The sequence below is a fragment of the Thalassophryne amazonica genome, chromosome 6 (genome assembly GCF_902500255.1).
Source record: "Thalassophryne amazonica chromosome 6, fThaAma1.1, whole genome shotgun sequence".
NCBI lineage: Eukaryota > Metazoa > Chordata > Actinopteri > Batrachoidiformes > Batrachoididae > Thalassophryne > Thalassophryne amazonica.
This window is the reverse complement of record NC_047108.1, coordinates 48,445,031-48,589,209: the sequence shown is the minus strand read 5'-3', so window position 1 is coordinate 48,589,209 and position 144,179 is coordinate 48,445,031. Positions and strand designations below refer to the sequence as shown.

At 40.7% G+C, this 144,179-nt stretch overlaps 3 protein-coding genes and 1 long non-coding RNA gene across 5 annotated transcripts; 3 read left to right on the top strand and 1 right to left on the bottom strand.

Moving 5' to 3' along the window:
• The first annotated feature begins 2,777 nt into the window (after positions 1-2,777).
• Positions 2,778-39,873, top strand: dpm1 (dolichyl-phosphate mannosyltransferase subunit 1, catalytic). Of its 2 annotated transcripts, XR_004561227.1 has the most exons (10): positions 2,778-2,944; positions 15,499-15,598; positions 23,613-23,646; positions 28,702-28,778; positions 34,847-34,872; positions 35,046-35,141; positions 35,251-35,319; positions 35,404-35,518; positions 37,983-38,747; positions 39,709-39,867. XR_004561227.1 is itself a non-coding variant. In XM_034172137.1 (9 exons), exons 1-9 carry the CDS (start codon positions 2,814-2,816, stop codon positions 38,085-38,087), a joined length of 753 nt encoding a protein of 250 aa, XP_034028028.1. In that variant the 5' UTR covers positions 2,778-2,813; the 3' UTR covers positions 38,088-39,873. The 2 variants fall into 2 exon arrangements, 1 of the variants encoding a protein (XP_034028028.1); XM_034172137.1 differs by having other exon boundaries at positions 37,983-39,873.
• LOC117512160 lies at positions 4,055-4,775 on the top strand. The gene is made up of 2 exons (XR_004561228.1): positions 4,055-4,103; positions 4,474-4,775. It is a non-coding gene; the product is annotated as an uncharacterized LOC117512160 (long non-coding RNA).
• Positions 39,874-61,366: 21,493 nt separating the features above from the next.
• smim1 (small integral membrane protein 1) lies at positions 61,367-65,035 on the bottom strand. Its single transcript, XM_034171579.1, has 3 exons — positions 64,966-65,035; positions 64,619-64,766; positions 61,367-61,532 (listed from the first exon to the last, which is right to left on the bottom strand). The coding sequence occupies exons 2-3, from the start codon at positions 64,711-64,713 to the stop codon at positions 61,409-61,411; spliced, it is 219 nt and encodes a 72-aa protein (XP_034027470.1). The 5' UTR covers positions 64,714-64,766; positions 64,966-65,035; the 3' UTR covers positions 61,367-61,408.
• A 9,089-nt stretch (positions 65,036-74,124) lies between these two features.
• adnpb (activity-dependent neuroprotector homeobox b) lies at positions 74,125-130,739 on the top strand. Its single transcript, XM_034172136.1, has 4 exons — positions 74,125-74,474; positions 110,480-110,596; positions 124,327-124,419; positions 126,235-130,739. The coding sequence occupies exons 2-4, from the start codon at positions 110,489-110,491 to the stop codon at positions 129,214-129,216; spliced, it is 3,183 nt and encodes a 1,060-aa protein (XP_034028027.1). The 5' UTR covers positions 74,125-74,474; positions 110,480-110,488; the 3' UTR covers positions 129,217-130,739.
• The last annotated feature ends 13,440 nt before the right edge of the window (positions 130,740-144,179 follow it).

Here is a 144,179-nt window from a genome sequence, read left to right as displayed (position 1 = left end):
TCATTATAATGTCATTATTTGAAGGTGCAAATTTAAAAAAATCCCCAGTCTTGTCGAACAATTTTAATCACTAACGACAAGTATTTTAACTAGACATTGCTCTAGCAGTGGAAAATATCAACTAGACATAAGTGAAGAGTTAATGGTCCGTGTCATCGGGTGACACAGGTACGGCAGGAGACATACAGCTGTCTATCATCCAAATATCACGGACAAAGTGACAAGAAGAACCAAAACCACTTACTTATGGAAAGAAATATTGTCTCCCTTGTTCCTCCATTTGTGGCTTTGCCAACATGCGCAGTTTCCGGCATATTCCACCTGTATCTTGAACTTCTATGTTCGCAAATCACTAACTTGCCCGGAATTAAAATGGCGACCACGCCTCCTTACTGACACTATTTACGTAATGGTTTTCATTATGCTTTTGTTCTTATTTTGAAAGTTCAGTAAGTGGACTGATATGTTAAACATGGTGCGAATGCCATGTGAAAGACTAAAATAAGATAATTTTATGTTTACTGAACAAGAAGTAGACTTTTTTTTTGTTTTGTATATTGTTCTGCAAGCCACCTTTAATTAGAAATTCATCCGCACACGCCTGAGTTTTCATTATTCTTCATTTGTTTGGCATTTTTTTGTTGAAAATTTAGCAGGTGAACACTGGGTGTGTTTAAAACAATATTGTGGCGCTCTTAATTCATAATGTGAAGTAAAACAGAGCATGCCATGTAAAAGAAACAGTTTTATTTTTGCTTAATAAACTGTACTATGTGGTCAAGACTATTTTTATGTATTTAGTTTATTTTGTCTGTATTAGCACATTTGATATTGGAGTAATCCAGAAGTAATTGAAAGTAATCAAATTACATTACTTTAATATTATGGTACTTGGATTACGTTACTGACTACATTTTTCAACAGATAACTAGTAACTGTATCTGAATACATTTTTAAAGTAACCCTCCCAACCCTGCCCATACCATCACAGATGTTGGCTTTTGAACTTTGCGCTGGTAACAATCTGGATGGTCTTTTTTCCTCTTTTGTCTGGAGGACATGACGTCTATGATTTCCAAAAACAATTTTAAATGTAGACTCATCAGACCACAGCACACTTTTCCACTTTGCGTCTGTCCATTTCTAATGAGCTCAGGCCCAGAGAAGGCGGCGGCGTTTCTGGATGTTGTTGATGTATGGCTTTCGCTTTGCATGGCAAAGTTTTAACTTGCACTTGTAGATGTAGCGACAAACTATGTTACATGACAATGGTTTTCTGAAGTGTTCCTGAGCCCATGCGGTAAGATCCTTTACACAATGATGTTGGTTTTTAATGCAGTGCTGCCTGGCCTGAGGGATCGAAGGTCACAGGCATTTAATGTTGGTTTTCAGCCTTACCACTTACGTGAAGAAAGTTCTCCAGATTTTCTGAATCTTATGATTATATTATAGACTGTAGATGATGGAATCCCTAAATTCCTTGCAATTGAACATTGAGAAACATTGGTCTTAAACAGTTGGACTATTTTTTCACGCAGTTCACAAAGTGATCCTTGCCCCATCTTTGCTTGTGAATGGCTGAGCCTTTTGGGGATGCTCCTTTTACACCAAATTATGACACTCACAATTCGTGTCCTCAGTTTCCAAATGCTTATTGAGTGTTGTTAGAAGGAAAGGTGATGTAACACAGTGGTAAACATACCACTGTCCCAGGTTTTTTGAAATGTGTTGCAGGCATCCATTTCAAAATGAGCAAGTATTTGCACAAAAACAATAAAGTTTATCAGTTTGAACATTAAATATCCTGTCTTTGTGGTGTATTCAATTGAATATAGGTTGAAGAGGATTTGCAAATCATTGTATTGTGTTTTTAGTTACATTTCACACAATGTCCCAACTTCATTAGAATTGGGGTTGTACAACAGAAGCATCTGTCAGGACTGAGTCATCACCCACCATATCTGCATCAGGATGAGGTGTGGTTTTGGTTCTTCCGTAAGACCATTCAGGTTGAGCCACCTATTCACAGATTCCTCAAGCAAGCACCTTGTCTACTTTCAGGGCAACCACACTTTGTCATCTCCCTATCCAGTCTGTACTTTCCATCACATCATGCACTACAACTCATTCAGATGATATTCAGAATGCCCTCAGGTATGAAACACCTCCTATAGACATTGGTGACTCCAGTACAATTCCCAGTAATTTTCGGGATCTGGTCACGGAAGAACGCCTACATTCCAGTCCAATGGCCAGTTGTGTTCATGTCTGTAACTCAGATTGTGTGCGAGCAGATGAGAAACTATTGTTGAAGTCTGGCCAGATTTGGGTGCAATAAGTTTGTGTATATGTGTGTGTGTCTGCATGCTCCCAGATTTGGGACCAGAAGATCCTTGTTTCAAGTCCCTGTCAGACCAAAATAAATTGGTAAGAGTGCTTCAGCAAGGTCTTTAATCTCTGAGTTGTTCCTGGTTTGCAGTTGGGACAACATGCATAATGACACACTCACAGTTGGAATGTGTACATGAATGTTAGACATCACTGCAAAGCAGTTTGTCTACTTCAAAGGGAAATGCGGTCCATTTAAATCCAGAAGAATAGATTAAAATTAAAACAAGTGCAAATATTCCATACAAATTAGCAGATATAGAAAAAAATAGACAATAAGATCACTGAGGAAAATTTTGCATCTGTATTGTGATGGTTAAAAATATATATATCAATCGCCATTCCATTTTATTGTGAAATTGCCAACCGGATGTTGTTTGGCACTTATTTTAAAGATTACGCAGTCTTGGTCGCTCCATGTAGTCATGTCGAGCCGAAAAAAGTTGAACCAAGAAAGCGACGAAAAGGATAAATATACCGTGTTATTGCCGACTTATAACGAGAGAGAAAATCTGCCTTTAATCATCTGGCTGTTGGTGAAATACTTTAACGACAGGTAAGGGGTGAAGTTGTTGCTGCTAGCGTTAGCTAAGCTAATGGAGTTGCTGTGATGAGTTGTCATTAAAGGCGCGGCGACAGTTTATCCGAAGATTTTCCTTCAGCAGATATAAGTGCGAACAGGCCGCAGAGGAATAACGCTTTTTGTATGGAGAACTTAAAAAACAGAAGACAAGAAAAATATATGAATTAAGACAAATAAATGAATGCAAGAAATGCACATGACAATTAAGGCGCTTTTCCACTTCAGTACCTGCTCGGGAGCGGTTCCAAGCGAGCCGAGCCGATACTGAAATGTGACGTCAACAGGCTGCCGGTCACTGGATGAGCCATAAGTGCGCCGTCCGAGAGGAAAATCAAAACCCGCCATTTTAAAACAGTCACAGCGGCGTTACAGCGACCGTCGTTTTCTTTCGTTTCACGGCGAGTTATTTTTTTTTACTCGCACAAAACCACACCGTGGTCTGTGGATGAGCTGCGGACGTTTGTTTGGTGGCGGAGGAGAAAATACAGAGTGGATGAAGCGATCTGAATTGAGGCCGCACTCGGCTCACCGGACATTACAGCAACTCAGAGAACAGCTGAAAAAGCTTAAAAGTGATTAAAGGACCACAATGACCGGAGTATGTCGGACCGTAAAAGGGCTGGAAACGGTACGACCGCAGGAACGCTGTTTACGGACAACACCGGCGAGCAACGGGAGGCAGGATGACCGCGACTCGGCTTGGAAGCGACGGATGGTAAGTGTTTTTGTGACTGTAGTCTGCTTGAAAGCACCGTTTAACGTTCCTTTTCCCATTGGTGGGAAGCACACTTTAACAACCGAAGATTGTGAGTCTAAACTTGTGTTAAAGTAACATAGTTGTTTCATGTACGCGGACACAGTGAGCTAGCTGACTGCTAACTAGCGAGCTAGCTAACTCCGTGCTCCGCTTTAAAGTATTAACTTCTGACAGAAAAACACCTCAAGTCAGCAAGACAACAAACGTGTACATTTGACTCATTTAGTGCCATTACTGTGATGTTTTTTTTTTTTTGACATGTCGCCATTTTGTGTTTTTTGTTGAAGAATCCAGTTCCATAAGCGAGAAGGGTTCGAACACCAGCTTCAACATCTGTATCAACGTCCAGCACCACACAGCAACGTGTCATCACAGGTAATAACGTGTCTCACATCACCTTAACTTTCCCAAATATGATATATATATATACAGGGTGACCCCCCCCCCCCCTCACCAAAAAAAAAAAAACAATCAAATCCAGAACCCATAAATATTGTCATAAATCCCACAAATTTGCTGGACCTTCCCAAAGTTTCTTGATCGCTTTGCATAAAAGTCATCTTCTTTCAAAATGATGCTCCAAATGATCTGATTTGTTGGAGGATAAGTTTGAAAGAACATATTTTTTATGCAAAGTGACCAAGATAACTGCAACTCTGGGGAATGATCATACAGAGATTGAAGGTTTTTGTTTTTTGTTTTTTTTTAAACTTCCTTTCCCATTTCTACCTTCATTATTGTCCAGGAAAGAGATAAAGGAAGCCTGTTCCAGCAGGAGAATCTGACCATCTTGAGTGACGTTGAGGCTGAAGCTGAACTGGTTTCAGTGTGATGGACACATCCAACTGATCCTTGAGGAAGCAACGGTGGTGGAAGCTGCATTTAATCAGGCATATCTTGGCATGCTGGGTGACCTTGGGCATGCGATGCATGACCGCATGTGACCTGCGCCCCCAACCCAGACTACAGACACATGAAACTTTTGTATAGTTTGTGTTGCTTTTTTTGTATTTGCTCTTTTTGTTGCAGTAAACAATTTGACTCATGTGACTGTATCATAATTTGTCATTTCATTCTGAGTCAACAGTAAAAAAACATTTTGGTTCATTTCTAAGAATTTTTAATTTGGGTTTTAGCCTCTCCAGAAGACACCGCACACTACACCTGGCTGAATCTTTACACAGATGCTGGAATAATCATGTCTAAATTGGGTTTTTTGCCAAATGGTATTTAACATAAACAAAAAGGTTTACTCACTTCAGTGAAGGCACCATTACATCAAGGAATTTTGAACAACCAGTTTTACTGTCTGTTACATTTACATTTATGACCCCATTAAATGTAAAACTTATTTTACTACTGGATTATGCTTAAACAGCTTCTCAAACTGTTAACCTTTAAATCAGTAAACCTTGGTAACTTTTACAAATCAAACTGATGTTACACAAAAGTGGAGACATTTTAGCAAAAATACAATAATTTATTCAAACTTCACAGTGAAACATAACTGGTGTATAACATGATGACAAAGGTGTCCCATTCTGTGGCATGAACCTCTGCAGCGGTGACTGAGAAAGCTATCTGAAACACACACATACAGCATACATATTTTAATTAGTGCTGTCAGGTTATTAAAAAATGTGATTACAAGGTTTGTGATTAGTTAATCTAAATGAATCATTTAATTGCAGGTATATTAAAAACTCAGATCTCTGTGTGTGGGGGGGGCATTTAATAATCAGGTAAATGATCAGGGTTATTGTTACATATCAAGGAGGTATTAAACAAGCTGTAAATTGGTCTTAAATTGGGAGAACTAAGAGTAATTTGGATGGGTTAAATGCAGACAAATTTCATTATTTGTGTACAATGACAAAAGGATATAAAGAATGTCTATAAAAACAATTGGAGTTTGGAGGCTGATTCTTTGCACAATATGACTCCTTTAATAATTATCTTATTAGATTTCATATTTTAAATTTGTCCATTGAACATTAAAATCTGGATGAAAAACGAGCGTTTTTAATGTTTTAAGCCTGTTCGAGTTCAGTGACGACGTTAATTAACGGTCATTAAAACCGTATCAACATTTTGTGCGTGAACGTCAGTAAATGCACAAACTCCCACATTTGAGATTTAACAATGTTATCAAAGCAAGTTAGTTTGGTAAAAAAAAGTATTGACATTAACACATTTATTGCTCAGAAACGCGTCTATTTAAAATGCTAAAATGAGTAAAACATTAATTGTTCGATTTTTGTGTGAGGTTTTCCACGTGTCACCAGTTTAAATACAGGACAGATGCCCATTGAATGATTAATTGCCATTATTCAGGCTTAATTAGAGAATCTTTGGCTGTACCTGTAGAACCAGTGTCATGCATTTAAGAGCTGGTGGAAAAAAAAAATTAAGCCATGGCTGCTATAGCACAATTTTTTGATTTGATCATTTGGTCGTCCTCCTGAATGCAAATTTTGAGAAGAGCAGGATCTGCCAATAAGTCTGTGAGTTTGTCAGAACTGGCACATGGCAGAATAGCAGCTCAGTCATTACAATTCTGTGGACTCACTCAGGATGTCAGATCTGTGTGTGGCATAACTGCTTAAAGGGAAACTGACATTTTTTAACTTCAGCTCTGTATTTAAATGTTTTGCCATCTCTTCAGTCAGAGCAAATGCAAATGTAACCAATGCAACATTGATTTGGAACACAAACAGTGTCATTGTGCGGGGCAACTAAAACTGCTTCTTATTGCTGTTGAACAGGTTAAAAATGTCCTTTGATTTGTCTGGTAGCATGGAGAGGATCTGTACAGAGGTAAATGTGCATGTTGACCTCACTAAAAGTAAAGAAACTATTTTAAGTTGACCAGTTATACAGTTAGTCACTTACCTTAGCCTCCAGTCTGTTCCGTGGCGCTTACAGAATCAGATATCAGAATCAGACAAATCTTTATTGTCACTGCACATATGCAATGAAATTTAAAAGCAACTCCACGTTGGCAGAACTAACACTCATTTAAGAGGAACAAATTAAGACTTTAAAATATTGCACACACATAATACAACCCCTGGCAATAATTATTGAATCACCGGCCTCGGAGGATGTTCATTTAGTTTAATTTTGTAGAAAAAAAGCAGATCACAGACATGACACAAAACTAAAGTCATTTCAAATGGCAACTTTCTGGCTTTAAGTAACACTATAAGAAATCAGGAAAAAAAAAAATTGTGGCAGTCAGTAACGGTTACTTTTTTAGACCAAGCAGAGGGAAAAAAATATGGACTCACTCAATTCTGAGGAATAAATTATGGAATCACCCTGTAAATTTTCATCCCCAAAACTAACACCTGCATCAAATCAGATCTGCTCATTAGTCTGCATCTAAAAAGGAGTGATCACACCTTGGAGAGCTGTTGCACCAAGTGGACTGACATGAATCACGGCTCCAACACGAGAGATGTCAATTGAAACAAAGGAGAGGATTATCAAACTCTTAAAAGAGGGTAAATCATCACGCAATGTTGCAAAAGATGTTGGTTGTTCACAGTCAGCTGTGTCTAAACTCTGGACCAAATACAAACAACATGGGAAGGTTGTTAAAGGCAAACATACTGGTAGACCAAAGAAGACATCAAAGCGTCAAGACAGAAAACTTAAAGCAATATGTCTCAAAAATCGAAAATGCACAACAAAACAAATGAGGAACGAATGGGAGGAAACTGGAGGCAACGTCTGTGACCGAACTGTAAGAAACCGCCTAAAGGAAATGGAATTTACATACAGAAAAGCTAAACGAAAGCCATCATTAACACCTAAACAGAAAAAAACAAGGTTACAATGGGCTAAGGAAAAACAGTCGTGGACTGTGGATGACTGGATGAAAGTCATATTCAGTGATGAATCTCGAATCTGCATTGGGAGAGGTGATGATGCTGGAACTTTTGTTTGGTGCCGTTCCAATGAGATTTATAAAGATGACTGCCTGAAGAGAACATGTAAATTTCCACAGTCATTGATGATATGGGGCTGCATGTCAGGTAAAGGCACTGGGGAGATGGCTGTCATTACATCATCAATAAATGCACAAGTTTACGTTGATATTTTGGACACTTTTCTTATCACAGACTGCAAGCTGTTATAAAAGCCAGAGGTGGTGCAACAAAATACTAGTGATGTGTTGGAGCGTTCTTTTGTTTTTCATGATTCCATAATTTTTTCCTCAGAATTGAGTGATTCTGCTTTTTTTCTACAAGATTAAACAACTGAATGAACATCCTCCGAGGCCGGTGATTCCATAATTTTTGCCAGGGGTTGTAGACATGGACGACAATGAATTCAGGGCTCTTGTTGCCCAATGGAAAAAAGTGTTCATCAATCTGGTTGTGTGCCCCTTTAAAGGCATTTAGCGCCTCCCAGAGGGCATAAGGGTAAACAATGAATGAGCCGGATGAAATGGATCCTGTATTATCCCAAGGATCTTGTGTAAATATCTATGAGAGGCGGGAGATCACACTTAAAGGAGACCTGCATTGGAAAAAAATGCAGTCAGATTTTTTGAACAAAAAATTACTTACATTTACACATAAGATCCTTCTGAATGTAGTAAAGTAAATCTGCAAGCCCAGATCTGTCATTCAACGGAGAAATCTTCATTTGAAAATGACAAATTTACAGCTAACATTTAGCCCTCCGCAAATTGTCCCTCTCATCATGGACGCTACCAAGACGTCATGGACAAGACCCTCTCCCAGCATGCATTGCGCCAATTGTAATTTGTGGATTTACGTCAGTTTGCATCTGCATCTTTTTCTTGTCTTATACGGAAGGATCTACTTTTTTTAAAACTTCATATTGTCTTGCGGCACGTTTGGTGAGTACACATTTCTTTTATTTGTGCTTGAAAATTATTTTGGGGGACTTTTTCATACGCCCGCAGACTTAATAAGCGCAGCGGAGGCAGAGAGCGGGAGAGGAAGAATGGCGCCCGCTGTCGATGTCGTTGCTGATCTGAGCACACAGATCTGTATCTCACATTCATTGCAGCTTACTTTTGGATGTTGAAACCAGGATGTGTATAAGTAACATTACTAACAGATAAAATCAATTTCAATGCGGGATCGGACTGAAGGCGGGAGCGCGTCGTCTTGTCCCTGACGTCATGGAAATGATACGGCTGTACAAACTGTTTTCACAGAGGGCTAAATTTTAGCTGCGAATTTGTCATTTTTAAATGAAGATTTCTCTGCTGAATTACAAATTTGGGCTTACAGATTTACTTTACTGCATTCACAAGGGTCTTATAAATACATATCAGCTATTTCTTTCTGAAATCTGACCACATTTATTTCAGTGCAGGTCTACTTTAATGTTTTGCGCAGACTTAACTACTCTGTCCAGCGCCTTCTTGTCTGACACAGTGCAGCTGCTAAACCACACCAGCATGTCATGAGTCAAAATGCTCTCAATGGAGCATTTGTAAAAGGACAGAAGCAATGTTTGAGGCAGATTGGATCTCCTCGGGGTCCTTAAAAAGTACAGTCGCTGCTGTGTGTTTTATGACTAGGGACGTGATGTTCAATGTCCATGTCAGGTCCTGTGAAATTAAAGTGTCCAAGAATTTAAAGTGACTCACTCTCTCCACCATATCCCCCACTATGTATTTTTTTATAATGCAGATTTTAGATTGAACAGTTGCTTGCAGTACCAACAATTAGTGATGGCAATTTCGAAGCCTCATGAACCAATGAGCCACTGCAACACAACTGGCTGAAAATCGACACACTGCTTCGACGCTTTTGATACAGTTTGAAGAGTGACATCTGCTGGATTGCTTTGAGAATTACCTTGAGCGAGTGCCCTGACAAATGTTTGCATTAATTCATGACTGATGTGGTTTGTTCTTGAAAAAAAAAAAAAAAATAATAATAATAAAAATGCCAAATGTATTATTGTGTCTTTTTAATGTAATAAATAGTCCATACAGATGCACACATAATGGTTATGACAGCCTTTATTGTAGACTATATGTAGATTTGTGTTATCATTCCTCAAACTATATTTGGATAAAATGTGACGGGAAAAGTGAGAAAGGCATGTGCTTCTGCAACTGGTGCTTATGTTGCTGTAATTTGTAAATTAGAATAGAGGGGATAGGAGACGGTGATTGTGCAACTTTCAACAATTTTTATTCAAAAAAAAGAATAATGTCAACGGTGCTGGGCTTTAATCGGCTCCTCTTCTGCCTCACCACCTCTCCAGCTTTGGAGAAGACCCGCTCGCAGGGCACTGATGTTGCCGACATCGACAAATATTTTTTTGCCATTCTCTGTAAATTGGGATAGACTGCGACTCGTGTCGCCCAGTATTTGAGCCAGTCTTCTCCTCTGGAGGTAGGGATATGTTGGGTCAAACCTTTGTAGTAAAGCCCTGAAGGCTTTGCTCTCCACTATTTTGAACGGTTGTGCATCTTCCACAACATACTCCACCAGTGCCTCATCCAAATCAGCTTGTCTGCCTTTAATGGAAACACAGTATGACATGCTTAGCTATTTTTGTTTGAGTATGTTTTAATCTTAGATAAAGGATAAAATACAGGTTACATGGCCTGATTCCTGCTCCAGGAGCAGCAGGAGCAGCAACAGAAGCAGCAGCCATTGATGTCTCGGGATGTTTGGACCTCAGGTGTCACAGCATTGAAGGCGTATTGTTACTGTACCTCAACTCTTGAGCATAAATCAAGCACTTGTCCTTTATGGGGCTTATTAGATCAAAGTGCTCCCAAGCAATTGATCGTGCTCTTTTTGGAAGTGGCTCCTCCATGTCCCTTCCTCACCACTACTCACTCACTCTCTCTCTCTCTCTCTCTCACACACACACACACTCACCTTTCTCACACCTTTCACTTCAACAATATCACAGCTCTTCAGTCACTCAGCTCAGTCTCTGATCTACCTATAATATATAGTCTAACCTATAACCTGTGTTGATGTACTGTGTGAATAAATGTTGTATATGAATGGATGCCTGTTGTGTATGGTGTGTGTCTGTCTATGTTAGATCCTGTGTGTATGTAGCTAACTATACTAAATGAACTCTAAACTAGACCTAAATATAAACTAATGCTTTCCTTGGCTCCGATTCACGCAGTAATTGGCAATAACAGTGTCGCTAGCAATCTCCTCTCAAAAACCCACGGTTTGAGCTGCGATTCAGATCTCATTTAAATACTTGGCAGGTCGTATTGAAAGGCCCAGATTATTCGAATTTTCTGCGAAGCTCGACACGTGGTGTGACGTAACGAGGCCTCGCTCGCAGTGGTTACGTGATGGGGACGTGCTCGAAACGCTGCTCACTGACACTTCCGGTTCAAAAAGCTCGATGCTGTGTTGAGCAGACTGACTCGAGCTTAACTTCACTACCAACAATCCTCCTACAGAAGATATATGTCAGAAGAAGCGTTTGCTTAATTCTTAAGATGTTTTTTTTCCCCCTGCTCTTAAATACAAGAAGGCACTCGTGCTACAGGTAGGCTCTTAAATACAAAGGTTCCCCAATTAAATAATTATGACAATTAATCATGCACACACACATAAACACACTCATCTTCAACTGCTTAGTCCATTCAAGGGTCAATCAATCAATCAATCAACTTTTTTCTTATATAGCGCCAAATCACAACAAACAGTTGCCCCAAGGCGCTCCACATTGTAAGGCAAGGCCATACAACAACCATGAAAAACCCCAACGGTCAAAACGACCCCCTATGAGCAAGCACTTGGCCACAGTGGAAAGGAAAAACTCCCTTTTAACAGGAAGAAACCTCCAGCAGAACCAGGCTCAGGGAGGGGCAGTCTTCTGCTGAGACTGGTTGGGGCTGAGGGAAAAAACCAGGAAAAAGACATGCCGTGAAGGGGGGCAGAGATCGATCACTAATGATTAAATGCAGAGTGATGCATACGGAGCAAAAAGAGAAAGAAACAGTGCATCATGGGAACCCCCCCACAATCTACGTCTAAAGCAGCATAACCAAGGGATGGTCCAGGGTCACCCGATCCAGCCCTAACTATAAGCCTTAGCGAAAAGGAAAGTTTTAAGCCTAATCTTAAAAGTAGAGAGGGTATCTGTCTCCCTGATCTGAATTGGGAGCTGGTTCCACAGGAGAGGAGCCTGAAAGCTGAAGGCTCTGCCTCCCATTCTACTCCTACAAACCCTAGGAACCACAAGTAAGCCCGCAGTCTGAGAGCGAAGCGCTCTAATGGGGTAACATGGCACCACGAGGTCCCCAAGATAAGATGGGACCTGATTATTCAAAACCTTATAAGTAAGAAGAAGAATTTTAAATTCTATTCTAGAATTAACAGGAAGCCAATGAAGAGAGGCCAACACGGGTGAGATATGCTCTCTCCTGCTAGTCCCCGTCAGTACTCTAGCTGCAGCATTCTGAACCAACTGAAGGCTTTTTAGGGAACTTTTAGGACAACCTGATAATAATGAATTACAATAGTCCAGCCTAGAGGAAATAAATGCATGAATTAGTTTTTCAGCATCACTCTGAGACAAGACCTTTCTGATTTTAGAGATATTGCGTAAATGCAAAAAGGCAGTCCTACATATTTGTTTAATATGCGCTTTGAATGACATATCCTGATCAAAAATGACTCCAAGATTTCTCACAGTATTACTAGAGATCAGGGAAATGCCATCCAGAGTAACGATCTGGTTAGACACCATGCTTCTAAGATTTGTGGGGCCAAGTACAATAACTTCAGTTTTATCTGAGTTTAAAAGCAGGAAATTAGAGGTCATCCATGTCTTTATGTCTGTAAGACAATCCTGCAGTTTAGCTAATTGGTGTGTATCCTCTGGCTTCATGGATAGATAAAGCTGGGTATCATCTGCGTAACAATGAAAATTTAAGCAATACCGTCTAATAATACTGCCTAAGGGAAGCATGTATAAAGTGAATAAAATTGGTCCGAGCACAGAACCTTGTGGAACTCCATAATTAACTTTAGTCTGTGAAGAAGATTCCCCATTTACATGAACAAACTCATCTATTAGACAAATATGATTCAAACCACCGCAGCGCAGTGCCTTTAATACCTATGACATGCTCTAATCTCTGTAATAAAATTTTATGGTCAACAGTATCAAAAGCAGCACTGAGGTCCAACAGAACAAGCACAGAGATAAGTCCACTGTCCAAAGCCATAAGAAGATCATTTGTAACCTTCACTAATGCTGTTTCTGCACTATGATGAATTCTAAAACCTGACTGAAACTCTTCAAATAGACCATTCCTCTGCAGGTGATCAGTTAGCTGTTTTACAACTACCCTCTCAAGAATCTTTGAGAGAAAAGGAAGGTTGGAGATTGGCCTATAATTAGCTAAGATAGCTGGGTCAAGTGATGGCTTTTTAAGTAATGGTTTAATTACTGCCACCTTAAAGGCCTGTGGTACATAACCAACTAACAAAGATAGATTGATCATATTTAAGATTGAAGCATTAAATAATGGTAGGACTTCCTTGAGCAGCCTGGCAGGAATGGGGTCTAATAAACATGTTGATGGTTTGGATGAAGTAACTAATGAAAATAACTCAGACAGAACAATCGGAGAGAAAGAGTCTAACCAAATACCGGCATCACTGAAAGCAGCCAAAGATAACGATACATCTTTGGGATGGTTATGAGTAATTTTTTCTCTAATAGTCAAAATTTTGTTAGCAAAGAAAGTCATGAAGTCATTACTAGTTAAAGTTAATGGAATACTCAGCTCAATAGAGCTCTGACTCTTTGTCAGCCTGGCTACAGTGCTGAAAAGAAACCTGGGGTTATTCTTATTTTCTTCAATTAGTGATGAGTAGAAAGATGTCCTAGCTTTACGGAGGGCTTTTTTATAGAGCAACAAACTCTTTTTCCAGGCTAAGTGAAGATCTTCTAAATTAGTGAGACGCCATTTCCTCTCCAACTTACGGGTTATCTGCTTTAAGCTACGAGTTTGTGAGTTATACCACGGAGTCAGACACTTCTGATTTAAAGCTCTCTTTTTCAGAGGAGCTACAGCATCCAAAGTTGTCTTCAAAGAGGATGTAAAACTATTGACGAGATACTCTAACTCCCTTACAGAGTTTAGGTAGCTACTCTGCTCTGTGTTGGTATATGACATTAGAGAACATAAAGAAGGAATCATATCCTTAAACCTAGTTACAGCGCTTTCTGACAGACTTCTAGTGTAATGAAACTTATTCCCCACTGCAGGGTAGTCCATCAGGGTAAATGTAAATGTTATTAAAATGTTGTCGTGGGCAATTAATCATGCAGAAGCTTTTAAATCTATTAGAATGTTTTATGCTGTTAAAGATGTATTCATCTCAGTGTATGTAAACTGCTGACCCACTGAAAATCTGACAGATAGTCCATGAGCCAGTCATCAATTTTGACCTAATCGGTACCACTGAAGGTGACTAAACAACACTTAGAATTCAGCCTCAGTGTACGATGGCCTACACAAAAATGTATGATAGCCATCCCTGGGTGGTAGCTGTAGCCAGGTTGGGGTCAATGAAGAATTACATAGAGGTCAAAATTTTAAATTTCTCCAATCACATTGAAAACTACACTCAACAAAAATATAAATATAATAAATATAATTATATTAATAATTAATAAATAAAATATAAACACAACACTTTTATTGTGGGCAGTCTAAGGCACACCTGTGCACTAATCATGGTGTCTAATCAGCATCTTGATATGGCACACCTGTGAGGTGGGATGGGTTATCTCAGCAAACGAGAAGTGCTCACTATCACAGATTTAGACTGGTTTGTGAAAAATATTTGAGGGAAATGGTGATATTGTGTATGTGGAAAAAGTTTTAGATCTTTGAGTTCATCTCATACAAATGGGAGCAAAACCAAAAGTGTTGCGTTTATATTTTGTTGAGTGTATATCATATTATTTGTTTGATCATAACAATTCCAAAAAAGTATAATTTGTACTATCTATGATGGAATGTTCTGGGGTTATGGGGAAAAACAGCAAAAATGGTGACAAAGGTCTATTTCAGTTTGTACAGGGGTCAAAAGTTAAAGTTGCTAAAATTCAGTAAAAAAATGATGCAACTTATTGTTTGGGTTAATAGGGTTCTAATAAGGAATAGTTTGCACCATCTATGCTTAGTTATCATGTTACAGGGTAACATATGTTACATGTCATAGAATCCAATAGATGTTGAACTTGTTTGACCTTTACCTTGGAGACCAAACATTCAACACAGTCAAAACTATTCCATTTATTAATCCTTTTATTTCAACAAATAATTTGCATCATTTTGTACTGAAATTGGAGCAACTTTAACTTTTGACCCCTTTACAAACTGAAACTGACCTTTGCCACAATTTTTGCTGTTTTTACCCCATAACTCCAAAACATTCCATCACAGATAGTCCAAACTATACCTTTTTCGAATCATTATGACCAGACAATTAATGTGATATAGTTTAGTACAACTGTATTTATATCTGTTATTATAAAATTTTGCCATTAACACAATCAGATTTGTAAGGTAATTATGTTTCTTTGTTTTAAGATCCCAAACAACACATTTTCATTTATCTGAAATGTCATTCCAGAGTTTAGAAACAGCGATCATAAATTTTTTGGGTTGTTAACTAGGAAGCTAAATGCTCATATGCAGCAGTGATAGAAGCATGGAAAAAAGAAAAGTTCTGTTTAACCTGTGTTTTCTTTGTTGTTAATACAGTGGCTATGACTATGAGATAATTGTCATTGATGACGGAAGCCCAGATGGGACACAGGAGGTGGCAGAACAGCTGCAGAAAATATATGGAGAAGATGTAATAGTAAGTCCATGTGTAAATTACATATCAACATGTCTCTTCCCACAGGGGGAATAATTTAATAAAAAGTGCTTTGAGTAATCTCAAAGCTTGTTATCTTTCAGCTGCTCCCGTTATGGGTCACTGCTACATATCATTTGTTTCCTGTCTCACCCTGGCCTCTGTATCTTCCTCTTTCACACCAACCACCTGTATATCCTCCCTCACCACATCCATAAACCTCTTCTTTGGCCTTCCTCACTAATTACCTCCGCCAAGGAGGTTATGTTTTCGGTCGCATTTGTTTGTTTGTCTGTTTCTCAGCGGGATAACTTGATGAAATTTTGTGGAGTGGTTGGAAATGACAAGAGGAACAAGTGATTAAATTTTAGTGGTGATGCGTATCACGATCCGGATCCCGATGCTAACGCGTTAGCATGTCTATGGCATTTTCAATGTTAAAAGTTAGCATTAAGCAGTTGCAGCTGTCATCACGTTCGGGTGCATTTGTTTTCAAATTGTAATATTTCTTAAATTTATTTTTGTTTATATATTAATAATCTAATGATTATTATATACAATTTTAGAGAAAGAGACAAAAAGAAATAGGTCACTCTGCCAAGGAGGGAATCTCTTTAGGGTCAGTGACCCTGTGGCCTTGTTTAGAGAAGTGTTTCATAAATGTTAAAAAATTCATATATTTGCAGTTTAGTTGAATAATAAATTGAATTTTGTCTCATTTATTTTTGTCTATAAGCACATGCAATATCAATATCAGTGCTGAGATGACAGTAGCTTCTGGGAAAGGTGCAAGTTGCAATAAACTGTGATGCCAAGCGCTAAGGATACATGCTATCCAGTCACAGCAGATGAAACTTTTTTACTACTGAGCAAACATCATTGTTAGACTTTTTTAGGTTCAATGATTCCACGGCGTGTAGATGTTATGACGTCAGTGACCCCATGGCCTTGGCGGAGGTTTGCACTCTCTGAGTGCTTCTAGTTCTAAATTTTATCACCTGTTGTTAAAACCACCTGTGTAAGTGTGGCTTCAGACTGACTCCATGTTTGGAATATTACTTTAGCAAAAACAAAAGGTTGTACATTATATCTGTAGCTTCTTTCTGTCTTTATGTTCACCTCATCGTGATGTGTGCGCAGTAGCTTTTTGTATTTGTGTCACAATAATTAAGCAGGAACATGTGGTGTGTTCATAGTGAAACTTTGTGCCACTGCTGATTTGCTGACACTCTAAACTGCAGAAAGCATGGCACACGTCTGTTCTCTTCTGTACGAATATTTTCCTTTGTATTACACTTTAGCTTCAGCAGGACAAACTGCGCACACGTGTGCTCCAACACAATGGGCTGTCCAGCGCCCATTAAAATGAAAATAGTGAAGATGATTTTAAGTTATCAGCCATGATACTCTACAAATAATCCACTTGGATTCTTTCTTAGCTGTTTTTGCACCATCAGAATGAGTCTGCTGTCAGCAGACCCTTACACATGATGGAGGGTGAAAATAAAAGCAGAATTTTCTTTTGCACTCTGTCATGTCATTGCCCGGTCACACGGCATATGACGATTCCTGAACGAAGGAAAAAAGTAAAGTCACAAATTGTCGAGAAAAGGTGGACGAATGAACTTTCTACTTTTCCCATCACCAAAAAGCGCAAAAGGAATGAAAGAGGAACAAAACGAAACTGAAGCCAGTGTTAATCTTGACGCTTTAAACGAAACGTGCCTGGAGCCACTGCTGGAGCACTGTGTGTCTGCGTTAGGGCTGCAGCTATCACGTATTGTCAGTTATTCTGGCAATTAATCGAGTAATCAGATAAAAAGAACTTTTGCATTTTTAAACAACATCAACAGTCCAGGGCTTTCCCTAAGCAATGGCACAATGTCGCTGCACCATCACGCAGATTGTCAAATTTAATGTATCCTTTTCTGTTTTCCTGGGTAATCATTTCTTTTTTCACATCTTTACAAGTTTTGGATCTTTCAGGAGCTCAGCCAAAGTCTTGACATTTTCTTGAAATCGTGATGGGATGTGACTTTCTGTTTTTTGTTTGTTTTGTTTTGTTGTTTTTTTTTAGGTTGGTGGGCTGGGCCCCTGTGTGAATTTTTTAATCCCTCTTTCTCTGCAATTCAGCCAATGCACCTCAGCTGGAGGTGGAACATGCAAGCCTCACAGTCACGTTTTTTTTATTATTATTTATTTAAGTTACCGTGTTTGTAAAGCATTGTGTGTTGCCCAAAAAGTGAAAATTAATAAACGAAACACTCAGTGGGAGTCTGAGCAAAACACAGAAGAGAGAGTGGACTTCTTCCAGAGACTGTTTGTCAGTGTGGCCGTGGACGGAGCTGTAACTTGCCCGGTGTGAGCCTCTCGCACCGGGCAGAGAGAGGCTGCAGCTGGCCAGACACGCGAATAGCCACTCCCCGCAGAGAGCAGCCAGCGGGGAGTGGCTATTTACTCTAAGTGGACTAATTATGGGACTAACGGTTTCACGGCCTGTAAGCATGCTCTAGTCTTCTGTTTTTTTGTGGGGATTTTTCAGCGCCACACACAGGCCTGGCATATGTACTACAATGTTAAACGAAGCTTGGAGGCACAGAATTTGCCTCAAACATTTTTTTGTAATCGAATTATTTGAGTTACTCAACTAATTGTTTCAGCCCTAGTCTGCATCTTGTTCTGAGTTCCAGGACTCTGGGATGGAGCTCTGTAGCGCCTGAGTCCTGAAGAAGCTGCAAAGAGAAGCATGCAATTTGACCCCCTGTGGAGATCTGTGCGCACGTTGGTGGATCCACCTGCTCTGGTTGCTCGTCCATAACAAAAGAGGGATCATCCCCTTAATATCAGAATCCTCACGATCTGCTTCAGATTCTGATGATGCCCTGTGCTCTCAGTCTTTTTCAAATTCAAAAACAAACAAAAAAAACTGAAGCGCTTACGCATCATTCATAAGATGCCTTATTTTTACAAAAAAAAAACACCACCACACTAACCACACACACGCTAAATACTCCACCAAAATAAAATATACTCCAAACACGGCAAATTCTTTTTTTTTTTTTTGCATTGTAGAAATGCGCTCCGTTCTCAAAACAGTAAAGCAAACGGCATTCACATTTCCAGATATACAACAAAACACACTGCTTCCTTGTCAGGGCTGGGTACATCAGAACAAAAAAGTTCAGTCCTTCTGTGCTCCCCCCCCCCCAAAAAAAAGTAGAAAATATTGCCATTTATCTTGTTTTCTCTTTTCTCTCAAAAATTCTTGAAAGGGTGAAACAGCTAACTGATCATCTGTAGAGGAATGGTCTATTTGAAGAGTTTCAGTCAGGGTTTAGAATTCATCATAGTACAGAAACAGCATTAGTGAAGGTTACAAATGATCTTCTTATGGCCTCAGACAGTGGACTCATCTCTGTGCTTGTTCTGTTAGACCTCAGTGCTGCTTTTGATACTGTTGACCATAAAATTTTATTACAGAGATTAGAGCATGCCATAGGTATTACAGGCACTGCGCTGCGGTATTATGAATCATATTTATCTAATAGATTACAATTTGTTCATGTAAATGGGGAATCTTCTTCACAGACTAAGGTTAATTATGGAGTTCCACAAGGTTCTGTGCTAGGACCAATTTTATTCACTTTATACATGCTTCCCTTAGGCAGTATTATTAGACAGCATTGCTTAAATTTTCATTGTTACGCAGATGATACCCAGCTTTATCTATCCATGAAGCCAGAGGACACACACCAATTAGCTAAACTGCAGAATTGTCTTACAGACATAAAGACATGGATGACCTCTAATTTCCTGCTTTTAAAGTCAGATAAAACTGAAGTTATTGTACTTGGCCCCACAAATCTTAGAAACATGGTGTCTAACCAGATCCTTACTCTGGGTGGCATTACCCTGACCTCTAGTGATACTGTGAGAAATCTTGGAGTCATTTTTGATCAGGATATGTCATTCAATGCGCATATTAAACAAATATGTAGGACTGCTTTTTTGCATTTGTGCAATATCTCTAAAATTAGAAAGGTCTTGTCTCAGAGTGATGCTGAAAAACTAATTCATGCATTTATTTCCTCTAGGCTGGACTATTGTAATTCATTATCATCAGGTTGTCCTAAAAGTTCCCTGAAAAGGCTTCAGTTAATTCAAAATGCTGCAGCTAGAGTACTGACAGGGACTAGAAGGAGAGAGCATATCTCACCCATATTGGCCTCTCTTCATTGGCTTCCTGTTAATTCTAGAATAGAATTTAAAATTCTTCTTCTTACTTATAAGGTTTTGAATAATCAGGTCCCATCTTATCTTAGGGACCTCATAGTACCATATCACCCCAATAGAGCGCTTCGCTCTCAGACTGCAGGCTTACTTGTAGTTCCTAGGGTTTGTAAGAGTAGAATGGGAGGCAGAACCTTCAGCTTTCAGGCTCCTCTCCTGTGGAACCAGCTCCCAATTCGGATCAGGGAGACAGACACCCTCTCTACTTTTAAGATTAGGCTTAAAACTTTCCTTTTTGCTAAAGCTTATAGTTAGGGCTGGATCAGGTGACCCTGAACCATCCCTTAGTTATGCTGCTATAGACGTAGACTGCTGGGGGGTTCCCATGATGCACTGTTTCTTTCTGTTTTTGCTCTGTATGCACCACTCTGCATTTAATCATTAGTGATTGATCTCTGCTCTCTTCCACAGCATGTCTTTTTCCTGGTTCTCTCCCTCAGCCCAACCAGTCCCAGCAGAAGACTGCCTCTCCCTGAGCCTGGTTCTGCTGGAGGTTTCTTCCTGTTAAAAGGGAGTTTTTCCTTCCCACTGTCGCCAAGTGCTTACTCACAGGGGGTCGTTTTGACACAATGTAATAATATTTCGTGTCGTCTGCTGTGATCTCCGTTTGTGCAAACCAGGCGGCAGTTTACAGAAGTGGGACTTTCAAGTGTGGAAAAACGTCCAGCAGCAGCGGGCATTCGGGTGTGAACAGCTTTGATCCACAGAGGTGTGACATATAAAAACAGAAAATCCAGTGTGATCGCAAATGACTGCATTCTTTTCTGAACATTTGAGTCGCTCACTAAATCATGTATAAGGCAGTCCTTTTGTGCGCGCGTGTATGTGCGCATGCCCTGCGACATATCCAAACACTGAATGCATTCATCCAGAGTGAATTTGCTGAAGAGAAGGTGAAGTCTGTATGTGTGTGTGTGAGATCCACATACACAGCGCCTGTGCGTCTGTGATCAGAACTATGAATGAGCGAGTACACCACTGTATCTGTTGTTGTCCATTCGGCTGCTCCTGTTTGGTGCGCGGGGTCCCCACTGCAGATACAGCCAGATCCGCACAGGTAGTTGGCACAAGTTTTACAGCGGATGCCTTTCCCGACGCAAGTCCAGTTTTACCTGGAGAAACACACACAGGCGCTGGTGTTCCAAAGAGATGTCCCAAGTACTAACTACGTCCCACACTGCTTAGCTTCTGAGATCTGACAGGATCAGGCTAACCATCTAAATTATCTGTATCCGTATCTGTACTCGGAGTGGGTGGGGCCTAAACCCGGAAGTGGGTGTGGTTTAACCGGAAATGAGTTGGGCTTAAATCAGTACATTATTTTAAGTCTGAAATTGATATGAATTGATCAGAAGTTGCAATATTTATTGTTTATTTGAAATCTATTTACAGAACAGCCTCAAAATTGAGATTCAAATAAATGTTTTGATCACAAAAGTAAGAGAGCTATTTACAGAACAAGTTTTTTATGAACTCAGAACATGAATATTCTTAAGTGTATGAATTAATATTTACAGAACAGCCTCAGATTTAAGTTTCAATGTTTTTGATCGCAAAAGTAAGATAACTATTTACAGAACAAGTTTTTTTTTTGGGGTTTGTTTTTATAATCTCAGTACATGAATATTCTTAAGTTTATGAATGAGTAACAGAACAGCCTCAGAATTGAGATTCAATGTAGTAGGAAATTATGACCTAAGTATGCATGAACAAGAGTTGTCATACTCAACACAACTTTCTTATTATTATTATTGTTATTTTATGATCAAACTGTGATTTTATTTTTTTAACTACCTCACATTCTTGGCATTTTTTCCCCACACAAAGTTAAGCAATGTTGATTAAGTTGTGTGTGTGTGTGTGTGTGTGTGTGTGTGTGTGTGTGTGTGTGTGTGTGTGTGTGTGTGTGTGTGTGTGAGACTGAGAGGGAAAGAGAGAGGTTGTTCTACTGACCAATTTATTTTTATGAACTGCAGTGAGAAAGTGTCAGATACTGCATGCAGCCATATTCAGTAAAAATATTAATATAGGCTACTTTGTGTGTTCAGCTGTATGTGTGTAAGTGGTCTGTAAGACTGTTTATTTTTTTTAATGATCTGTGTGAACTTTGTGATTCATGCAAACATCCAGTGATGGCAGACAGGGAAATAATATGTCAGCCTTGTTCACTGTATTCTTCTCAAAAGCACCGTGTTTAGTAGGAGCAAAGTTTTCCAACTGACTTTATATCACCAACAAAACAAAGAGCAAACAAACAGTTAAAAAAAACCCAACTGGCGTGGAGACGGTGACCGACGCGACACGAACCATTTCAGCTTTGTCTTGTCAATTGCACCGTACATTATGAAGCAACTTCACCAAGTAACTTTAAATATCATACAAACTGAAATAGAGGCAAGCTGAAGAAAACCTAAGGAGTACTGAAGACGTCAACGTGAGGAGGTCAAGCTAAGCACAGAGAGATCAGTCCCTGTCTGTGTGTGAGCAAGAGGCTGCAGAGATGTGTCTGTGTAGGGAGGGGCAAGCGCTGTTTGTGACTGACCAACCACAGCGCATCAAGACAGTCAGTTACCAATGAGGATTTTCCTTCAGCACAAGCACAGATATTGACGAGTTTTACTCGTATCATGCTTGTACTCATCAGAAATGCTTTATCCATATTGGATACATGTCTGAAACGAGTATCCAGCTCAACCCTAATCAGAACTGGTAATTGAACCCGCGCTCGTGTGACTGACTGCTTGATCCACATAGCCGCAGCACCCAGTGATCAGAAACACCAGGGTTTTGGGAAAACAAAAAAAAAGGAAGAGAGACAAGACAGCGCTATCCCCCCCCAATCTGTCTCGTACATGCGCATTTCAGGTGTACAGACATCAGCAATTAGAGTTTTGGTATTTGAGAGATTTGAGAAGTATTTGGCATATTTGCAGTGTGTATTATTTTGGTGGAGTATTTAGCGTGTGTGGTGGTGTCTTTTTTTTTTTTTTAATTGGAGCAAGACGGAGCATGCAGCATGTCATCAGAGTCTGAACCAGACAGTGAGGATTCTGATGATGGAGATGACCCCTCTTTTGTTCTGGACGAGGAACCAGAGCAGGTGGATCCACCGACGTGCGCACAGATCTCCACAGTGGGTCGGATCACGCGCTTCTGTCTGCAGCTGAGCTCCGTCCCAGTGCCGAGATGCAGACACACACTGCCCCAGCAGTGGCTCCAGGTGCATTTTGTTTAAAGCGTGGAGATCAACATTAGCTTGGGTTTCGTTTTGTTCCTTTTTCATCCCTTTTGCGCTCTTGATTCACAGGCTATTCAGTGATAAAGCTCGTTTGTCCACTTTTTCTCAATGATTTGACTTTTTTACTTTTTTCCCCCTTTGTTCAGGAATCGTCATATGCCTTGTGACCGGGCCTTAAAAGTACAAACATTGCGTGATGTGTGATGACAGCTGTTGTGATGGGTCAGATTAATAAATGTGATGAATGACATACTGATGTTGCTGCTAGAATTTGATCATAAATCAGTTTCCATCTGTTGATAGTTTGCAGTTCTGCATTAAATTTGGTGCACATAAAGATTATATAGCCTTTGCTCCAACAATAGCTGAAGCCATCAGTAGTAAAGGACAACACATCAAGGTCTTTAGATACAAGACAACAGTGTGCAGGTTCTAGCAAATTAAGGATTCAGGTTCTGCAAGTAAAGTAATCTTTCTGTTCCATTTCAGGTTCTAAGACCAAGACCAATGAAATTGGGTCTGGGTAAGTTGCAGATTTAATGAACAGTACTTTTACATCGAGGTGGATGATTCAATCTGTAAAAAGTACACAGTAATGAATTTATTTACACTAACAGTTTTAGTTGTCACTTGCTAAGGAGTAGAGTAAATTTTAGTTCACATTAGTAAAGTGTCTGGAAACGTGAGAGCAGTGCATGGCGATTTCCTCATCGACTGTATATATACTGGACAAAGCCTGTGTGATGTCATCCATTGGTTTTCTATGGAGACCCGGAACAGCCAAAATGACACCCTTGTCTGAGCGTTGCTATGTTGAGCCCCGCCTGCACTGATTCACGAAGTCGAGACATAAAGGGATGGAGGGTGGGTGGCTCAGTGTAGAGTCCCTCAATTCAGAGAGTAAAACATGGCGAGCTGAAAAAAAAACAGTCACGCTGTTAATCTGTCTGCATGTAAATCCAGTTATTTTATTTATTGGCTGAAAATGATGGGTTGCTGTGCATTTGGATGCACATATAGACACAACAAAGGCTTCAACAAGCGACTTCATCATCAAAGCTTTGAGAGGTAAATTTGTTGTTCAGTCCCATGTACAGTAAAACTAATTTAAAACGTCATCATATAAACCGGATATTTGCAGCCACCGGACAAAAAAAGTCCCAATATTTTTGTATTGTTTTCCATGTAACAAACACTGTATATAACAGATTTTGTATAACTGATTTTTCGCTCACATTCGATAAAATGTCCTGTCCGATCGCAATGTATTTCCATTAAAAACCCCGAGCATGTGGAACTGGAGTCATTTCCCTGATTTAAAAAAAAACGGCCGTTCACATTTTCAAACTGGCTCAGACTCAGACCCACAGCCTGGATGTGCACCTGTTAAATCAGACACAGACAAGTGGCAACATGTTCTCAGTTGACGGCACTCTCTCAATAAAGCTCAGTATGTGGGCGGCGGGGGGGACCCTGAACACGACCCTCTCTTTGAGTCTGAACCACCAGCTAACAGCTATTTCCACTGTAAAGTTGTAATTTTTTAAAATGGGCTTCTGTGGGAATGTGCTCTGTTTTGCTGCCAGCCTCAATTGGCCAATTAAGGAACTGCACTTCCTGATTGAGTCAAAATGCGGGCTCGAGTGTTACACCTTGGGTTTCATAGGCTTTCCTTCATTCTGTTGGATCAAATTTTACTGTCTGTTCTAAAACTGCTCCACTCCTCTGCATGAACACTAAGAGCATCAAGAGAGAATATCAAAGAAATAGTTATTTTGTGATCGTTTCACAGCGGCTACGCTCTAAGGCATAAATAAATTTGAGCACCACACTCAGAGAGCAAACCTCCACCTACGCTAGTTTCCAATTCCACAAATTTTTATCTTTGAAAAATTTTCAAGGTGAAAGTCCTGTTAGAAGTGGCTTTTCATAAGTTAAAATAAAATACAAAATATATAGATAAAAAGGGCTTTTCAATGTTGAAATCAAATATATTTTATATCTCTGTGAAAGCTCTCAGTTGTCCAGGTGGTTTCCATAGTAAAGAAGCTTGAATCTTCGACTGGACTGGGTTGCTTGATGCAAGGACATTTTGCTTCTAATCACAGAAGCTTCCTCGGCTAAATTTCTTGATCTGGTAGTCTGACTTCTGGCTTGACTCTTTAAGTCAAAGACTTAACTTGACTCTAGAAATTTAACTGAGGAAGCTTCTGTGATTAGAATCGAAACGTCCTCGTGTCAAGCAACCCAGTCGAGTCGAAGATTCAAGCTTCTCTACTATCTTTTATATCCGCAATACAGATCAGATGCAGATCAAACTTACTCGTAGTCTATTCACTGAGAGTGCCAGTTTACACCTCATTGCCACATAGTCGCAGCCTTATTGTTGCTTCGTCATCACCAGAACGACACCTGCTGATTCAAGCCCAAATCAATTGTAAACACGGCAGAGGTCAAGCTGTATTCTGACAATTTTTTTTTTTTTTTTTTTTTTTATAGTGTGGGGCTTTTTTTAAGTTCAGTCTGAAGGTTTTACTAAAGCAGCTGTGGGGGACACAGCATTTATGGTTTAGAGCCTTATTTATAGTAGATGGCAATAAACTTTGGAGGGAAACCTTCAGTCTGACAACAGTGACGATATTGACATAGTTCAGAACACAGAATGGTACTTATAAAATAAATAAATAATACAGGCGATTTAGGCATGGGTGGAGGTGATAAACTGTTTTTGTTTGTTTGTTTTGCCAGCTCTTTGGTTGTAATCAACTAATTAAAAAATAGTTTACTATCTGTGAAATTAGAAAAAAGTGATGAGGAAGTGTGAATTTTTTTGTTTATTTTTTTCTTAGAAGCAATTTCAAATCTGAAAAATGACAGGAGGGACTAAAACTATCAGCTATTTTTAAAATAAATATTGTTTTCCTTCTTGAATATGTTATTAAAGATTAAAACCATTCACACAAGAAGTAAATATATAGTCTTACCTGTGTGTTTCATTGAGATCATCTTTAAACTTAACCACCTTTACAAAACTACATCTGAAAAATAATTTAATTCCTTCTGTTCTGCTTGAAGAAAACTCCATTTGACACGCGGGACTTTGGTGCCAGGTTCCAGCACCAGTTATAATCAGTTATAGCGGCTGATGGATGCAGTCTGTGTTGTTAACGAGCAGCTTTGTGCTGCAGGAAAAAGACTCCCAGCGCCTCATCTGCTCATAATGTCTCAGTCTGCATGTGACAACATTATCCCATGATCCAGAAAACAATAAAATAATCTGAAGATACTCAGTTTTGTCTGTTTTGTTTTGGTCCTCAGTTTTGTCAGCAGCCAGGGACTCCGTGCAAGTGCATGCTCATCAATATAAGTGTTCCACCTGCCATTCTGCCGGCGAAAAGTAACTGACACTGAAAACATGGTGCAGCTCCGACCCAAACCACAGGGCTGTCAGTAGCCTGTAAAAATCCATAAATTAATGGGACAATTAAGAGAAGGGTTCTGGATCTGACACCACTTCCTCCTTGTCCAGTGTCAGCACGCTGAGAAGTTCCTGTTTTTTTTTAGTAGTGTGCAATTCAAAATCCGAATACGAGGTCTGTTAGAAAACTATCTGACCTTTTTATTTTTTGCAAAAACTATATGGATTTGAATCATGTGCGCTTGCATCAGCCAAGCTTGAACCTTTGTGCGCATGCGTGAGTTTTTTCACTCCTGTCGGTTGCGTCATTCGCCTGTGAGCACGCTTTGAGTGAGCAGTGGTCCACCCCCCTCGTCAGATTTTTATTGTGAGGAAAATGTCTGAACGATTTGGAGCTTTGCTGCATCAAATTTTTCCAGAAACTGTGAGAGACAGCCAGGTGGAAAGAGGAGCGGAGGAATTCGCCACGGAGCCGCTAATGGCGCGGGACAAAAGCACCTCTGTGTTGGTCTCACAGGACATGTTCTAACATGCCCAGCTCTTGCACCATTCGGAAGATTCAGATGGCTTTTGGTGGCTGTTCAGTCGTGTGACTATCCAAGAAATTGTGGATGAGCTGGACATGCCACAACATGTCCTGTGAGGCTTCATCACAGCGTTGCTTTTGTCCTGCACCATTAGCGGCTCCGTCCCGACGCCCGAATTCCTCCGGACGTCTTTTCATGACAAAATCTCCCGTAACAATTGGAATGTGCCGAAAAAATGGTATGTCCACCTCTTCTGCCATTTCTGTAGTAGTCACACGACGTCCCGGATCAACACAGCGTTCAGTTTGGAAATGATCTGGTCGTTTCAGCCTGTCGATCGCCGCTCGGAGCGCGGCGCAACCTCTGCCATTGTGCGCCGTCTTTAAACCGGTTGTAACACTCCTTAATCTGTGTGATCCCCATAGAATCATCCCTGAAAGCCGTCTGAATCTTCCGAATGGTTTCCACCTGGCTGTCTCTCACAGTTTCTGGAAAAATTTGATGCAGCAAAGCTCCAAATCGTTCAGACATTTTCCTCACAATAAAAATCCGACGAGGGGGGTGGACCACTGCTCACTCAAAGCGTGCTCACAGGCAAATGACGCAACCGACAGGCGTGAAAAAACTCATGCATGCGCACGAAGGTTCAAGCTTGGCTGATGCAAGCGCACATGATTCAAATCCATATAGTTTTTGCAAAAAATGAACTGGTCGGATAGTTTTCTAACAGGCCTCGTATTTCTCTTCAAGAACTGCGCACCAGGAAAGGATAAATTTCAAACTGTTGTTTAATTTTAGTCTTAAATATTCATGGTATTACATGTCACCTACACTTTAAGAAAGGATACCATCCTACATAATCCTCTCAAATATGAAAGCAATTTGATCTTTTTTGTAAGTTATGAATTTTTGAAAATTTGTTCAATGTTTAAGGATAGGGATTGAATTGAATCAGTTCTTGCTTATCAGGATATGAATCCTCTGTAAAAATGTCATAGCAATATATGAAAAATTGTGGGTTACAGGCTGTTCATGAACAGACATACAAACAAACAAGGGTGAAAACATAACCGCCACTCAACTTTGTTGGTGGAGACCACACATCACATCACACAGTTGTAGTTAAAGAATTCTGTCTGAATGTTGCACCATGTGATACCCAACATCGGATTCATGAGCTACGTTGGGTCAGTGCTCACTTTCTTTTAGCCCGACATTGCAGTTGACAAGCTCTCTGGTAATTAATCTGTTAAGCGGAAAAAGGTGATATGATGATTAGTCCTCACACTATATTTGAGGACAAAACTTCTCTCCTTGACCATTCCTCAACCCTGCTAATACAATATCCTACTGATACAGTGGAGAGGACAGTAATGGCTGCCATGCAGTTGCCATACCAGTATTTTACCCTTTCAGAACCAATTATGTTGTAATTATAACAAAACGTACTATACTGTGATACACACGCATATATAATTTTTGATATCTCACTCTGAAATAAACTTTATGCCATACTGCCCAGCCCTACTTTCACTGTGTATTACGTACATATTTGTATTTTTGATCTTGGCATTTGCAAGCTGCTTTATTTGAAAAACAAAATGGTTGTTGATGACTGTTTTTCCTTTCTAAGGCACTGCTTACATCCACGGCATGAAGCACGCTACAGGGAACTTCATTTTCCTAATGGATGCCGATCTCTCTCATCATGTGAGCATAGTTTCACTGTGTGCATTAGATTTATTCCCACTGTACACGTTTACGTTTCTTATGCATAATTGTTGGCCATCTGATGGAGCTAGTTCCTGAAAGGCATTGAATGTAGCATGTGGACCTGAGGGGTGTACTGCAAAACAAAATCAACATACACCAGCTTTATATGGGTGAGATAACTTAACAAACCCTGAAATTGCAGCCACCCAATTGTAGGCCTGCCTCCCTGCACGCAGTTTGACATCAAACTAAACTGGTTAACTTGTCACTTGAAAATAGGGGGAATGCTCAAGTAGATTATTGACCAGTTGTGCTGCATGCAGATCTGTGCCAACAAGAATTTAATAACCTGCTGAAACACAAAGAGAGAAGCAAAGTTCGACCAAGCATAGCACCATACTCTATACCACAGCAAGTACACCACTAGCTGTGGCTGCTAGCTGCTGTGCATTGACTGTGCTTTTCCTTTCTTAGCACTTTATTATAAATATCTGACATAATATAGCTTATTGTGCAAGTAGTTGTACTAATGGACCATCTAAGACAGAGGTCTTCAACTGATTCCAGAAATGGCTGAGAGGGTGCAGGTTCCACCAGATGATTTCACTGATTAACTGATTCCATCTGCTCAAATAAATGGACTGCATTTATATTGCACTTTTTCATCTGTGTCAGACACTCAAAGCACTTCACAAATAATACCTCACATTCACCCCGATGTGAGGGTGCTGACATGCAAGGCGCTCACTACACACCGGGAGCAACTAGGGAATTAAGGACCTTGCCCAAGGACCCTTAAGCCCCTTTCACACCCGGGGTGCTCCCAGTTGCGCCGTGCGTCATTATGACGATGCTGCATGGAAGCAACTCAGTGCCGAGATGATGCAGCTCGGCGCCACAACAACACGAGGGGCGCAAAGGAGGAAGCAAGTCGGGCACCGAAAAATTAAACCTGTTTAATTTTTTTGGCGTCCTGTGCTCGACACAGAAAGGAAGTGGTTCCAGCGCAAGTCGGGTCAAAGAGGCATAACTCGGGGCAAAGAGGTGTTACCCGGCATGACTTGGAAGCCACACCCTCGAAAGACCACGCTACCCAACGCCAGTTTCTGATTTCTGCTGTGTTCCGTTGTTCCCGAAGTATAAATCATGCAGGATTGTTTTTATACCATGTACTCAGTTCAGTAAAAACTAAAAAAAAAAAAAAAACAAAGACCACAGTAAAAAAAAAAAAAAAAAAAATGCTGATTGCAGCTACTGCTCCTCTCTGTGTGGAGCTGTCTGGTGAAGAGAGGCACTGTGAGGCAGCTTCTTCTCTCACACGCGCATATGTGAACAATTAAAAAAATTGTCTGCAGGCAGTTAGTTCTTCTTTCCTCAAACTCTCTCATCACAGTTAAAAAAGGACATAAGTCCAGGACATGTCAACATCAAGTAGAACTCCAGACATCTCCACATTTGCTCAAGGATGGTTCATTCATCTTGCGCATCTCGCAGTCAAAGGAGGAAAGATAAACTATAACAGAACTCAGAGCGCAGCCCTGCAGCTCAGCAAAACATCAAGTAGAAGAGAAGTCAGTGCACAGTCTGTCTGCAGCCAATCTATGCACTCTGACTTCTCTGTGCAGAGAACCTGCAGGCTGCGTTCTCACCTCCTCTCTGCCCCCTGCTGCGCGCACCTGACGCAGATATTCCTGCGTCGTCATGACACCACAGGAAGCAACTGGGAGCAGCCCCAGTGTGAAAGGGGGTTTATTGATTTTCCAGTCAGGCTCAAAGTGATGTTAATCACTGAAATCACCTGGTAGAGTGGGTGGTTGAAGAAAAAAAACAGCACTCTCTCAGCCCTTTCTGGAATGAGTTAAAGACCTCTACTATAAGAAGTTTGTGTTCCAGTATTTCCGTCGAGTGAAATTTTCAGCTAACTTAATTTGTATGTTGACACAGTTATCTGTAGCTTCATGATGTTAATGAGGCAATAAGCAGGCCATTGTTTTTAATACCCCTCCATCAAAGCCACCCATCATGAAAACCTCTGGCCAAGTCTGCAAAAATAGAAGTAAAGTCACTTTGGCTTCTCCCTTGTTTTCAGTTGGGGTCACCACAGCAGATCCAAGGTGGAGCTGCATGTGGATTTGGCACAATTTTTATGCCAGATGCCCTTCTTGATGCAACTCCAAATTACATTTGAGAATGGGCAGGGGTGGGTTTGAACCAGGAACCTTCTGCACTGTAAACAAGCACCCTTAACTACTTGACCACCATCACTGCCCCCAAGTCTGCTAAGGTTTGTGTTAATAAAACAGCTGATCAGACGCAACTAAAGCTACTCTCACACAGAAGGAGTATGTGTGACAACTATTGCTGTGCTATACTTGCCGCCAGTGATGCCGGTAACGCGTTACTTAGTAACGCGTTACTCTAATCTGACCACTTTTTTTAGTAACGAGTAATCTAACGCGTTAATCTTTCCAAATCAGTAATCAGATTAAAGTTACTTCTCCATGTCACTGTGCGTTACTATTATTTTTCATTGTGGGTCGATAGCAGCATTAAACTTGGTCTGTGGGCAGGAGGTCGGGGTTCGACTGAACTGCCCACTTTAAGCGAGCTGTGAGCTTTTCATCCGCGTTTTTCTGCAGCAGCTACGACTCGTCCTCACCTCTTACAACACACCTGCACTGAGCTTTACAAAGGCATTTTTATACTTTTTTTCCTCCTCTATTTAGAATTCTGAGCTGAGCCGCTCCGTATCTGCACGTTAAAACAGCTGATCCTCCGCGACACGTCAACAACTAACACTATTTTCCACTCAAATGCACCTAAACTCTCTTTCTGAGGACCACATGATGTGAAAACACAATAAAACTTTCTTACCTGTAAATGTGGTCACGTTTTCTGCATAAATAAATGTTATCCATTCTTTGTGCTCAAACGCCAAAGTAGGGGCGAATCCAGATGGAATGGGGGCGTGGGGCAAGGATGTGCCCCCCTCACAACACCCCTAGATTAAAGGTCCAGTTTTGAAGCCTTTTTTTACTACAACTACTAATACTACTTAAAATAATATTAATTTCGACAAGTAAAATATTTAGAGAGAATTTAAATGTTAGAAAAATGCTAGAATGAATTTAATAGTTACATTTATAAACAATGTAGTTTTGAAATTGCAAGTTTTACTGTTACAGTGCTGTCAACAGTTAAATATGAGGTCAAGAAAGAGGTCTTTATTTTACTTTTTATAAAACAAGTATTTATTTTCATTGAAGTCAAGAAAGGGTGACTATAAAATAACTTTTGGTAAAACAGGTATCATTGTCATGTTGAGGTGGCAGAGGGTTGTTGTCGGCAGCTGGGAAAAGTAACTAAAAAAGTAACTAGTAATCTAACTTAGTTACTTTTACAATTGAGTAATCAGTAAAGTAACTAAGTTACTTTTTCAAGGAGTAATCGGTAATTGGATTACTTTTTCAAAGTAACTGTGGCAACACTGCTTGCCACACACATGCCAGTACCGGCGACTGCCAGCGTGTTACTGTGACCACTGTGTTCAGTGGGCTTTAATTATAGTGTGTCGTCTTCTGTTTCCTGGCCAGTGTTGTATTAGCTTTGGCTCAGTTTTCTTCCATTTTATCATGGATTTGGAGTTTCTGAACAACCTGGTGCCTTTCAGCCTGTCCCACTGATGGTGTATACGTGGCTAGTTAGTGGCAGGTTAAGAGAGACCACACAATGATTGAAGTTAAGTTCTGGATCACCAGTTATACAGGTTCATCATGAAGTGGTATAGAGAAGGATATATATATATTTATTTATTATTAGTGAAAACTTGAAAGTTCAGCTACAAATTGTCCGAAGGCACATGGTTGATACAAACCTAGAATTAATGTTTTGTTGAAAGAAAATTATTCTCTGCTCCACTCCAGTATGAAGCAATGAGTAGTGATGCAAAATTCAAAACTTGCACGATGCACAATTTCTCCATTCGCAGCCAGAAAAGCCCATCACTTCTTCTGGGTTGTCTGGGTGTCTTGGTGGCTTTCCTCACTTGTCTCCTTCTTGCACGGTCACTCAGTTTTTGAGAACTGTCTACACCACACAGATTTACCATAGAGTGCCATACTGTTTGTACTTGTATTTCTTCATAAGTGATGAAAATTAAGTCCAAGACATATTCAGTGTCTTGGAAATGTTCATGTGTCCATCCACCTGACTTCTCTGAAAGAAGACTGGATGTAAAAGGGATGGTTTATATGTGCTATACTAAAGGGGGCACTTACTTATTCACACCATCATTTTGGCTTTTAGATTTTTATTTAATTCATGATGTAAAAATTACTTTTCACTAAGTTTAAAGGGCATAATTTTTGAAATTTTAACATTAAAAGCCAGAATTTTTGTTTTGTTTTTTGATGTCCTAAACAATTTCAAACATGTAAAAGCTCAAGGGGTTCACAAGCTTTCAAGTAGCACACCACACACACCCCTAGCTCACGCCAAGAGCAAAGTTGAGTCAGATAGATTACAGGTTGTCTGTCAGTGTCAGTACTCAGTAAACATGATTAAAGGTCCACAATCTGGATCAAAGCAGTCCATTTAGCATTTCATAAAGATTAACACTTTGACAGCCACAAACCTTATAGCTGAAGTCCAACAGATCTGTCTTCTACAAACCTGGACTGTCAGAGGTGAAGCAATCACAAATGTCCAATAACCTCACAACACCCGGGTACACTGCTTATGCGTGTATATTTGTATTTGTGAAACATGACAACTAAATGGGCCAAACAATAAATACAATTATTCACAAAACTTTCTCATTTTAATTTCCTGCACTTTCAGTTCAAATAATTATAGAAACTTTGCATAATTTGTTACACCCTTAAAAAATGCTCGCTACCTATTTTACAAATGCTACCCATCGAGCACGGGTTCCCCACGGGCAACATGCTAGTGTATATTTATCTGTAATAAGAAAGATGATGATTGGGTGCTTTGCTATAAAACCGGCATCCTTCAAGTGCGTAACCCCGGTGTGGGAAGCTTTGTGAATAGCAGTGGCGTCTGCAAGCGATCCGTGCACTAAGTTCATATTCTGTTACCATTGGAGCATCACTGGGGGCAGTGGGGGTGCTGAAGCCTATCCCAGCAGTCATAGGGTGAATGGCGGTATAGACCCTGGACAGGACAACAGAGCCACATATAGACAAACTCCTTCACATCTATGGTCAGTTTAAAGATTTCAGTTCACCAACCCACGTGTTTGGAAATGGGAGGAAACCAGAGCACCCAGAGGGAACCCATAAACTCCACACAGAAAGGGCCAAGTTGGAAGCGATTCCCATCACCTTCTAGGTGTCAGGCAACTGTGCTAACCAGTAATCCATGTGCTGCCCAGACTGCCGATTGATACATTAACTATGTATAAATAACTTACTTTATTTGTTTGATTGATCATCAGTGTCCATGAGTTGCCAGTTTAAAATATGACTTATCGAAACACTGGTAAGTGTGATGAAACACTGATCAGTTCTGTTTCTCGGTGTTTCAATGTCCAATTTAAGCTGAAACTCTGGGCATAACCTGCTCGATGCAAGTGTAACCTGCTGCGTCATGTCGTCCCACTCTGGGTATGAACTTGCAACCACCAGGATGGAAGGCAGGCGCAACAACCACGAGGTTAAAAACCATGGGCTGTACCATCTGTTGCTAGAGTGCATCTTTTGGTCTTGGAAAGTGAGGTTTACTAACTTCTGCACAGCATCACCTACTGGCCTTGTTCCACAACATTAGGTTTTGCAAGGTTAAGTGTTGCAGCACAATTTAACACTCGGATCTAAACAGGTAAAAAAACAAAAAAAAAAAGCTAAGAAATGTGGTTTTAGGCTGAAAATACCTCAATTTGTAGTACACCCCTTACAGGTCTGACTTCGTGTTTTCCTCTTTTTTTTTTTTTTAAGGTTAAAATTCTTATTTTGTATAGATGAAGCACTCTGTGGTGTTGTTGGTTTTTTTTTTGAAGAGGTATTACATTTCGTATTTGTCTGTTTTTTTTCCCCCACCTCCAGCCAAAATTTATCCCACAATTTATAGAGTGAGTATTTTTAAATCAATATTTCTTATAATGTCATTTTATGTATTGGACTGTATTTCAGAGCAGCTATACTATACAGAGTAAAAACAGATTCTGATGACTCACTGTGTCTCCAGATTGAAAATTAAATTGTACATAGTGTGTTTAAAAGTGTGCATTATGTAATTTGTCAGAAAGCAGAAGGAAGGTGATTATGACCTGGTGTCTGGAACTCGATACAAAGGAAATGGGGGCGTCTATGGCTGGGACCTGCGTAGGAAAATCATCAGGTGCCTCAACAGTACACTCTCAATTTATGTTTTCAGTCACTCATTTTTGTACAGTTTTCACTGCAACATGAAAGAGAAAAAAGTTTAACTTCCTTCCTGTCATTTACAGTCGAGGTGCCAACTTTTTGACTCAAGTGCTTTTGAGACCGGGTGCATCAGACCTCACTGGCAGCTTCAGGTATCCAATAAATGTCACCCTTCCCCAACGCACACATACTCTCCCTCACTTCTTGTTTTTTGTTTTGTTTTCCTTGGACTTCAGGCTATACAAGAAGAAGGTGTTTCAGTGTGTGATTGCACGGTGTGTGTCCAAAGGTTACGTCTTTCACATGGAGGTGATCATTCGTGCCAGACAGCTCAATTACACCATCGGAGAAGTAAGGACCCGTTTACCATCTCTGTGCATTTGTACATTGCTGGTTCACTTCGTGACAAAATATTCCTTTTTGTGTCATCCATGATTCAGTCCATGTTTTGTGAGTGTATGGACAAAATAAAAATTCATGTAAGAAGTGGTGACAGGGTTACAAAGTTAAAAATAAATATATGCAGCACATGAAAATCAGATGTGATGCTTCATTGTGCAGTGTTACACACACACTACATGTCATCCATAACCCTCAAGTGACCAAGTGATGTCATTTACGAGCCCAGCCATATATTTTTGTGCACCATTTTTACCCGAGGCCATCAAATATGGCCATCACGTATTGCGAAGGCTTTGCGTCAGTCTGTGCTCAGCATAAGTCCAGTCCTATTCCTGCCAGAGTCTTCAAATATAAAGGTAATATTCTTGGGACACAGACCTTGAACAGGTTCAAAGATGGCTAACCTTGACCTATTTTAAGAGGTTAAAAAGTCACATTCTCTTTCAGTCTGATCTGTTTTATTTTTGAGTGGCGGGTGTGGCAGCCAGTCAGAGTAGAGCTACACTGTGACATCAATGGTTGGTCTCTCCAAATTTCCTTTGTTTTGTATGTTTATATACATGTATATAAACACATATTTTACATAATACTGCTGGCTAATGCTAGCTTTTACATAATACACATATGTAAAAGCCAGCAAGAAGTAAACACTTCTAAAACTGGAAATGCCATTTTTGTAACCTAATAACGCCTCTGAACTTATTTACAAGACATTTCTTAGATGTTGGCATTGTGACATCAAGGCTGGTAGCTAGCTGCAAAACTCATTTCGTTTCTTTGTAAATCTCTTTGTAATCCTCTTTGTTATATATTATGTGAAAGCTAGCAAGAAATAAACATTTCTAAAACTGAAAATGCTGATTTTGTAACCTGATAATACCTCTGGAGTCATTTACAAAGCATTTTGCAGATGTTAGCATACATGCTAATGTCCACTGACTCAAAGCTAACTTTCTATGGAATTACATGTCTCATTAATACCTGCAAATGCAAAGAGGGCGATCTACAAATATTCCTTGATTTGCACAACTTCCACTCTTAAAACATAGATATTGTTTTTGATTGATTGAGGAGCTTTATTGAACATGTACAAATTGTACATAAGACAATAGGATCTTAATAATTAATTAAACAACTGCAAGTTATAAAGAACACAATGCGCCTACGGCCGAGGGTAGTTTAGCATTGTGTTATACAGTGGTCCCTCGCTATATCGCGGTTCACCTTTCGCGGTCTCGCTCTTTGTGGAAAAACACGCTGCGGAGCGGCACCACGAGGAAGAGGCGCGATCAGAGGAACTGTCAAATACTGGTCAGTTACTATTAATAATTTCTTATGTGTCCAACCTCGTAGGTTGATCATTAAAATTAAATTTGTTAGTTCTAAAAGCCATCATAATTATTCATAGGAAAATGTTCTATTTTTATTTCTCAAACAAATGTTTGGGCCTGAAAACAGGTTTTGATCTTTGGTTTCATTCTATAATACTGGACTTATTTTTTTACTAAGGTTTGAACTTTGAGTGTTTACACAGGAGAGAAAAGTGAGAAAATGTGTGTAGTGAGGGGTTTTACAGCCTTAAAACATCTATAATTGTAAAAAAAATAATACTGCTACTTCGCGGAATTCACCTATCGCGGGCTATTTTTAGAACGTAACTCCCGCGATAAACGAGTGACCACTGTATTTCTAATTTTAATTGGAAAAAAGTTTCCTACCATGAATTTGTCAATCTATTTGTCCTGCATTTGTTCATAGAATTTTGCAAGGATCGGACGATCCATGTGGCAAGTATAATCCAAAATTGTACGGGTCACTTATGACTCTGGGAAGATCTATAAGATTTTTGACATTATAGCTTCCGTTGGTATTGTAATTTGCCAACGCTGATCATTATATCTTACTGTTTTGCAAGGAAGCATTGCCAACAGACCTAGAATAGCAAGATTTACAGTTACGCAAGCATTGAGACTCATTCTTGATGCCCCGAGTGAGGATGAAAGAGATGGTGGACAAATATATTAGAGAGTGAAATAAATATGAAGAACCCTAAAACAATCATTTATGTAGAATTATTCCAGTATAAAGTCAGTGGGGTCATAAATAACCCCACTCAGTCATATTAGTTGCTAAAATTTGAGGGTTAAACTCACTCGTCAAATGTGGAGTTGGTGGCAAAACAGCTCCAGGCTGCTCACAGACAGCTCTTCTTCACCTCACTGTGGTTTGTGTAACAAAAAATACAAGTGAACTTACCAGCCTCTCTGCAGAGGAAAACACAAAACATTTCATAAAATAAAACTGTGTGGATGTAGCACTCGAACAGGATGTTATGCACAGTGCATATTTATAAAGATTTGTCCTGTTGTTGTATTACTCTGCTGATCTTTTTTCTTCTTCTTCTTTCAAACAGGTGCCAATTACCTTTGTGGATCGACTTTATGGAGAGTCCAAACTGGGAGGAAATGAGATTGTATCTTTCCTGAAGGGACTGCTCACACTTTTTGCCACAACTTGACCTAACAGACGTTGCATTGTTCTACTGTTACGGATTATGTGTCTCACATGAATTTTCTGTCCTTGTAGCTGTATTAAGAAATACAGTGGAGAAGAAGCTGAGGTTGCCTTTCATCAGAGGGCAGCATAAACTTTGATTAAAAATGTAGCCAGCTCAACCTGTCAGCATGAAATAGAAAACGTTTTCTTTGTAGCTATCAGGGGAAAGTGAAAGGGTATTCTGCTTTACATTCCTATTGTCCTCCATAAAAGGATTCCCATCATTCCAACTCTAGACACCTGAACTGTGAAATAACCCAACAGTTACAGTGATTTCAGTTCTGATAGGCCTGTAATTGTGCAAAATTAAAAATGTGTGTTGGCTGATTATGCTGGTCTTTGTTTTTCCTTTGCTCCCCCCCCCCTTTCCCCAAATTATGTGTTTTAGCATGGGCCTACTAGTCCCAGCTTTAAATGTTATAATGTTATTGTTGACCATATGACAGGATTTGGTCTTACTTGGTACAAAACAGAAAATACTTTCCCCTGTCAAGTTAACAGGTAAAATAATCTGCTCTTGAGTTTCAGTTCAGTTGATTTACGCAGCAGCACCAAAGCAGAACAGGTTACCTCCAGGTGCATGATGCAGAAGTGATGTCTATCCAGCCTTTATCAGAGAGTGGTCAGTGAGTATATTGGTAAAATATCACTTTTTAAATTAATATCATATTCTGACGTGTTTCCCATACTGTTTAAAAACAACTCTAAAGTCTAATAGATTGGACCATATATGTGACTGAGTAAGCAAAGCTACAGTATTTATTCCATTAACACCCCGAGGGCCTGCAGTTTTCGTGAAGGGGTGTTTACTGACAATCGTTTGCGTGCATGCTGCACAGTACAGCCTTATAATATATATGGACATGCATACTGCAGGCAAGAGAAGCAACGCAGACCTGAAACAAATGTTTTTTCTGCATGCAGTAGCTGCTATACAATTTCATAAAATGGCTCAGTACAAACATTGCTGCTCGGCAGCATTCTATCTAAAAGTCATGAGAGAAGGGGATGCACCATGCTGCTCGAATTTTCCTAGTCGACAGGAAACACATCCAGGAGTCGTGTAGGAACAAGGATAAGCTTACAGCCCTAGCCGAAACAGCAAAATGGCTTCCTGGTGTGGGGAGGAAAGTGTGTTATGAGGACACTGAAAAGAAGCTGATGAAATGGTTCAAGGAGAACAGCAGGTGTTTCCGTGACAGGAAAGATTCTGAAATATGAGGCACTGCTACTACATAAGCAACATGGAAACCAGAACAGACTTGATGAGATTTTGTGGCAATGAGGTAGGACTGTTACATTTTACTCTGTTCTCTCAGGAATTCACAATTTCAGTACATGCAGTGTGCCCCCAAAAAAAAATCAGGGAGGAGGTTTAATAGGATGGGGGCCTTTAATGGAGTAAATATGGTATTTGTAAAGCTGTCAATATTAGGTTGTAATGTACTCTTGGAGTAGTAAGCAGACCTATTAGTTCTGGATATTTGGCGGTCAATGTGCACTGGTCTAGATCTTACCCACCCCATGAACCAGCACATTAGTGACAGTGGTAATGGGAAACTCTTCATTGATTTTCATTACAGGAAGAAATTTGAAACAGCCCAGATTCAATGAGGTGTGGCCATTCGGTGAACAAAAATCCCTGAACTACACGGAGGGACGTGATGAATGACCTGCAGAGAGCTGGGACCAAAGTAACAAAGGCTACATATTACGCAGAGAGGGACTCAAATCCTGCAGTGCCAGACGTGTCCCCTGCTTAAGCCAGTACATGTCCAGGCTGTCTGAAGTTTGCCAGAGAGCATACGGATGATCCAGAAGAGGACTGGGAGAATATCATGTGGTCAGATGAAACCAAAATGGAACATTTTGGTAAAAACTCAACTTGTGTTTGGAGGAAGAAGAATGCTGAGTTGCATCCCAAGAACACCATATCTACTGTGAAGCATGGGGGTGGAAACATCATGCTTTGGGGCTGTTTTTCTGCAAAGGGGAGAGGACGACTGATCTGTGTTAAAGGAAGAATGAACGTGGCCGTATATCATGAGATTTTAAGCCAAAACCTCTTTCCATCAGTGAGAGCATTGACGATGCAACGTGGCTGGGTCTTCCAGCATGACAATGATCCCAAACACACCACTTGGGCAACAAAGGAGTGGCTCCGTAAAAAGCATTTCAAGGTCCTGGAGTGGCCAAGCCAGTCTTCAGACCTCAACCCCATAGAAAATTTGTTGAGGGAGTTGAAAGTCCATGTTGCCCAGCGACGGCCCCAGAACATCACTGCTCTAGAGGAGATCTGCATGGAGGAATGGGCCAAAATACCAGCTACAGTGTCTGCAAACCTGGTGAAGACTTACAGGAAACGTGTGACCTCTGTCATTGCCAACCAAGATTGTTACAAAGTATTGAGTTGAACTTTTATTATTGACCAAATACTTATTTTCCATCATAATTTACAAATAAATTCTTTAAAAATCCTACAATGTGATTTCCTGGATTTTTTTTTTCCTCATTTTGTCTCATAGTTGAAGTGTACCTATGATGGAAATTACAGACCTCTCATCTTTCTAAGTAGGAGAACTTGCACAATCAGGGACTGACTAAATACTTTTTTAAACAATCATATATTCCAGTGTTCACAATGATGGATAGTTGGAAAACACAAAAAAGAGGTAAAGATAGAGTCCTGTAAAATGAATTACATTAAGAAGTCTGTGGTTATATTTACATGCCATTAATATTCAGGATAAGGTCAGTATTTCAGTTTCTGAATCATTAGGAATAACCTGTTTACATGCTTAAGCAGACAGAGTTACTCCTGTATACATGGTCATTGGTATCATTTGGAATATCCCCATCTAAACAGCGACGCACATCTTCCACTGGTGCTTGATTTGGTCTGGCGTTCGTGCAAATCCTGCTTTGTGTAACTTTTCAGCTACCTTGTAAATGTCGCTATCTCAGTACTTTCTACTGTCAATCAAAGTGACAAAGTTTTTTAATTCGGCACACAAAATATTCAAATAGAAAAAAATGAACAATTCCACAAACAAACCCTCTGCTTGGGCTGTGCCACATATACCTATATACATACGTATATACTTTACAAACATAAATATATACATACATATACACAGTCACTTATATACATATACACCTACCCATATCTATATATCTACATACGCATATACATACCCACACATTCAAATATACAATAAGTCCCACTTATAAATTGAACATTCCATATAAATCAAATTATATTTGCTTCTTTATGATACTTAGACATAATGTTCTTTTTGAGTAGTTTCTTAAATCTCACTAAGGTACTAATTCTAACCTCTGTTGAACATTTGTTCCATTTCCTCACCCCAACCACAGACACAAAAACCCTTTACATTTGTTCTTACTGGTGGTTTCATAAAAATTGCACAACCTCTTAAACTATATCTGGATTCCCTCAATCGGAACAGACTCTGGACATGTCTCGGTAAGGCTTGGTTTTTCGCTCGAAATAAAGTTTGAATTGTAATGTAATCGACCAAATCAATGAATTTTAATAAATTTAAAGACAAATAGAGAATGAGTTGGTTCACGATATTGTTTATTGCAGATGATTCGTATGGCTCGTTTTTGCAAAAGGAATATTGGATTGGTATTTGATTTGTAAGTGTTTCCCCATGACTCAACACAATATGTCATATATGGTACCATCAGAGAATGATATAAAGTAAGTAACCCTTCTTGCGGCAGTAGGTCTTTGGCTTTATACAAAATGGCTATAGTTTTTGACAATTTTGATTTCACATAATTTATATGTGGTTTCCAGCTAAGTTTATTATCAATTATAACACCTAAAAATGTATTCCCTGTTACTAACTCAATTTCCTTATTGTTTATAGTTAAATTTTTACATTTGAGTGCCTGTTTATTTCCAAATATAATACATTTAGTTTTCCCAAGGTTGAGTGACAACTTATTAGTGTCAAACCAAACCTTATATTTTTCCAGTTCTTTCTCCACTATGTCCAGAAGCTGTTCAAGATTTTCACCGCTACAGAACACAGTTGTATCATCCGCAAAAAGGACACATCTCAGTGAACTCGACACCCAACTTATATCATTTATATAGATTATAAACAACAAAGGACCCAGCACTGAGCCCTGCGGCACCCCACATGTGACATCCCTGAGTTCAGAATTTGCATTATTTAATTGAACATACTGAAATCTGCCTTGTAAATAACTAGCTATCCATTCATATGCCAGACCTCTGATTCCATATTTCTGCAGTTTACTTAATAGTATTCCATGGTTAATTGTGTCAAACGCTTTCTGTAAATCAAAAAAAACACTTATTGTGTATTGTTTATCAATTGCAGTTGCAATACTTTCCACAAAGTCCATCAAAGCATGTGATGTAGTTCGAGACCTTCTGAATCCATATTGTTCTTCACAAATTATGTTATGCTTCAGTAAATAATCATTTAATCTTTTAGCAAATATTTTTTCCAAAATTTTGGAAAATTGTGGCAGGAGTGATATAGGTCTATAATTAGAAAATGTGTGTTTGTCACCAGTTTTAAACAGAGGAATTACTTTGGCTATTTTCATTTGAGAAGGAAATTTACCAGTACTTAGTGACATATTGCAAATATAATTGAACGGTTTTACTATACAATCAATAACTTTTTTTAATAAAGCCATATCCAAATTATTAAAATCAGTCGATTTCTTACTTTTTGAACCATGAACCAGATCAAGTATTTCCCTTTCATGAGTACCACCAATGAACATTGAAACAGATTTGTTAAACATTGAATTATTTACCCAGAAGTTACTAGTTGATGAGTCAATCTTACTGGCAAGATTTTTACCCACATTAAAGTATTCATTAAAGTGTTCAGCAATAGACTCGTCGTTATCAATCGTGATGTAGTTGTTACTCTGAAAAAATGAAGGATAATCTCTAGTTACTCTATTCTTTTTTACTATTTCATTTAATATGTTCCATGTGTTTTTGATGTTATTTCTATTTTTGACAAGTAACTCATTATAATGTTTTTTTACTGAGTCTCATGATATTAACTTATTCTTATATGTTTTATACTTACTTTCAGCTTCCTTAGTTCGTAGTTTTATGAATTGTTTATATAGTACGTTTTTCTTTTTACATGCCCTCTGAAGTCCCTTAGTTATCCATGGTTTGTTGCTATATTGATTTCTATATATTTTGTCAACAAATGGACAGTGTTTATTATACAAACTGGGGAAAAATGGAAATGAAAGCATCATATGACCTGTCAACATCATCAACAAAAACATCTGACCAATTCTGACTTGATAAATCCTCCCATAAATTATCAATTGTTTCAGGTGTTACTTTTCTACTCATGAATTTGATATTGCTTCGATACATACAACAACCCTCCAATGCAAAGACTGAGAAAACTGGCAAGTGATCACTGATATCACTGACCAGTAGTCCCCCACTAAGATTACCGGATATAACGTTAGTTAAAATATTGTCAATGAGAGTTGTTGAGTCCATAGTTATTCTGCTAGGATGAATGATGGTTGGAAACAGTCCTAAACAGTACAAGGTGTTTATAAATGAGGTAATTTGTGGATGATTGTGAGGGTTTAAAAAATCTATATTGAAATCTCCACAGACAAATAAATGCTTATTTCTGTTGATTTTGTTGTACATTCCTAAGATAATGTCTTCAAAGGTGTCAATATTTGTCCCAGGAGCTCTGTAAATGCAACTAACAACTATGTTTTTGGAGTTGATAGATGTAATTTCTATGGTAACACATTCCATGATGTTGTCCACTGTAAATGACATGTTGTTAATGAGTTTACAGTTATAATCTGACCTTACAAACAATGCAACGCCTCCGCCCCTTCTCATCTGCCTATTAACCAGGAACAATTCATAACCATCAAGATATACCAGATCTTTATTATCCTCATTTAACCATGTTTCTGAAATTGCAATAACTGAAAAACATTTTTTGGATGTTTTCAAACAATCATTAATAGTGGACAGATTACGAGAAAGACTTCTGCTGTTGAAATGTATAATTGAAAAATTTTCATCATTGATTTTATAATTTTTGAATTGTTCTGTAAAATATTTGCACTGTCTCACAATATTCTCACTGAAAAAGGTATCAGGATCATTTTCAGATTCGAAGCGGTGGTTAGCAGAGTTATTATAATTAAATGTATCTAGACAGAGCTCCTGGGCAGAAATAAACGGATCATTATCCTTAGTCATTATGTCTCTCTTGTCTCCGGGTGTAGATGATGTGGATGAGTGGGTTGCTCCAGTCTGCATCATGGTGCTGTGATGTGTTTGAGTCCTCATACCTATTGTTCATATTTGTCCAGCTCCTCGATGTTCCTTATTGCCATGACTTTTGCTTGTTCTGGTGATCCGTTCAGTTTGATGAATATTTTACAGTTTGAAGTCCATGTGTGCTGGATTTTTCCCTGTTTCTTTAAGAAGCGTGCTTTCCTGGCGATGTCGGCATTCCGTTTGGTGAGATGTTCATTGATGAATACGTTTGTCCCTTTCAGTTTTCTTCCTTGTTTTAACAGTGCTGTTTTGTGTTTTCTGTTGATGAATCTCATGATGACGGTTCGTTTATCACCGTCATTTCTCCGGGGCAGAGGGTGGCATGCTTCAATGTTATTTAAATCCATTTCTATACCTTTAGATAGGAGGAAATCAGCAACCTGTTTTTCCACAGAGCTGACCTCCTGTTCACTGGGCTCCCCTCCGCTCTCATCTGTTACCGCCCGTGCGTTGGACCGTGGTTTGATGTGAAGACCGGTGATGATGACGTCGTTGATTCTGGTGTACTGCTCCAATTCAGCCACTCTATTTTCCAGCTGCACCAGATGCCGGTCTTTCTCGGCGTTCTGGAGCCGTAATGCCTTCACCTCCTCCACCAGATCCATGATTGATTTCTGTTGCTGCTTCACAACAGAAATCTCCTCTGATAGAAAGTCCAGAGATTTTTTAATATCGTCACCTTCCTCCGCTGTCAGAACCTTCTTAGGCCCCATGGTCGGCTTATGAGCAGCTTGTCGATCGCCAATGTTAACAGCCTGCGTTGTCACCGGGATGGATCTGCACTGCACTGGTGCCGCGCGGCCTCGGTGTTTCCGCGCTGGTGGATCCGCGGTGGCTGCACGAGACCTCGGGGAAGCGGCACTCGTGACGCGCGGCTCTAATGACGCAGTGCGCGGCCTCAGTGAATTCACCACGTTGGGCGGGCCTCGGACGTTGTTGCTGTCCAGTCGCGGGGCTAAGTTGCCGGTTGAGGTGGTATTCCCACTGTCCGGGTTGGCAAACACCCGCGTGGCAGATGGCAACCACAAACACCACCTCTGAAAACTCAGGTACAAACTTTTTGCAGCTCGCTCTGACGACACGCAGCTCTGACTGACTGTGACTGAAAAAAAAGACATTATATTCATGTCTTTCACTATACTAATGAAGAACTCTGTTTCCTCCTCGCTTCAAAAGTGTGGTGCTGTGCTGTCGCGTCTGGATTTCCCCATGCTTGTTTACCTCTGCTTCTGTGGTGTCCAGTGGGTTGCGTGCGCCGCATACAAGTAGTTGCCGTTCTCAAAAGGCCAAGATTCCTTGCAGATAGGGCATGCGCAGAATACAAAATAATGTTCCTTTCTATGGGGATATTCCGGCGCACGTTTATATGACCTGATATTCGGATTAGAAAAGGAGTAACCCAGGGGTCATATTCAGGTTTTTAAAAACCGGAATATGATCATATTTGGGTTTTTGCGGGTGTTTACATGGCCGTGCGTAACCGGGTATTGCTAATATTCCTGTTATGAAAGGGTTATTGGCTGCATGTAAACGTAGTCAGTGACTGTATTGATGCCAGACCAGTAATTGTGGCAGATTTCCTGTAGTTCACCCAGATGTACTGCCAAACTCTTCCCAGAACCAGGAGGCACCATCATCCAGCAAATTTTAAAGTTCCAGTATAGGCTGCAGTCATATCAGTCAAAGGTCACACCTACTCATATACAAGATCATCCCATACCATTTGAAATCCTGACTTCTGTCAAAACCAGCACTCATTAACATGCCCAAATAGTCCTGTTTAATCACCACAGCAACAGATATGATCCATCTAACAAAGTAATCCCTCAGGTCCAGGTAAAGACTCCAGTACACACTCATAGAATCTTAGCCACTCAGCTTGCAACATAAGGATGATCACGTCACAGCAGTTTTACAGGTGATGCAGGCAGCATTTGTGACGGGGCGGCACCGTGGGCACAAGCACTGGAAAAAAATCTCCACCGCAAAATGGTTTTCTTGTCACTGTAAAATTGGCACTCCCTGCAGGCAGCTGCAGGTGCCCCTGCTTGTTGGGGGTGAACAGAAGCAGGGAGAAGGGCACGCAGGGGACAGCTCACCCCTTCGTAATGGAAGGGAAAAGCGTGGAGGAGGGGGAGTGGTTCGTGGGCTCGTAGGTTACACCTCAACTTCCTTCCAAATAATGTACATCTCATTCATAACATTATAAATACAGGTGTTATGGCTAGGGGTCCAGATGGAACCGGACCGGTCCCTGGTGATGGACTTGAATGCTAGGAGCAAAGAATGGAACAGGTTATGAACAAAAAGAGATTTATTTACAATAAACTTATGAACAGTGCTGTGCTGGTTAGACGGATTGCTGAGCCAAGACGGGCCCGCTTGTAGCGGTGGAAATCTGGATGCTGCAGTACACACACGAACAAACTTGAGAGTCTGAGAACAAACTGGAATCCTGGGGCCAGGTGGGCACAAACAGCCAAGGACAGGAACTAGGAGAGGTGAGTGACTGCACTCGTAACACTGAAGGCCTTAACAACCGACAGTTGACAGAAGGCTCAAAACAGGAATGTTCACAGTTTTGGGAATATTGTTCACATCTTAGGAAATAAGGATTACTGTTCAGGAATCGTTCAGTTTATGAGTTATCTTCAGAGGTCAAGTGCTGCGCGTCTTGTGACAGTTCCAATTAAGCAGGACTTGACTTTAGAAACAACTTGATAAGTTCTTAGTGGTTCAATATCAGAGTTCATACAGTTCTTGGAAAACAGTTCTTGGAGATAAAGTCTTGAAAATGAGATAGGTGGAGATAGTTCTTGGAACCGTTCTTACTCATGCACAGTCACTGACAGGAATGTGTGAGAACGGAATCCCACAGAAACATGAAGGAACTTAGAGCGGGGCAGAGCTGCGCACTCTGAGCTGAGAGAGCTCCAAAGTGACGTTGTGCAGGAAGCTGTGGAGCCAGGAGTCGGTGCAGCGTGGAAGCCGCATAGGATAGTGTATGAGAACACCAGGAAAATCTAAGTTCGCCAGGTTACCTTGAAAACAGCTGCGGAAAGCTCCCGTCATCTGAGCACTTTGAAGCGGCAGGAAAGACGAGGTCAAGGTGAGCAAACGATCTTGTAGTATCAGGCGTGGATCATAGTATAGAATCTGGCTTCACGGCATGGAAAACCACCAAGAATCGGGCAGTGAATCAGCTGCAAGGCTGGGATTAAGTAGCCTGCTGCTAATGAGCCGCTTATGCACGTCAGGTGTGAGGAGATGATGAGTTACAGGTGCTCCATCTGGGGGAGACTCAAACTACACAAGGTTAAAATAGCAAAGGGGAGAGGCAGACAAAGGCAGACCATTACATGACCATGAATTGTGCGAAATGTCCTGTCGCACACGGAGAGGATTTGGCTGCATCCTGAGCTGGGCGCAGCCAAATCCTCTGTGTGCAGCAGGAACAGACGCTCTCCCTCGTGCGGTCCACGGATAATCAAGCAAACGAGGCAGGCAGCCTTTGAAAGCAGACAGACACAGTGTAAGAACGGGTTTGAATGTCACCAGAGAGGACAAACTGCCCACTCGTGGAAAAAAGTTTGCAAAAAGGACAGCCTATTTGTAAAGAGGGCTTAGAACTTATGCTGTGTTCACATTACTAGCTGAAGTGATTGAATCTGACCTTTTGTGTGGCTGCAAGAGTTTATGTTTTTACAAACATTTTCCAGCAGCTGGCAGCTCTTTTTGTTATGTACACCAGAGGTGGGACGAAGTCACTGTCAAGTCATTCTGAAGTCATGAATCTTCAACTCCCAAGTCAAGTCTCAAGTCAGCTTGCAAACAATTGGTGGTCATTATGACTTGAGACTTGACTTGGGACTTGCTGAAGTCACTATCAAGACACTCAAGTCATGAAACTTGAGTGTCTTGATAGTGACTTCGTCCCACCTCTGATGTACACTGACAATAATAATAAAAATAACGTTTAAAATTAGACTTATCTTCATAATTAACTGGTTTATTTGATGGAGAAAAAGAATCACATTTGATTTCATTGGCATGGGAATGCTAGTAACATTTCAGTTTAGATTTCCTTTTGATCCACAGATGAAGACCAAAAACTAGGGAGGAAAAAAAGCCAAATACTATGTTAGCAAATTTCTGTCATATCTAAAACTTCTGCAGATTAGTTAATGCTAAGTATTTAAACATTTAGCATAATGGGTTGGCGTGGAGACGTGTCATTTCCGGCAAAGTGGCAAATCTGAAGGCGAGAATTCGTACTTCCGTGACGTACTGGCCGCCTGATGAAAACGAGCTCGGGCTGCATTGGTTGTCTATTAAAATCAGCTGGTTTTGTTTTGCTTCTAGCAGCCAGCTGATGGCTCTTACTGCCTGGAATGATGAGATTTATTGACGAGTCTGACCCCTTTGAAAAGTGACCAAATTACATGTATTTATATTGCGTTTGCCGATGTTTTCATTGGCCAAACACGGGCGCCAGGGGGTGCTCAGGTAAAGTCCGGCAACCCATACGAGGTCTGTTAGAAAAGTATCTGACCTTTTTATTTTTTTCAAAAACCTGATGGATTTGAATCACGTGTGCTTGCATGAGCCAACCTTGAACCTTCGTGCGCATGCGTGATTTTTTTTCACGCCTGTTGGTTGCGTCATTTGCTTGTAAGCAGCCTTTGTGTGAGGATGGGTGGAGTCTCTCGTCGTCTTTTCTTTGCAAGGAAATGGCGGAACACCTGGAGCAGCGCGACTGCATCAAATTTTGCCACAAACTGGGCGACAGCCAGGTGGAAACCATTCGGATTATTCAGATGGCTTTCGGTGACGATCCTCTGGGCATCACACAGATTAAGGAGCGGTACAACAAGACAGCCGCACAACGGTGGAGAGCGAGCCGCGCTTCGTTTGGCATCAACACGCTGAAACGACCGGATCATTTCCAAAGTGAACGCTGTGATGATGTGGGACCGTCGTGTGATTATCCGAGAAATTGCGGAAGAGGTGGACATTAGAGCATGACATGGGAGTGGATTTTCACTCCCATCCCGCTCCCAGAAAAAAAAAGCCCATCCTGTCCTAATCCTGGACTGGAGTAAAAAAAATAAATCCCATCCCGTCCCACTCCTGTAAAGGTGACTCCCAATCCCATCCCGTTCCCACTCAAAATCAGTCCCACTCCCATGCCACTCCCGTATGTCTCGCGCCATGATGATCAATCAGGGACTGAATATGTAGTGACGTGGAGATGTCTGGAGTTTGACTGAAGATGTGAACATGTCCTGTATCTGGTAGCAGCCTGTGAGCAGGACTTATGTCTCTTTTGTCCTTTATCTCATAATTATGACAGAGTTTTTGGAGCAAGCAGCAGCCCCACAGCAGGGTGAGTGGAGTTTATTTTTATTTTACGTGCGCGCGAGAGTGAATCGTGAATGGAGATTATTTTACTTATTAACTACACAGATGTATAATAAAACAAATGGTGACTGGTTTCTAAACACAATTATGACAGTTTTTTTGGGAAAGAGCGAGGTGAAAAGGGTGAAAGGGTAGTTGTAAAACAGCTAACTGATCATCTGCAGAGGAATGGTCTATTTGAAGAGTTTCAGTCAGGTTTTAGAATTCATCATAGTACAGAAACAGCATTAGTGAAGGTTACAAATGATCTTCTTATGGCCTCGGACAGTGGACTCATCTCTGTGCTTGTTCTGTTAGACCTCAGTGCTGCTTTTGATACTGTTGACCATAAAATTTTATTACAGAGATTAGAGCATGCCATAGGTATTAAAGGCACTGCGCTGCGGTGGTTTGAATCATATTTGTCTAATAGATTACAATTTGTTCATGTAAATGGGGAATCTTCTTCACAGACTAAAGTTAATTATGGAGTTCCACAAGGTTCTGTGCTAGGGACCAATTTTATTCACTTTATACATGCTTCCCTTAGGCAGTATTATTAGACGGTATTGCTTAAATTTTCATTGTTACGCAGATGATACCCAGCTTTATCTATCCATGAAGCCAGAGGACACACACCAATTAGCTAAACTGCAGGATTGTCTTACAGACATAAAGACATGGATGACCTCTAATTTCCTGCTTTTAAACTCAGATAAAACTGAAGTTATTGTACTTGGCCCCACAAATCTTAGAAACATGGTGTCTAACCAGATCCTTACTCTGGATGGCATTACCCTGACCTCTAGTAATACTGTGAGAAATCTTGGAGTCATTTTTGATCAGGATATGTCATTCAAAGCGCATATTAAACAAATATGTAGGACTGCTTTTTTGCATTTACGCAATATCTCTAAAATCAGAAAGGTCTTGTCTCAGAGTGATGCTGAAAAACTAATTCATGCATTTATTTCCTCTAGGCTGGACTATTGTAATTCATTATTATCAGGTTGTCCTAAAAGTTCCCTAAAAAGCCTTCAGTTAATTCAAAATGCTGCAGCTAGAGTACTGATGGGGACTAGAAGGAGAGAGCATATCTCACCCATATTGGCCTCTCTTCATTGGCTTCCTGTTAATTCTAGAATAGAATTTAAAATTCTTCTTCTTACTTATAAGGTTTTGAATAATCAGGTCCCATCTTATCTTAGGGACCTCGTAGTACCATATCACCCCAATAGAGCGTTTCGCTCTCAGACTGCAGGCTTACTTGTAGTTCCTAGGGTTTGTAAGAGTAGAATGGGAGGCAGAGCCTTCAGCTTTCAGGCTCCTCTCCTGTGGAACCAGCTCCCAATTCAGATCAGGGAGACAGACACCCTCTCTACTTTTAAGATTAGGCTTAAAACTTTCCTTTTTGCTAAAGCTTATAGTTAGGGCTGGATCAGGTGACCCTGAACCATCCCTTAGTTATGCTGCTATAGACGTAGACTGCTGGGGGGTTCCCATGATGCACTGTTTCTTTCTCTTTTTGCTCTGTATGCACCACTCTGCATTTAATCATTAGTGATCGATCTCTGCTCCCCTCCACAGCATGTCTTTTTCCTGGTTCTCTCCCTCAGCCCCAACCAGTCCCAGCAGAAGACTGCCCCTCCCTATGCACCTTAATTAAAGAGGTAATTGTTCATCCCTGAAAGACACAATAATAAAGCGTCTAATGACACATTAGCATGTAAGGGCATATTCATTCATATTTGCAATTCATGGACGTTTTGTTTTAGAGATATTTTAGCCTGTGGTCTGTTGATGTCAATTTCAATTGCAATTTCACAGGCATTTCTAAAAAATATTAATAATAAAATAATTTAAAAAATGGCTGGCTGTGCAAAATTTTGTGGGTCTTGAAGGGGTCTTGCCCAGGGAGTAATTCAGTGTAGAACCACCACTGAGCGGACAATACAAGTATGAACCGTCTGTTCCTCTATAGATGACCCATGGTCATCGGTGTACAGTCATGAAATTACATGAATGAAGCAGTGCGCTCTTATGGTGTCCACATCTGCTGGCCCCATGCACGCGTCTGGCCCGACATGCATGTCCTGTGGGTGGTGCGCTGCAGGACAGACACTGCATCATGTGGAGCATAGGTCACATGGGTGATGTGACATTCAGATCACCCACTGCGTGTTCACATGATCTGACGGTTCGTTTCACCCGGGACAGCCTGTCAATAATGTGTGCACCGTGCACTCGCTCGCTGCAGCCCGTCACAACAGCGATATATGTTTTTATATATTTTCATGTGAGGACAGAAAGGAGACACACGTGCGTCACAGTGGACAGTTGTAAGGCCATGTCCATCAAAACATGGTATGTGTTCCCCAGCTGTGACGTCCGGGACCATATGGAGCTAAATCAAGGCCAAAAGTTTTGTAATCTGAAAATAAAAGATTGAAAAAATAAATTTTGAAACTGAAAATTCAATGTTCTTGAATTTTATAATCATTTAAAAAATATTATCTAAATAAAAATAAGTGTAAGATATATATATTTTTCAGTTTAAATAAATTTTTGATTCAGCTCTAATTTTTTTTGATCAAATAATTTATTTTCATTCATATTTCTTTTTTCACCTTCAGATCTTTTTTTTTCACTTTCAGATCTTATTTTTTCAGTTTCAAACTTTTGGCCCCGTTCTGGCGTAGGAGGGCGTGGCTTCGATTGAGAGGGGCGTGGAATTGTGAGTTACAGGAGGGCAATCAGTCCTCACATGATGTTGCTTTCAGGAAATGTGTGTACTTTGATAGATAATGACTCCGCTCCTGTCTCCATCGTTTATCTATTACGCGGTTGGCGGGTTAAAGAAAATAGAGAGAATTAAAGCTTATTACAAGGCTTTAAACCCTCGAGATAAAGCTGTTTATTGTGATCGATGTGTAGCAGTTGGTTCAGTGGATCCGTATTTTGTACCGGATAGTGAATTTAATGACGATGTAACAAAGTTGGCCGCCCGTAAATCCAAATCCAAAGCCGCCCGGAAGAGCGCTCCGGTACCAGCGATGTGAAGAAGCCCCACCATTACAGGCCTGACACCATGGCGCTGAGAGAGATCTACCGCTACCAGAAATCCACTGAGCTGCTGATCCACAAGCTGCCGACCAGGTCAGCCTCACTGGCCTCCTGCAGAGCATCACAGCGGAGCTCTGAAGGCGGAGGTCGGTCTTGAAGTCCTGAGCGATTTCTCTCACCAGGTGCTGGAAGGGCAGCTTGTGGATCAGCAGCTCAGTGGATTTCTGGTAGCAGCGGAGTGCCACAGTGCCGGGCCTGTAACAGCGAGGCTTCTTCACACCGCCGGTAGCCGGAGCGCTCTTCCAGGCGGCTTTGGATTTGGATTTACGGGCAGTCTGCTTGGTTCTGTCCATAGTAAAGCTTCCTTCAGATCTGCTGATCCAGGTCTCTCTGTGTGTCACTTATAAAGCTTGTAACACTCCCACTGCAGCCTGTAAAATGAGCGACCTGCCTCATTTCCATGCGGCAATGTTGCGCTGCGTTCATGGTCTCGTGTGGATTTGGGACACATCGTTTTTTTTTTAGGTATAGGTGTTAAACTTTACAATCTTGCATATTTTCCAGTTTTTAAACATCAAAAATGACCAAGAGTGGTCTAGAATTACTTGTAATAGACATCTTTAGCATCACTTTATTTACAGGTATCAAGACAATACAGTGGAGAGAAAGTGTTAAGTCATTATCTATCAAAGTACCCACGTTTCCTGAAAGCAACATCATGTGAGGACTGATTGCTCTCCTGTCACTCACAATTCCACGCCCCTCTCAATCGAAGCCACGCCCTCCCACGCCAGAACGGGGCCAAAAGTTTGAAACTGAAAAAATAGATCTGAAAGTGAAAAAAAAAGATCTGAAGGTGAAAAAAGAAATATGAATGAAAATAAATTATTTGATCAAAAAAATTAGAGCTGAATCAAAAATGTATTTAAACTGAAAAATATATATCTTACACTTATTTTTATTTTGATAATACTTTTTAAATGATTACAAAATTCAAGAACAAACATTGAATTTTCAGTTTCAAAATTTATTTTTTCAATCTTTTTTTTTTTCAGATTACAAAAATTTGGCCTTGATTTAGCTCCATAGGACCAGAGATCTCAACAGCTGCTGCTGTCGGTGGTCACGTCCCCTGTCCGTGCAGCGCACACACCAATGTGTCACTCTCTGTTTCTGTGTTATGTGAGATTTTTTTTTTTTTTTTAGATATTTGTTATGCAATTGTGCATGTAGTTATTGTAGTACTTATTAATGTACCTGCACTGGCTGTGGTCTCTGTGTTTTTAATGTGACACATTGCGTGCACTGAGCTGTCATTTGCACCTGTCAGTGAGTCTCTGGTCAGCGATCAGCTGGGAGGCGGCTTGCTGTGCTGTGTGCACTCAGACTTGGCTAGCCAGTCCCTATCTGTACATATATATCACCATTCCATGCAAGTGTGCCCCCCCAGCATGCAACGTGTTGTGGGGGGGTGCGAAACACAAGCCACATGTTTTGTGTGGGGGGGCAGAACACACATGCAATACACACGCATGGCCCATGTGTTGGGGGGGAGGGGCTGACACTCTACCACACCACATGTGTGTTGCTTTGTAACGCCACACTCGTGGGGACACAGACAAATTTCGCATCCAGCTCAAAAGTGGTCGTCTGCTGACTATTTTCGTGCTGACAGCGCAAATGGCGCCACATTCTCCAGCGAGCGGTGTTGGATGTTCTTGTGTGTCACCTGGAATTTGGCCGACACCTGCCGTGAGAGGGATCGAAGGGGCTCTCACAGGGCACTCTATCTTTCAGCTGCTGGTGTGCACAAGTAGTTGTAGCAACAGGTGTATGAGGTGTTAAAGGCAGCTCAGATTTTTCACAAATGGCATGCAATTCCTCCTAAGCCCTAAGTGAAGCACCTGTGATCACTGAGCCTTCAGATGGCACTGCATGAAGAACAATCATTTTTCAATAGCTGATATAACCACATGGGCAAGCAAATACTTCGGGAAACCTTTGTCAAGCACAACAACACAGTATTACATTCACAAATGCCACTTAAATCTTTGCTGTGCGAAAACAAAGCCTCATGTTAAGTTTGTCCAGAAGCGGCATCGAGGTTGGACCATCACAAAGTGTAAATCTGTATTGTGGTCAATCAATATTCAGATCTTTTTCTTTTTTTTTTAAAGAAATGGATGCCGTGTGCTCCAGAGCAAAGATGAAAAGTACCGTCCAGACTGAAATTTGTAACATGTCAAAAAAGCTAGATTCTGTCATGGTATAGGGTTGTGCACAGGTATTTTACACTTCTGCGATGGCATCATGAACCCTCTGGAGTCGAATGACGCCCTCGTGTAAAAAGTCACATGACCTAATTAAGAGTAGGTAACACTCAAACTGTTGCACTCTGAGACTCCCTTTAAATGTGTGTTTAATGTGGAGACTTCAACCTTTATAACACTTTTTACATTTTGTTAATAGGCCTAGTATAACTTGACTTATGAGTATTTTTTACACCATGCCTTTTCATTTTTTGCTGCGCATTTATGTACACACACACAGCCAAAAGGATCATTTCCTTCTCTACTGCAGCAGCGACAGCTGTGGGAAGAAATCTGACTCCTTCCTCACTGGTTAGCTGGCTCGTGAATTTTCCACCAGTCAGAAGTCACTAACCCCACGTGTTCACTAACCCCACATGTGCTTGATCACAGCCCACCCACGCCACGTGGGTCTGATTGTGTGGTCGCTTTCTCTTTATTACTGGTGGAAAGCATGTGTGGTTAGTCTTTTGTTGTTGTTTGGGGGTTTTTTTGTAAAAATTAGGCGTTTTATGAATGTGGAGCAAGCACTTCAGTTATTTTTTGAACTGGAGGAAGACTGAGCATGCAGCGCGTCGTCAGAGTCTGAAACAGACAGTGAGTATTCTGGTGCTGAAAGAGATGATCCCTCTTTTGTTCTGGAGGAGCAACCAAAGCAGGTGGATCCACCAACATGTGCACAGAGATCTGAACGGAGGGTCGGCACGCGCACTTCTGTATCCAGCTGACTGCTGGAACACAGAGGAGGACGCAGTCACCGCTCCAGCAGTAAGCAGATTTCAGCCTCGGAGAACACCAGGAGTCCAGGTTGATACACTTTCCACCCAAAGTCCAAAAAACCTTTATCTTTTGTTTTTTTGCAACTGACACAGTTAGAACAATTTGCACCATCACCAATAAAATTGCTGCAAAAAACAAGGCATTATGGAAAAATACAACTGGACAGACATTGAAATGGAAGATCTGTACAAATTTTTGGACTTCTGATATACAGTCATTGGTGTCACTGCCAACTCTCCAGGACTACTGGAAACAAAATAATATTTTGTCTGTGCCCTTTCCAGTGAAAGTAATGTCCAGAGACAGATTCAGATTGATATTCTAGAACATCCACTTAAGTGATCCAGATGAGGATGTAGAAAATGATAGGAAAAAAAAAGGAACAGCAGGTCATGACAAACTGTTTCAAGTCAGGCATCTTTATGATGACATCCTCAGTGCCTGCCCGGTTTATTACCACCCGAGGAGGGAGCTGGCAGTGGATGAAAGGATGGTGGCAATGAAGGCAAAAACTGGAATGACTCAATATTTAAAGGACAAGCCAACAAAATGGGACATTAAACTTTTTGTGTTGGCTGTTTCAAATAATGGCTACACACTCAAGTTCACCATTTACACTGGCAAGACTGTGACCACAAGTGAGCATGGGCTGCCATATGATGTGGTCATGAACCTGATCCAGCCATCCTCGCTTGGTACTGGGTACCACATTTGCATGGACAATTTTTACACCTGTCCCTAACTGTTCATGGACCCGGCTAACATGAAGTTTGGGGCATGTGGCATATAGAGGGAGAACAGACGAAGATGCCCCAGAGGGAGGGCAAATGCTCTCACAAAAAATCTGAAAGAGGATCTATTAGATGGATAAGAGAGGGGTCTCTGGTGTTTGTAAAGTGGAGATGTCTGTGTGCTCATGACACACAAGGACTTTATGGTGGTGCTGGTGTGTCAACTGTGTGGCACAGACAAAACTGGTGTACCACAGAACAGGAGCCAGAACCACATTCCTGTGCCAACTGTGACAGGCACAGATCCTCGCCAAAAAGCCACAAAAGGCAGATTGAGGTGCCAACAGTGCCTTCACATGGGCAACAAGAGGAGTGACTGGCAGTGAATGGCACAAATAATTTGTGATGCATCTTATTTTGACATCTGTGTGTTTTGTAAATAGTTTAGCATTAGCATTTCCAGCACTATATGTTTTTGAAATGTACAATTTATATTTACATTCCAGATGTTATTGTGATATCTGACTTTTGTAAATAACTGTACAAAAAACACCTGAAGCATTTCCTGCATTTATGTAAATAGTTGTATTTGTTTTTTTTTTCTACATTTGTACATATGTTTTTGAAATTTACAATTCATGTTTACATTTCAAGTTATGAAAATGGTTCATTAAACAAGTTTGTGGTTTTCACAGTAAAAAAACAAACTTTTTTCTACTTGGATTTTATGTTTTTGTGTGATTTTAGGTTCACTGTGTTAACACAGTAGGTCAGAATGAATGAGAAACTGTAAAGTCACACAGGTGAGGTTGTGCTGAAAAAAAATGACACCAAACAAGGGCAGGTAAACACTTTTTAAAGGTAAATTATAAAGGTAAAACCAAAAGTAGTCAAAAACAGCCAATTATACCCTGGACTCCAGAGGTTTAATGCGAAAAAGTACAATGAGATTTTATAGCAAATATACTGCCTTCAAGATGACATTTTGCAGGGCCATCTGTGTATTTTTCAAGAGGACAATGCAAAAACACATTCTGGACACATTACAAATGCACGGCTCTGAAGGAGTGGATATAGAAAATTTGTCCAAGTCCCTCCTGAACACTTGAGCTTCTCTGAGTGTAAACCCAGATACCTGACAGAGGAATCGCATTTCTGCCACTGGTATCTGCAACCTTGTTTTTGAGTCATTAGCCAAAATTAATGGCCATAGGTGAGGATATGGGTGTAAATCAACTGATAAATCAAGAGTCTCACCTTCTGGATCTGCTCTTTCTTCAGTACAATGGTCCGGTACAGTGTCTGCAGGATCTCTAACGCAGCCCCAATCAGTCAATCAATTTCATGCTCTAACTTACCCCCATTCGTGAACAAGAGCCCAAGATATTTGAACTACACTTGGGGTAATAACTGTTCCCTGACCCAGACAGTCACATCCTATTTCACCAGAAGACCATGGTTTCAGATTTGGAGGTGCTGATTCTAATCGCAGATGCTTCACACACAACCTCAAACCTGCCCAGTGCACATTGGAGGTCACTGCTTGATAAAGCCAGCAGAGCCACATCATCCACAAAAAGGACATTCAAACCTAGATTTGATCTGTTTTCTTGTATGAAGTTCATTCCCTGTTCCACTTCACTATGAATATGTATAGCCAGTGAAACAATAAATCAAAGTTGCATTATCCTTCTCCAGTCACAGCCACAAAAGCCTACAGCTCTTTCAGAGTTGTCTTGGTAGCTTCCCTCACTAGTCTCCAACTTGCACAGTCAATTTTTGAGAACTGACCACTCCAGACTCAAAATGTAAATGGGACAGAAAAGCTCAGAGCACAGAGGGAGAGTTGCTTCAATCTCTGCAAAGCATGCTATTAATCCACTAAATACGTATTTACACAAAGAATAATTAATGGCTGTTAAATTAATGTTTCAAATGCCTTTCATAGTACCTTTAAATGTTTACTGATTCTGTACAGTGGCCTGCTATGGCTCTTTAAATTGAGTGGATAACATTCAAATCAAGTTAAAGTGTTGAAGTTAGAATACATTTTGTATGTAGTTCCATGTCCCAACAATTAACTTTTCTTGACCAAGTACTCGTATATGTTATTGAGGCATATCATTTAAGAAATATAACAATGCTAAAATACCCTTAGCTGTATGAACATGTACCGTTTTCACAGCGTCTGCAGGAGGGTGTGTGTGTGCGCATACATGAGCTGAAAAGACCAGAAGTTGCCTTTGACTGCGTGATGCGCGTGCATGCTGATGTCTGCGAGATGTCTTGTAAATCACTCCAGAGGCGTAATCAGGTTTAAAAAAAACTGTGTTTTCAGTTTTAGAAGTGTTTTTTTCTCACTAGCTTTTACATTATATATATATATATATATATATATGTCACAGACGTGAACGAGCAAAGCTCCTCAGCATCTAACCATGTCATTTCAGTCTGTAATACTTTTTTTCAGTAAATGCTTCTGGAGAGCATTAGCATGGCTAACAATCTTAAGTTTCTGGGGGGCAAAGCTCCCCAGATCCCCCAACTACGGTCCTCTTAACCCCCTGTCACTTTAAGCATTTTCTTTATTTGCATTCTCACATGCCTGGGAAGAAAAGAGTCCTCACCATCTCATTTAGGTCAGTCACACTTTATTTTCAGTAAATATGCTGGGAGCATAATCATGGCAAAAATCTTCTGCTTCTGCTTTGCCATGTAATTTAGGTCTTTCAAACTTTTTTCAGTAAATGCTTCTGAAGACCATATGTATGGCTAAAAATCTAACCTTGACCCCGCCAACTATGGTCCTCTTAACCCCCTGCCACTTTAAGCATTTTTTTTTATGTTTCTGTAAATTCAGATTCTAACTTTTCAGCTAGTTGACAGTACGGCTGCACAATGTGGCCAAATTAGCTGAACTTTCAGGTCTTCTTTTTAAGAAAAACCTCCTCTACACCACTCCGTCAGGAACCTGTATTTTATATTTTGAATTAAATTGATACCAAGTTGTAGAGATTTGTTATCAATTTGAGTTTAATGAAGATAATTTTAGACATTAGAAATGACTGTTTACTCACCAATATAACTACGAGTCTGTGGTTCAGACGACGTGTTCAAATTCAAAACTGGCTCAAACATTTTTCTTCTTCTACTAAGGTGGATTAGAACTTTTTGTGGAACACAGCACCAACTACTGTACAGGATGAACCAAGCAGTCAATATGTGTCACCTATTTCAAAATGGCTCTTTTCAACCAGATGTGTGGTGCTGTGACATGTCAATCATCCGGGTGGCACCAGAGGTGTCCAATCAGATTTCAGGGAAGATCAGCGCAATCCCACTACAGCCATGCTAGGAAGTGTTCAGCATTTGACATTTCCTGTTTCACTGTGGACTCAAAATTTGGCACTTCTTGTTTGGGACTCCCTGTATCATGAGCGAGCGTCACGTTGCTTTGCTCGTAATATATGACAAACATGTTAGATTGACACAGAAACGCAGCAGATTCAGAGCAGATTCCGCCATGTTGGATTATATGCCAGAGAGAGAGACCAGCCAGTGATGTCATGGTGCCTCTACTCTGATTTGGCTACCACTGTGTCCTTCGCAGAATCCCGACACCCCCCGCCCAAAAAAGCTAATTTGTATGATTCATGCTGTCAAATGTAGGAGTTTAACAATAGGAAACTATGTTAAATAGGTCAAGGTTAGCCATCTTTGAACTTATCTAAGGTCTGTGTCCGAAGAATGTTCCCTGTGAATTTGAAAATCCTGGCAGTAATAGGACTGGATTTATGCTGAGCACAGACAAACAGACAGACAGACGCAAAGCCTTTGCAATACCCAAAGGTCATATTTTGGCCTTGGGTAATCATCTAATAAACTACTGACAGTCGATTTCAGGAACTGCATCAGCATTTGGAATCTGTTACTAGAACTGAGAAGAAGGGTCTTTATTATACATAGATGAATACATACAGTAAAATCCATCTTCTGCATTTAACCCATCCTAATTACAGTTAGATACAATCCAACCACTAAGAGCAGTGGACAGCCACAGTCCGGGGCCCGGAGACCACCTGTGGATGTAGACATGCTGGATTGGTCAGAGACAAATCCTAAATAAGCATGTTTTTGATCACGGGAGGAAACCCAGGCACAGACAGGGAAACAATGCAAATTCCACACAGAAAGGACCAGGTGGGAAGCGATCCCAGGACCTTCTAGCTTGTGAAGCAACAGCACTAACCACCGAGCCACCATGTGCCCTCTGTTGGGATGAAGTTCAAAGAGCTGCTATTTCCAGTGACACACACATTTATTGGGTTATGGCTGACACTCAAATTGATTCTCTGATATTCACAGTATTATTCTAAATCACAGAGTTGCATCAGGAAGGACACCCGATATATAAGACTTGGAACAGTGAGCCAAAAACAGGAGGCTCACTAATAATCTAACCATGATTTAAGTTTTACATGAGGCTGTATAATGTTTGATGTACAATACGTAAAAATGAATTGATGTCTGATAAAGCAGCTAACAGTGTATTGATGTGTCACTGTCAGTTTGAGCTTTTTGTTTATTTACTTTTTCCAGGTACTTTTTCCAGAATGTCCCAGCTCTTTTGTGTCCTCATTCAGCACCGATGGACGTAGTATCCTGTCACATACCCTATGATGAAAATGGACACCAGAGCAGCCACAGCTCCTGCAACTTTCATCATACTCCCAGTCCTGCCAACACAAAGTCTGTTGTGGATCCTGTAAAAGATGACATGATCAAAACAACTCCCAACAATTTGATCTGATTTGGACTAAACTCGGTGAAATAACTGAGGGCCACCCAAAACAAAGTGATATGATTTTGAGGAAAAATCAGTAAAAATTCAAGTTCACAGCATAAGGTCAAAATAAAAAAGTGTCACTGGGGAGTTGGTGCCCAGCAGTCACAGGGCATGAGGCGACGTCCACCCTGGACAGGACGCCAGTCTGTCACCGGGGCACATAGAGACAGACAAACACATTCACACCCACACACACTAGTGCAGCAGATAACTGAAACAATCATGCAAATGGTGATACAAGCACCAAAGTTGGCACAAATACTCCTTAGACATTACTCATTTGAAAAAACTGACTGGCCATGTGAATTTTCAATAGGCGGCCAGGTAGGGGTCAATTGAAGAATTACACAGGGGTCAAAATTAAAAATGCTCAAATCATTTTGAAAACTGCACCACATTATTTGTCTGACCGTAAAGATTCTAAAAAGGTATAGTTTGGACAATCTATGACTGAATGATCAGGAGTTATTGAAAACTGAAAATTTTTTGGTCAGTCTTTTTTTTCAAAACAGTAATGTCTAAGGAGTATTTGTGTCAACTTTGGTGCTTGTATCACCATTTGCACGATTTTGCTCTAAATATTCTCTTAGCTGCTGCACTACACTGCTGTGGTCAGTTTAAAGTTTCCAGTTCGGCTAACCTGCAAGTCTTTCAAATGTGGGAAGAATCCAGAGCACCCAGAGAGAACCCACACAAACACAAGGAGAACATGCAAACTCCACATGGAAAAGCACCAGGTGGGAAGCGATCCCAACAACCTTCTTGCTGTGAGTCAACAGTGCTAACCACTAAGCCACTGTGCTGCCATCTATGATTATTATTACCTCCGCCAAGGAGGTTATGTTTTCGTGTTTGTTTGTTTGTCTGTCAGCAGGATAACTCAAAACGTTTTGAACGGATTTTGATGAAATTTTGTGGAGTGGTTGGAAATGACAAGAGGAACATGTGATTAAATTTTAGTGGTGATCCAGATCCCGATGCTAACGCGTTAGCATGTCTATGGCATTTTCAATGTTAAAAGTTAGCAATAAGCAGTTGCAGCTGTCATCACGTTCGGGTGCATTTGTTTTCAAATTGTAATATTTCTTAAATTTATTTTTGTTGAAATTTTGTGGAGTGGTTGGAAATGACAAGAGGAACAAGTGATTAAATTTTAGTGGTGATCCGGATCACGATCCAGATCCCGATGCTAACGCGTTAGCATGTCTATGGCATTTTCAATGTTAAAAGTTAGCAATAAGCAGTTGCAGCTGTCATCACGTTCAGGTGCATTTGTTTTCAAATTGTAATATTTCTTAAATTTATTTTTGTTTATACATTAATAATCTAATGATTATTATATACAATTTTAGAGAAAGAGACAAAAAGAAATAGATCACTGTGCCAAGGAGGGAATCTCTTTAGGGTCAGTGACCCTATGGCCTTGTTTAGAGAAGTGTTTCATAAATGTTAAAAAATTCATATATTTGCAGTTTAGTTGAATAATAAATTGAATTTTGTCTCATTTGTTTTTGTCTATAAACACATGCAATTAACTGTGATGCCAAGCGCTAAGGATACATGCTATCTAGTCACAGCAGATGAAACTTTTTTTACTACTGAGCAAACATCATCGTTAGACTTTTTTAGGTTCAATGATTCCACGGCGTGTAGATGTTATGGCGTCAGTGACCCCATGGCCTTGGCGGAGGTTTGCACTCTCTAAGTGCTTCTAGTTAAACACTAATATGTATGAAAACATATAGTAAGTTTATATTGTTCACATGATCTTTGACCTTGGGTGATCTTGAAAGGTCAAACTGCACTCTATAAAATAAATGACATCATGAAAAAAGACACCTGAAGACATCAGTCAGACGGCCAAAGTTTAGTCATCTAACAAGAAAACAATCTCACATGTAGCTCCGAGGTTGTGACATGATGATTTGTAAAAAAAATAAGATTCAGTGTTGGTGGCTATCCCAAAGACTTGATCTGAATTACACAGGCAATTTCTCTGAACTGAAAAAAGAAAAAAAAAATCGTGTCTGATCATGAAGGCCCAAAACCTTTTAAGTCAGTTCTGTCCGGGGGTCTGGACAAGGCTGAAATTTCAGCAAAATATTGTGAGAAGGGTTTATACTTCCAAATACTAACAAAATATAACTTTTGACTAACTTAAAATCTGATTGAGTGAATATAAATAAATCTGTCTTAACCATAATTTTGATGATATAAACATTCTCAACATTCTAAATTACTTAACTTTTGAATTGTTTGAAAGCATGAAATATCAGAAGTTGAGGAAATTTAACCTTGAAAGTTTTTATCCAAGGTGTATGCAAACTTATGGTCTCAGGTGAACTTCATACATGGGTGGGTGGTGGCAAATGAGGCCTCATGAAGCATTTAGCATTCTTTTTCTGACACCACTAGATGGCAGTGTCTCCTCAAAAAGCGGTTTGAAGGCAACAGCTCCATTGTGCTTGGAGCTTTTTTATTTCTTTGCTAGTCTGTTAGTGGTCATCGCAGTTCAGCCAATCAGCTCTTAACAAAGTTAATTACACTATTAAAATTATTCTTGTGTATTTTTATTTCTTAACATATCTTTGCTTAACACATTCTATACTGTGAATAAAATATATGTTGAATGGAAACAATACAGTTTTATTTTGTTTGTTCATTTCATAATCTATGTGATCATCATTTCTTAATCATGTGATCTTGGCATGCTAAACCATTTTGAAAAACTGGTTCAAGGTATGAAAATTTCAGCTCTTTGGGTCTATTTTCAAGGAGTTAGAGCAAAAAAACAACAAAAGATAAATTCATAAAATAAAACGTAGTGGTATCGGTACCTTCTGCTAGATGTTTTAACGATTTATTGGTTTAGCGTTATCAAAGCTAACTTTTCAGTTAGCAGATTAGCAGTTAAGCTAACTTCGGTTAGCTGAGCGCACCGCTGCATGAGACACTCTCCTGAGCATCAGAAAACGTGTTGATTTTTGTGTCATTGTTTCTCACCTCCTGATGGGTGACTGTGAGGCCTCTACGTTCATGTTGATGTTGTCATTGTTCCAGCGGTCATACTGCACACTGCCAGCGTTGTTGGGTTCCATGTGGGAAATTTCTGCGTCTCCTTTATCTGCAGCAGGAGTCACTCCTGCTCAGGCTGCACAAACAAACATTGGACTGTGTCACAGCGGAGACAATCGGAAATACTGAATCCCAGGAAACATTCTGAGGAACACTGTAGATACCTGACACTCTGTGTGGATTTAACCCACAATTTAAACATTCAGATGATAAAAGTGCAACAACATCACACAAAGCAGATCAGCGTTTATGTCTGTATATTCTTTTTTGCTCACCTGTAAGCGTGTGGAAAGAACGCCGGGCCAGCAGAGCTCCACTTCCTCTAGTCATAAAGCCACACCTGAGGCTGAGCAGCCTGTTTAATATGGGACCTTGGTCAGGGTTCATGTGTTCATTAAGGTCACTGCACCATAAATTCACTCGTATGACTCTGTAGCAGTGTCAAAAACCAGTTCAAGTACTGAGTAAGCTTCTTCAAGCCTGGGGTCTGGCAGCATGTGAGGATTTTGGTACCTCTGTGGAGTTAACAGCAACAGTTTATCAGAAATCGCTCGTCATATTTGATAGTGTAACTGAGAAACAGTCGTCTGAAATTCATCAGCAGCTTGTTCAGTCCATTTCAGAAGTCTGAGAGGTTTTCACTTCAGCTGAGGGGCTGTTTTGTTCAGTTTGTCTGTTGCTGTTGTTGTGTGCATGTTAACTCAAAAAGTACAAGATGGATTTTTTTCTGAAGTTTTGTGGAGAAATGGTTCTTAATAACTGATTAGCATGTTAAATCTGGAGAGGCCCCGGAAGCATGGCTTTTAACTGGTTCAGTGAAGGAAAATAAACCAGAAACAACTGACAAATTCCAAGGACCAAAACTAAACCAGAAATAATGGGAACCAGTTAACATTATTTTATTGTTCTTTAATTGTAAAAATAAATTATTTTCTACTTGCAATAACTTGGTGCTGAACTCACATCCTGTCGTCCTCTGAACTTCATACACATCTTTGAACGGCAGCGAGAAATTTACCAGCAGCAGGTGATTAATCTCAAGTAAAATGTGGTGTGGTCTCTGTGACGAGGGAAACATTGTGCTCTGTACCTTTATAAAAATCCACTTTTAAAACACATTGGTTGGTGCAGATAATCATGGCAGTGCACATCATTTCTCCTTTAGCAAAGGTACACACTCTGAGTGCCTTTCTAACATTTGAATCACAACAGGGATCAGCTGTAACAGATTGTTGTAATACTTCGTGTGGCCACTAGAGGTCAGGCTGCTGCTGCTGAAAAACAAATATCTCATCGTCACAGTGGCAGTTAGTGTTTTCTTCTACCTGCTGTTCGATTGAGTTTCACGGATACTCAGCTAGTAGCTGTTGACAATATTTAATTAATCAACTCGTCCATAGTGATTTGTATGGGAGCATTATGGCCTGTGTTCTGTTGGTGATTTTACTTTCCAACCCAGAGTGAAATAAACTTAAGATGTTTTCAATCTTAGTATCTCAGAATTGTGAGATAATAAGTCAGAATTGCGAGATAGTAACTCAGAATTGCGAGATAATAAGTCAGAATTGCGAGATAGTAACTCAGAATTGTGAGATAATAAGAACTGTGAGATAAGTCAGAATTGTGAGATAATAATGTTGTGTGTTAGGGGGGTGTGGCTGGATATGTTGGTGTTCTTTTCTTTTCTTTGCTCTCCAGGTGGTATGCAAACTGATTTATTGTCTGTGGAGGAGGTGCTGGCAGAAGAGTCCTTCACCCTCATCAACGTAATGTGCAGCACCTGTGGATGGTGCTCACGTGCAACCTTAAAGACTTTCAGCTGAAGCAAATAATGAGATGGCGTTCTGCATTTAAGCCATGTGTGATTCAAGCAGAATTGCCGGGAACTCGACCTTGTGATGTTCGTTTGTGAGACGCTGAGGACCGCGTCTGGGTTTGACACATCGTGCCTGTGAAGGAAGAAGGGTGAGGGACACATGCTGTCAGCACACATCTGAGGTGATTAATTTTTTGACTAATTGTTGATAGTAACTTGGTATTTTGTTACGCAATAGATTTGAATTGTGATGAGAATTGTGCAGCTCGCTTCTCACTGCCGTGGCATGCGGAGTGGTAATCCTCCACCTGTTGTGAGAAGCTGCTCATTTACATAAAGCTTAAATACAGACCTGAATGTGTTGCTGATAGTGTGTGCCTTTTGAAGGATATTGATTGTAGCTGCTGACTTACCTCACCTTTTCTATCCTTCGCAGAGAGTCGGTTTGTCGTGTCCACCTGGGGGGTGTTTGGCGGTAAAGTGAGTCCAGAAGCACCGGGCTTCGATCCTTTTAGGCGCTGGAGAGCGTGCCAGCCTTCACTCCACCAGTCTGACGCATCTTTTGTTCATACACTTTGTTATGCACCAGAGGGTGGAAAAATAAATTGTTTTGTTATTGGAACCGCTTTCTGGTTATTTTAGCGCTGGGTTCCGTCAGTCGCAGGTCCGCTCCTCAACCCGCGTCGACACATAACAAATAAGTCAAAATTGCGAGATAGTAACTCAGAATTGTGAGATAATAAGTCAGAATTGCAAGATAATAAGTCAGAATTGCGAGATAGTAACTCAGAATTGTGAGATAATAAGTCAGAATTGCGAGATACTATCTCACAATTAATCAAAAAAACTTTTTTTCCAGTGGCACAAACGGGCTTCCATACTTCCATAACCATGTGGGGTAGGGGGCAATGCATTTCGTAAAGTATCTCAGAATTTCGAGATAGTAACTCAGAATTGTGAGATAATAAGTCAGAATAACTCAGAATTGTGAGATAATAAGTCAGAATTGTGAGATAATAAGTCAGAATTGCGAGATACTATCTCGCAAAGATACTATCTCGCAATTAATCAAAAAACCTTTTTTTCCAAGTGGCACTAACAGGCTTCCATACACAGTGGACATGCACCTAAGATGAAAATTTCAGACCCCTCCATGATTTGTAAGTGGGAGAACTTGCAAAATCACGTGGTGTTGAAATACTTATTTTCCTCACTGTATCAGTGAAGGTGGACCCAGAAATTGCTATTAAAGAATTCTTTTTGGTAAAGGTCAAAATGTTGCACAGAAATGCTCTGGCAATGTCGACCAGAGGTCAGTCATTTGAGTGAAGATCAATGTGATTGGGATCAGAATGTCAGATTGTGTTGCCTTTACTGTCTTCGTGCCCATGGGTACTTTTGCCTATTCTTAGAAATTACTGTAATATAAATTATTTAAAGTACAAATTGGGACTATTAGGGAAGAAAACAAAGCTGATTTTCTATTTTCTTATTCTCGTTTGATTCTCAACAATATTTTTCTATTACTAATGTAACAGTCCCATTATGGATTTGCAGTTACTCTGTTATTAATGTGGAGATAATCACACCATAATATGTAACCTTACATAACATTTTTTTCCACTTAATTGGAGTGAATGGGTATATAAAATTAATGAATGAAAATAGCCTTATGTTACGCAATGAAGACACAGAACAACTGACAGTATAGGTCAACAAACAATAAGACTTTGCTGCTGAAAAGTTGAAGTGAAAAAAAAAGATTAATATGTCAGATAAAACTAGAAAATAATACTCAAGACTTATCATTTATAATTTACACTGATCATTATACTTGACATGGGTCATTATTTTGCTCAATTCATTTCATAAGAATATTTTCCCACATTTGTTTAACCCTCTACCAGCCACCTCATTTTGGCTTGTCAGTATCTCATAAAGAAAAAGTGAAATTTCCCATCAGTGGGATATACAGGCTTAGAAGAAGTATATGTGTTCAAAATTCAACAAAGGTAACAATATCAAAATGAATCACAATGTGTACTACTGCAGAGAGTGTACTATCCTGTAGTATGTCTCTGTGGCATGAAATATAGCAGCTTTGCAGACAGGAAGGCCCTGGGGAGGGTCATGAGGGCAGCAAAGACGTTTATTAGGGCCAGACTGCCAACCATTGGTGAAATGGCAGAACAGCGCTTCTTGTCCAAGGCGAGGAGGATAATCAGGGACACTTCACATCCCTTTAACGATCTATTTCCCCTCCTGCCCTCAGGTAGACGTTACCGTAGCCTGAGTTACAAAACATGCAGATTCAGGGACAGCTTTTAACCAACTGCCATAAGACAGTGAAATACAATAGATAGAAAGAACTGTGCAATATAGAATGTAGGATATAGAATACACTGTAGCATCGGGTAGCAACTTTATCCTTGTACAATCTTCATATGTGCAATCTCCCGTGTTCTTTATTATTTACTAGCTGGGTGCTGCCCGGGTTAACCTGTTTTAGACATAAGCCAAATGCCAATCATTTTAATCAAAACAATTGCCCAACATTTGTTTTTGTAATGCTGATGTCTTATAAATATAATAGTTAATGAGCTAAAGTTTGTCCAGCAGAACTATAAGAGGTGGACTCCCCAAACTAAGACACATTTGAAGTCCTTCATGCAGACTTTGTTTTGCAATCAATTTTATAACAAAATTACACACAAAAGGTAGGTAACAGTAAATGTAAATATCAGTGAATCAAAATTGAGGTAGTGGTGTGTTTCACTGTTTTTTTTTTCCATTGCAATTTTACAAACATAAAATGAATGTATTCAGACATGAAGGAAAACTGGGTTGTACATGACAGTCAGGTGCTTAACAGTTGAGAACATAAAGTAGCTGAAGAAAGAGACTAAATAAACAGAGATGGCCAACACATATACAGGGCTGGAAATTTGAATCTGTCTGGTCATACCCACAGCCTCAGCCAAGGCATGTTGTTTGGCTGGAAATGTTAATATGCCTGGTCATACCCACAGCCTCGGCCAAAGCATGTTGTTGTTTTGCTGAGTGTGCTGTGGCTGTGCTGTGCTGAGTGTGCTGTAGAAAGGGATTAAATAAACAGAGATGGCCAACACATATACAGGGCTGGAAATTTGAATCTGCCTGGTCATACCCACAGCCAGCTATTTTGGGTGTAATTTTCAGTTCAACTTTTTAAAAGATGGTACCAGTTTGTTCCCCATGTCATGAGGATTCAGAATATATATAGTTTTTAGGGCTACATAATATAGTTTGGGAGTTTATCCCGGACAGACAGAAAGACAGAAGTGGCAGCATGAAAAGCACATGGTACAGCACCGTATGGTCTTACATAAATGGCTATTTGGGGGTCATTTTCAGTTCAACTTTTTTAAAAATGGTACCAGTTTGTTCCCCATGTCATGAGGATTCAGAATATATATAGTTTTTAGGGCTACATATTATAGTTTGGGAGTTTATTCCGGACAGACAGAAAGACAGACAGAAGTGGCAGCATGAAAAGCATATGGTACAGCACTGTATGGTCTTACATAAATGGCTATTTTGGGGGTAATTTTCAGTTCAACTTTTTAAAAAATGGTACCAGTTTGTTCCCCATGTCATGATTCAGAATATATATAGTTTTTAGGGCTACATATTATAGTTTATAGTTTGGGAGTTTACGGCACATGGTACAACACTGTATGGTCTTACATAAATGGCTATTTTGGGGGTAATTTTCAGTTAAAAAAAATTTTAATGATACCAGCTTGTTCCCCATGCCATGAGGATTCATAATATATATAGTCTTTAGGGCTACATATTATACACTCAACAAAAATATAAACGTTTGGGAGTTTATCCCGGACAGACAGACAGATAGACAGACGTAGCTCTTTATGTATATAGATTGTATGTTGTGTGTACACAGATACAGAGACAGTTATCAATAGTTTTTTGTTTTTTTTTTACCTATTTATCAGTCTCACACACCTTGGGCTGGTATTCTGTGCTTTATTGTGTGTTTTTATCTATTCGAGCAGTACATCAATATATTGTTCTATGACAGCATCTGTGATTATTTTTTTTTTAACTGAATGACAATAAAAACGAGGCTGAGTCTAAAAATATGTATTCTTCAGTCCTTTTGGAATGGACCCCTAAACCTGTTCTCTTCAATATACATGTTGCTTTCACTATCTAATGTGACACAGAGCTCAATAACAAATTAGTAATTACATGATGGAAATATATTTGTACTATCCATTACTGTCTGCAAAATATATTAATCCGTTGTGTACATATTGTACTTTGATAGGACATTTTTTTTTCTTTTTCCAAATTACAGTTGTGGTCAGAATTATCAACACCCTTGCATTTTACGCAATTTAATATGTGTTCAGAAAGAAATGCAAACAAACCCATTTTGTATAATTTATATATATATATATATATATATATATACATACACACACTCACATACGTGTGTATGTATATATATATATACATACATACACACATATACACATATACGAGTACATACGCACCCACGTACATACATATATACATATATATGTATACATATATACATATATATGTATACATATATATGTATACATATATACATATATATGTATACATATATACATATATATGTATACATATATACATATATATGTATACATATATATGTATACATATATACATGTATATGTATACATATATACATGTATATATGTATACATATGCATATACACATATACATAGACATACACCCATACACGCATACCCATATGCACACACATACCTATACACATACACATATACATATGCATATATATAAACATGATTGGGATTGAAAGGGAGATAGGAGCATCTTCTTTACAATATGTAAAATGGAGTTTAGATGTGATGAGGTGACATTAGTGCAGGGATTTGTAAACGAGTTGTTATTGCACATGATATGTGGACATATTAATAATATTGCACGTGATTTGTGGTTATTTCACAGTGTTATTGTACAGCCTGACAGCAGCAGGGAGGAACGACCTGCGGTATCGTTCCTTCTTGCACTGAGGGTGCCTCAGTCTGTCACTGAAGACAGAGGACAGCCCAGGACAGAGCTGGACTTCCTGACCAGCTTGTTCAGTCTCTTTCTCTCCCGCTCTGTGCTGCCCGGGGCCCAACAGACGACAGCATAGAGGAGAGCTGAGGCTACAACAGAGTTGTAGAAGGTCTTAAGCAGAGGCCTGCTCACTCCAAAGGATCTCAGTCTCCTCAGGAGGTGGAGGCGATTCTGACCTTTCTTGTACAGGGCGTCTGTGTTGTGAGTCCAGTCCAGTTTGCTGTTGAGGTGAACACCCAGGTATTTGAGACTGTCCACAGTCTTTATGTCTTCCCCCTGGATGTTCTACGGTGGATGAGGTGGTGGTTTCCTCTTGAAGTCGATCACCATCTCCTTTGTCTTACTGGTGTTGAGACACAAGTGGTTGCGCTCACACCAGTCCACGAAGTCTGTGATGACCGACCGGTACTCCAGCTCGTTCCACTCAGACACGCGACCCACAATGACGGAGTCATCAGAAAACGTCTGGAGGTGGCAGCTGTCCGTGTTGTAGGTGAAGTCCGAGGTGTAGAGGGTGAAGAGGAAAGGTGAGAGGACGGTGCCCTGGGGGGCCCCGGTGCTGCACCTAACCACCTCAGACTGACAGGCGCGCAGCCGCACGTACTGCGGGCGGTCAGTGAGGTAGTCAATGGTCCAGGCAGCAAGGTGTCCATCCACACCTGCATCCTCCAGTTTCCCCCTCAGCAGCACCGGTCTGATAGTATTAAAAGCGCTGGAGAAATCAAAGAACATGACTCTCACAGCGCTCCCGCCGGTCTCCAGGTGGGTCAGCACTTGTTGCAGTAGGTAGATGACAGCTTCATCTACCCCGATGTTGGGCCTGTAGGTGAACTGCAGTGGGTCCCAGGTGTCGCTCACCACGGTGCGGAGGTGATGAGCCGTTCCATGGTCTTCATGAGGTGGGAGGTCAGGGCAACTGATCTGTAGTGGGCCGGTTCCTTGGCGTGCGGTGTTTTGGGAACTGGGACCACACAGGAGGTCTTCCACAGGGTGGGGACCACCCCCAGGCTGAGGCTCATGTTGAAGATGTGGCTGAGGACTTCACAGAGCTCATCTGCACAGGTCCTCAGCAGACTCGCTGAGATCCCATCAGGTCCTGCTGCTTTCCTCTGCTTCAGCAGGAGGAGCTGGCCTCTCACCTCGGTTGGAGTTACAGTTGGGGGGGGGGGGGCTGTATACAGTATGAGTCTGTATACAGAGAGCCGACACAGCAGACCAACACAAGTGAACTTTATGCACCACAAAGCAAAATATTCACTGCACCTGCTTCAAGTGTGCTGGAAATATCCTCGCTATCTTCTTTAACTGCCTAGTACTCGCAATCATCTCTTCCAACGCAAGAGTTGTCAACAGGTCTTGGTGACTCTGGTAGAGGATTGGGAGTTTGAGAGTTTGATGTTGTGCCTGGAATCTGATAGAGCCACTCTCCCAGTTTTGGCATTACAGCTCCTCATGCTCCTATTACCACTGGGACCATTTTGGGCTTTACCTTTCACATCTGCTCCAGTTGTTCCTTCAGCCGCTGGTACTTCTTGATTTTCTTTTGCTCCTTCTTTCTGATGCAACTGAATGAAAAACATAAATAAAGCTATACCACTCAGATGTCGCAGGGATTAACAGGGTCTACATCAGTTCACCTGAATTCACTTGAACCGTGGAACCCAGTCCCACAGTGCGGGGTAAAGAGATCTGAACAGTCCATATCAGCACCTCCGTCAAAGACGCTGCATCTATCAATTGCCTTTTTGAACTGTACCCACACATACTGCAAGGGCTGGAACACTGAGGAAACAGAACATACTGATGAGAAATGGGCTTCTACAACATATATATACATCCATATATATATATATATATATATATATATATTCTTTGTTATTAATCTATTTACTGCACTTAGGAAATTCCTTTTTTAAAAGTATGGTTTTTGCAACGAATTAAAAAGATTATAGTAACACAGTTTATGTATTAATTATAAAAAAAAAACTTACACATCACATTTTAGCTTAGTATAATTTTATGCAATAAAACCACTGGTAAATGGTAACATGTATATTTTTTAATTTGTTCTTTTCTGGTTGAAAAAAAAAACTTGCTCTCTTTGTTTTCATATGCTGTTATTAGTTTTTAAGACCACCAAAAACAAAACACACACACACAAAAAAGTTTTAAGAGGAGGCCGCATTGCGCATGCGCATACCTCACTTGCACCACCATCCACCCCCACCCCCCTCCCCAGAAGTACGCCCGCTATCGGTCATATCCAGCAACTACCTCGCTGGGTTGTTTACCCCACAGGCTCATTGATCAAGATTACAAGCGTCCTGCAGCCTTACAAAGATGGATTTTGTATATTTGACTATACATTTGCTTAATTGGCTAAATTGACTTACAGACCAATCAAAAGTTAGGTTTCGCCGACTGTGGCTCGCGAGCGTCTCTCGATATATGCTAATTACGGATATGTCACTTCCGCCTGTTTTATTTGCGCCATTTTGGAGAGCAGTTTCTAGGCTGGATGTGTATTGTCTGTCAGAGGATGAGCACAGCCTTATTACTGACGGCAGCGGAGCCAGACTTCAGCTCGTTTATTTGACGGAGCGGAGACTCTAGCGTTTACGTTGTTCACAGCAGAGCCGTGTCTGTCCGTCCTCGAGGCTTTCGGCGTTTACCGAGCGGGGAGGAGCGGTCGGTGTGTCTCGGTCCCTCAACCGGGCGGCTGCTTCTCTCCCCTCGAGGAGCTAACGGTCTTCTAATGATCTGAAAAGTGAAAGTCAGCCATCCTGAGGTGACACATTTCACTCAGACGGGAGCACTGGATGTGAACACAGGTAAACCTTAAAATATTGTCCACAAAGCTGCAGTTAGCTTCGGCTACCTGCGGTAGCCAGGGTAACTTCTCCAGCCTTCTGTTTAACGTTTCAGGTCGTCAGAGTGAACGCTTGTTTATTCTTTTTATAGGTATGTCTGTTTACACGAAATTGTCGCTCAGGAGGATGTGCATGATTGTGAACGTGGGTACAGGTTAACTAGTTGAAGTCCGTTCATGGTTAGCTTAGCGTGCTAAGCTAGCGCGGTGTGTCCCATTCTTTGTCAGCGACTCCGATTCGGATCTGAATCTAGATCCTGCCAGATGCCATCAAAGGATTCTCCTGTCACATTTGTGTCACGTCTAACTTTATATATATATATATATATATATATATATATATATATATATATATATATAATTATAATTTTTTTTTTCACATGACAAGAAATGATGCCAGTTGTGTGCAGAGTTTTGTCTTTGACCAACACATACATATGCAAACATATTGACTAAATAGTCAGATGTCCTGTTACTGTTTCTAATCATCCAGGTGAAGTGAGATAACCTGTGTCCTCATACCACGTGTTTGATCATCATGGTTTTCTTGATCTTACCACTTATTCCTCTCATTAAAGCTGATGATTGGAGACAGGTGGTCAGATTTGTAATGATTTTCAACTTTTCCTCTGTCTGTGTGGATGCTGATATGACCAGAAGCTGGCACATGTTGTGAGCACACCTTGATTGAGAGGTGTAAACAAGTCTATCACTTTTCATGAGGCAGCCAAATGACTGAAATCTGTTGTTGGCCTGTATTCTTTGTCATGCACAGTTTAAAGAATAAACCTCAGTTTTCAGCCATCAGTCTTCAGAAGAGCTCCTGTGAAGCCTTCCCTTGCATTTTCTCTCTTCCTTCTCTCCCTCCCTTACCTCCTACACAGCTTATCCTTGGCTTTTTTTTCTCTCGCTCGCTGTCTCTCCCTGTCTTCCTCCCACCTCTGTCTCCCCTGTGCCTACCATGGCCCCCTCTTTGCTCACCCTTTTCTCTCCCTCACCCTCTTTCCTCGGTCTCTCCCTCCCCACTTCTGTGAGCCTTTCTGTTCGACCTCCCTGCCTCCTCATCCCCTCCCCCTCCACTTCCGTTGCTCACTCTGTTCTCTCCTTTCCTCTCATCTCTCCCCCTCACAGTCCCTCTACCCTCACTTACTCACCCCTTTCCATTGCTCCTCTTCTAACCAGCTTCCTCACCCCATGCTCTCCCACATTCCCTGATCTGTCTTGCTCCTGCTGTCCCTCCTCTTCCTCCCTTCCAGCAACCCTCCTTCCTCTCCTCCCATCCCTCCCCTTCTACTGCAGACATATTGTAGAAGCTGCTACTTACTCAATAGGAGGCGCCATTCTGTGATGGTACTGTGAGGCAGAGAGGAAAGGGGGGGAGCAGAAAGAGTATAGGGAGGCTTACATAATGAAGCAGCCCTTCTCTAGCGCCACCTACAAGCAGTGGGAGTAAGCAGAAAAGAGAGACGGCCTGAGAGGGGAAGTGGGTAAGGGTGTGTCTATCTCCTTCAGTCTTGCATATTTACCTGCACAATACTGTGAATGTGAGGCACATAAACACTGAGCCAGTGTTTCTTCACTTGGCCAACAGCTGGTGGAACTACACACAGGTCCACTGTCTGTTTTTCTAAAAAGTCAGGTGTTAACAGGAAGTCCGGGGTTATGTTGCTGTCAGGTCCAACCAAATTAGTTTGTCAGTAGCTTGTTGCTTGTGGGGATCCATGGGCTCTCGATTGGGTAGTGTTTATAAAATGGGTAACTGGCATGTAAGGGTGGTAATACATTAAGCAAAGCTTGTATAATGAGCTGGAATAACATGAGTCCAGAATGTTTTTAGAACCTTTGACCTCAACCATTTTTAAAACAGGAACTCAACCCTTTTATTTCCTGTTAATTATGTCATTTTTTTAATGTTAATTTGCTGTCTTAATGTTTTGCAGGAATGGTGTGCGAGTCCAGAAAGTAGTCAGCAACATTCATTTGTCAGTGTGGTTGACTAATATCCATATCTTCTCCAAAAATATTAGTCCTATCTAGGTATGGTCATTGATAAGATTTTATCTGTCGATTCTGCTTATCGATCCGATTCCCTTATCGATACCTCTTGTGAATTTTGTACTAAAAGTAGGCTTTACAGGTTTTCTATGTATTTCATTGAGTCTTAAAGTAAATAAATATGAAATTGGTCACTGTATCCTTGATCTCTGGACATAAATAAAAATAAACAAAACGGTGTTTTACTTTGAATTTATTAATTCCGACTGGATTCTATCATTCTAACTTGACTCGGCAGAGAAATGCGCAGCGTTTGGAGCTGTGTGAACAGAACGGAGGACGATACTCGTTTCTTTCACTCAACAAGACAGGAGTCCCAGTTAGTAACTTTAATCCGCACAAAAGTGACTCACAATTTCACATATTCACAGGGATGAAAGTGGTGAAAAACAAAGCTAAAAACCCAAAATTACCCCCCAACACTACGTGCATGAAAATGTTTGAATTCTAGAAGCTCTGAAATGCAATCTGGGACTACAACCCCTGGCAAAAATTATGGAATCACCAGCCTCGGAGGATGTTCATTCAGTTGTTTAATTTTGTAGAAAAAAAGCAGATCACAGACATGACACAAAACTAAAGTCATTTCAAATAGCAACTTTCTGGCTTTAAGAAACACTAAGAAATCCATATTTCCATATTTTCCATATGATTCCATATTTTTTTCCCCTCTGCTTGGTCTAAAAAAGTAACCGTTACTGACTGCCACAATTTTTTTTTTCCTGATTTCTTAGTGTTTCTTAAAGCCAGAAAGTTGCCATTTGAAATGACTTTAGTTTTGTGTCATGTCTGTGATCTGCTTTTTTTCTACAAAATTAAACAACTGAATGAACATCCTCCAAGGCCGGTGATTCCATAATTTTTGCCAGGGGTTGTATTCCAGACAACTGCAGTGAGTGCAGCATTCATTTTGGTGAGAAAAACACCCCAACTTTCCTTATTCAAATTCATTCCAGTAGTATTCTGCTCTTACTAGGATGCCGCAGTTTTCTAGCTTGGCAGATAGCTCTGGAGGAAATCACTGATGAAATTAACACATTGAAAATGTGGTTTGATCAAAACAAATGTCATTAAATTTAAATAAAACAGGGATGAAGTGGAGGTGTAAGTCACTAGGTGTTCACAGGAAACACTTATTTATTTCTGTATGTATTTATGTATGTCCATTGTTAGTTGGTTTTATATTTTCTGTTTTTATTTAGGTTCTTTTTGTCTCTTTCTCTAAAATTGTATTAATCATTAGATTAGTTATTACTGTTATTGTTGTGCTTGCTATTAATATATAAACAAATAAATTTAAAAATTACAATTTGTAATACATTTGACTCTTTTACGTCAACAAACGCTTGACGGCTGCACCTGCTTAATGCTATCTTTAACATTGAAAATGCCATAGACATGCTAACGTGTTAGCATCGGTCCCGTTTTTAAGTTATAAAATACATCTATCAACTGTTTCAGAAGACCATAACAGGTTGGTTTAACGTAAAAAAGGTAAATAATACTCACAGCCATATGCTCTTTAGGGTTTTAGTGGGGGAAAGCGAAAGAAAAAAAAATCAACGAAGCAATGATCGAAGCACTGCTTTGATCTGCGAATCACTGCTTCTATTGGTTCAAGGTTCAAAGCAAAGCCGCGCTGCAGAAAAGTTGATTACAGACCCGCTGCAGGGTCTGTAATCAGTGTAGAGAAATTATAATTTTCCTGACAAACACCCTCCAAAACAACAGTCACTCTGAAGGACCGATAAGGGAATCATTAAGTAAAAAGGTTATTGATGTCGGTGGGTCGAATCATTTCTTAACGATACCCAAAAGGAACCGGTTCTCGATACCCATCTCTAGTCCTGTCAATGTTCTCTTTTCGCATCTTTCATCCTTGACCCAAAATACAGAAGCATACCAAACGGCAAATGTCAGCTGTCCACAGTTTGTCTTTGATTGAAGTTGCACACATGGCTGCTGTAAGCAGGTGCTTTTAATTTGACAAATAAAGACAGTGGCTGAAGACATTAGAACTACTACAGTTTACACTCATGGTGCCAACATGAGGCTTGACTCACTTGTGGTAAGAGCAACATAACACTTAATTACTAAATGGACTAAATCAATTGAAGTACAAAACAAGTCAGTAACACTAACAACACTGTTAAACTAACATGAACCGCATTGTGCTGCAGTGCACCATCGGAGTTTGGGGTTTTGAGGTTTTAAATGTTATTATTGTCTATTGGTTGCTGGGTAGCTAAAATTGCTAGTTTCTCCAGAAATATTTGTTCTACGATCTTTCCGTTTTCGCAGCATTCATCCTTGACCCAACATACATAAGCATACCAAACGGCAAATGCTAGCTCTCCCCGGTTTTTGCGTTATCAAAGCCATACACATGCACACACACAGAGAGGCCACATGGCTATTATAATATAGATTCTACATCTGTAACCTCTGGGTGCTCCAGTTTCCTCCCACATTTAAAGACATGCAGGTTAGATGAATTGGAAATTTGTCCAGGTCTCCCTTGCAAAAGAAATCTATATGTCAGTGGGACTAACCTGGTTAAAGAAAGGTTAAATTAAAATGTAATTATTCATATTTATCAGAATTTAAAAAAAAAAAATAAATCCCCCCAAATACATAAAGGTTTATTTTCCCCATCTAAGTGCTGTAATACTCTCTTTGATGTGTGATGCGAGTTTGGTTACACTACAAGCTGTAAATAAAAAGTTGAGTTTTATTCACATTTATTACAATAGAAAAAGTCCATGAAATTATATAATGGTATTTTCCTCAATCCTAAGTTCTGTAGTACAACCAGAGGGAGTTCATTGATGTGTGATGTGAGTTTGGTGGCACTACAAACATAAATGTGACTTTTTGGAGTTTTTTTATCAAAGCATTTCCTTTTGCCATGCTAATTTGTTGACGGTCCTTGAGTGCCAGCTGCATGTCAAGATCAATGTCATTCACAAAGAATGGAGGGTGTCTCATTTGGGGGGGGGGGACTTGATTTAAAACAGTGATTCGCTTTGAAGTTATTGATTCCAGAATTATCTATCTTTCCAACTTCGGCAGAGAGCCACAGCAAATCCCACAGCACCTACACAGAGTGGAGGATATTATTATTATTATTATTTTCCTTTCCATGAGGGACAGTAACTTGAACTGGTGAACTGGGAGATATTGATGGTCCAGTCCACGCCAGAGAACTGCATCGTGGGCTGCCTCACAAAAAAAAGGCACGTTTAATTGAGGAACGAATAAAAACAACCGCTAAACTGTCCCCACTCAAACAATGCCCTGCGGGCACAGCGTTCTGCCGCTCTGTGCAACGCACTCACTGGTATGGAGGTATTTCTAAAATTCATATCATAGGGAAAAAAAAAAACACCGATATTCGGTATGAACCGGTATACCGCCCAGCACTACAGCAAACTATAATAAAAAACTGTTTTGACACTTTATAAAGGTAATATGAGGTCTTGTGTGAAAGGCTGTAAAACCAAAATGTTCAAACACTAAACACAAGTGCACATTTTGAACAATATATACAAAATGGTCTATGCGTTTTGTTGTCCATTGATATGGTAAACAGTGCTTTACACAGAGAAAGCAACAGAGTTAATCCAGTAACATTCACATGCAAACTAGTGGAGCAATCCTGATAGTTACACACTTTGTTTGAGCACGTGAGATTGTCATCAGAGGCTCTCCGTGTGCTCCTGCTTTCACTGATCGCTGTGCGTAATGGCGCAGGGCGCACCGAGTATGTACTAATAGTATATACTCATTTGAGCACACAGGGGGCTATTCAAATGAGCCAACTAGTAACACATCACTCCTGAAAACGATTTTGGCTTTTCACGTGAGGTAAATCTGCCCTACGATTGGATTTTGGAAAAACGTGACGGTGAACCAATTCCAATTGGACACTCACATTGCGCACGTCATCACACAGCTTCTACAACCCCTGGCAATAATTATGGAATCACCAGCCTCGGAGGATGTTCATTCAGTTGTTTAATTTTGTAGATAAAAAGCAGATCACAGACATGACACAAAACTAAAGTCATTTCAAATGACAACTTTCTGGCTTTAAGAAACACTATAAGAAATCAGGAAAAATAATTGTGGCAGTCAGTAACTGTTACTTTTTTAGACCAAGCAGAGGGGAAAAAAATATGGACTCATTCAATTCTGAGGAATAAATTATGGAATCACCCTGTAAATTTTCATCCCCAAAACTAACACCTGCATCAAATCAGATCTGCTCGTTAGTCTGCATCTAAAAAGAAGTGATCACACCTTGGAGAGCTGTTACACCAAATGGACTGACATGAATCATGGCTCCAACACGAGAGATGTCAATAGAAACAAAGGAGAGGATTATCAAACGCTTAAGAGGGTAAATCATCACACAATGTTGCAAAAGATGTTGGTTGTTCACAGTCAGCTATGTCTAAACTCTGGACCAAATACAAACATGGGAAGGTTGTTAAAGGCAAACATACTGGTAGACCAAGGAAGACATCAAAGCATCAAGACAGAAAACGTAAAGCAATATGTCTCAAAAATCGAAAATGCACAACAAAACAAATGAACGAATGGGAGGAAACTGGAGTCAACGTCTGTGACCGAACTGTAAGCAACCGCCTAAAGAAAATGGGATTTACATACAGAAAAGCTAAACGAAAGCCATCATTAACACCTAAACAGAAAAAAACAAGGTTACAATGGGCTAAGGAAAAGCAATCGTGGACTGTAGATGACTGGATGAAAGTCATATTCAGTGATGACTCTCGAATCTGCATTGGGCAAGGTGATGATGCTGGAACTTTTGTTTGGTGCCGTTCCAATGAGATTTATGGGTGATTCTTTAACTACGGGCACTATTGGCATTGTAAATGTAATTTCCACCACACCATTGCCTTACAATATAAAGTGCCTTGGGGCAACTGTTTGTGATTTGGCGCTATATACATGTGCTCTGATGTCACTGTTTATCGCCATAGAAACTACCCAAACAATCTTTCATACAAACTGTTTAAAGGGACATTACAGTGTTGTAGTGGAAATTACGGCAATAGTGTAGGACAACTACATTTTGTTTAAAAAAAAATCACAACAGTTGTATGACATTGAATACCCCAATTATGTTTTGATTATTTTACTGATATTTTATTCAGAGATATTTTAAAACATTAGAAAAAACGTTTTTTTACCATTCATTTTTATCATTGAAGATCAAAAGTCTGGGTGTGGGACAAGCACAAAACAGCAATATTTGCATATAATGATGCTGAAAAAAGGTGAAAAAGTCATCATAGACTACTAGAACAAATTTCTTAACACACTTTCATTGTAAAGATAACTATAAAAGTGTGAAATTTCCCCTTTTTTCTGTTTTTCATACAATATGATCAAAGGACATAATAAGTGCCCTTAGTCTAAGAATCACCCTTATAAAGATGACTGCCTGAACAGAACATGTAAATTTCCACAGTCATTGATGATATGGGGCTGTATGTCAGGTAAAGGCACTGGGGAGATGGATCATTAAATGCACTTGTCAATAAATGCACAAGTTTACGTTGATATTTTGGACACTTATCCCATCAATTGAAAGGATGTTTGGGGATGATGAAGTCATTTTTTAAGATGATAATGCATCTTGCCATAGAGCAAAAACTTTGAAAACATTCCTTGCAAAAAGACACATAGGGTCAATGTCATGGCCTGCAAATAGTCCAGATCTTAATCCAATTGAAAATCTTTGGTGGAAGTTGAAGAAAATGGTCCATGACAAGGCTCCAACCTGCAAAGCTGATCTGGCAACAGCAATCAGAGAAAGTTGGAGCCAGATTGATGACGAGTACTGTTTATCACTCATTAAGTCCATGCCTTAGAGACTGCAAGCTGTTATAAAAGCCAGCGGTGGTGCAACAAAATACTAGTGATGTGTTGGAGCGTTCTTTTGTTTTTCATGATTCCATAATTTTTTCCTCAGAATTGAGTGATTCCATATTTTTTCCCTCTGCTTGGTCTAAAAAAGTAACCGTTACTGACTGTCACAATTTTTTTTTTTTCCTGATTTCTTAGTGTTTCTTAAAGCCAGAAAGTTGCCATTTGAAATGACTTTAGTTTTGTGTCATGTCTGTGATCTGCTTTTTTTCTACAAAATTAAACAACTCAATGAACATCCTCCGAGGCCGGTGATTCCATTATTTTTGCCAATGGCTGGCTCGAACGTCTGCGGAGTTAACTATTCAGCAAAAAAAAAAAAAAAACTACGTTTCTATCTCATATCGTTCAAAAGTTATTTATAATTTAGTAAAGCTTGGCCTTAGCCATCGTATACAACAGTGTCGGCCCCAGAGGGTTAAAGTGGAAGGGGGAGGTGTTGGCTTTTTAAACACATGGAACGCACTAGACTCGAGGATTTAGTACTGCTATAGCGGACTGATGCAGAAGGTGGCAGCAATGCAACAATAAGGATGTCGGCTGCCATCAAACACCACAGAAGAAGAGTGTGTTTGCTATATATCACAGGAGCACGTTTTGAGGTGTGAGTGCATTTCTGCATTCACAGAATGACTCAAGAAACCACAAAAATGCATAAAATTGTTTAATTTACTCATTGTCAGTCTGGGTAAATCGTCAGACTCGGACCTTGTGCAGCTAATCTCTCTCGTAGCGGAGCATGTGCGAGACAAAAACACGTTTTTTTGTCATAAGAATAAGAAAGAACTTTATTAATCCCAAAGGAAATTTATTTTGCCAGAGTGCCGAAACCATAAACGGCAAGCACGGTGAGTGGTCAGAGCTATCTGACTGCCAGCTAGCTCTGGCATAATGTGAACTGAAGAATAACTGATAAGGGAATCGTTAAGCAAAAAGGCTATTGATGTCGATGGATCGACTCATTGCTTATCAATTCTTAACAGGAACTGGTTTTCGATGCCCATCCCTATTAACCTGTTGTTTTCAAATTTTCATGTTTTTTTTTTTTTTTTTTTTTTTTTTTTTTTTTAAGTTGGAACTGACCTTGCATCTGTGGACATGTGGGAGAAAGTGTCTTTTTATTTATTTTTTCTTGTGGAACCCGTCTCTCTCCCTTAATTCTTCGTCATCTAGCTTCCTACCAATTCTTTAAGCATTTGTTTTTCCTGGCTGTTGCCTGGGTTTTGGTGGTTGTAATTTACAGGGCTGTGAAAACTACGTGGATCCGCGGGATTCCGCAGATTTCATCATGGGGAGGGGGTGGGGTGATAGTGATGTACTCTTTAATCGTGAACATCACTGAGTTTTTAAAATGCTTATCGCAAAGCGTTCTCTTTTTTTACGACATCATGTAAGTTTTATAAGTCAGCGGACACTGATCTGTGTGTTACAGACACAAATCAGTTTCCTCAGATCCACAGAGTTTCGCCAAGGAAAAATGCCACTCAAAGCGTAGCTGTTACGACAGTTGTCGTAAAGCAGGACTGGTTGGTTGCTGCGGCGACGCTGTGTGGCTCCTGTGCGACGCTTAAGCTAAACTTAGCATGTGGACGTCCCAAACTTTTAGAGCTTTCAAGTTTTTAAAAGATTTGTGCAGCATGTCTGTGTCATGGACTTTCGCACAGAGAGAAGATGGCGAGAAAGACTGTTTAAAAAAGTCTTATAAGGACAAGAATCCGTGGAATTGTCACTGGCTTCATCAACACACCTGAAAGATAAAAGAAACAGGAAAAGTGAACTGTGCCCTCTCAGGAAAACACGGTAAGAATTTTTTTCTCTCCCTGGAAAATAAACATTCTGCTGTTCAAACTGGATTTTAGACAAGATTGTGACTTTTTTCACTAATCTAGACTTTTTCATTGTAAAAAGACATTGTGGCTTTGAATGGATTTAGGCTGCATGAATTTACACAAGAATATGTGACTTTTTACTACAAGGTATGTTATTGATATTTTACCATGATTTTCCAAATATTCTACAAGCTTTAGCTGTGTTTTTGAAATGCTGTAACAGTCTTTTCAGTCTTCATCTGAGTTAATGCATAATTTGGTTTACAATTAAAAGGAAAATCATTCCAGGTCCTACTTCCACGTCATATTCTGTTATTTCAGCATCATCATTGATAGGTCAAATAAAAGGTTGAATATAGGATTATTTAAATATCCACTAATTTTGAGATTTGTTCTTCCAGGAGATGCTAAAAAAGTATCATTCCTAGACCCCAGCTCCTGGGGAGCTGTACCCCCCCCCCCCCCCCCCCAAGACCCCTTGCAAATTTTCCTCGGATTTCACAATTTTCATTTCACAGCCCTGCATTGAAACATATTTGAATTTCATTCATTCGAAGCATTCTGTTTGTGGCGTCTTTGTTTGTGTCCCACGCCAAGAATTTAAAGATGCTCACGAAGATTGCCAATGGAGAAGGCTGTATGTACACTCCACTTCTTTCAAGTATATTGGTTGTTTTCAAACCAACACGGTGCATTACCGCCACCAGCTGTTGGGTGTGGAGCATTAATGGATTCTCACTCACTCATCTTCAACTGTTTATCCAGGATCAGTTCACGGGATTAATGGATTGTGATGTATGCTGTATTAATAAGGAATTGTGGAGATGAGGGAAAAAATGTGGGGGAAAATTACACTGAACTATATTCTCTTGAATAACCCGTTCAGTACATTTCTTTCACCTCAAATCTCGTTTCCTCAGTGCAGCGTGTGCAAGACTGTGGGAGTGTGGTGCGAGACAAAACAAACATGGAGGACTTGCTGAAGCTTGACACAGAGATGTGAAGAAATTTGACTTCGCCACTGGGAAAAAAAATAGTAAAACAGAATTTTGCAAATATTTGTAGTGGCCCAAGCGGGCCATCATTTTATAAATTGTAGTGTCCCGACAGTGGTCAAAATCGCCGCCAGGTCAACGGGCAAATGGCAATGTCGAGCCCTGGATGATTTGATCAAAGCAGTCAGAATTGTATGTTTTTCTGTAGTTCTTGCTGGCATTCGAAAAGAGTAGCGGCCCGTTACGCTGCTGCCTGAAAAAAATTATGCTGCAGTTGGGCTCTTACGTTGTTTTCGACGGGGTGTAGCAGGCAAAAGATCATTTCTCTACATTGATTTTGGACTTGCAGTCATAACTCACCTTTCTGCTGACTAAAGTTGCTAACTAAGACTTTTCTATTGTTGCGGGCATGAAATGAAAATCGTCCGCTATTTCACACAGGACAGTTTTTATTCATTCCTCGTTAATGTGCCTTTTTCTTCGGACAGCAAATGACGCGGTTCTCTGTTGTGGACTGGACCGTTAATATCTCCCACTTCGCTGGTTCATAAACTGAAGTTACTGTCCCTCATGTAAAACAAAAAAATAAAATAATAATGATATCCTCCATGTGTTGTTGTGGGACTGACTGATCAAACATCGATCCTCCTAATGTTGCCAAGTAAAGTTAGAAAGAGAGATCATCGAATCAATAACTTCGAAGTAGGGCTGCTTCGATTAGTCGACCAGTCATGATTACGTCGACTATCAGAATCATCGGCAACTAATTTAGTTATCACTGTTAATTTTTTACAATGTCCAGTGTTTTACCACCCTCAAACGAGATTGCGGTGCCCAATTAAACACGAGAAACATGCAATGCAAAATCTGCAAGGCTGAACTTGCCTTCCAAGGCAAGTACAACAGCGATGCAGGAGCATCTGAGAAGGAAGCACGTTGTGGCTGATGCTGACGAAGAGGGACAGTCGTCTCTGTAAACGAATTGGCTAGTTAGCTGCTAACATTAACATCTATAGTGAGCTACTTACTTACATTAATAGCTGTAAACATTAACAATGAAAATTTAATTAGGCTTAGCCCACATGTTATGTGCTTGCTGTAACGTTATATAACGTTACATTTCCTATTCAAATATGACATTACTGTTGTATAACAGTAATGTCATATTTGAATAATAAATGTGATGGCGCAAATGTCTTATAACGCTACATTACAGTGCTGCCGTGGAAGGCAATTCCTGCCACGCAGATGTTGCATTACATGTTTTTCTCTTTAATTTGGTTAAAATGCTCCCAAACTTTTGAGCTCCATTGCTTGTATTCTGTTGAGATGAACTACCCGTCGAGATGAGCTCCACTGCGCGTGAGTAAACATAATGCCTGGCATTCACGCCAAAGAGTTCAAACTTTCTCATCAGACCAGACATTTTTGTTTTCATTGTCTGAGTCCTTCAGGTGCTTTTAACAAACTCCCGGTGGGCTGCCATGGGCCTTTTTCTAAGCAGTGGCTTCTGTCTGGCCGCTGTACCGTACAGGCCTGATTGGTGCATTGCTGCAGAGATGGTTGTCCCTCTGGAAGGTTCTCCTCTCTTCAGAGGGATGCTGGAGCTCTGACAGAGTGACCATCAGGTTCTTGGTCACCTATCCAAGGCCCTTCTACCTCGATTGCTCAGTTCAGGCGGGCGGTCAGCTCTAGGAAGAATCCTGGTGGATTTGAGCTTCATCCTTTGACATAGGATGGAGCCCACTGTGTTCATTGGGACCTTCAAAGCAGCAGAAATGCTTCTGTACCCTTCCCCAGATTTGTGCCTCAAGGCAATCCTTTCTCTGAGGTCTATAGACAATTCTTTTGCCTTTGAGACCTTATATGTAGGCAGGTGTGTGCCTTTCCAAATAATGTCCGATCAGTTGAATTTACCCCAGGTGACCTCCAGTTAAGCTGTAGAAACAGCTCAAGGATGATCAGTGGAAATTACTTATGTACATGTGATTTCTTAGTTTTTTAGTTTTAATAAATTTGCAAAAATCTAAAAAAAAAAAATCACATTGTCATTATGGGGTTTTGTGTGTAGAATTTTGAGGAAAATTTAATCCATTTTGGAATAAGGTTGTAGTGTCATAAAATGTGGAAAAAGTGAAGCACTGTGAATGCTTTTCAAATGCACTGTAACTGAATCCCAATTCACTAAATCTATACACATTTCCTCTCACTTTTTCATACACGCAGTGTTAGAGCGAGCAGACAGTTAGCACTGTTGCAGTGGTGTACTGCATGTTTTTAATGTACATTCACATTGTCCTCTTTAAATATACAAGTCTATTTTATTAACACAAATTGTCTATACGTACACCTCAGCCTTACTCTGTTTCATAGCTTGACACAGCAATAATCACCATTGCACCCGCAGTGCAAGTTTTAAAAACATTTTTAACTTAAGCACACTGTCAAACCACTAAAAAATAAAATTTACTCAACAGAAGATTTTGTGTGAGGAAAATACCTCAATCAAAGCACTCTAAATGCAATAAAATGGTTACTGCCATCCAAATGAATGGCTATTTGGCTGTATATTTCCTTGGTGTGGTTAAGAAAATATTTCTTGCCAGGCAGTTGACTGGCTGCTCGCCTACTTGCTATTTTCCTGAAAAATCTTCACATTATTAGCATTTTAAAAATATGGATAACTGTAACTACAGAATGTTACGGTTCAGTAGGTTGCTATTATGGTGGTGATATGACGTCCTCAACCTAACCTTATCGCCCAAATAAGCCAAATCTTACAGACACATGAACTCAAAGAAAAGTTGAAACAAGAAATGTTGGTTGATATGAAGGGAGTTTTAAAAAAAGTCGTCTGTCAGACAATCGAGCCTCTGTCTACCGCATGACAGGCAGGGATACTTAGCACTATGCTAGCAAGGAGCTAGCAATACACACAGAGTCAGAGAACATCAATTATGGTGGCTGCCGTCAGAATAGTCACAAGATTTAGAGTTACGGCTGCTATAACTGTAACCACTTTGTTTTAAAAAGACACCAGTGGCATCTGCAGTCAGAATACACTAAAGAATGTTCATGTCAAAGGGTAATGCTGGTGTGATAATGATGGGTGGCACTGTTCGTAGTACAAAAGTGACCCTTAAGTCAGTTTTCCATGGGCAGTTTTTCTCCCATAATGATACAGGCCTGGTGGGCCACCAGGCCAAGAAGAACCACTGCCAGCCCAGAAATACATTTTTTCCAACACGGATGACATTATGAAAAATGCCAAATAGCCATTCATTTGGAAATCAATATTCATTTTCAAACTTAACACTGCTTTCATCAGCTCTGCAGCACTATGTGAGGTGTACGGTATTAATTTAGTCTTAAAAGTCATGCGCATAGAAATGATGAAATGTGAGAACAATATCAGTAAGTGGAAAAGAATAGTGGCAAAGATGGATTGTAGCTCTGTGCACAGAATTGCTGTCTTGTGAGCATGGAGCTATGAAAACGCTGACATTGTTTGACATTTACTAATTTGTCAAATTGAATTTTGACTCTTTAAAGCCTGGGGCAGTAGCTGATGTCTCTTCTTCTCCCACTGGTCACAACTTGGTCATGACTTTGCGAAAGCCCAGTCCTGACAGTAGCAAACGTGCTAAAAATTTGTCAGAAAAACTGCCTTTAAAATACATAGTGGGATATTATTGAAGAAGAAGCAAGTCCTATATAGGCCACAATGCCTATTGGTGTCTGTGCTTGTCTCCAGATTCCATTATGTGAACAGGATGAGAGTCTACAACTACCCTTGGGGTGGGACACCAGTCACATGCAGGTTGCATCCCCAATGCTGGTACCCATTTACAGCTGAATGGCCTGAGACAGTGTAGTGAAGTGTCTTGTCTGACTATAGAAACGGATAATATGACAGGGAATCTAACCTTGGTTGACATTGGTAGCCCAACTCCTTACCCACTAACATACCTGCTCTGCATATACAGTTGTATGCAAAATTTTGGGCACTCCTGATCATTTTCATGATTTTCTTTTATAAATCATTGGTTGTCTGGATCAGAAATTTCAGTTAAATGTATCATATAGCAAACAAACACAGTGATATTAGAGAAGTGAAATGAAGTTTCAAGTACAGAAAGTCTGCAATAATTATTTAAACAATTAGGCAGGTGCATAAATTTGGGAACCCTTGTCATTTTATTGATTTGAATACATTTAGCACTAATTATTGGAAGACAAAATTGGTTTGGTAAGCTCATTGACCCTTGACCTCTTTACACAGGTGAATCCAATCATGAGAAAGGGCACTTAAGGTGGCCATTTGCAAATGTTTCTCCTCTTTGCATCTCTTCTAATGAGTGACAACATGGGAGCCTCTAAATGACCTGCAAACAGATTGTTCAACATCATGGTTTAGGGGAAGGATACAAACACCTATCTGTAATTTCAGCTGTCAGTTTCCACTGTGAGGAACATAGTGAGGAAATGGAAGACCACAGGCTCAGTACTAGTTAAGGCCCAAAGCGGCAGGCCAAGAAAAATCTCATAAGTTGAAGCGAAGGATAACAGTCATAGTCAACCCACAGACCTGCTTCAAAGACCTACAACATGTTCGAGCTGCAGACAGTGTCTCTGTGCATCGTTCAACTATACAGCACACTTTGCACAAAGAGATGCTTGTATGATGCAGAGGAAGCCTTTTCTACATACATGCCACAAACAGAGTTGCTTGAGGTATGCTAAAGCACATCTGTACAAGCCAGCTTCATTTTGGAATAAGGTGCTGTGGACTGATGAAACTAAAACTGAGTTATTTGGACATAACAAGGGGCGGTATGTATGGCAGAAAAAGAACACAGCATTCCAAGAAAAACACTTGCTACTTACAGTAAAATTTGGAGGTGCTGTGGGGCTGTGTGACCAGTGCAGGTACTGGGAATCTTGTTAAAGTTGAGGGTCACATTGATTCTAGTCAATATCAGCAGATTCTTGAGAGCAGTGTTCATGAATCGGTGACAAAGTTGAAGTTGCGCCGGGGCTGGAACTTTCAACAAGACAATGACCCTAAACACTACTCAAAATCTACTAAGGCATTCATGCAGAAGAACAAGTACAACATTCTGGAATGGCCATCTCAGTCCCCAGACCTGAATATTATTGAAAATCTGTGGTGTGATTTTAAGTGGGCTGTCCATGCTCAGAAACCAACAAACCTGAGATGTGTTGTAAAGAAGAATGGCCCAAAATACCTTCAACCAGAATCCAGACTCTTATTGGAAGTTATAGGAAGCGTTTAGAGGCTGTTATTTCTGCAGAAGGAGGATCTACTAGATATTAAGGTTTTTGTTTGGTTTTTTTTTCCCTGTTGGGGTGCCCAAATTTATGCACCTGTCTAATTTTGTTAAAAGAATTATTGCACACTTTCTGTAAATCCTATATAAACTTGTCAAATATCAGTGTGTTTGTCTGCTGTGATATATTTAACTAAAATTGCTGATCCAAACAACCAATGATTTATAAAGGAAAATCATGGAAATATATTTACACATACAAACACATTCACACCTAGTCAATTTAAAGGGCATATTGCACTCCAATCAACAGTCTCTTAAAAAATTATATACTAGATTTTGAATCATTACTTCCAGCTCTTTAACTTGTGCGAGTCCTGATGTAGCTGATTAAAAAAAAAAAAAAAAAAAAAAATAGCCATAGAGCATCTGAAAAATGCACACAGATTCTGAGCTATTTTTAGCCATAAAAGTGACATAACCTCAGGTGCTGAGTATTGGCTTCATGAAGGTCACTCCACCTGTGTTCACTTCATGATTTACACCAATACATGGCTTTCAAATCAAATTCTTGTATTTTGTGATCAACATATGGCCGTCTCCGCCTTTTTGTAACCTCTGATGTATTGAGACAAAAAAAACAGCAACATCACATATGTCTCAGGAATACTGAATTATCGAGATTACATACCGTGAAAGTGGTCTCTCTGATTTCCTTCCTGCTGTGTTCACATACAGAGCCATGTAAAATTACTGTTCCACTGTTAAAGGCCATAGTTCATAGGTGTCAAACTGATTCCAGAAAGGGCCAAGAGGGTGCAGGTTTTCTTTGTAACCACCAACTCCAGCAGGTGATTTCACTGAACATCACTTTGAGCAGATGGGAAGAGTTCATCAGTGAAATCACCTGCTGGAGTTGGTGGTTACAAAGAAAACCTGCACCCTCTTGGCACTTTCTGGAATCACTTTGACACCTATGACATAGTTCATGAACTTGTCATCAATTTTGACATCCTCTGTACCGCTTAAGGGAACTAAATGACACTTAAAATCCAGCCTCAGTGTACCATGGCTTACCCAAAATTGTATGATAGCCATCCCAGGGTGTTGGCTATAGCCAGGTAGAGGTCAATGAAAGGTTACACAGAGGTCAAAATTTAAAAATGGTCCAACCATGTTGAAACGTTTATCATGACTCCAAAAAGGTATAGTTTAGACTAACTATGACTGACTGTTATGGAGTAAAAACAACTTAAAAATTGTGACAAAGGTCCGTTTCACTTTGTACAGGGGTCAAAAGTTAAAGTTGCTCCAATTTAAGTAGAATATTATAGAATATTATTAATATAAAAAATGGTATTTGCAAAGCATGCTCATATTATGACAATAAAACTGTAATGCAACAGATTTTTATGAAGTAAGGTCCATTTATCGTGATCATGAGTCCAAAGTGTTTTCTGTGGTTAAAAACATTTTTATTTTAAATCATCAAATACTTGAGTATCTGCACCATATTGAAACAGTTTAAAATAAATATTATACCACTTTTGTAAAATATGAATTCAATCTTTTTTTTTATTTTCAACAAAATTACGGTTTTATTTGGTTATTATAATTTCTGGAAATGAATTTATCTTTAAATTTTAAGAGTTTGTTAAAAGACAAATGTACATTTATCTGTGGGGTGCTCTGGGGGCTTTTAAGTTGAAAGTCTCTGTATTTTTCTAAGCCAGGCTGTGATGTCATTGGAGCACCTTTTCAGGCAGATTATTTTTCCTTTATGTCCAAAGTCCTCTTTTTAGTTGGGCACAAAAGCTTCAATCTGCTGATGGTGAGTGGTTTGTGTTGCTGTATATTACAAAATACGAGGTCTGTTAGAAAAGTATCCGACCTTATTATTTTTTTCAAAAACCATATGGATTTCAATCACGTGTGATTACATCAGACATGCTTGAACCCTCGTGGGCATGCAAGAGTTTTTTCACGCCTGTCGGTTACGTCATTCGCCTGTGGGCAGTCTTTGAGTGAGGAGTGGCCCACCCTCTCGTCGATTTTTTTTTTTTTTTTTTTTTTTTTTCTTTTTTTTTTTTCATTGTTTAGGAATGGCTCAGAGACTGCTGCTTTGTTTGATAAAATTTTTTTTTCAAAAACTGTAAGGCACAACTGAGTGGACACCATTCGATAAATTCAGCTGGTTTTCGGTAAAAATTTTAACGGCTGAGAAATTTTAGTCTGTGTCGCTTTAAGGACGGCCCATGGCGCCTGACGACGATCTGCGCTCCGAGGCGGCGGCGTCTCGCTGTTTCAAGCTGAAAACTTCCACATTTCAGGCTCTGTTCACCCAGGTCATCGTCAGAGAACAGAGAAGTTTCAGAAGAAGTCGGCATGAGGAGTTTATGCGGACATTCCACTGTTAAAGGAGATTTTGTAATGAGAGAACGTGCGGGCAGATTCGCATGTCGGGCCACACCCGACCGCGGGGGGGGTCGCGACAGGAAAAACACCTCCGTTGGAAACCTTAACGGACAAGTTGGAACATGCCCAGCTGTTAATTTCTCAGATACTCACTTGTTGAAAGCCATCAAAAGCCGCCTGAATTTTACAAATGGTTTTCAACACGGAGGTGTTTTTCCTGTCGCGGTGCAGACGGATTTGCGGCGGCGTCACGGAACCGACTCGGCGAATTTGCCCGCACGTTCTTTCATCACAAAATCTCCTTTAACAGTGGAATGTCCGCATAAACTCCTCATGCCGACTTCTTCTGAAACTTCTCTGTTCTCTGACGACGTCCTGGGTGAACAGAGCCTTAAATTAGGAAGTTTTCAGCTCGAAACAGCCAGACGGACGCCACCTCCGACCGCGCCGCGCCGATCCGCTTTTTGAGCTGTCCTTATAGCGAAAGAAACTCCACAACCTCTCATCAGCTGTTAAACTTTTCACCGAAAACCAGCAGAATTTCTTGAATAGTGTCCACTCGGATATCCCTCACAGGTCCTGAAAAAATTTTGATAAAGCAACGCGCGCCGTCTCCAGCAGCGTCTCAGACAAAGGATTTCAGCCGAGAGGGCTGGACCAGTGCTCACTCAAAGCCTGCCCACAGGCGAATGACGTCACCGACACTCGTGAAAAAACTCACGCATGCGCACGAGGGTTCAAGCATGTCTGGTGTAATCGCACGTGATTCAAATCCATATAGTTTTTATAAAGCTGTCGGTTTCTTTTCTAATAGACCTCGTAGTTGTTAGTTTTTCAGAGAAACACATTCCATGAGGAGGGCTTTATTAGCCCCAACAAATGCTGGGATGAGGAGCTGGTATAAAGAATCACTCTGTTGCTGTTTGAAGATGCTATGCAAACATTGTGGACTCAGTCCACAGGTCTGTCGAGCCATAGAAAGCAAATGTGCCAAGTTTTTATTATTATTCTGAGCCACAGATATCGTACAAACTCATGTTACTTATTGAATAACATGATTTTATAGGGCGCTATGATTTATTATCGGCCCTCCATCTATGGTTCATGGCCCGAGGCTTTGGGGCTGGAATAGAATCTAAACATTTTCATTTCAATTTATTGGTTTATTTGACAGGGACAGTGTATATTAATGAACGTACAATTGTTTATAGACTGTGTGTGTGTGTGTATCTATATCTCTATATCTATCTCTATATCTCTGTCACACAATTTAACGTAAATGCGCCGGATTTAGCACAGTGCTAATTTCCGTCTGTAGTCCCCAGACATAAAACATAAAACAGAGTATTTAACAAGCATAAAAAACACATTGATAATTTGCAATATAATAGTGTCATATTTTAATGTAACCCAGAGCCATCTAAAAGAGGAGTTATCTGTTGCGGTCAAGGTGGGGGTTAAGGTGATGTTGTCTCAATATAAGGTGCTGAGGTAGAATTCAGTTGTAGGTGTGTACAGGTGCAGTCAGTTTTGCTAAATTAAACTGCTTTGTCGCAATGGTAAGGTGCTAGATACAACTACAGTATCTCTTTAAAGTGCTGGTGTGCATAAGCTTACCTATGTGTTGTTGTGTGCATGTATGTGAAAGTATATTGTTTCTGCATGTCTTTGACTAGTAAGGATTGCAGGATTGGTTATCTTTCAGTCATGTTTTAAGCTGTGTCTTGAATGAAGCAAAAAAAAAAACTGCCCATAATAGAGTACATTTTGAGCAAAGGCAGTTTTTCTAAATTTTCTGTCGCAATCACTCCTTGCAGAGATCTGGTGTTCGTTTCATTGTTGCTTTTCCTTTTAATATAGTTCCTCAGAGGAAGTGGGGCCAGATTGTGTAGGAACCTGTACACAACACATTTTAAACAGCATGAAATTCTCAAAACTAAGAGTTTATATTTTTCTAAGATTGGACAGTGATGAGAAATCTGTGTTTTGTTTTTTGTTTGTTGTTGTGTTTTCCAATATTTTTACGGTTTTTTTGTACAATTGTTTGATTGGTGTCAGTTCGGTTGTTCCTGCAAAGGACCATGTTGTGATGCAATGTGACAAGATCATGCAGTGTAAGAAAGATTTGGCTGCATCTGTTGTAATAAACTGTCTTATTTGTTTGAAATTAGATTGAACTTTACAGTGTTAAGGTGCATGTACACATAAGCAAGATGCATTACGAATGTCATTTTTCTGTCATTCATGACACATTCCTGACATTCTTAACGTGACTTAACGCATCTGAATAGGTTTCTAGTGCGTGTTGGTGCTTGATATTCTTGATATTCATGGAACATGTTTTTGCCTGTCAAAAAAATCTTCCATGAATGTCACACACCACCCTCATTTTGTCTCACGTCATGGAGGTCGCAACTGAGTGTGTTGATCCGTCTTGAGAAGTAGTGATCCTTAATAGAACGTAACAGCGTTCGTAGTGGTTCCTGTGATGGTTCTTGGAGCCCAAACTGTCACGCGTTATTACGAAATGACACGGAAACTGTCAAGTTTTGACACCATTTGTAACGCGGCGTCACATTTCACTGCGCGCCACGACAAATCACTTTTTTGTCACATGCACGCAATTAAACTCGGCTCCACAGCGTTCAGTTTGATGCAGTATGCCAACGAGGAACAGTGACACAGTCAGCCAAGTGTTGTTCCACAGTTCCTGCTGAAGCTCCTCAGGGCGCTCCTGCAGGTGTTCCACCTGCTGTTGTAACCGATGAGCGGGAGAACGAGTCTGAACCAGAGGATACTCACGTGCAGCCAGACATCTTTGCACCTCCTCCAGTCCGGCGGAGGAAGAAACGTGCGCACAATTAAACCCTGCTGCACCACATTCAGTTTGATTGCTGACACCAAGTTGGCTAAAAGTCTCATTTCAGTGCTCTTCAGCACGTTCCTGCTGCATGTGCCTGATGTTTGGGAAAACACAAGAGACGAGAGCCGCGTGAAGCCACACATCTGGCTCTGTCCGTCTCCTCCTCTCTGCACCACTCCATGGAACAGAGCCCAACTACGCATGCAGTCACAAAGTTCTTCTGAAAAACTGGAGCGATCTGAATTCAGTTGGATGAATACGGGTGTGTGTGTGGAGACAGTTCACGTCATTCACAATGTGACAGAACTTAACGATGCGCTGTTACGCACAACAGCGCACAACAACGTGGAACATTATTCTTGACCGTGCGTAATGGTTCCTAATAATTCTCCAACAACACGTGCCATTAATCGTAATGGGTGGTAACAGGTTGCAACAGTTCCTGAGGACACCTCTGCCCCGAATCATCATATTCGTGATCAGCGGCCAAGAATGTATACTTCGTGGTATTCATGAATTGTCGTCGTTGTGTAAACGCAGCATTAGTTAACTTTTTTACTTTTTTTTTTTTTTTTTTTGAAGATTTGGGTCTAATACCACTCAAGATATTTGAATATTTTATCACATACTACATAAGCATTAAGCGCAGATGAACCATATCCACCATCACTCATCAAAGGACATCTCTCAGTGAGCTTTTCCTCCATATTTGAGTGCTTGACAGAACCAGTTAGATTTTTGTTTCAGTATATGTTTCATGGTAACGTTCCTGTGTTGCTCGTTATCTTGCTAATATCTCTCTAAGATGTCTTTTAAATCATGTCATAGGTACTATTTGATTACAAAAACAGGGTTTTAAAGTTTATTTCTCACTAACTTTACAAAATAAGTGGAAAAAAATGTCAAACATATTAGATTTATACAGAGACAGCTGTCTCTAAGCATATTCTGCTGTCTTGGATTATGTTTTTTGAAACAACATACAGTAGTGTTATGTGACTAAAAAGATTAATCCAGGTTTTGAGTATATTTCTTATTGTTACATGGGAAACAAGGTACCAGTAGATTCTCACAAATCCAACAAGACCAAGCATTCATAATATACACACTCTTAAGGCTATGAATTTGGGCTATTAGTAAAAAAAAAAAAAAAAAGTAGAAAAGGGGTGTTCACAATAATAGTAGTGTGGCATTCAGTGAGTTCGTCAGTTTTGTGGAACAAACGGGTGTGAATCAGGTGTCCCCTATTTAAGGATGAAGCCAGCACCTGTTGAACATGCTTTTCTCTTTGAAAGCCTGAGGAAAATGGGATGTTCAAGACATTGTTCAGAAGAACAGCATAGTTTGATTAAAAAGTTGGAGAGGGGAGAACTTGTATGCAGGTGCAAAAAATTATAAAAAAGTATATAAATAAAGTATATAAATAAAGTAAATAAAAGTCAAATTTTTTTTGTCTGAAAAAATCAGAGATTTTATTTTTAAGCCAAATCGCTCAGGCCTACGTGATCGTCACTGAGTTTTTAAAATGTCTATCGCAAAGCATTCTTTTTTCTTTCTTTTTCTTTTTACGACATTGTGCAGGTTTTGTAAGTCCGCGCACACTGATCTGTATAAGGCCTTGCTCTCAATGCCTCCGATGCGCTTGCTGAGTCTGTGGCCTTGGTAAGCGCCGCAGCGGGTCACTCACACCGCCCCCCTGTCTGCGGTGCAGAGCTGCGACCAACTCCGGCAACAGGTCCAGAGACTGCTCGAACATCTCTTCACGAGCGGGCATGGAAACACTTCCTGTTTTGATGCAGCGCGCTCTGGCAGCCCGCAAGGATAGACGTCTTGTGGAAAATCCGCACCGCCGCAGGGTCTCAGTAACCGCAGCCATAGAGCTCCGTGGGAACTGAGAGAGTTTTGTATCTTTTTAATCACTGGATTCTCTGTGGGGCCCACATCCGTAACCCACAATGGTAGCAGTGTGAGCGAGGGGTAACTGATACAAATCTGTGTCCTCGGATTCAAGGAAGTCCATGAAGAAAAATGCCACTCAGAGTGGCTGTTGCAACAGTTGTCGTAAAGCGGGACTGGTTTGTTGCTACGGCAATGCTGTATGGCAGCTCCAGTCTAAATGTAGCATGTGGACATTGCATACTTTAAGCACCATCAAGTTTTTAAAAGAAGTTTGCAGCATGTCTAGGGTTGGGTATCGAGAACCGATTCTTTGAGTATCGTTAAGAAATTATTCGATCCACTAATATCAATAGCCTTTTTGCTTAACGAGTCCCTTATCGGTCCTTCAGAGCAGCCGTTGTTTTTGAGGGTGTTTGTCGGGAAAATTATTATTTCTCTACATGGATTACAGACCCTGCAGTGGCTCTGTAATCAACCGTTTCTGCAGCGCGACACCACTTTGAAGCGTGAACCAATGAAACAATGCTTCCATCCACTGGCTCATGGTTCTTTGATTCGCTGCTCTTCAGAAACGGCAAATCCGCTTCTTAACCCCTCTCAAAGCCTTTAAAATATCATGATTCACTTTTTGAGTGGATTAAAGTCACTAACTGGGACTCTTGTCTTGTTGCAGTCAAGAAACGAGAATTGTCCTCCGTTCCGTTGGCACAGCTCCAAACGCTGCACGTCTCTCTGCTGAGACAGAGTCCGGTTGGAATTAATAACTTCAAAACGAATTGCCACTTTCAATAAAATGAGACCACTTACAAACATTGTAATACAGACAAGAAACTACAATCGTCTAAAAGGTGTTCCCCCCCCAAAATTAGACGTGCTGCATCCTTTATAAATTACATCCTGACATTCAGCGCAGCCAGCTGCAAGAGCTCAGCTCAGATGTATGGAAAGACATTCATGCCAATAATGTCTGAAAGGAAATGCTTTTGACAATAACTACAGATTTTGTTCATTTCTATTTGTGTCCAGAGATCAAGAATCCACCATGTAGAGTTTATGTCCAAAGTTTAAGGATCCAGTGACCAATTTCATATTTATTTACTTTAAGACTCAATAAAATGTTGTTCAATTTCAACTTAATCGGCTTATAAAGCGCCAAATCACAACAAAAGCCGTCTCAAGGCGCCTCACATAGAACAGTTCAACATAAAAAAAATTAAAATAAAAAAATTCAAATACATAATTAAAAACAGAAGTAAAAGAATACAACAGATAAAAAATAAAAACTATTCATAAGAAAAGCCCCTTTCACACGGGCTGCTCCCAGTTGCGTCGTGTGTCGTCATGATGATGCCGCGTGGAAGCAACTTAGTGCTGAGACGATGCAGCTCGGTGCCACAACAGCGCCAGGGGTGCAAAGGACAAAGCAAATAGGACGCCAAAAATTAAACATGTTTAATTTTTGTTTGCGTCCTCTGCTTGACGCATAAAGGAGGTGGTTTCAGTGCAAGTCGGAGCAACAGGACGGTACTCGGCGTGACTGGAAGCCACACGGTCACAAGACAACGTTACCCGATGCCAATTTATGATTCCTGCTGTTACATTTTTTAGCAGTATAAATCACGCAGGATTGTTTTTATACTGTGTACACAATGCAGTAAAAACTACACGCTCAAAGAGAGAATGTTGATTGCTGCTCCTCACTCTTCTCTCACAAAAGTGTTTAAATAAAATCCATAAGTCCCGCTGACAGACTGATTGCCAGAGACGGGACATGTCCACATCAAGTATAACTCCAGACATCTCCACATTTGCTCACGGACGCACATGTGAACAGTTAAAGGAAAAAAAAAACTCTCTGGCTGCAGGCAGTTAGTTCCTTGTTCTTCTCTCAAATTCTCTCATCACTGCTTAAAAAAAAAAAAAAGACATAAGTCCTTCTCACAGACTAATTACCAGAGACAGGACATGTCAAAATCAAGTTGAACTCCAGACATCTCCACATTTGCTCACCGACGGTTCGGTCGCACGCGTACAGCTGCAGCCAAACTGTGCACTTTGATTCCTCTCTGCAGAGAACCTGCAGGCTGCATTCTCACCTCTTCTCTGTCCCCTGCTCCGCACACCTGACGCAGCTATTCCTGCGTTGTCATGACGCAACTGGAAGTGGGCCCGGTGTGACAGGGGCTAAAGAGAATAAAAATAGGCTTTAAGTCTTGACTTAAAAATGTCCATGGACTCTGACTGCCTCATGGTTGCAGGAAGACTGTTCCACAGAGCGGGTGCACAATAAGAAGCTCTTTGACCCTTTTGAGCCTACTTTTAGTACACAAAAAATTCACAAGCAGTATCAATAAGGAATCGGATCGATAAGCGGAATCGATCATTTCAATTTAATTAGCTTATAATGCGCCAAATCACAGCAAAAGCAGTCTCAAGGCACCTTACATGAAACAATTCAACATAAAATTTAAATAAATAATTAAAAATTAATTTTAAAAAATCAAATACATAATTAAAAACAGAAGTAAACGAATAAAACGGATAAAAAAAACTATTCATAAGAGAATAAAAACTTACTTATTTTACTTATTTTTAATTAATGTAGACTTTCTTTCATTTGGAAAAAAGACATTGTGGCTTTGAATGGATTTACAGGAATTGACACAAGGATATAAGCGACTTTTTTACTATAAGGTATGTTATTGATATTTTACCATGATTTTCGAAATAATAATTTGGTTCTGGGGCCCCGCGGGCCCTAAACCCCGGCTCCTTGGGAGCTGCATCCCCCAGACCTCCTGCAAATTTTCCTCTGATTTCACAATTTTCATTTCAGTCCTTATTTTAAAAAGAATAGTAATTCTGTTCCTTGACAGACCAAATTAATATACGGATAATGACATTATTGTCCTGTATTTGATGAACCATTATAGCGTCGATGTAAATTAATGGTGGTAACCTCCATAAAACTTTTGAAAAGTGATCATTTGAGGCACGTCCATCTGGGATGAGACCTTGGGGAAGACCCAGGACTAGGTGGAGAGATTATATCTCCACACTGGCCTGAGAACACCTCGGGACCCCCCAGTCAGAGGTGCCAGTGTTGCCCGAGAAAGGGAAATCTGGGGTCCCCTGCTACAGCTGATGCCCCAGTGACCTGATCCTAGATAAGCAGTTGAAGATAAGTAATTTTAGATGCAAACACTGTTTGATGACAAACTGATACAAAAGCATAATTCATGCTTCCATTGATAAACAGGGTAAGCACTTTTTAACCACTCTGTAAGTCTGATGTGGAAATTCGGCAAACATCCCCATTATATATTAAAAGTAGGGCTGCAGCTATCGATTATTTTAGTATTTTAGTATCGATTTATCCTGGCGATTAATCAAGTAATCGGATAAAAAGTACTTTTGCGTTTTTAAACATCGATAGTCCAGGGCTCTCCTTAAGCAATGGCACAATGTCACTGCGCCAAAGTGTAGCCATTTTGCTGAAATGGCGATGGGATGTGGCTTTCAGTTTTGTTTTCTCCAACTTGTAAAATGTAACCATTTTTAAGTTCTCCCCCCCCCCCTTCTCTGCAATTCAGCAGATGCATTTCAGCTGGAGGTTGAACATGCAGCCTCGCAGTCAGTTTTTTTTATTATTATTTTATTTAGTCACCGTGTTTGTGAAGTGTTGTGTGTTGTCCAAAAAAGCAAAAAATTAAAAAGTCAAACAGTGTGAGTCTGAGGGAAACACAGAAGAAAGAGTGCACTTCTGCTGTTTGTCAATGTAGTCGGGGCCAGAGCTGTGACTCGCCCGGTCTGAGAGCCCCTCACACCATGCAGAGAGCAGCCGGCCACCGTCCCTCCCCACGTAGAACAGACCGTGTGTTTTTTAAAAAGAGACAAACACACTGCTTCACTTTAAATGCACAGTAAGTCTATTTCAGATGATCGCGTGGACCATCTATCTCTTAAAAGGCTTTATTTCACTCTGTGTCACGCTGGAAAGCTGTAGCTATCGTTGCTAATTTCATTAGCTGTTATGTTCCAGTCTTCTGTTTTTTTTTTTTTGTTTTTTTTTTGTTTTCTCCTGTGGACGTTGCAGCGCCACACACAGGCCTGGCATATGTACTACAACGTTAAACGAAGCTTTGAGGCACAGAATTTGCCTCGGAACATTTTTTGTAATCGAATTATTCGAGTTACTCGACTAATCGTTTCAGCTCTAATTAAAAGTATTTTCAACCACAGGATATTCGGGTGGGGGGAGTAAGTATTTGAAAACTGTCTTATATTTGAGGAAATAAAAGCCCATGAAAGATTGCGCATCAGACTTACAGGGTTGTTAAATAGTGGCGACCGATAACCAGAGAAGCCTGAAAGCCTTCTTTTACCAGCCAGCCTCTTATTGACGACAAATGATCACATGGAAATTTTCAACCAGTCAGTGAATGTGAGGTATTGCATCTTTGTTCTCAAACAGTACCTGTGTTGGATGGATGAGGAGGCAAAATAAATTTCAATTTATGTTTTACTCTTGATATTGTTGGACATACGACATGTACATAGAGAAAATGAATTCATTGCACTGAAAATCAACATTGTTGATTGTCTGTTACCAGGAATGAGGAAGCATTTCTCTAATTGTGGTATACAGTCATCATGTAATGTTGCATTGTAATATTTGTGTCTTAGGTAGGGATGCGCCTATCCACAATTTTTCACTTCTGATTCGATCCCAATACCTGAATTTTGATATCTGCAGATACCAATACCTTTCTGATTCAATACCAGAGCTTTTTTGCTTTATCATGATTACTATTATTATTATTACTATTATCATTATTGTTTTTTTGTGAGGATTTTCCTAAAAAGGAGACCTGAAAACTGAGCTACAATTTGCCAGAAGGTATATCTAAGATAAAGGTATAGATTTGATATTTTGGTGAAAGAATTAAGTACTTTTATTTTTTATAGACTTTGAGCCTTATTTTTACAGACTTAAAGAGAAAAGACAGCACACTCTCCCTCTGCCTGCCTCTCTCCCTCTCTGTTTGTCTCTCTCGTTCTCTTTCGCTCGACTCCCTCCATCTCTTTTTCTTCCTCTCAAACAGCAGTTTTCGTGCTGCGCAAACTTCAAACTTTTTGGAAACACGAAGCCTTTCAACTGTAAAATAAATGTATCATTATCAGTGCTCATGTGGATTTTAATAGAGACTTTTTCCCTTTCAGTGAACAGAATCTCTGTTTACTGTCCTCCTTGGCTGCACGCTGAGCTGGCGTTTTACAGCCTCAGGACAGTGAAGCGGCTAACTTTTTAGCACGCATTCCTGCTTGGCAGAGAGCAAACAGCAGTTGAGAGGATTCAACAGTGGCTCTTGTCTGGTATCAGAAAATGTTGCGGGTTGGATCGGTATTCAGAAGCTCCCATGACCAGTAAAAAATCAAGGACCGAGACGTTGCCCGGTATGGCGGAGCTGGGGCCCCACCCTGGAGCCAGGCCTGGGGTTGGGGCTCGCGCACGAGCGCCTGGTGGTCGGGCCTTAGCCCATGGGGCCCGGCCGGGCTCAGCCCAAAAGAGGGACGTGGACCCACCCTCCTGTGGGTTCACCACCCGCAGAGGGGGCCATGGGGGTCGGGGGCAGAGAGGACTGGGTTGCGGTTGAGGGCGGATGGCCCGGCGGCCTGGTCCGCGCTCACAGTCCCTGGCTGTTGGGACGTGGAATGTCACCTCAATGGGGGGGGAAGGAGCCTGAGCTTGTGCGGGAGGTTGAGAGATACCAACTAGAGATAGTCAGGCTCACCTCCACGCACAGCTTGGGCTCTGGTACCCAACTCCTTGAGAGGGGCTGGACGCTCCACTTTTCTGGCGTTGCCCACGGGGAGAGGCGGAGAGCTGGGGTCGCATTGCTTATTGCTCCCCAGCTCAGTCGCCATGTGTTGGAGTTAACTCCGGTGAACGAGAGGGTCGCGTCCCTACGCCATCGGGTCGGGGACAGGTCTCGCTGTTGTCTCGGCCTATGGGCTGAGCGGCGGTGCTGAGTACCCGACCTTCTTGGAGTCCCTGGGAGGGGTACTAGATAGCGCTCCGACTGGGGACTCATTGTTCTCCTGGGGGATTTCAACGCCCACGTGGCGGCGACAGTGAGACCTGGAGGGGGGTGATCGGGAAGAATGGCCTCCCCGATCTGAACCTGAGTGTTCAGTTGTTGGACTTATGTGCTAGTCACAGTTTGTCCATCACGAACACCATGTTCGATCACAAGGGTGTCCATAAGTGCACGTGGCACCAGGACACCCTGAGCCGGAGGTCGATGATCGACTTTGTAGTCGTATCATCTGACCTTTGGCCACGTGTCTCGGACACTCGAGTGAAGAGAGGGGCTGAGCTGTTGACCGATCACCACCTGGTGGTGAGTTGGATCCACTGGGAGGGGAGGAAGCCGGTCAGAACTGGCAGGCCCAAACGTATCATGAGGGTCTGCTGGGAACGACTGGCGGAACCCTCTGTCAGTGAGGTCTTCAGCTCCCACCTCCAGGAGAGCGTCTCCCAGATTCCGGGGGAGGTTGGAGACATGGAGTCTGAGTGGACCATGTTCTCCACCTCCATTGTCGATGCGGCCGCTCGTAGCTGTGGTCACAAGGTCTCTGGTGCCTGTCACGGCAGCAATCCCCGAACCCGGTGGTTGACGCCGGAAGTAAGGGATGCTGTCAAGCTGAAGAAGGAGTCCTACTCGTCTTGGTTGGTAGGTGGGACCCCGGAGGCAGCTGACAGGTACCGGCAGGCCAAGCGTGCCGCAGCCCGTGCAGTCGCAGAGGCAAAAACTCGGGTCTGGGAGGAGTTCAGGGAGGCCATGGAGGAGGACTATGGGTCGGCCTCAAAGAAATTCTGGCAAACCGTCCGACGCCTCAGGAGGCGGAAGCAGCTCTCCACCAGCACTGTCTACGGTGCGGGTGGGGAGCTGTTGACCCTGACTGGAGATGTTGTTGGGCGGTGGAAGGAATACTTCGAGGATCTCCTCAATCCCATCGTCACGTCTTCTGAAGAGGAAGCAGAGACTGGGGACTCAGAGGCAGACTCATCCATTACCCAGGCCAAAGTCACCGAGGTGGTTAGAAAGCTCCTCGGTTGCAAGGCTCCTGGGGTGGATGAAATCCATCCTGAGTACCTTAAATCTCTGGATGTTGTGGGACTGTCTTGGCTGACACTCCTCTGCAACATTGTGTGGCGGTTGGGGACAGTGCCTCTGGATTGGCAGACCGGGGTGGTGGTCCCTCTGTTTAAGAAGGGGGACCGGAGGGTGTGTTCCAACTACAGGGGGATCACACTCCTCAGCCTCCCCGGTAAGGTCTATTCCAAAGTACTGGAGAGGAGAATTCGATCGATAGTCGAACCTCGGATTCAGGAGGAGCAGTGTGGTTTTCGTCCTGATCGCAGCACACTGGACCAGCTCTACATGCTCCGTCGGGTGCTCGAGGGTTCATGGGAGTTCGCCCAACCAGTCCACATATGTTTTGTGGATCTGGAGAAGGCATTTGACCGTGTCCCTCGGGGCACCCTGTGGGGGGTGCTCCGGGAGTACGGGGGCCTGGGTCCTTTGCTAAGGGCTATCCAGTCCCTGTTCGACCGCAGCAGGAGCTTGGTTCGCATTACCGGTAGTAAGTCAAACCTGTTTCCAGTGCATGTTGGCCTCCGCCAGGGCTGCCCTTTGTCACCGGTTCTGTTCATTATCTTTATGGACAGAATTTCTGGGCACAGCCAGGGTGTAGAGGGGGTCTGGTTTGGGAACCACAGAATCTCGTCTCTGCTGTTTGAGGACGATGTGGTTCTGTTGGTTTTGTCAAATCAGGACCTTCAGCATGCACTGGGGCGATTTGCAGCCGAGTGTGAAGCGTCGGGGATGAAAATCAGCACCTCCAAATCTGAGGTCATGGTTCTCGACCGGAAAAAGGTGCTTTGCCCTCTTCAGGTCGGTGGAGTGTCCTTGCCTCAAGTGGAGGAGTTTAAGTATCTCGGGGTCTTGTTCACGAGTGAGGGACGGATGGAGAGTGAGATCGACAGACGGATCGGTGCAGCATCTGCAGTGATGCGGTCGCTGTATCGGACAGTCGTGGTGAAGAGAGCTGAGTAGGGGGGCAAAGCTCTCGATTTATCAATCGATCTATGTTCTGATCCTCACCGAAAGAACGAGATCGTGAGTACAAGCGGCCGAGATGAGTTTCCTCCGCAGGGTGGCTGGGCGCTCCCTTAGAGAGGGTGAGGAACTCTGTCACTCGGGAGGAGCCGCTGCTCCTGCACGTGGAAAGGAGCCAGTTGAGGTGGCTCAGGCATCTTTTCCGGATGCCCCCTGGACGCCTCGCTGGAGGGGTGTTCCGGGCATGTCCCATCGGGAGGAGGCCCCGGGGAAGACCCAGGACATACTGGAGGGACTACGTCTCTCGGCTGGCTTGGGAACGCCTTGGGGTTCCCCCGGAGGAGCTGGGGGAGGTGTGTGTGGATCGGGAGGTCTGGGCAGCTTTGCTTGAGCTCCTGCCCCCGCGACCCGACTCCGAATAAAGCAGAAGAAAACGGATGGATGGATGGATCGTTTTTTTCCGATATGTGAATTGCTTCTGTATCAAAACCAGATTCCGATCCAGGATCAGATCGGTCCCATTCCTAGTCTTAGGCAGTCTAACACCAGCACTTAGCTTAATGTTCATAGGCTAATAGCAGAACTAACAGGCCTAAGCTAACAACAACAATCGCACTTAACAATGAATGATATAGAAGAGTTGCTCAAGTGTTAAGAATGATGAATGCTTGGAAATAAATAACCTGAAGACAGTGGTGGCTCCAGACAAAAAGCCAGCAGAAGGTACAGCAGCAGCTTTGAGAGAAAAATAAAGCCTAAAAAATAAACAATTACATCCATTATTAAATTAGTTGCCGACAATTTCAATAGTCGACGTAATCATGACTAGTCGACGTAATCATGGCAGCCCTAATTCCAGCTGTGTGCTAAAATGTTTTCTATGCTTTGTAGTTCCATAGTTCCAATTTTCTTTTTTTTTTTTTTCTTTTTTTTTTTTGGCTGGTGTATGCACTCTGTGTGCTGTATTTTATAGCCTGAAACCACTGCATTGATTCACTGAGTGATTCCAATGGTTTGCTTATTTATTTACCCCTTACAACCAATAATTCCCAACTTTGTGTTGACCAACCAACAAACACCTGCCTTTTGTATAGTTATCTTCAACAGAAAAACATCTATGCATGATGAATGCAGAAGTTAAAGTGCTAGATTGTCATTTTGAATAAAGAAACCACATTTTACAGCCAATAGAATAGCCTAAGTTTCAGTCATTTGTCATTTTATGTTTGTGCTAAAATTATAAAACTTATGCTGTGTCCTAATAGTGTTAAGATATTTATTGTACATATTGATTGTTTTATGTTTCATCTTGTTTCACATTCTGTATTATATTAGAGTAATTCTGTCAGGGTTCTCCTGTGGATCCTTAGTGTTAAAAGGCATTGAATTTGTTAATCTAAAAATAAGGCCTAAATTGGTTAACAGAAAGTAGTTTTATTACCCAGCATCAAATATGGCCATCTGGTATTGCAAAGGCTTTTCGTCTGTCTGTGCTCAGTATAAGTCCAGTCCTATTACTGCCAGACTCTTGAAATTCATAAGGAACATTCTTGGGATGAAGACCTTAGACAAGTTCAAAAATGGTTAACCTTGATGTTTTTTAAAAAGTTAAAAAATTACATTCTGTTTCAATCTGATCCATTTTGTTATTGTGGGGCATGGTGACAGCCAATCGGGGTAGAGCTGCACCATGACATCATTCACTGGTCTCTTCATAAAGTAAGTCCCTTCAGCTGCTCCCTTGTTTGCACTCGGGGTCGCCACAGCAAATCCAAGGTGGATCTTCATGTTGAATTGGCACAAGTTTTACGCCGGATGCCCTTCCTGACGCAATTCCACATTACATGGAGAAATGTGGCAGGGGTGGGATTTGAACCCGGAACCTTCTGAACTGAAACCAAGCGCATTAACCACTTGGCCCCCACCCCTGCCACTTTGTTTTGTGTGTTTATATACGTTTGTCATATACAAGTATTATGTAAAAGCTAGCGAGTAATAGCCTAAACACTTTTAAAACCGAAAATGCTGTTTTTGGAACCTGATAACACCTCTGAACTAATTTACAAGACATTTCGCTGAGGTTAGCATAGTGATGTCAATTTCTGGTGTAGCTACTTGCTAACAGCTTCATTTCTGGTATACAACCCCTGGCAAAAATTATGGAATCACCGGCCTCGGAGGATGTTCATTCAGTTGTTTAATTTTGTAGAAAAAAAAGCAGATCACAGACATGGCACAAAACTAAAGTAATTTCAAATGGCAACTTTCTGGCTTTAAGAAACACTATAAGAAATCAAGAAAAAAAATTGTGGCAGTCAGTAACAGTTACTATTGTAGACCAAGCAGAGGGATAAAAATATGGACTCACTCAATTCTGAGGAATAAATTATGGAATCACCCTGTAAATTTTCATCCCCAAAACTAACACCTGCATCAAATCAGATCTGCTCGTTAGTCTGCATCTAAAAAGAAGTGATCACACCTTGGAGAGCTGTTACACCAAATGGACTGACATGAATCATGGCTCCAACACGAGAGATGTCAATAGAAACAAAGGAGAGGATTATCAAACGCTTAAGAGGGTAAATCATCACACAATGTTGCAAAAGATGTTGGTTGTTCACAGTCAGCTGTGTCTAAACTCTGGACCAAATACAAACATGGGAAGGTTGTTAAAGGCAAACATACTGGTAGACCAAGGAAGACATCAAGACAGAAAACTTAAAGCAATATGTCTCAAAAATTGAAAATGCACAACAAAACAAATGAGGAACGAATGTGAGGAAACTGGAGTCGGTCTGTGACCGAACTGTAAGAAACCGCCTAAAGGAAATGGGATTTACATACAGAAAAGCTAAACGAAAGCCATCATTAACACCTAAACAGAAAAAAAACAAGGTTACAATGGGCTAAGGAAAAGCAATCATGGACTGTGGATGACTGGATGAAAGTCATATTCAGTGATGAATCTCAAATCTGCATTGGGCAAGGTGATGATGCTGGAACGTTTGTTTGGTGCCGTTCCAATGAGATTTATAAAGATGACTGCCTGAAGAGAACATGTAAATTTCCACAGTCATTGATGATATGGGGCTGCATGTCAGGTAAAGGCACTGGGGAGATGGCTGTCATTACATCATCAATAAATGCACAAGTCTGCGTTGATATTTTGGATACTTTTCTTATCCCATCAATTGAAAGGATGTTTGGGGATGATATCATTTTTCAAGATGATAATGCATCTTGCCATAGAACAAAAACTGTGAAAACATTCCTTGCAAAAAGACACATAGGATCAATGTCATGGCCTGCAAATAGTCCAGATCTTAATCCAATTGAAAATCTTTGGAAGTTGAAGAAAATGGTCCATGACAAGGCTCCAACCTGCAAAGCTGATCTGGCAACAGCAATCAGAGAAAGTTGGAGCCAGATTGATGAAGAGTATTGTTTGTCACTCATTAAGTCCATGCCTCAGAGACTGCAAGCTGTTATAAAAACCAGAGGTGGTACAACAAATTAGTAGTGATGTGTTGGAGCGTTCTTTTGTTTTTCATGATTCCATAATTTTTTCCTCAGAATTGGATGATTCCATATTTTTTTCCCTAGGCTTGGTCTAAAAAAGTAACCGTTACTGACTGCCACAATTTTTTTTTCCTGATTTCTTATAGTGTTTCTTAAAGCCAGAAAGTTGCCATTTGAAATGACTTTAGTTTTGTGTCATGTCTGTGATCTGCTTTTTTTCTACAAAATTAAACAACTAAATGAACATCCTCCGAGGCCGGTGATTCCATAATTTTTGCCAGGGGTTGTATTATGTAAATCTAGCCAGAAATAAACACCTCTAAAACTGAAAATGCTGTTTTTGTAAACTGATAACACATCTGTGTTCAGTGGAAGTAAAGGCAGCTCTGTGGTGTGGGGGTGTGTGTGTGTGTGGGGGGGGGGGGGGTATGTTTTTTTTTTTTTTACTTAGTGTTTTTTTTTTTACATAGTTTTAGGCTCACTGCCTAAAACTATGAATTGAGAGAAAAACAAAGACTTAAATAAAATAAACCACTGGTCGACTACTAAATTAGTTGTCGACGGTTTCAATAATTGACGTTGTCGTGACTAGTCGACTAGTTGTGGCAGCCCTACTACGAACGCACACTCCATACAGTGGACTCCCGCACACATTAATATCATGTTTTCCGATTGTCCACTGCATGGAGAGTGGCGGGAAAAACCAAAGACGCTTTCTTGCGAGGTGCGAGACAAGACGTGATGTAAATGAGAAAACAAAAAGGCAGCGGACAGGTATTTTGGTTCCGAGCGATGAAAATAAAGAATCTGAACGTTTTAAACCAAAAAAATGCCGCTTGTCCAGTCGGACAATGATTTAGAGCATATTGCTTGTCCGATTACATTTTACACTTGTCCCGGACAATCGGACTTGTCCCGGACAATCGGACAAGCGTTGATGTCGATGCCTGTAGACTCCAGTTGACAAATGCTTCCTTTATCTTACAACATTCTGTGTATGCCTTTTCTGTCCAGGTGGACAGAATGTTCCAGCTCCCTGTCAATAATCTGGGCATTCTGCGGAAAGCTCGGAAAAATGTCAAGAAGGTCCTGGGAGACATCGGCTTGGAGTTCTGTAGAGATCACCTGGAGGTGAGTATCTCAGATCTTGGTGTTTTTGTAACAATGATCACTTGCTGCAGGACTAAATCTCTGCCAAGTGTCGCAATAAGATGAGTAAAATGTTGGTGCATTAGTAGTCTTCTGTAAACCAATGAATTTATTTTTATTTCTTAATGACTAAAGTCATGTTTCTGGTGGTATAAGTGATTTGGCTTTATAATAACAGCTGAGTGGATCCTTGTCATTTGATTGGTGGCTTGTATGTCACGCGACAAGGATTATTCCTGCCATTCGCCGTTGTTTCATTTACCATGCAATTTTGGTGCTTCATGAAATTTGCTATTGCATGCCCCGACAACTGTGTGTGTGCTCACACTACCGGGGACGGTGTTGAGCTAAAAATAAAAAAGCGGAGTTTGTACAAAAAAAATCCACTACACTGTTAGCTGTCTGGAGGCATGAAGAGCTGTTAAGGCCCAGTCACACGGCATACAACGATTCCTGAATGAATGGGAAAAAAAGCAAAAAATAAATAAATCATAAATAGTCTAGAAAAGGTTGACAAATGAAATTTTGACTTTTCCTATCACCAAATAGCCTGCAAATCAAGAGCACAAAATGGATGAAAGAGGAACAAAACGAAACCGAAGCTAATGCTGATCTCCACGCTTTAAACAGAATGCACCTGGAGCCACTGCTGGAGCAGTGTGTGTCTGCATCTCTGCTCTCCAGGACTCGGCGCTGGGAAGGAGCTCAGCTGCAAACAGAAGCGCTTTATCCAACCCACTGTGGAGATCTCTGCACACGTCTGTGGCTCCACCTGTTCTGGTTCCTCATCCAGAACAAAAGAGGGATTATCTCCTTCATCGTCAGACTCTTTGCTGTTTGGTTCATACTCTGGTGACACGCTGCGCCCTCCGTCTTGCTCCAATTTAAAAAAAAAAAAAAAAAAAAAAAAAAAAAAAAAAAAAAAAAACACACACACTAAATACGCCACCAAAATTATACACACTGCAAACACGCCAAATATTTCTCAAATACCAAAACTCTAATCACTATTTGTAGACCTGGTGTTTCTGATCACCGGCACTACAGCTGTGTCAGCCACACCCACGTGGATTCGATTACCGGTTCTCATCGCGCACGCACAGGTGAAGTGTTCGTGGATCAGACACACAAACACAGCCACACGCTTCACCTTCTCTCCAGCTGATTCAGTCTGGATTAATGCATTCAGTGTTTGAATGTGTTGTAGCACGCACACAGGACTGCCTCGTACATAATTTAGCAACTCAAAACGTTCAAAAAAGAATGAAGCCATTTGCAATCACACTGGGTTTTCTGTTTTTATACCTCTGTGGATCAAAGCTGTTCACACACGAATGCCCGCTGCTGCTGGAACTTTTTCCACACCTGATGGCTCAAAGTCACACTTCTGTAAGCTGCTGCCTGGTTTGCACAAACCAAGGCACAGTCTGAGAGATCAGAGCAGACGAAACAGAATATTATTTCGTTGTTGGCTGTCAGCTCCATGGAAACAAAGCTGATTGCGCTGCTGCAAAGCCCTCCTGCTACAAATAAATACACAGTGATCAAGGATCGCTTCCTCAAAACTTTTTAACTGTCAGACGCTGAAATGGGCAGCAGGCTCTTTAGAGCTCAAGGACGGAATGCTGCAGCTCCGGCCGGACCTTTTGTGCAGCAACTCTCTCCTCGTGTGGGCAACGCTGGCCAACACAATGATCATGGGTTGCCATATGCTGGCAGAGAGGCTGACAAATTCTTCCTGGCTGGCCAGTACCATGGCATGACCAGTAGCCCCCGCCACATCACATGCAGTGGCAGAAGCCCCACGCAGCTCTGCCACGGAGGAGTTGCATCTCTCCTTCACTAAAGCGCTCACAAACCGGCTTTTGTATTGTGTGAAAACATTCAGCTGGTTGAACAAAGTCAAACTAAATGCTAACGTTACAAAAACTAAGCAAATGATGAAAACCGCCAAGAACTACAAAACGAAATATGGACGAATTAGGTTTTCAGTGACATTCATTCAAATTTTTCATCAGTTTAAAAATCCTGACAAGCACCAGCTGCAGGAACGAAGCTGTGCAACGGTTAAATGATGCCAACGAAAGTCCAGATTAAGATTAAGTGCTGTGTGACTGGACCATCAGGATTACAAGCTGGACAAATTTCTGATATTTTTCGCTGGACTGAGGAACTACAGTCTTTGTGAAGCACATACAGTTGGTGCATGGCATCACAGATGAACTGTTTTGCCAAGTTGACTGAGAACAATTTTAGACTCCAATTAAAGTTCATGTTGGGCTTTTGACATAAAAACACCAGTGGAACGCCATATGTAAGTTCCTTTTCTGTTGTTTAGAAATTAATAAAATATCAAATGACAAGGATCTATTTTAGCCATTATATAAAACAAATGTTTTTTCATTCTTTCAATGGTGCAAATATTTAATTTGGTGAAAGATGGAATGTTCCGTTCAACGAGGCGAAGCCAAGTTGAACAGAACATTCCATCTTTCACCTCATGAAATATTCATACCATTGAACTCATAAACATTCTTTATTTGTGTAATATGTTGCCTTCATGCATATTGTAATTTATTGACAAGTTGTGCACAGTTTTGTTTGGTTATGAAAGACAACTGTGTGAGGATTCAGCAGTAAGCTTCTTGGCATTCTTTTATGAATGCATAAAATCCACCCAAAACGTTTAAACCGGTTGCAGAGTTACTGAGAGAATCCAACACCAAAAAAAATCTAATTGATCCTTAAATAGACTGCTGAAATAAGTGAGCTTCCAATATTGTGCTTCACTAATTAGGAGTCCAAGCCCAGCGGGGCTGGGAACAACTGTTGCAAAGCAATTATGTTCCTAGTTCCAGCATGGCTGGGAACCCTATTGTTTTTGTATTTGTATTTATTGATTTATTTTTCCCCACTAAATGCAATAATGCAGCCTAGACCATACAAGCTGTGGAGGTGATGTTTTCTGAACTGATACAAAGCTCTCCACATAAATCAGACACACAAAAAAAGTGTAACAAATCTGCCTGCAGGGGGCGCTATAGCAGCATGTTTTTTTGTGTGTGGGGGGGGGGGGGGGGGGGCTACACATCACAGATTAAAGTGCCTTATATGGATGCATTCACTGACTTGAGCTAAATCTGCTGAGATAGGCCATGTCCATTTGCGGCAAGATAGTTTTCACAAATGGGCAAAATATGCGAAAGTGACTTTTTCAGACCTACCCAAGCCATTGCTCTGATCAATGACAAACTTTGCACACAGAGTCTAATGGACATCGGACGCTTAAGTTATTAAAATGAGCTTGACGGGCCTTTTAATCTACCTGATGGGAAAAACAGGATGAACTTCCTGTTAGAAATACGTGACAGAGGAAGTTGGGCTTTCCTTTGTAAACTCCGATCTACACAAAACTCATGTGGCTGATGCAGAATAATACAGAGAGGGAGTCTGAATAAAATAGTTTTGATTGGACACTAGGGGGCGCCATCAGTTTCTGCAGTTTATATCTCAAAATTTCCTAATTGGAATTGTCCTGAATATAACATGAATAATCTTGGCACAGGTCTGACTTGAAATACAGAAGTACATCATGATTTTTGAAAGGGGCATGGCTAATGGCTTTTTAATTAGAAAAGTGGGTCTGGTTCACACAATTCAACCCATCAAGCTCAGTTTTTTAGGGATGATACAGAGCAGCACAAGGTAGGGCCGCAGCAAAATTGACATTTTTGTTCCTCCTGGTGACGATGCAATGAAGAAAAAATTTTTTCTTGATGTTTTTGACCAGAACTCCAAAAATGGTTCATTTGCACAATCAAAATTCATACATCCACAGATTCTGTGGAGGTGGACAAATACTCTGACATGGGCCACACCAACATCTGTTTTTCTGTTTTCATGCAGTATTGTAAAATATGTAAAACCTTTAAAGTCTATCTCATCCCAAGCCCTCACCTTGATTGACACCAGTCTTTGCAAGTGGAATCTTTGGACCAGTAGGAGCTAAAGTTATTAAAATGAGTTTGGTAGGTCAAAAGCTGCCAACTTTACAAAGGAGAACCTACTACAGGGAGCAGTCAAAACAGAAAATTTTGCATATTCTCTCAATTTTACTTCAGATAAACATGAAACGTTTGTTCAATGATACATAGGAATGAGCAAAGGGAGTCTCCAGAATGTGGTAGACATAGGTCATGAGTGGGTGCCACAAATGGAAAAATGGCAAAAAATTTACTTAAAGCACATGCACCAAATTGCATTAAGTACACTTTGTTCTAATTGTGGATCACATCTGAGTTGAATCCAACAGTGTGGTGATGAGTGCATAAAGTGACCTGCATCATTATGCAAATGACACTTGAATGACACTCCTCTTCATGCCAAGAATGTCTGAAAGGAAAAGCTTTTGACAAAACTACAAATTTTGTTTATTTCTATTTAGGAGGTCTGTTAGAAAAGGACCTCTTTATTTTTTGCAAAAACTATATGGATTTGAATCATGTGCGCTTGCATCAGCCAAGCTTGAACCTTCGTGTGCATGCGTGAGTTTTTTTCACGCCTGTCGGTTGCGTCATTCGCCTGTGGGCAGGCTTTGAGTGAGCCCTGGTCCACCCCTCTCGTCGGATTTTCATTGTCAGGAAAATGTCTGAACGGCTGGAGCAGCGCTGCATCAAATTTTTCAAGAAACTGTGTGAGACAGCCAGGTGGAAACCATTCGGAAAATTCAGATGGCTTTCGGTGAAGATCTTATGGGCATCACACAGATTAAGGAGCATTACAACCGGATTAAAGACGGCCCACAGCGGCTGAGGGCGCACCGCGCTTCGAGCGGCCATCAACAGGCTGAAATGACCAGATCATTTCCAAAGTAAAGGCTGTGTTGATCCGGGACGTCGTGTGACTACCAGAGAAATGGCAGAAAAGGTGGCCATCAGCACTTTTTCGTCAGATTCCACTGTTACAGGAGATTTTGTAATGAAAGACGTGCAGCGGAATTCGCGCGTCGGGACGAAGCCACAATGGCGTTAGGTCTTCCACCATTCAGAAGATTCAGACCGCTTTTAGTGGCTTTTTAGTCGCGTGAGTATCCGAGAAATTGTGGAGAGCTGGGCATGTCACAACATGTCCTGTGAGACTTCCAACACGGACTTGCTTTTGTTCTCCGCCATTGCAGCATCGTCCCGGCTCAAAAAGGGCCGAAACTCACAGTGTAAGCCCAGTTTTAGGGCTTCAGAACACAAGGTCCAATAGGACCCCGAGTGAAAGGGCCCCTTCACACATTTTACGAATGTGGGCTTTGCTGGGAGTTGTCCTGTTCTTATAAAAGAGGTGGTGTTCGAGTGTACTGGTGGAGGGAGAGCATTGTTGGTAGTTGCCAACAGCGCCGCTATCTTAATTTCTGGGGAGAACCCTGTGAACATTGGGTTTTATTTTGATACATTACCTACCTGGTCCAGGAATGTCACTCCTACTTGTTTACAGTTGCTGGTTGTGTATTTTTAGTTGTTTTTGTTTTTTTTAAACTCCTGTTTGTTTTTTATAGTTCCTTGGTGCAGTACTCCTTCCAGACGCTAAGCGGATTGAAATCACACTAATGGCTTATTTGGACAGTGTGTTTTTGCCTGCCATAGCTGTTCATTTAATTTGATCTCAAACTGTGTAACTTATTTCAAAAAGTTGACTATCTTTGTTTTCTCATTTGTGTTCATAGAAGTATTGAACTATTTAATCATTTCTTGTGCCTGCTCTTGTTCAATGTGGGACTCACTTTTCCTGCTTTTCGTTTAACTTTTTTCTTCTGAGTTAAGCTTGGGTTATTCCCAGAGTTGCTGTCACTAATTCATATGTGGTAAGAACTGTTTTTTTGCACTGCTGTATCTCTTTTGGAGAATTTTTAGCTGTGTATTTGTTTCTGTGTGTGTCAGGGGAGGGCTAGTTGTAAGTAGTATGTCTTAATTGAGAGAGTGGTGACGTGACAAGTCGGGGGGGCTGGACACGTGACTCATGGTGCCATCTTGGTTCCAAAATAGCGTTCGCTGTTAATCTGACTGCGTGTAAATCCAGCCATTTTATTTATTTATTTGCTGAAAATGCCGGGTTGCTGTGCATTTGGATGCACAAATAGACACAACAAGGGCTTCAAGGTGTAAAGTTCAGCGCTCTGACACTTACTGCTTTGAGTGAAGTGAAACTGGAGTAATTTCTCTGATTAAAAGTCCGACCGTCAACTGTTACCGTAATTTCTGGACTATTAGTCACTACTTTTTTCACACGCTTTGAACGCTGCAGCTTTTCCAAGCACGCGGCTAATTTATGGATTTTTACAGGCTTTCTCATAAGTCAAAATGTCAATTAGTTTCCTGAAAGCTGCGCTCCTCATGCAGTGTAAATCTACACACAGTGTAAATATAAGGTCTTACCTGTTCGTTTTACTGAAAAAAGTCCCTTTCTGGCACATTGCACCACAGTTGCGCCGTCAGATCAGTTAGCAGAGGGACGCCTTCTCGTCCTTCCCTTCCACAACGGTTCTCTGTCTTGGAGCAGCAAGTCGAAAAAGTCACCGCGCCTCATTAATGTCTCATTCACCACAGACTAAATTTGATCCTGGCTGCACGCAATGAAATCTCAAAAAGTTAAAATTACTCAGTTGTCCATGTGGAGCAGAGACACCGTGCGCGTCAATATTTACATGTAACACTTCAGGGGAAAAAAACATTTATGGTACGTATTTGCGGTAATTAAAAGTTTAAAAAAAATCTTTCTAACATCTTTGTGTAAATATCTCATGTTACAATGTGGAGACCTGCGGCTTATTTATGTACAAATGCAAAAGTCGTCCGAAAAGGGGACTCTTGAAATTGCGCTTATTTATTTATTATTAATTATTATTATTTATTTCATTTCATTTATTTAGCACACTATATATATATATATATATATATATATATATATATATATATATATATATATATATATATATATATATATATATATATATATATATATACACAAAGTAAGAATAAAAAAGAAAAAACACAGTATGAGGATACTGTGCAAGGGGAGAGGTTGAAGCCAAAGAGGCTTATCAAAGACCCTCTCCCAATAAAAACAAAACAATAAACAAAAGGATTATATCAATTCATAAAATGTAAAACGTGTAAATCAACCAAAACCAAGTAATATATTGACATTATAAATACTCATACAGGAGCTTTGATTTTAATTGACTTTTGTATCTATTTAAGGTGATGGATGGATTTAAAAGATGTACTGTATTGTTCCAAGATTTAACACCATGATATCTGATGTGACGCTGATAACGAGTTCTATGCAAAAATAAATGCATATATGAAGTCTGCCTTGTCGGATAATTATGAATTTGATGGTTATGCACAAAATAATATTTAATAAAAGGCCAACTAATATCATGAAGCGCTCTGAAGACAAATATACAGGTCAGGCAAATATTTGTGATAGATATTTAAGAACTGCAATTTGGAAAAGCAAAGGTGCACTTGGAGCACAAGGTTTCAAAAAGGAAGCTATACGAACAAATTTTTTCTGCAAAAGAAAAATTTTGTTTATATAAGATGCAAAGGCACTTCCCAATACAACATTGCAATAAACCAGATAAGGATAAACTAAACTATAATATAATGTTAAGACATTTGTAATGTACATAATCTTATTTTGCATATGATTCCAATTGAGTTATTTTTTTTTTCCCAAACATTCGATATGTTCTTTCTAACACAATTTGGAAACACAAAACACAATTATAATTTTCAAGCCCCAATTTTGCCCTTTTCCATGTTCAAAAACCCACCAAACTTTGCAAAGTCATTCAGCCAGATCTGAAATTCAACATTTTGGGGGTCACACTCATGCTCACAGCAAAATGGCGCCCCCTACAAATTTTCAAAAACCCTCCCCATTGTTTGTTTTTTTTGTCGTAGTCTTGTGAAATTTGGTACACGTATCTACCATGCTGGGACGCACAAAAAAGTCTATTAAACATTGTGGTGAAATGTCAACAGGAGGTCGGCCATTTTTATTTTAACTTTATATTTTGAGGTAATTTTTGCCATTTTTGGCCATTTCCACAACGTGCATTTAAACAAACTCCTCCTAGGGATTTCATCTATTCATCTTCAAATTTGGTACACATCGTCATGGCCCCATGCTGATTAAAACGTAATAAAAGAATTTCTGTAGGTCAGAAGGTGTGGCTGCTAGGCTTCTTCAAACTTTGGTGAGCGTTTCAGAGCATGCTATTTCACTTAGAACAGCTGTCATGCCAACATACTTCATTGTAGATCCTTCAAACGTGCTGGACATGAGGGCTCCACCCTGACTCATACCTAACTCATAGCCCCCCCGGTGGTAACAGGAAATGTCCTGTTTATACTTTAACAGGTACTGATGTCACATAGTTAACCCCATCAACTTTATTCCACTTCTAAAACATGCAGAACAAATTGGTCAACATACATGATCAATGTGAAACAATCCAATGCACTTCAAATTTCTTCAGATCATCCAGAGACTATACTGATCAACTGATCATTTTCGTTCTGTTTCAACGTACAGCCACCTGCTTGCAACTCGGTCTCTCGCACAATCCCATAATCGCTGCTCAGCCGTACTGCAAACCTGCCGCTGTGGCACAGGGTCACAGTAGCAAGGGGACGTGGTGGCCCGGGGAGGCGGGGACGCAAGGGCCCTTCCATGACTGCTTGTAGTCCTCGTTTTTTTTTTTTTTTTTTTTTTTTTTTTTCCCCACACCCTGCTCAGACTCGGACTATATACCTGTGCCTGGACGGGCACTTGTTATTTCAGACAGAAAAGGCTGTGATTTGACATTTTTCTGATTTCACTTTCATATTTTAATAATTTTTGCAGTGCGCACACTGATTACAGATGGATCAGAAAAGGCCGCACATTTACAGCACAAAGTCAGTAAAAGAGAAAATTGTGTAGCTTACCTTTGATTTGGAGGTGATGACTGTAGAAAGAAAAGCTTGTTGAGGGTCAAATTAGTTCATAATAAAGAATAATCCAGGGACAGAACTTTAAAACTGCCACACACGTCATTGCATGACACGGAATTATAGCTGTGCAGCTGCATAAATCAGGTTTTAATTTAATTAAATAAGTCATAAATTGTCAATTTGTTAGCTTAACTATTTTTATATTTATTTTTATAGCACCTGTACCTGGATGTGTTGCTGTATGTGGTAAATGATTTCAAAAAATGTTGAAAACATTAATGGTTCATTCAGTAGTTCAGCGCATTTGGAACCAAAATGGCACCATGTTCTGCGTTGACGCCACTCTGTCAATTAAGGCACTCTAGGTGTGAGTGTTTGATTTTGCCCGGGCTTTATTTAGATGTATTTGGTACTTTGCTTATTTTTGTCCCCTGCATAAATGTGTGCAGCTAATTTAATTCCCAGCCTTCTTGGTTCAGGCACATCTATTCATTTTATTAGTTGGAATATTCATGGTATGGGTAATCCTACCAAAAGGTCAGATGTTTTTACCCATCTGAAATGTCTTAATTCTGACATTGCATTTTTACAGCAGACTCTCTTTAGGCTTAAAGATCACCATAAGCTTTGTTTTCCATGGGTAGATCAGGTCTATCATTCTAATTTAAATTCTAAAGCCAGGGGTATTGCTATTTTAATAAGCAAGGAAAAAAAAAATCACTTTCTTGATTCTGATATTTTTGCAGATAAAAATGGTAAATGCCTTATAGTTGTGGTTACACTAATGCAAGTGAAGGTGTTGTTGGTGAATGTCTGTGCACCTAATTTTGATGATGTAGATTTCTCTACTGGATAACTGACTAGCATACCTCATTTAAATACCCATTTGTTCATTTTTGGAGGTGATTTGAATTGTGAGTTTGACCTAGTGCTCGAGCGCTCACATCCACAAATTATGTCTCAATCCACTGTCCAAATCTTTCTCAGATTTTATGACCTTGAATGGTATGGTTGATCTCTGGAGACTTCGCAATCCCTCATTCAAAATTTTTTTTTCCTCATGTACATTAGTCATACTCCAGAATAGATTACTACTTCCTAGATATTGAGATATCAGTAAATCATCAATCTTCTCTTCACCTTTGGAGATTCAGTTTTTTAACCAAACTGACTCAATATCATACTCATTACTCTGGGAGTCATTGCAGGCTTTCTTCAGAGGTCAGATTATTTCATATTCCTCATATGTAAATAAAGAAAAATGTAATATCAGGTTTACTGAACTTTTTTTACTGAACTTTACTTGATATCCTTGATCAGCAATTTGCTGCCAATCCCTCCCCTGATTTATTTAAGAGGCATCTTAATCTTCAGGCTGAGTTTGGCCTGATCTGCACTAAAAATGCTCAGTTTGTGGTTACAAATTCATCCTTACTAGGAACATAATCGATTACACGCTCATCAGCTAAAGCATCTACCTCGGGTATAATGCCTCAAATTAAGAAAGATTTCAACACTGTGGTTACAGACCCTGTGGTAATTTACAGTGCCTTTTAAATAATCTTATTCCTTCTTGTATAAGTCTAAATTTCCTACAAATGCTCCATTAATGAACCAGCTGACCGTGTGTCTTGAATAAGATGGGATGAAACTGTTTTAAGCCAACTGTTTTTTAAGTCATGACTCCCGGGCCACACTAAATGTTTGACTAATTTTCACGTCATACTGACGTCTGCCGCTTCTGGCTGTTCTCATTAGGTGTCACTGTAGTAGCTGATTGTCTTACTGACGTCTACTGATCAAATCAATTTTAGCACAGAAGAGTACATGATGGGTACATGGGAAATGTTTAGTATTATTAGAAATAACTCCAGACAGCGTAACTTCAGTATTTCATAGACAATGATGAGATTATTAATAACTCAGATGTGTGGTTAATATATTATGATTTTTTTTTTTTTTTTGGTATGTGTTGGACCAAAGGTAGCTGAAGAAATTCCTAACTCGGAGACATTTAATGATCTTATGGAAAGAAATCCAAACATTGTTTCTTTGACCAGTAGTTGAAATGGAAAATTTAGATATTGTAATGAATCCAAAATAAAACATCCAAGGATTGTAAAAATATAGATATGAAAAGTGTGTGTGTAGTGAGGAAAATAAGTATTTGAACACCCTTCAATTTTGCAAATTCTCCCACTTAGAAATCATGGAGGGGTCTGAAATTTCCATCTTAGGTGCATGTCCACTGTGAGAGACATAATCTAAAAAAAGAAAAATAATAAATCTGGAAATCACAATGTATAATTTTTAATAATTTATTTGTATGTTACTGCTGCAAATAAGTATTTGAGCACCTCCCAACCAGCAAGAATTCTGGCTCACACAGACCTGTTAATTTTTTTTTTAAGAAGCCCTCTTATTCTGCACTCTTTACCTGTATTAACTGCACCTGTTTGAACTTGTTACCTGTATAAAAAGACACCTGTTCACACACTCAATCAATCACACTCCAACCTGTCCACCATAGCCAAGACCAAAGAGCTGTCTAAGGACACCAGGGACAAAACTGTAGACCTGCACAAGGCTGGGATGGACTACAGGACAGCAGGCAAGCAGCTTGGTAGAAGACGACAACTATTATGATTATTTATTAGAAAGTGGAAGAAACACAAGATGACTGTCAATCTCCCTCGGTCTGGGATTCCATGCAAGATCTCACTTTGTGGGGTAAGGATGATTCTGAGAAAGCTCAGAACTACACAGGAGGACCTGGTCAATGACCTGAAGAGAGCTGGGACCACAGTCACAAAGATTACATTAGTAACACATGATGCTGTCATGGTTTAAAATCCTGCAGGGCAGCAAGGTCCCCCTGCTCAAGCCAGCACATGTCCAGGCCCATTTGAGGTTCACTAGTGACCATCTGGATGATCCAGAGGAGGCATGGGAGAAGGTCATGTGGTCAGATGAGACCAGAATAGAGCTTTTTGGAATCAACTCCACTTACCATGTTTAGAGGATGAGAACAACCCGAAGAAAACCATCCCAACCGTGACCCCAAACACACAGCCAGGGCAACTAAGGAGGGGCTCTGTAAGAAGCATTTCAAGGTCCTGGAGTGGCCTGGCCAGTCTCCAGACCTGAACTCAATAGAAAATCTTTGGAGGGAGCTGAAACTCCAAACCTGAAAGATTTGGAGAAGATCTGTATGGATGAGTGGACCAAAATCCCTGCTGCAGTGTGTGCAAACCCTTTAAAAAACTACAGGAAACGTTTGACCTCTGTAATTGCAAGCAAAGGCTACTGTACCAAATATTAGCATTGATTTTCACAGGTGTTCAAATACTTATTTGCAGCAGTAACATACAAATAAATTATTTTAAAAAAAAATCATACATTGTGATTTCCGGATTTTTTTTTTTTTTTTTTTTTTTTTTTTTGGATCGTCTCTCACAGTGGACATGCACCTAAGATGAAAATTTCAGACTCCTCCATGATTTCTAAGTGGGAGAACTTGCAAAATCACAGGGTGTTCAAATACTTATTTTCCTCACTGTGTGTATATATATATATATATATATATATATATATATATATATATATATATATATATATATATATATATATATATATATATATAAAATGTATTTCTAAACAGTTAACCCACCTTTTTATCTTTCATTTCAAATGTCATTTTCAAATTTCATTTTCCTAATAGCACAAAAAGAGCCAAAGTTATTCTGCTGTCCAAAACTGGAGATGTACACCACTTTACAAATTACTATCTCTCTGCTCCCACAATTCTCAAATTTTAGACAAACTTTTCAATAACAGACCTGAGAATTTCATTGATAAGCACAATTTACTTTCTGTCAGTCTATTTGGATTCAGAAGTGGCCAGTCAGCATCGCAAGCCTTAACAGAATTCATTGAAGAAATCACACATTCCATAGACAAAAATAAATATTCTGTTGTGATATTTTATTTTATTTTTTTAAGACTTTACACAATAAATCATGGAACAGGAGACAATTTGTGAAGATGGGCAAGCCATATAAATCAACTTGTTTGAACATTGTTCATTGCATCCCTCAGGGAACAGTGTTAGGCCTAAAACTTTTCATCATCTACATCGGTGACCTATGTAAAGGGTCGCTAATACTAAAATTCACTTTATTTGCGGATGATAAAAATATTTTGAGTTCTGGTGAGAACTTTTACTTCAGAGTCACTTCAGAATTTGGCAAAAGTAAATTATGCTTTGACATGAATACGTTATCACTAAATTTGAACAAAACTATATTAATGGTGTTTGGAAGCAGTGGACTTGATAATCAGGTGTTTTTGCTCTCATTTGGAGTTGCAACAACTGAAACATTTATGTCTACCGCATACAAAATTTTTTTATGGAAGCCGGGTCAACTTTGTACCATCGGTAGTGTGTCAGTACATTGGTTTCTTTCATGTTTTGCTCAGGTGTGTGTGTGTGTGTGTGTCATAGGCTATTCGGCACTGGTCACATTAGAGAATAAGATTTTTACAGGTGTAATCTTACAACATGTATGATGGCAATTGGAGTTTTTCATTTCCAAAGCTGTTTGTGCATATTAGTGGGCCATGGCAGGTATCACAAAACTCAATAAGAAAACTCAAAGTGGTTGTGGGTATTATTGATACTTGTGTATTAATTTTAACCATCTTGTTGTTCTCCATTAGGACTTTAAAGACTTCACTCCTCCGGAAGTTTATATAAAGCACACTACCTGGGAAGATGTGTGCATGTGGGAGCCATCACACACCAAAGTCCAGGTACATGGTGCCCAGAGATATTTTTGTTCCACTCTGTCATGTTGTTTAGCCATAATTTTTGCATTCATTTTTACACACGTTTTTGCAAACATAAGTTTAAATGCACTGCACCTAAACACAAGGATGCACTTTTTTGTACAACCAGTTTCCACATTTAAGCAAGATTACAAATTAATTACTCCCACTGAAAATCTAACTTTTGATAAGCCTTTGTATGTTTTGCAACCAGTCTTATACCCATGCCCCCAAACAAAACATTTGTGGGGTGTATGCATTACCCTGTCTGTCTGCACATAATTCTTTTAAACACAACTCCTCCAAAACTGGCTTGATTGTCTTGAAATGTAACGCAGTGGTAGCACACAATATGAAGCTGTGCATGAAGGAAGATTACTATTATAGTACATCATTAAGGGCCTCTTCACACATAATACAAATAAGTACGAATCAGGGCAAATCACGGCGGAACAGCTCGTATGAGCGATCCACGAAAACATCGAGCCGACAGGCAGGCATGAATGATGCCGCTGCGACGGTTTCATGCATGCGGGAACACAGTGCAAGCAGGTGCATCATGTGTAACCACATCAGGCAGCTGCTGTGGGGGAAAAAAACAAAATACATGCCACCCATGGGATTCGAACCTGCAATTTCCAAAAGCTCTGATTGCCAGCCAGAAACGTTAACACTGCACTGGCTCACTGCAGCCCATGGCAACAGCGATATGTTTTATGTATGTCCACGTGAGGATAGCAAGCAGACACACATGCATCACAGTGGGCAGTTGTTAGTTTCATGTCCGTCCACACACGGTACGTCCAGAACCACAGATCTCCACAGCTGCTCCTATCGGCAGACACACCTGTCAGTTCAGCGCTCACAGCAATGTGTCACTGTGTCTGTTTGCAAAGCCACACTCGTGGGGGCACTTAGACAAATTTCACATCCAGCTTGAAAGTGATCATCTGCTGGCTGTTGTCGTGCTAATAGCATGAATAGCCACACATTTTCTAAGTGCCAAGCAAGCGGTGTTAGATGTTCGTGTGTTGTCAGCTGGAATTTGGCCGACACCTGCCGCGAGAGGGTTTGATGGACTCTCACAGTGCACACTCTGTCCTTCAGCGGCTGGTGTGCGCACATAGTTGTAGCAACAGGTGTATGAGGGGTTGGAGGCAGCTACGATTTTACACATATTGCATACGATTCCTGCTTCATGCATACTTCATGCACAGTTTGACCGCATTCGTGCTATGTGTGAAGTGGCCCTAAGTAAAGATGATCAGACTTCTTGTTTAATTGTTGCATCATATCAATCAATCCAATTTTCTGAAGAGAAAATAGTGAGAGAGTGAGAGGTATTTAGTCATTTATGTGTATAAACAGACCTGTTGGACTTTTCCCATACAAACAACTAGCATGATAGACCAGGTCAGTGATTTTGTGAGTTTGCTTACAGATCTCTAGTATCTCCACTTTGTACTTTATGGAATTAAAATGCACAAAACTGCCATATATTTCTAAGAATGTAAAATATGTGCAGTAGGAGAAAATTTATTTATTTTTACTAAAACTAAGATGTATGTAAACTTATGTCTGCAACTATAATGTGCTCTTTGCAGCTGTTATTGCCCTGTACCTCTACTTTAACTGTTTGCATGTCTATCAGTGTTGATTTAGTAAACTGAACATTTTTCACTCCTCCCAAGAACATTGGATATTATTCTTAATTGAAGGATATATGAAATCTAAACTGGTTTTTGTTGTCTCACAAATTAAGATTTCAAAGGCTTACACATTTCCCACCTGTGTCTCCAGGACTACAGATCAAAGCCTTTCTGCTGCTCTGGGTGTGTATTCTCATCCAAGTACTTCTCAGCTTACAAGAGCCACTTCCGTAATGTCCACAGTGAGGACTTCGAGAACCACATTCTGCTCAACTGCCCTTATTGCACTTACAATGGCAACAAAAAAACTTTGGAAACGCACATCAAACTTTTCCACATGCCTACCAGCACTGTCCGGCAGGGCCACAGTGGCATGTTGGCGGGAGCCAGTGGAATTGTGATGAAAGATGGGATATTGAAAAGAACTGGGGACAGTTTGGAGCAGGCGGTGTACTACTGCAAAAAATGCACCTACAGAGACCCTTTGTACAATGTAGTGCGAAAGCACATCTACAGGGAACACTTCCAGCAAGTAGCACAGCCCTATATTGTGAAACCAGGAGACAAGGCAAGTACTCAGAATGGTGGACTAGCAGGGCAAGGCATTGTGAATACAGAGGGTGGTAACACCAACAGTGGCATTAGTAACCAGATTCACTGCAAGAAGTGTCTCTTTGTCCCAAGAACCTATGAAGCACTTGTTCAACATGTAATTGAGGATCACGAAAGGATTGGCTACCAGGTTACTGCTATGATTGGACATACCAGTGTAGTTGTCCCCCGTCCCAAACCTGTCATCATGATACCCCCCAAAACCCAAGGAGACAAGACCATTATTGGGATGGGACCCAAAGGTGCTGTGATGGCTACAACAAGGTCTCCTGCCATGCAGCAGCTGGGGCGTGTCATCCCATCAAAGACAGGCTTCAACTCCCAAAGTCTTCTGTCTGGTATAAAACATGATGCAATGGGCTTGAAGCCTGGTACTATCCAGCCCTTCTCCCTCAACAGTCAGCAGATAAGGGTTACTTTACCAGGGAATGCCCAGATTTCAGTGCCACAGCACTCACACACAGCAAAGCAGCTTCTTTCAAGTGGCAGTCTTCGGAGCCCAGTTATGATGAATTCTTCATCTTCGGTCAAATCCAACCCTCTGGGCTCTCGTGTCCAGGCAGCAGCTACTACTGTAGCCTCTGTCACAGCTAAGAAAGGTGGCTCTTCAGTCCTTGGCACATCCTACACCCAAAAGTGGAAAATCTGTACAATCTGCAATGAGCTCTTTCCAGAGAATGTGTACAGTTCTCACTTTGAAAAGGAGCACAAGGCAGAGAAGGTTCCTGCTGTGGCAAACTACATTATGAAGATACACAACTTCACAAGCAAGTGTCTCTACTGCAACAGATATCTCCCCAGTGACACACTGCTTAATCACATGCTGATCCATGGCCTGTCTTGCCCACACTGCCGTGCTACTTTCAATGACGTTGAGAAGATGGTGGCGCACATGAGGCTCTCCCATCCAGATGAGCGCGTTGGCCCACGCACCGACTCTCCTTTGACATTTGACCTCACTCTGCAGCAGGGCAATCCTAAGAATGTTCAGTTGATTGTCACTACTTACAACATGAGAGATGCCCCAGAGGAGTCTGTGGCATTTCATGCCCAAAACAACAGCTCCCTGTCATCAGCCATGTCTGCCTCATTATTATCAAGTAAAAGGTTGGTGCCTCAACACCAACCCAAACTGCTTTCAGGTGCTGCTGATAATGTTCTTGCCAAGAGTGTCCAGCAGGCATCTGTGCCCTATAAGAGGGATGTGGGCAAGACATTGTGTCCTCTGTGTTTCTCCATCCTCAAGGGCCCAATCTCAGATTCACTGGCCCACCATCTAAAAGATCGCCACCAGGTGATACAAACGGTCCATCCTGTAGAAAAGAAATTAACCTACAAGTGTATTCACTGTTTGGGGGTTTATACTAGCAACATGACTGCCTCAACCATTACTCTACATCTGGTGCACTGCCGTGGTGTTGGGAAGTCCCAGAATGGGCAGGACAGCCGAACAGCTCACTCTTCTCGGGTCAGCCAGCCCCAAAGTGGGACGCTAAAACGGGCCAGTTTTGATAATGCTCACAGTAATTTGCCAAAAAGGAGGAGGCTGGGCCCTCCAGGAGAAAGAGCTCATCCACGGGATTATAACAGTTCATCCACATTTGCTGAAAATATTGATGAACCTGTAGTCCTTGCTCTCGATCCCAAAGGTCATGAAAATGAGTCATACGAGTCTAGAAAGACATTTCTAACACAGTATTTCAATCGTAAGCCATATCCCACTCAACGAGAGGTGGAGAAGCTGGCAGCTAGTCTGTGGCTGTGGAAGTCTGATATCTCCAGCCATTTTGTGAACACACAGAGGAGTTGTGTAGAAGATTGCAAAACACAGGCAGCCAATGTGTTGCTTGGGTTCAATATGGAAGAAGTTAGCAAAGTAGATCACGAGCTAGCGTTTATCCAAGACCGTATGTTCGAGGTTAGACATGGCAAAAGTCGGACATCTAAGACACGTATGGGTGTGTCAGAGCAGTCTCGCCAGAGAGGCAGGGAGCCTATAGCTGCCAATGGCTGCACAGTTCCACGAAAGAAGTCAACCAGTGCAGTAGACTGTATTCAGTCAAACCCTTTTATTACAGAACTCAGCAGAGACCAAATCATGACAATCAATAGCACCTTCCCACAGCAAATGCCTCTGGACCTGTCTGAGCCCATTGCTGTTGACTCTGACAGTGAGGATGCAAAGGAGAAGGATAACAGGGAGCAAGATGAAGAGATTCATCTCCATGGTAATGAGCAGATTACTGGAGCAAATATGAGGCTGGAGCCGAGGACTGAGGCTGTGACTGTTTCAGATCTTGATGATATTTCAGATGAAGATGAGGACGATGATGATGAGGACGATGACGATGAGGATGATGATGGCGAGGAACATGTAGAGAACGGCTTTGGGCTGACTGAGGGTTCAAGAAGACGGGCAGTTAAAGGAAGAAATGCTCTCCCCATCATTATTCCGAGATTTATACCATCTTCTGCACGGAGCGGCAGAGATGGGGCCCAGCTGGGCAAACAGCAGGTCTGACTCATTGTATCCAACAGACAAAGTGAAACTTATGGTTTGATTCATGCCAACATGTCTGCCTCACGTGAACTGAAGGGTACTGTGCAGTTGCATTGGACATCTGATCACTGATGTGAGAACTCTTTCGGGTGGGGGGGGACTTATTGCAAGCCATTCAATGACATTTAAAGGTGCAGCTAGAAATGATGTACAGATTTGTGTACAAAGTTGTAATGGTTCTTCTCTGAGAAGGCGAATGAAGTTTCACCAAAACAGTAGGAAGTGTCTTGTGTTCTGTATACTTTGCTTCATTCAGTCAATGAGTTACATGTTGATTTAGCCGCTGAACGTCTACAGGTATGTATGGCTTAAACTTGAGTTATTGTAACCATCTAAGATGGCCATTTAATCCATCAATTTTTATGTCACAGTGATCTACTTTGTGTATATTTGTACAGTCTTTTAGACATGTTTGGACACAAGTTGCTGTACATGTACCTTTTAAATATTTGCTATTACCTGTTCGTGAGGTAGCCTCATATGTTCTACAATCAGGGGCCACCAGCCCTGCTCCTGAAGACCACCTGCTCTGTATGTTTCTCAACTCTCACAGCTCTACCCACTGTTAAGTCGGGTGTGACCAGCCAATGAAGAACCAAAAAACACCAGAGATGATGAATCTGCTGTGTTTGGAGCAGTTGCACAGGGCGGGTGATCTGCAGGAGCAGGTTTGGTGACACCTGTTCTACATTGTTATGCTCAATGATAGGTGTTGCTTTGGTGACTGGTATTTTCATGTTTATTTTTTAAGAAAAACCTAGTTTTTTGCTAAATAATATATATAATAAAATTATTGTTTTTTTTGACATTAAACTGATTATCCAGTGGCTAAGCATTTTGAAATACTGCAGACTCTGGAGGCGCACAATTTCATCCAAGATCCACGAGAGACAATGGTATGATCTCTTATCCCAAGCACCTTGTCCTTCTCAGATGAGTTGCTGCACAATGGAGCATCACAAAAACTACCTGTATGAACCACTTTCCTTCTTTTCAGACCAGTTAATTTGGGTGAATCACTCAAACAAAAGGCAGCTTCTGTGTCCACCATTGCTCTCGTCTTTACTGGAAATTGTCACGTGCCGATTTTCGCACCAAAATTTGTAGTGCATTGTGGTAAACCTACGGTGCGTTAATGAAAATGCAAAGCTACTGGATGCTTAATTTCTAGTTCTAAAGTTTTGTTTTGTTTTTTAAAGAAGAGTACATCTTTGTTTTTTGGGGGGTTTTTTGTTTGTTTTTTAAGTATGAAGATTTCAGACCCCCTCCCCCCCAGCTCTTTGCTAATAAGCTTCGAGTGTCCTGTACTTGCTTCCTCTTTTCACATATTTAACTTAACCTGAATTTGCCCAACAAGACTGGACATCACCCACACTGACCACCAGAAAACTGAAGAAAAACTATTTTTTTTAACTTGTCCTTTATTTTGCTTTTTCTCTCTCCCACTTCAGCATTTATGAACAATAAAGTGCTGTATTGTGCTTCTTACTCAAGTTAATTATTTTATTTTCTTTATTCAAATGAATTGTTCAGTGGTTACATGGACTGGGTGTTGGGTAGACTTGCAGAAACATGGCTCATTTGTCAGAGGGGAAAGGTGGACTGACCTTGATTTGTGGATACCCTGATTGCAGTGCTTAAAAATCTGAGTAGAGGAGTCAGTGTGTCTGTCTACATTTTTGATTATCCCATGGGTCAAAGTTCTCCGTCACCACGACGGATTTCCGTCATTTGGAAAATTTAATCACACATACGCGTGCTCACATGGTGTCATGCGTGTTTTGAGGCCGAAATATGATACTCTCACTGTCAAAGCAACGTCCCATTCTGCGCTAATCTACGCAGCAGCACTATCGGCATGGATGGCGCTGCACCGCAGAGGAAGGGACTGTGTGAATTTTCACTCCGCTCTGTTTACTGCTTGCTATAATCCACGGCCCTTCTCCTCCCTGTTTTCATGGGAACATTGGCAGGCAGACCTTCCCCAAGTAGAGCGGGGTGTGGCTTTGCTTTGAACCAATGAAGCAGTGCTTTGTTGGTTCTTTGTTTTATTTCGCTTTATCTTAATTTTTCCCGGCTAAAACCCTAAAGCGCGTATGTCTGAGTAATATTTACCTTTTTTCTGTTAAACCGACCTGTTATGGTCTTCTGGAACAGTTGATAGGTGTATTTTATAACTTAAAACAGGACAGACGCTAACGCGTTAGCATATTTATGGCGTTTTCAATGTTAAAGTTAGCATTAAGCTATTCGCATCTCAGCACGTTTGTGTACATTGGTTTTCTGTGTAATTAATGGCTCAGCATTTGTCATAAGCGTCAAATGTATTACAAATTGTAATATTTTTGTAATTTTATTTGTCTTAACAATAGCAACAACAATAGTAACTATTAATGCTACAATACAGTTTTAGAGAAACAGACAAAAAGAACCTGATAAAACAAAACGACAGAAAAGATAAAACCAACTAACAATGAATAAAATAAATAAATGTTTCCTGTGAACACCTAGTTACTCTTACACCTCCACTTAATCCCTGTTTTATTTAAGCTTAATGACAATTTGTTTCGGTCATACCACATCTAAGCTGTGGTTTTAGACAAGAAAAAATAAAATGCACTAAACAGCACATTTGTGTGTTTTCATGAAAATATCTTATTAAAGATCACATGTTACACTTTAATCAGGCCTTTAAAATACTTTAGTGGACTCATGCTGTAGTATGTTTTCAGTGGTTGAGATGGTGTCTGTAGGCATCTAAAAATGCTCGTAATCGGGTGAAACCTGATGGAAATCTTTGTGGTGTGGCGGTGATGTATGTGCAAAATAAAAAACACTACTCCAGGTATGTTTTTGACGAGAATATAACAACTTTGTTATAAGGTCAAACGATGTTGCGTGATAAAGGCCTTTTAACAATAACTCAAAGAAATAATGGCAAAACTCATGTAAGTAAAAACAACAAAAAAAGACTAATCAAAAAATTAATCGCCAAATTAATTGATTACTAAAATAATCATTAGTTGCAGCTCTAGTTTGTCTTACGAGTGAGAGCATTTTACTGATTAAATGTGAATAAGCCAGTTTTGAGTTTCTCAGTGCTCATGCATTTTCAAAACAGGTGACAGTGTTACTTTGTGCACCGCAGAACAACGTCAATTGCTTTAGGCCCTAATTTTGTATTTTATTGACTGTACAGCCAGCGACACAGCACCCTTTTTGGCGCATTTACCGGATTAGAACCAATCAAAATACTGCAGAAGACAAAGAATTTTTACTTGACAGTTTAAAGTGAGTTCTCTTTGTTTCAGAAGGCTTCATAGCATTACAATTCACTAGAATATACAAAATTTGACTTGCTCTTTTAAAAAATTTCTGGGGGTGATTCCCCAAACCCCCCATAATCAATACTGTGTTTTTACTTCAGTTTGAAATAAGTTTTCTTTGTTTCAGAGGGCTTCATACCCATTAAAATTCACAATACACAAAATTTGAGCACCCCCCAGAATCAAGACTACACGCCCCCCCCCCCACCACCCTTTTATGTACCTTTTATTTTCAGGTTTTGCATTCTTTTTATGCTTCATCTCTCTCCTTAGAGGCTATTTAGAATAGATTTGTATACTGTGTAATGTTTATTGTATTTATTGAGGGAGAAAAAGTGTGTGTGCCCCCACTATGCCACATTTTAGGGAATTGCTGGCATTGATTTTTGCCATCGAATGAAAATTTATTGCTTTAACCCATGGATCATCTTGGATCAAGACGAATATCTTTTCAGTGACTTACTGTATTTGATCATCAGAAGTGTATCTGTATACAGTGAAAGTGTTGAACTCATAGATACAGTAGATTTACTTAGCAGTGACATGTCACGTCTCTGAGTCCTCAGCCTTTGAGACCGAGGGACACCAGAGAAGAGCTTATACAACCCCTGGCAAAAAATTATGGAATCACCGGCTTCGGAGGATGTTCATTGAGTTGTTTAATTTTGTAGAAAAAAAGCGGATCACAGACATGACACAAAACTAAAGTCATTTCAAATGGCAACTTTCTGGCTGTAAGAAACACTATAAGAAATCAGGAAAAAAATTGTGGCAGTCAGTAACGGTTACTTTTTTAGACCAAGCAGAGGGAAAAAAATATGGAATCACTCAATTCTGAGGAAAAAATTATGGAATCATGAAAAACAAAAGAACGCTCCAACACATCACTAGTCTTTTGTTGCACCACCTCTGGCTTTTATAACAGCTTGCAGTCTCTGACGCATGGACTTGAGTGACAAACAGTACTCTTCATCAATCTGGCTCCAACTTTCTCTGATTGCTGTTGCCAGATCAGCTTTGCAGGTTGGAGCCTTGTCATGGACCATTTTCTTCAACTTCCACCAACGATTTTCAATTGGATTAAGATCCGGACTATTTGCAGGCCATGACATTGACCCTATGTGTCTTTTTGCAAGGAATGTTTTCACAGTTTTTGCTCTATGGCAAGATGCATTATCATTTTGAAAAATGATTTCATCATCCCCAAACATCCTTTCAATTGATGGGATAACAAAAGTGTCCAAAATATCAACGTAAACTTGTGCATTTATTGATGATGTAATGACAGCCATCTCCCCAGTGCCTTTACCTGACATGCAGCTCCATATCATCAATGACTGTGGAAATTTACATGTTCTCTTCAGGCAGATTCATCACTGAATATGACTTTCATCCAGTCATCCACAGTCCACGATTGCTTTTCCTTAGCCCATTGTAACCTTTTTTTTCTGTTTAGGTGTTAATGATGGCTTTCGTTTAGCTTTTCTGTATGTAAATCCCATTTCCTTTAGGCGGTTTCTTACAGTTCGGTCACAGATGTTGACTCCAGTTTCCTCCCATTCATTCCTCATTTGTTTTGTTCATTTTCGATTTTTGAGACATATTGCTTTAAGTTTCCTGCCTTGATGCTTTGATGTCTTCCTTGGTCTACCAGTATGTTTGCCTTTAACCTTCCCATGTTGTTTGTTTTTGGTCCAGAGTTTAGACACAGCTGACTGTGAACAACCAACATCTTTTGCAACATTGCGTGATGATTTACCCTCTTTTAAGAGTTTGATAATCCTCTCCTTTGTTTCAATTGACATCTCTCGTGTTGGAGCCATGATTCATGTCAGTCCACTTGGTGCAACAGCTCTCCAAGGTGTGATCACTCCTCTTTAGATGCAGATCTGATTTGATGCAGGTGTTAGTTTTGGGGATGAAAATTTACAGGGTGATTTCATAATTTATTCCTCAGAATTGAGTGAGTCCGTATTTTTTTCCCTCTGCTTGGTCTAAAAAAGTAACCATTACTGACTGCCACAATTATTTTTCCTGATTTCTTATAGTGTTTCTTAAAGCCAGAAAGTTGCCATCTGAAATTACTTTAGTTTTGTGTCATGTCTGTGATCTGCTTTTTTTTCTACAAAATTAAACAACTGAATGAACATCCTCTGAGGCCGGTGATTCCATAATTTTTGCCAGAGGTTGTAGAATCGCAAGGTCGCTGAACAGAGGTGTTTGGTGATGCCTGTATCTTTACAGGAGAACCAAGGCCTCAGTCTTCAGTGTCCTGGTGCTACATGTCTTAGTGTGTGGTAGTGAGACCAGTGACCTAAGATGAAGACTGGGTGTTTTTGGTACTAGCTCTTTGTGAAGGATCCTTGGGTACTACTGGGAATGACTGTCACAGAAATTGTTGCCTCGGGAGACTCAAATGGGGACCATCACTTGCGTTGTGAGGGAGTGTTGACCTCAACATTTTGACTATTTGGCATGTTTCTCGCTACATGATCTAGCATGCAAGTGCCTTTGCATTAAGGACCCCAGGGGCTAGAAAAGGCCAAGGGGATACCCAAGTTTCACTTGGCTACGGCAGATACATGATTCCTTTCGGTAGGTGAGAAAAGACCAGTTGTCAGCCTAGGTGGCTTTGTGGTGGATGGCACACGTAACCCAGAAGTTTGTTTAAAAAATAATACAAACAAATCTATGTCCTTCAGAAAGCAAAAGCAACAATATTCATATAAAGCTTCATTTTATCTTCTACCCACCAAAACAATGTATGAGTGTGGGATGTGGTCCAGAATAGTCTTAAAGGCCTTAGGCCCTTACTATCTTTGCACATGACTAATCCCGTGGGGCGTACAGTCACTATAACAGTGACCTGGTTTGCATATGACTGAGGTCATGGATAAGTGCAACGTCATATTTTGACTCGGACTATATTGAGCACAAAATTTTAACACAATCTACAACGGATTCTGAGGCATCTACTTAGTTTCACAAACCTGTCTGAGGTAATGAAGTCAGCCAGTACAAAATTTGCCTGTTGACATCTTATAATATGATTAAATGCACTGATAGTATGAATTTTGAGAAGATTGTTCAAATTGGTTATATTTTCCTCTTAATTTTTGTCTATATTGTAAAATGTGTTTAATAATGTCACCATCTCCATGGGAAGGGGTTGCTGTTCAAGCGCTCTATTTAACAAAGTAACTTAATCGAGTGAGTTGGGGACATTAAGCTGTGATGGAACAAACCTTACGCTAATATTTGTAGTCATTTCTTTTTTAAAGGTGAAATCAGTATTTGTTTCTTGCAGCATAATTAATTCCCTTCAACATGGTACTGTTAAATCAGCACTGTTATAGCTAGATACTTTAAAAAGTTATGTTGAATAAAACTGATGTTTACCCAGTTTAATTTGTTACACCAGTCTGTATATTGGGGGGATAATAAATGCAAGCACCTTTTGCAGGCACTGTAAAGCACCATAAATAATTTGAATATTTCTCTATTTTTAAATGTTGGAAACATTTTATTGCCATATGCAGTGAGGCAAATAAGTATTTGATTCACTGTCAAAGTTTTTCCACCTACAAAAAATGGAGAGGTCTGTAATTTTATCATAGGTACCCCAAACTGTGAGACAGAATCGGGGGGTAAAAAAAATCCGAAAATCACATTGATTTTTTTTAAATCATTAATTTGCATTTTGTTACATGAAATACCAGGTCTGTCAGAAAAGTATCAGCCCATCAGCAAGCGCCTGGTGGCCGGGCTTGCCACGGAGCCCAGTCGGGCTTGCCACGGAGCCCAGTCGGGCTTGCCACGGAGCCCAGTCGGGCTTGCCACGGAGCCCAGTCGGGCTTGCCACGGAGCCCAGTCGGGCTTGCCACGGAGCCCAGTCGGGCACAGTCCGAAAAAGCAGCGTGGACCTTCCATCTCCACCCTGTGGCCTCACCACCTACAGGGGGAACCGCTGGTGTCAGGTACGCTGTCCCATGGGTGACTGTGAAAGTCGAGGGCCTCAGCGGACCAGACCCAGGCGGCAGGGGCTGTCTCTGTGGGTGTGGAACGTCACCGTGCTGTGGGGGAAGGAACCAGAGCTTGTGCGGGAGGTGAAGTGACACCAGTTAGATCTGGTGGGCCTCAACTCCACGCATAGCCACGGCTCGGGAACCACTCTCCTTGATAGGGGTTAGACCTTATTCTTCTCTGGATTTGCCCAGGGTGTGAGGTGCTGAGCGGGTATGAGGATACGAGTCGCCAGCTGAGTGCTGCTTACATTGGAGTTTACCCCAGTAGATGAGAGGGTCGCCTCCCTGCGTCTTCGGTTGACTGGGGGTAAAACTGACTTTTGTTTGTGCATATGCACTAAACAGCAGTTTGGAGTATTCTGCCTTCTTGGAGTCCCTGAATGGAGTCCTGTATGGGGTTCCGGTGGGGAACTCCGTTGTTCTGCTGGGGGACTTCAACCCACATGTAGGCAATGATGGAGACACCTGGAGAGGTGTGATTGGGAGGAACAGCCTCCCTGATCTAAATCCAAATGGTCGTTTTTTTTATTTGACTTCTGTGCTAGTCATGGACTGTCCATAATGAACACCATGTTCGAACATAAGGATGCTCATAAGTGTATATGGTATCAGAGCACCCTAGGCTGAAGATCAATTATCGATTTTGTGATTGTATCATCTGATCTGAGGCCACATGTTCTGGACACTCGGGTGAAGAGAGGGGCAGAGCTGTCAACTGATCACCATCTGGTGGTGAGTTGAATCAGAGGTTGGGGGAGGACTTTGGACAGACCTGGTAAGCTCAAACGGATAGTGCGGATGAACTGGGAACGTCTGAAGGAGCCCACTGTATGGCAGATCTTCAACCCAAACCTTCGGCAGAGCTTTTCTAGCATCCCTGTGGGGGTTGGGGGCACTGAACCAGAATGGACAATGTTCAAAGCATCCATTGCTGAAGTGGGGAGTTGTGGCCTGAAGGTCTTAGGTGCCTCAAGAGGCGGCAACCCTTGCACACTCTGGTGGTCAGTGAAGCTATCTGACTGGAGTCCTTCCGGGACATGTTATCTGGGAGGACTCCAGAGGGAGCTGCAAGCCACTGACAGGCCCAAAGGGCAGCAGCCTCTGCTGTGGGGGAGGCAAAGCAGCAGGTGTGGGAGGGGTTCAGAGCAACCATGGGGAAGGACTTTCGGTCGGCCCCAAGGTGCTTCTGGTGGACAGTGAGGCACCTCAGGATGGGAAAACGGGGCACCACCCATGCTGTCTACAGTAAGGATGGGACTGTGTTGACTTCAACTGAGGATGTAATCCGCCACTGAAAGGAACATTTTGAGGAACTCCTGCATCAGACCAATGCGCCCTCTATAGTAGGGGCAGAGCTGGAAGTTGATGGAGGATTATCATCAATTTCCCTGGTGGAAGTCACTGAGGTAGTCAAACAACTCCGCAGTGACAAGGCCCCGGGACTTGATGAGATTTGTCCAGAAATGCTGAAGGCTCTTTCTGTGGAGGGACTGTCTTGGATGACACATCTCTTCAACATTGTGCGGAGGTCTGTTTGTTATCCGTGCCATGGATGCAGACCGTGCCCCCTCCCAATAAATAGCAGGTATTTGTTTTGTGCTACTGCCCATCTAATGTGAGAAGTGGGTGGAGCTTATGGCTTCCAGCAGTGAACAGCGGATACTGACAAAACGTTTACTAAAGTGTTCCCAAGCTCACGCATTGATATCCATGACAGATTATTTTGCTTTGTTTGGGTTTTTCTTTAAATAGTGATGTCTGAAGACTTGTGCAGTCAGTTTTGTGGTCAAAATGTTCTGGTAAGTGGTCACAATAGCTGTAATCAGAAATATGCAGTTTTACATGACTTGCAGAATAAGTGACATGAACATACAGTTGTGCTCAAAAGTTTACATACCCTGACAGAATTTTGGGGGGGTTTTGGCCATTTTTCAGAAAATATGAAAGATGACACAAACTTTTTCACTCATGGTTAGTTTTCGGGTGAAGCCATTTATTGTCAAACAACTGTTTACTCTTTTTAAATCATAGTAACAGTATAGCACTCTATGGTAACTCTGCATAGAATAGACGGTTCTCAAAAACTGACTGTGCAAGAAGAGTGAGGAAAGCCACCAAGACAAACCAGAAGAAATTATAGGCTGATATGGCTATGATTGGGGTAATTGTGCACAGTGCAAGCTTTGCATTTTGTATCCCCAGTTATACAGCTTCATGATGAAGTGGTACAGAGGAGGATTTTCAAAAAAAAGACCAAGTTATCCAAGAATATCCTTCTCCACTCTACTCCATGATGAAGCTAAGAGTGGTGATGTAAAATACAAAATTTGCACTGTGTACAACTTCTCCAATCAGTCACATAAGCCTATAACATCTTCTGTGTGTCTTGGTGGTTTTCCTCACTCTTCTCCTTCTTGCATAGTCACTCGATTTTTGAGAACTGTCTACTCCATACAGATTTACCATAGAGTGCCATACTGTTTGTATTTCTTCGTAACTGATGTAAATAAAGTCCAAGCCATATTCAATGGCAGCTTTAACATCGAAGAGCTGTAGCCTGAAGTGCACCTTCCAAAAAAAATGTAACTACACGTCGAGACAACGGATACCACAAGCTGTGACTGGTCTAACTACATCATTTCCAGAATCTCACTTGTGTGGGTTCACAATCAACAACTTTCAAGGGATCATCAGCCAGTCTTCATGGAAAACATTATGTCCCACACTATTCTAGCGATGAATTTCATTGCAGCACTGATCAACCACCGCCGTAGAACTTCAAAAACTTCACAACTCCGTAAAAGCGATTGTGTGGTCATGGAGTTTTGAAGCAGTAGAAGCATAAAAAGGCTTAAACGCACAATCACCAGATAATCCAGTTTCCGACTGCAGTTCACCCTCCTTTAACGTGGCTTGCTTCATCTGTCCACCACAGAAAAATAGACCTGTACAGAATGTAAGAATGAATCAGATGTGTAAACCTGCTTGAATAATAGTAGTGCTATGTCACTAAAAAGATTAATCCAGGTTTTGAGTATATTTCTTATTGTTACATGGGAAACAAGGTACCAGTAGATTCTCACAAATCCAACAAGACCAAGCATTCATGATATGCACACTCTTAAGGCTATGAAATTGGGCTATTAGTAAAAAAAAAAAGAAAATATACTCAAAACCTGGATTGTTTTTAGTCACATAGCACTACTATTATTCTGAACACTGTAGTTGGGGTTTTTTGTGATAATAGTGCTAAGCCAATATTTTGAATACCCTGCAGTTACCTAAACTGCACCTGAACAGATACTTTTTTTTTTATTATTGATAACACGGAGGTTGACTAAATTAAATACTGGCTTTTTAAATCAAGGAAAATCTGAACATCGAATTGAACAAAATATTAACATGTTAAAATATATATATAGATGGAAATGCACATCATATTTACACAACTTCACAAAATCTCACCCTGTTCCTGTAATTCTACACTAAATGCACTGTCATAAACATTTGAAAAGTGAACAGTCATGTGACCACTTACATTTTAACATTTGAGGCATCAATAATATTTTTGATCTGGTGGTCGGTGGTCGGTCCCTCCTGATAGTTGTCAGTCGGCTTTGAGTAGGATCTTGTACGGTGATCGGGAAGGGCGGATGGGGGTTACACACGCACACCACATTCACTCACGTGCACTACATGCCTTCTGTCCTGCAAGAATAAATTGCATATATGTGTATTAATGTTCATAAATGGTTCTGCCAGTGTGGCATTTAGCATTACTATATATGCAGACAGGGGAAGAAAAAAAGAAAACTGAAAAATGATTTGATCAACATGAGCTATGGGTGGGTGCGGTGGATTAGTGGTTAGTACTGTTGCCTCACAGCAAGAAGGTTGTATGGAATTTGCATGTTCTCCTGATGTTCAGATGGGTTCCAGCTTCCTCCCACTTCCAAAAACATGGGGGTTAGGTGAATTGGTGAGAGTGTGAATTTGTTTCTGTCTATATGTGCCAGCCCTTTGATAGACTGGAGGCCTGTCCAGGGTGTACCCCTTGTACATCGCTTCTTGCCTAATGACCGCCATTATATGCTCCAGCCCCACTCTGAGCCTTAACTGGAGTATGTGGGTTGATTATTTAGCTTGAGATAATAAGCCCTTTTTATACCCTGACAAGGTTTTGTGAGTTTCATTGATATGATGTGCAGTATTTCATGTTTTTTAAGAATTATTTTTTGCAATAAACTATAAAAGATTCCTAATATATACATTATTTGAGATGAATCTGGGCCCTGTGTGCCTGCATCTGTGTAACGCATTTGAATCTGTAAGGGTGGTGCACGGCTGCTGGAGTTGGTGGGTGACCTGGGATGGTACTACTCTGGGTCCCACTGCACTGAAAGGTATATTTGAAGATTATTAAACCCAGTCTTTGTACTGACTATGAGGAATGTCCTGCTGACAGCTGGGAAGACTATGAGCCCGAATCTTTTCAGGATCATGTAACGCCAACAGGCCAATTAAAATCTTGGGCAGTGTCTGGGGTGGTATTTCTTGAGCTTATCTACCTTTGTCTCCAGTAGCTACATATGTCCCTTGTCGACTTTGTAGGAGTACACTGTCTGCCTGCATCTGTGTCACACATCAGGGTCCCCAAGGATTGCTCTGGGTCCTACTGCACTGCAAGACGTATTTAAAGATGATCTAAAAATTAAGAAATACAAAGATTCATAGCATATACCACAGCACAGCGACTTCGTTCAGCTTAAATACTTGCTAAAAGATGACCCAAACTGCAAAACCTCTTCTGTGTCATTGTCACTTATTTTAAGCAAACAGTGGGTTTTTGGCTCAAGTGGGCTCAGTGCAGTCTAATTACAATGACAACTCAGCAGAACAAAGCTGTGACTTCTGCAATAATTGGGTGATTCTTTAACTACGGGCACTATTGGCCTTGTAAATGTAATTTCCACCACACCATTGCCTTACAATATAAAGCGCCTTGGGGCAACTGTTTGTTGTGATTTGGCGCTACATGTGCTCTGATGTCACTGTTTATCTCCATAGAAACTACCCAAACAATCTTTCATACAAACTGTTTAAAGGGACATTACAGTGTTGTGGTGGAAATTACGGCAATAGTGTGGGACAACTACATTTTGTTTAGAAAAATCACAACAGTTGTATGACATTGAATACCCCAATTATGTTTTGATTATTTTACTGATATTTTATTCAGAGATGTTTTAAAACATCACAAAAAATGTTTCTTTACCATTCATTTTTATCATTGAAGATCAAAAGTCTGGGTGTGGGACAAGCACAAAACAGCAATACTTGCATATAATGATGCTGAAAAAAGGTGAAAAAGTCATCATAGACTACTAGAACAAATTTCTTAACACACTTTCATGGTAAAGATAACTATAACAGTGTGAAATTTCCCCTTTTTTCTGTTTTTCATACAATATGATCAAAGGTCATAAGTGCCCGTAGTCTAAGAATCACCCAAATGTCGTCAAGCTGGGCCTGCTCATGCGTTGAAACACTTTTATTATGAAGCACCACTAGCAACGTGAGTTATGTGATGTTATCTCACATTTCTCCCAATAGCGCAGAAAAAAGGCCCGGGCATGGACAGAACACATTTCGACACATATCTGACCAGTATGACGGTGATTTAGGGCCACATTGAGTTTTTTAATTTTTTTTAGACTTTGAAAATAAAGCTGTAATATTACGATAATATTATTACGGTAATATGAAAATAAACTTGTAATTTTATGAGAATAAAGCACTTTAAGTTGTACTTCAGTATAGATTTTACGAAAAGGGAAATACTTCTCTTTTTTGGCCCATCTGCACCACTTTATCATTAGTATCAGAACAGCCAGTACATTCTGAGTGCCGGTCCCAAGCCTGGATAAATGAGGGTTGCGTCAGGAAGGGCATCCGGCGTAAAACAAGCCAACCCAACTATGCAGACTAAGAATCGAATTTCCATACCGGATCGGTCGAGACCTGGGTTAACAACGTCCGCCACTGGTGCTGTTGCCCAACAGGGTGCCAGTGGAAATTGGGCTACTGCTGGGCAAAGACGCCAAAGAAGAGGAGGAGAACGTTTCAACAAACAGCGGGAGAAGAAGAAGGTTGTGAGCTGGAGGAGAAAGATTTCTGGAGTGTGTTAGATGAGGTGGTGGAGAGTGTGCCCAACCATGAAAGAGTGGTAATAAGACAGGACTTCAATGGGCATGTCGGTGAAGGGAACAGAGGTGATGAGGAAGTAATGGGTAGATATGGTATCAAGGATAGGAATGGGGAAGGACAGATGGTCGTTGATTTTGCAAAAAGGATGGAAATGACTGGTGAATACCTACTTTAAGAAAAGGGAGGAGCACAGGGTAACGTATAAGAGTGGAGGAAGGTGCACACAGGTGGACTACATTCTTTATAGGAGAGGCAAGCTAAAAGAAATCAGAGACTAAGGTGGTGGCAGGAGAGAGTGTCGCTAGACAGCATAGGATGGTTGTTTGTAGGATGACTTTAGAGGTAAAGAAGAAGAAAAGAGTGAGAGCTCAACAAAGGATCAGATGGTGGAAGCTGAAGGAGGAAGACTGATGTGTGTTTTAGAAAGCAGGTGAGAGAAGCACTGGTTGGAGGGGAAGCAATTTTGGACAACTGGAAAAGTACTGCAGATGTGGTGAGTGAGACAGCTAGGACAGTACTGGGTATGACATCTGCACAGTGGAAGGAAGACAATGAGACTTGGTGGTGGAATGAAGAGGTCCAGGAAAGCATAAGGAGAAAGAGGTTGGTGAAAAAGTTTTGGGATAGTCAGAGAGATGAAGAAAGTAGACAGGAGTACAAGGAGATGCAGCGTAAGACGAAAAGAGAAGTGGCAAAAGCGAAGGAAAAGGCATATTGCGAGCTGTACAAGAAGCTGAATAGTAAGGAAGGAGAAAAGGACTTATACTGATTGGCCAGACAAAGGGATAGAGCTGGAAAGGATGTGCAGCAAGTTAGGGTGGTAAAAGATGCACATGGTAATGTGCTGACAAGTGAGTGTGTGCTGAGAAGGTGGAGGGAATATTTTGAAGAGCTGATGAATAAAGAAAATGAGCGAGAGAAAAGGCTGGATGATGTGGTAAGAGTAAATAAGGAAGTACAAGAGATTAGTAAGGAAGAAGTCCCTTACCAAAAAGTAGTACATACAAGTATGTTTCAAGTATACTTCCAGTTTACTTTTTATATACTTATCAGTACTGTTTTTTGGTAAGGGAGGGCTGCTATGAAGAGGATGAAAAGTGGAAAGGCAGTTGGTCCAGATGACATTCCAGTGGAGGCATGGAACTGTCTAGGAGAGATGGCAGTAGAGTTTCTAACCAGATTGTTTAATAAAATCTTGGAAAGTGAGAGGATGCCTGAGGAGTGGAGACGAAGTGTGCTGGTTCCTATTTTCAAGAACAAGGGTGATGTGCAGAGCTGCAGTAACTACAGAGGCATAAAGTTGATCAGCCACAGCATGAAGTTATGGGAAAGAGTAGTAGAAGCTAGGCTTAGAAAACAGGTGAAG

What these genes read in the sequence shown, in the direction of transcription:
- adnpb (XM_034172136.1), top strand. Translation starts at nt 110,489, where the DNA reads ATGTTCCAGCTCCCTGTCAATAATCTGGGCATTCTGCGGAAAGCTCGG. An exon ending in TCTGTAGAGATCACCTGGAG is followed by an intron (nt 110,597 to 124,326) that starts GTGAGTATCTCA and finishes GTTCTCCATTAG; the next exon opens with GACTTTAAAGACTTCACTCC. An exon ending in CATCACACACCAAAGTCCAG is followed by an intron (nt 124,420 to 126,234) that starts GTACATGGTGCC and finishes CTGTGTCTCCAG; the next exon opens with GACTACAGATCAAAGCCTTT.
- dpm1 (XM_034172137.1), top strand. Translation starts at nt 2,814, where the DNA reads ATGTCGAGCCGAAAAAAGTTGAACCAAGAAAGCGACGAAAAGGATAAA. An exon ending in GTGAAATACTTTAACGACAG is followed by an intron (nt 2,945 to 15,498) that starts GTAAGGGGTGAA and finishes TTGTTAATACAG; the next exon opens with TGGCTATGACTATGAGATAA. An exon ending in ACCAATGAAATTGGGTCTGG is followed by an intron (nt 23,647 to 28,701) that starts GTAAGTTGCAGA and finishes TTCCTTTCTAAG; the next exon opens with GCACTGCTTACATCCACGGC.
- smim1 (XM_034171579.1), bottom strand. Translation starts at nt 64,713, where the DNA reads ATGGAACCCAACAACGCTGGCAGTGTGCAGTATGACCGCTGGAACAAT. An exon ending in TCACAGTCACCCATCAGGAG is followed by an intron (nt 61,533 to 64,618) that starts GTGAGAAACAAT and finishes CATCTTTTACAG; the next exon opens with GATCCACAACAGACTTTGTG.